This window comes from Xiphophorus couchianus, chromosome 15, assembly GCF_001444195.1.
Source record: "Xiphophorus couchianus chromosome 15, X_couchianus-1.0, whole genome shotgun sequence".
NCBI classification, from domain to species: domain Eukaryota; kingdom Metazoa; phylum Chordata; class Actinopteri; order Cyprinodontiformes; family Poeciliidae; genus Xiphophorus; species Xiphophorus couchianus.
The window spans coordinates 22612608-22729081 of record NC_040242.1 but is presented as its reverse complement, the minus strand read 5'-3'; the positions used below and the strand labels follow the sequence as shown (position 1 = coordinate 22729081).

At 39.2% G+C, this 116474-nt stretch overlaps 6 protein-coding genes and 1 long non-coding RNA gene across 13 annotated transcripts in view; 5 read left to right on the top strand and 2 right to left on the bottom strand.

Annotated features, from left to right (window-relative positions):
* Window positions 1-742, top strand: part of gopc (golgi-associated PDZ and coiled-coil motif containing) — an 11701-nt gene extending 10959 nt beyond the window's left edge. For all 4 annotated transcript variants that reach the window (XM_028039900.1, XM_028039904.1, XM_028039903.1 and 1 more), the window contains one exon: window positions 1-742. This exon is cut by the window's left edge and continues 502 nt beyond it. The gene's annotated coding sequence lies outside the window, so the exon portion shown is untranslated.
* Window positions 743-1932: 1190 nt separating this feature from the next.
* On the bottom strand, window positions 1933-10755 carry cep85l (centrosomal protein 85L). 4 transcript variants are annotated; one of them, XR_003598407.1, is made up of 14 exons: window positions 10447-10755; window positions 8527-8685; window positions 7293-8137; window positions 6682-6767; window positions 6138-6255; window positions 5900-6067; window positions 5649-5801; window positions 4808-4962; window positions 4593-4710; window positions 4466-4516; window positions 3904-4011; window positions 3477-3538; window positions 2962-3130; window positions 2476-2651 (listed from the first exon to the last, which is right to left on the bottom strand). XR_003598407.1 is itself a non-coding variant. In XM_028039897.1 (13 exons), the coding sequence occupies exons 1-13, from the start codon at window positions 10598-10600 to the stop codon at window positions 2482-2484; spliced, it is 2454 nt and encodes an 817-aa protein (XP_027895698.1). In that variant the 5' UTR covers window positions 10601-10752; the 3' UTR covers window positions 1933-2481. The 4 variants fall into 4 exon arrangements, 3 of the variants coding, with proteins under 3 accessions (XP_027895698.1, XP_027895699.1, XP_027895700.1); XM_028039897.1 differs by lacking the exon at window positions 3477-3538 and having other exon boundaries at window positions 1933-2651; window positions 10447-10752; XM_028039898.1 differs by lacking the exon at window positions 3477-3538 and having other exon boundaries at window positions 1933-2651; window positions 4808-4959; window positions 10447-10752.
* Window positions 10756-12141: 1386 nt separating this feature from the next.
* On the bottom strand, window positions 12142-15607 carry LOC114158149 (uncharacterized). Its single transcript, XM_028039435.1, has 2 exons — window positions 13445-15607; window positions 12142-13236 (listed from the first exon to the last, which is right to left on the bottom strand). Exons 1-2 carry the CDS (start codon window positions 14280-14282, stop codon window positions 12809-12811), a joined length of 1266 nt encoding a protein of 421 aa, XP_027895236.1. The 5' UTR covers window positions 14283-15607; the 3' UTR covers window positions 12142-12808.
* Window positions 15608-17253: 1646 nt separating this feature from the next.
* Window positions 17254-30063, top strand: mcm9 (minichromosome maintenance 9 homologous recombination repair factor). The gene is made up of 15 exons (XM_028040841.1): window positions 17254-17324; window positions 18035-18214; window positions 19520-19682; window positions 20031-20137; window positions 20633-20839; window positions 20971-21052; window positions 21810-22010; window positions 22100-22225; window positions 22494-22613; window positions 24438-24612; window positions 25213-25415; window positions 25562-25765; window positions 26069-26151; window positions 27585-27730; window positions 28705-30063. Exons 2-15 carry the CDS (start codon window positions 18050-18052, stop codon window positions 29573-29575), a joined length of 2853 nt encoding a protein of 950 aa, XP_027896642.1. The 5' UTR covers window positions 17254-17324; window positions 18035-18049; the 3' UTR covers window positions 29576-30063.
* A 126-nt stretch (window positions 30064-30189) lies between these two features.
* Window positions 30190-36854, top strand: pcare2 (photoreceptor cilium actin regulator 2). The gene is made up of 2 exons (XM_028040842.1): window positions 30190-34252; window positions 35975-36854. The coding sequence occupies exons 1-2, from the start codon at window positions 31752-31754 to the stop codon at window positions 36033-36035; spliced, it is 2562 nt and encodes an 853-aa protein (XP_027896643.1). The 5' UTR covers window positions 30190-31751; the 3' UTR covers window positions 36036-36854.
* A 3363-nt stretch (window positions 36855-40217) lies between these two features.
* frk (fyn-related Src family tyrosine kinase) lies at window positions 40218-54097 on the top strand. Its single transcript, XM_028040711.1, has 8 exons — window positions 40218-40816; window positions 47488-47609; window positions 49211-49374; window positions 49453-49621; window positions 49886-50044; window positions 51462-51643; window positions 51819-51984; window positions 52092-54097. Exons 1-8 carry the CDS (start codon window positions 40422-40424, stop codon window positions 52298-52300), a joined length of 1566 nt encoding a protein of 521 aa, XP_027896512.1. The 5' UTR covers window positions 40218-40421; the 3' UTR covers window positions 52301-54097.
* A 19887-nt stretch (window positions 54098-73984) lies between these two features.
* LOC114158225 (uncharacterized) lies at window positions 73985-75932 on the top strand. The gene is made up of 2 exons (XR_003598368.1): window positions 73985-74892; window positions 75588-75932. It is a non-coding gene; the product is annotated as an uncharacterized LOC114158225 (long non-coding RNA).
* Window positions 75933-116474: the final 40542 nt, after the last annotated feature.

Genomic DNA, 116474 nt, shown 5'->3' with positions numbered 1-116474 from the left:
AAGATTCTGAAAGAAAAATAAGTTTGTTAGAAACGTAGGACAACTTTCACAATGAACTCATTTAGGCATCAAATATTTTAGACAGGGTCTGTTTTTTCTTTTTTAACAGTGACTATAGATATGTTTTAATGTGTAAACTCCTATTTGTGTAATCAGAAGATTAAGATGCAACGTGCTGTTTGGTGACCCACCTTGTCCTTCCGTAGCTCTTAGGCTAACAACTGACCCTTTTTAGGTTGCTGATGTTACTTTTGATTTTTTCTTCTTTTTTTTTGGTTTTTGTAAACCTCTTGGCTTTTCTTGAGGTTTTTTTTTAACCAAATAATTTCAAAAATAGCATGATACATTTTTTTAATCACTACTGTCCCTGAAAGTCCATAAAAATGAATGAATCCTTGTCCTGACATATTTAGTTGATAGTTGAACAGGAGTAGGTCAGTGTTGTCATCGGCAACAGTATCACATGTCCTAAATATGTTTAGAGGAGACTACTGTACCCATCTCTGTTATGAATAGACAATCCTGTTTATTTTCTGATATTTGGTATGTGTGCTCTTTAAAGCTGCTGCATTTCCTCGTTCTTTTTAAAACCGTTGTGGAACGCCTCCCAGTATAACTGTGGAGAAGGTTTGACTGCACCAGTTTTTCCAGGCTTCCACTTCTGCAATCCATGTATTCAGCTGAATCGTTTATTATCCACCTGCTTGTTTTTGAACTTGAATAAACCATTTATTTGTCATAACTCTTTCCTGAACCTCATTATGTTTTTGTCAGTTTAAGTTTTTTGGGCTTTGTTTATAAATTCTTCAAGATGCTCTTTAATCATTTAAGGAATATTTAAATGAACAAATGCTCTTTAATGATTTAAGTATTCAAGTTATTCAATGGTATTTAATAAATATTAAAGTACTACACACACAAAAAAGTTGCTTACTTCCTATTAATGTTCAGAAAGATCACAGTGGTCACTGAAATGACATGAAACTGACAAAACTAATAAATAGAAATGCACTTAAATTTAACCGATGACTACTGGACCATACTTTTGAACTGCAGTTCAACTGAATCATTAAAAAAAAATCTAATTGCATTTGTCGAATTTGAAAATTCGAAGGATTTAATGTTGGTGTAAAATGGTGCAGAGCATTGTGATAAATACTGCGTGTGTTTTTGGAAAACAACATGAATGTCTTTCAGTATTTCAATTTAATTTATTCTCTGAATATTGTCAGACTCTCCTCTGTGGGGCTTTTAAACCTCTGACAGGCAAAACTGAGTTATTAAACGAACCAAACTGCTGCACAGCTGTCTAAAGCTGCACAAGGTTTACCAGCTGTCCGTTGATCATGATGAACTTTACAATATCATGTTTTGGGTGGCTCATGTTTTCACTAAATCCAGGAAAATGAAGCTCATCACCCAGTTCTAAAAGGCCTCAGACCGGCTCCCTGTAGCTCACAGAATAATGTTAAGATACTTTAGTTAGTTTTAGCTTGACACCAAAACATAATTAAGATCTGCTTTATCAACCTTCCAGACCTCTCAGGTGTTCTGATTCAATTCTTCTCTGCATCCCCAGAACCAAAACCAGACATGGAGCATTCAGTGTTTACTCTCTAATCTAGAACAAATGTCCAGAAGACAAAATAGCTGAAACACCAAGTTTCTTTGAACTCATTTATTTGTGGTTGCCTTTAACTTGTAGTCTAGATTACTACTTTTTATTACTTCTCTGTTTTCAGTGTAATATAATGTTTTTGCTGAAATGTGCCATACAAATAATCTTGACTCATTTCTGTTTTTTTAATATTTGGGTTTTTCTTTTTTATGTTTCATGCTATTTTTCAATTCTTTTTCATTGAAAAGCATTTTGAATTTGGAAAAAAAGACAAACAGAAGCTAAAAAACCCTGAAATAGGCACACACACAACATTTCTGTACATATTTTAATGTAAACTTGGATGTTTGATGGTTTATTTTATAAAAACAGTTTAGTCTGGTGGGCCGTGTGGTGAGCAGTACCAGATCTGAGCCCAGATCGACCCACTGCTGTTATCAACCTGCAGCAGATCTTCCACAGTGAACCATGCTCTGCAGCAGGAAGGACAGCACATCGCAAATTTTGTGTGGATGCAATATTACTATCCATAGTATCAACAAGCACAAAGTTCTGCTTGGGCTTTGAATTTATTCTTATACACCCTTACGTAATATCCTAATTTTCAAGCAAAGTTAGTGTCACCATCCTCAACATTTTATTATCTGCATCAGATCCTATTAGTCAGAGGAGTAGAGCAATAGATGGTGCTGCTCTGCTCGCAGGTTGCTGCGCCTCTGGTCTGAAGTGGATTAGAGGCAACAGTCATTACAAAACTTCAGACACGTCCAAACCTTTCAGAGCTGTGACAGATAGTAGGATTCATTTTCCAAACATCCTCGTTGTATAGCCTTAGAGATTCGATAAATGTAATGTTTAAGAATTCACTGTGTGGCACAGCTTGGAGCCACATACTGAGGACAGTATTCTGCTACAGTCCTCCTCAGATCATCTATTCCTCTCTTCAGCAGGCCGACTTGGAGCAGCTTACAGGTCGGTTCTTCTTCTCCTTCAGCCAGCTGGTGCTCCTGTTCCTCTGCTGAGACGCTGAGTGCTGGACGGACACAAAACAGCAGCAGAGGACATTTGGTCACCATCTCAGTAACACATCCATACTGTCTACACTCAGAGAAACAGGAAACAATGTTTGTTCATTTTACATGAATGAAATATGATTCAAACATGTCGACCATGTACTTCACTTTTCAACATTTCTTCCTTCCTTTTTTTTTACATAAACTGTCAAGAGCTCTGCTAACTGCTGTTCCTGCTCTCCTGCTGTATTTCTCTGGCATGTATGAAGCTATTACTCTGATTAACCATATGAAGATGTGACGCTGAAGTGTTTGTTTTCAGCACATTACATTTCATTCCCAGAAGCAGAGAGAGGTTGGGCTCTTTTCCCTGTGCTCTTTGGGCCAGGATGCTGCAGAAACCTCGCAGGTCAAGCAGACACAAAGACATCTCTTTCAAAAGCTCGTCCACTTCTGACATGCTTCCTGGAGATGACGGATGCACCAACTTGTCTTTGTCCTGGTTAATAAAGTGAATAAAATGTTCATGTTTCAATGTGAGCATAACCGGGTCAATGACAACACAGAACATGTTCAGCAGACTGCCCCCCTGTACAGCAAAAAAATAAAATAAAATCTGATTTATGAAACCAGGACTATGCACAACAGAAAGTAATTTTCCTATGATTAACAGCTGAATCTAAAAATTTGTGCAGAAGGTCACACTTAGGTTCTCTCCTCCCTGAGCTGCATCACCGCGGATCTACTGTTCTCCCTGTCACTTATGGGAACTAAGGCAAGCGTATGACTTCTTAGTCTTGGTTCTGAGTCTTTAGAGAAAATGAAGCTATTTTATTGTAACAATCCCAGAATGCTGGCGGTGACCATGTGCATGTCCTGAGTGTGTGAACATGTCTTGGGAATCCACCTGAAAAAAGATTGGACAGTGTACAGCCAGAGCCAGACTCAGAATTCGGGCCGGGTCATGGTCAGGTCAGACTTGGGCTACTGTGGCACATTTTCAATAATAGAACCAGCAGATGTCAGTTGGCTCTGCCTCAGACACAATGTCTATGGATTGGATAGACAAACGGGTCAGGCTGGAATTTCTAGACTCTTTCTAAAACTCTGCTGTAGACTAAACTAAGTCAAACAGCTTTGAAATGATTTTGAACATACAACTAGTGTATGGGGTTTGGCTTGTTTGACTACAAGCTAAGCTAAGCTAAGCTAAAGTTTCTTACACTGACCAATACCCAAAAGCAAAGAGTTTGGCATTCCAGAGAGTGATACCTGAGAGAAGGCTCCAAGCATGCTGACCAAGTTCTCCTCCTTTTGCAGAGAACAAGCCACTGGTGGGTGAGCGGCACCTCTTTTTTTTAGCAGTCTTCCACTAGTGGCCTATCAAAAAAGAAAATACAAACAAATGAGAACTGTGTTTGGGACAAAAATGCCTGACGTTCTGTTTCATACAGGAAGATCACTAAACCAACTAATTCTGCTGGCCTTTTGTAGTTGAAACAGTTAGAAGATCGCATTCACATGAGCCCTTAAACATCTTATAGACTCTATTTTAATGTAGAAATCCACTAATTCTGAACTGGGATCACAGGACACACTCTAAACTACGACCTCTCTGCTTCACATCACTTCAAAACATTCAAACTAAGACCTTGCTGGCTTGGCACCAGATTCCCCAGCAGACTTCTGAGGTTGAGAGAAATCCCAAACTTATCAGGTTGGGACTAGCTTTAGGGAAGAAGGGAGAGCTGTGGTATATCATACATCAAACAGTCATAATGTTATGAGTAATAGTAATAAATAAATCTAACATGAATATTTTAAATATCCCTACCATTAGTTGTGAAGTTAGTCTCTCAATTTCATCCTTCTGTATCCTTAATACCTGGGGAAGGTGGTGGATTCATATATTTTTGAATTGTTTAGCATAAGTGTTTCTGTTCAGTTGTATGTGATGCTACCATGTTGCTGTTGTCTTGCTGCTGCAGTAGCTGAGAATTTTCTCCCAAAAGGTTTTTTAGATCGTGCACCGGCAGCCTGGCCCCATCATCCAGACACTGCTGCACTTTCTTACGCAACCTGTCCAATAAAAAAAAAACAACAAAACAATAAACAAAGTGAGACAGTGAGATAAACACATACAAAATAAAACATTAACTATGATCTCACACCATACCTTTGTACAGATGTCATCATCTCACCCTCTGTCTTGGCCTGCATCTCAATCATGACATCTTTCTTCTGAATCAATGCACATTCTACCTCTATGCTCTTTTGTAGCTGGAACACTGTATTCTCAAGACGCCTGTTTTTTTCCTCTAACTTCTCCTGCTGAGCATATAAACAGAGGCTAGTTACCTAAGGTTTATGTACTGTGAGTATGTGGATAGGAACCAATGTGTTGATGCATATCCACAGGGACTCATGAGATTGGTGCACCGTTATACACATGTACATGCTAAGAGGCACCGTCAGTAAAGCTATATAAAAATCTACAAGACTTTCTTTAAGTCTAAACGTCTATATTTAAACGCATTGGTCTAAATATAGATGTTAAGAACATCTGTATGGTAGGCAGCTGTGTGTTGTGGTTGCCATCTGACCTCAATAAACTCATTTATAATTGCATCATAGCCTTATATTCAACTTAATTTAGTTCATTTATATACGTAGTGCCAATTTACAACTAATGCTGTCTCAAAGCACGTCTCTTATGAAGTGGCTCCAGATTGGCTGTGTGTGTGTACCATGTATTTAATACCTTGTAGGGACTATTTTCCTGATACATATTACATTGTGGGGACCCATTGCTCCTTGTGGGGACTGAAGGCTGGGCCCCACAAAGGAAAATGCTGTTTGTGTGTTAGGGGTTAGATTTAGGACTAAGGTTTCAATTGAGTTTTGGTTAGGGTTGCAGTAACGGTTAGGCTGTAGAAATGAATGGAAGTCAATGGAAAGTTCCCACAAAGATAGCCTGACAAACATATGTGTGTGTGTGTGTGTGTGTGTGTTTATACCTGTTTGGACTGGACTTGAACTTCATTTAATGTGGGCAGATCAGACAGGTATTTCTCTAGTATCTCAATGCGTTGCTGTTTGTCTTGGTTCTGCTCACTCTCTCTCTGGTATTTCTTCTTCAGACTGGTGATGTAACGATCCCTTGTCTTTATCTGTTCACAAATTAAATTGATAGATTCGTCAGGTTGCAGAGACAAGCTCAAGTCAAATTTAAAGTAATAAAAGAGTTTACATAAATTGTGAATCATACCTTGTCTTCCAGTTTTCTGATCTCCTCTGTATATTTCAGAGTGACCTGCTTATAAAACAGGTTCAGATGGAGAACTTCAAGCTCAGTAGCTGCTAATTTCTTACCAAGTTCTTCATCACAACATCGCCTATCAGATTGCAGCTTGCCGCATGTCGTCATTGCTGACTCCTAAATAACAAGAATTGTTTGTGAGTTTTGTAGCCACGTTTCCAACTTCGCATTCTTCACCATATCTCACCTCAGTATTTGGGATTATGGAGGTATGAAACTGTCCTCTCTGGCTGCCCAGGACCTGCAGGGCTCTGTGCTCGTTCTCTCTGATCCACACATGCAGCTGCATGATTTGCTGCTTTTGGCTGAAACACAAAATCCTTTTGTGTCAGCAACAAATTATCATCAATGGTTCTGGTTTAATTGTAAAGTTTTAGATTACAATTTTTTGACAACATTATAACAATAATATAATAATAATAGTTATGCCTTACTGAGTTGTGGGAACAAATGCTCAGGCCCGTTATAGACAGTACAGCAAGGAAATGTTAAAACTGAGCACTGAATGTACTGAAGCAACAAATAAAGTTTGTCAGTATTTATTAATATATTAAAAATGATTACCAAAAAAATACATCTTGAAGAGGAAGACACGGGAAAGCAATTCAGTAGTGAGCAAAAAACATGAAAGGAAATCATATTAACCTCAACTAATGATCAAAAATAAACCTATACCTGAAAAACCGTTTGGTTAAAAACAAGGTGGAAGCCGTCAGTTTGTTCTGCGTTACCTTTGTATCTCCAGTTCTCTTTCCCTCAGCAGTTTCTCCTTAACCTTCAGCAGAGTGTTAGCAGGAGTGGAAGTTTCCATTAGCATCTGTTAGCACACAAACATATGAAGCATGTTGGTAGAGTGGTCAACTACATCGTATCATGCTCGGAAAATTAACAAACATTATCAATAAAAAGATAACTTTTAATAAAAAAGAGCAGAAAGACGTTAGAGGATTTTAGAGTTAGACATGTGGGGAAAAACATGGCATAATGCTCAATGTGTGTTGGATTATATTTTTCCTTTATCAGAGTAGAGAATAATGCAGACATTTTAACTGATGGTCCTCAATTAAAATTCAACATGTCCATTAACATAAATATAAATCACCAATAGAAGTCAACTGATTCTTTTAACTCTATTTTTGCAGTTGAGGAGAAAGGCTCCAATTTAGCCTGCTTTGCTGGAGGACCTAAAGATAAAGAAAAGTATGCTTTACATAACAGAGTAGTCAAACAGAAAGGCTTGCAAAAACTTGCAACAAATGAACAGAAACATGTCACACATCACTGTGACTTTCCATTTCTTTCCATTTCTTTTATTACAGCAGTAACATAACTCTCCTCTTACCTGGTTAAGTCCAGTTTCCTGATGAGACAATGTAAGGCCATTTACACCATAGTCTTCTGTCCCTGGTGAACTGGCCTGACCAGGTTCATTTCCACTCTCCAGTTTGGGCCGGTACTCCATCTGCTGAGTCAGCCACATCTGGGTTCGAACAGCTGGCTGAATGGGCATGCCCCTGTCAGGGTTCTCAGCCACCAGCCAGTCACCCCAGCTGGATGACTGAAGACCACATATTTGCTGACCTTTTCCAGAATCTTTCGTCTCATGAAAACTGGAGCAGCTTAAGCTGTATTTAACTGGAGAAGAATGAGACGAGGAAGGGGACAGGTCTGTTTTCAAACCAGTAGATCTATTACTGTGTTTGTAGCGGTAGCTGGGCTCGGCACCAGGAGATCTCAGCAGAAAATTGCTGCAGTTCATAGTAGAAGACAACGGTAGGTAAAGGTTGATATTTGAATCCTGTCTTTTCTTTCTATAACCATGAAGTACACCTCTGTCCAGCGAACCCTCAGCACCTGGGCTGTAACAGTAACTGGATGTCTTTGTGGAACTCTTATCAACCCCTGATGACAGTTTGGTAAAAGAGGATGACCTTCTGATGGGTTGATGCACTTTCATGTCCAAACTGCTTGGAGCTTCTGCAGAAGATGTGGCTTGCTTACTAATATTGCGAGACATATTCCAGTAGCCAGAGCTGTGGGAAGGAGAGGCCATTTTTAAAAGGATTCTTGGTGAGGAAGAAGCAGATGACATGGCGAGAGCTGAAGGGACGCCATCCTCTTCCTGGTTTAAGTTATGCTGTGACAGAAGAAGGGAAGACAGAGGAGTTGCACTGGAACAGGAGTCATCTGTAGACACACAAAACATAAACAGTTTTTTTTCTCTAAGCAATTGAATTTGATGACAAGTTGAAGAACATTAATATAAATGTGTAGTAGGCATGACAATATAAAAAACTTTGAGCTGTGGACAATGTGCATTGTGAGCTCTGATATCGAGTTAGATCGAGGAAAAGATTACCCTCTGACAGATTAAGTTTTTAAAACTGCATTTGTGATCCTGCTATTACAAACATGAAGCAGAATTTGCAAGGAATAAAGTCATACTCCTATGTGCAAACCCTAAGGTATTAGTATAAAGTCTCTTTCTGCCTTTTATGTTGGTAAAAATCCAACCACAAATCAAACTACAGTTTCAAGGTTAATTTTCTGAGCTTCAGTAACACATGAACACCTACCTTCCAAACTGTCAGAGCAGTAGGTGCCGATTCCTGTGTCACCGCTGTCAGACACAGAGCTTTGTCGTCGTCCATCACAGATCCTGCCTCCAGAGCAAGGCAGACTGCTGTGCCAGTTTGATTCATGTCCCAGAAACCATCCAGAGCCACAACTAGGCCCTGAAAATTCACATCAAAAAAGGTAAAAGATTCACACACATACAATGGTGGACCAACTTACGAATGTATTATACATTATGTGATGTCCAGACTGTACAAATAATAGTTTGTTTAATATAAATAGTTTTTTTTGCTGTCACAAAAATAAGTTTTTAACAATGATTTAAATATTTCTCTGGTGACAACATGCAGGGACATCCTGTGATGCAAAGGAATATTTGGTAAGAAGTATAACTTGTCCCAGAAAATTTCACCAATTTATATTTTGCAAAGAAATAATTGGAGCAGTAACTTTATTCAAATGAGTGTTTTTATTGGAGGAAATTAAAAGATGAGTGAGAAATATTGTAGATCTCAAACACTTTTCTTACAGATAATGAATCCATCTCTGCCATGAGTTGACATGTTTATTCAACCCATGGCAGAATAAACCACAGGTTTATTCTGCTATTATTATTCCGTTAAATAAGAGGATTTTTGCATGGTAGAATATTGAGTTCTTCTGGTGAATACAAAGGTTTTCTCTGGGTTCTCCAGCTTCATTCAGAAACATTCAGCTTCATTTTTTTCTGTAAAAAAAAAAAAAGAAGAGAAAAACTATCCCTACAAAAAAGGGCTAGTTGAGAATAATGCACCAGACTGTAGATCTCTGTCATCCAGTTATTGGTAGAAAGAGTTTACTTAACATGTTAGATTAAAGTTAGATGATTTTTATAATACTAGGCTGTCATCTAAAGTGGACCAGTCAAACATGAGTCCATCCCGGTCCTGGTGCTGCATCAACTGGAAAACAGGCGCAAGAAAAAACTTATTGCTGTACTTATGGGACAAGTTTAGTTACAAGGATGAGAAAGGAAACAACTTTAGCATACAGGGTAAATGTAGTTTGGTTTATGTTCAACACTCTGACCATGCAAACATTATGAATAATGTTTTAGCAACAAATGCAAATAATATCCGTTTTATTTACTCAATAAAACTGGTAAATAACACCAGTTTTATCTGGCTAAAACTGAAAACAGAGGGTGAGGAGCTTCGCTCAGAGAGAGTCCCCTTCTTAAAATAATTGATCATGTAGGAGGGGAAGGGAGTTTGTTGGCCAGACGATGGATGAAGATCAAAACCAGTGGTGGTTTCTGATATAGGCGACATGGGCAACTACCCAGGGCGGCATTTTTGGGGGGTATTCTTCCTACCACTGTCACTCTTTCTGTGAAAATGCCTAGCCTGGCATTTCAGTATAAAATATCTTTTATTGATCTCATGCAATATTTTAATTTTCTGAGCATGACTTTATAAGAAATGACCTTTTTTTTTTACATCATTTTACAAGTACATCTAAAAAAATGTTTTTAGATGTTTTTGTAGTGCAGAATTCAAACTCTGGATGCCTAAGACGGACCTAATGTTTGATATAATCCACAAATAATGTCAAATAAGTCTGTTGAGGAGATGAAGTTCTCTTCATGTCAGAGAGCCAAAACTCACTCCATCAGTTTTCATGAAAACAACACAAGCTTCATGAATCAAAACCAATATTTTTATAATTGTTTAATGATATAAAACAAACCACTTAAAGTCTGACCATCATTTAAACGGATTAAAGGCTAAATGAATGCAGCGAATAGCTCTTTAGTCAAGGGCCGAATCTGAAGCAGTAAATCGGATGCTAACTTCATCGTCGTCCTTAAATCCAAGCAGCCGGGCTCTTGTGTTGGTAGCATGCATTAATACATTAATACATGCTTACAAACCTCTCACCTGCTTTATTAGCTTCAAATCCGGCTTTAAAGTCACTTCTGTCCCACATTGTGTTTGTGTCGGGGAGCATGAAACCCGACATCCGATCAGAAGACAAAAGATAAATTACAGCTTCCGGAAAAAAACATGGATACCGACTCAAACATGACTTCATCTAGAACAAATAAAACCATAGTTTGGATTGTTCTTTAACAAGTAATGTATCGAGAAATAACCATCTGTGTTTCTGTTAGTTTGCAGCTTTTTTAGCTGAACGTCCTCTACAAAACGCAGCATGAAACTCCTCCTCCTCCTCCTCCTCCGCAGCCAGCAGCAGCCTCCGTACGGAAGACCTCCCCCCAATTTTATTCAACGACTGGACATGATAGTCCATTAACTCCTGAGGGCTGTTTCACAAAAATAGCGTTACAAAATCCAAAATAAAAGATTAAGCCAGGCTTGACATGCGCTGTCATCATCCTGGCTCTATCCAGGATGAACTGAGGAAGAAACCAGGTTCAGATCCAGGCTTTCATTCAGGTGATGAATGAGCATAAAATCCACAGATTTCTAAAGCAGACCATGAGATCGATCACAGATTCCCTGATGCTACGCTAGATATATTGCGTACGTCATTCCATCCATCCATCCATCCATCCATCCATCCATCCATCCATCCATCGATCCATTTTCTTCCTCTTATCCGGGGTCGGGTCGCGGGGGTAGCAGCATCAGAAGGGAGGCCCAGACTTCTCTCTCTCCAGCCACTTGTTCCAGCTCCTCACACCAAACTAACAACGTCTTTTTATTGAGGATCAGTGGCGGTTTCCGACATGGGCGACATGGGCAACGGCTCAGGGCAGCATTCTGAGGGGGGCGGCAAGAACGCTCTTTTGCTCTTCTATTTGATCCATCTTCTATTTGGGGGTTCTTCGCCCTCGGACAAACGGGCTTAAATCCAACATGTTCTTCCAGAGATTTTGCTGTGATCCGCCACAACTCTCACCTTGGTGACTGAAGCTGGTCCCTCCCAGGTTCACATCTGCCTTAAAATCAGAATTCTGAGAAAAAAGTCAGGATTATTTTTCTTCAGTGGCCCTAATGCTCTTCTGTATAATTATACACTTTTTAAAATACAAAAGCATAATATCGCACATGTGATCACTGAGAAGGATGAAACAATAGATTGTTACATTAGAATGTCACAATATTAAGAAAAGAGGATAGATTTTTTTGTTTAATATAATTTGATTTTATATGTGTGCATATATATATATATCAGTGTTGTGTTCAAGACCACCTAACCCGAGACCAAGACAAGACCAAGACCAGAGTGTATCGAGACCGAGACAAGACCAAGACTTTTAGGGTCCGATACCAAGTCAAGACCAAGACCGAGGGAAGTCGAGACCGAGTCAAGACCAAGACCAGCGCCAGTATGTGACAATAAAATGTGAAACATGATCAAAATCACTAAAATTGATCTAAAAGACCCACATTCACGTAAAAACACCTAGATATTTTACACAGAGAACTGGAATAAACATAAACATCTTTATTTAGTACTTCTATGTTGTAATCACAGAATTTCAAACAATCAAAGTCGATCAAAATAGTATTTTCTCTGCCTTTCATGAACAGTACATACATTTATGTTGTTTTTAAATGTGCTATTTCAAAACCATGTGCAAATATGTAAAACTGAAAAAATGCCAATCATTTCTCTCTCGTATACAGATTATAGCTACATTATATAACTTTTCTTAAATAAATCTATATCTATCACTAAGTTGTGACAATATGTTATGAGACAGATAATTTGTTGAAAAAAAGATTGATCTCCTTCACTTCCTCCCTGAGCGACTACTGCCATCTGCAGAAATACAAACCCCATTGAAATACGTGCACAAAAACATGACTGACTTTTATCAGTTCTAAGACCCTTTTGCTGGATCAGATGGTTTGTTTTTGACCAAGCAGTGTATTTCTCCAGTTAGCACTGGGAACATGGAGAAAAGGCAGAGGAGCTCAATATTTTCACAGCTTGTCGGTCTCATAACATACTGACACAACATAGTGACATAAATATATAAAAAAAACTATATAACTTTTACAAAGATATTTTTTTGTTTTAACAAAGTTACATACTGCATCTTTAACTCTGCTGTTGAATGGATGTAGCAACTTATACATAACATACATAATAAAGAAATCTGACATTTAGAGGCCCAACTGCATGCGTTTCAAAAATAAAATTATACAACTGGAAGCAGTTTCATAATACGCCAAAGCTTTAGAAAACGTCAATGGCAAAACTCGAGAACAAGGATAACCATGTAGTTGAACAGTGGTTGAAATAAAGTAGGTGATACATAAAATTAGTTTAAAGTAAGGTTTCATTGCACTTCAGAAAGATTAGAGACTGCAGCATTTTTGCACCTAAACGTGCACGATGGGGTCTCATTACAATGCCTCCTCGACTAAAAACCCTTTCCACTGGTGCAGAGGAGGCAGGGACGGATAGCACTTTCAAAGCCAAATTGTGCAGTTGAGGATATTTGGACTGGTTTTCTTCCCAGAAGGCAAGAGCATTGTCACTGTCACAGTCTCTTATATCATTAAAGTATCTGTTTAATTGTGTTGCAATACTTGAATTCTGGACAGAGGAGCTGTGCTTCTTATGTGCCTTGTAGCGTGACAGAAGTCGAGGGCATTTGGCTGGTGGCGAATGACTGGTTGGATCCACATTCATGGCTTCTGAGCACTTGTCATCTGTACTCTCCATGTTCTCCACCCCAAAGATCAATGTGTCTGAAAAACACAAACACAATGACTGTGTTAGTTTTCAAGAACTTTGAGTGTACAAAATAATGTTTATGACAAAAGTAAACTGATGAAAAGAAGACTATAAATTCCACTTTATGATTTAAGGCTTTATGTGCTACGAATTTAAGACATTTTAAGATTTATAATTTTGCAAATAAGACTTTTTTTTCAGCAAAGAAAAATGCATACCAACCTGTCAGTGTCTTCTTAAGTTCATCTCTGAACTTCTTCACCGATGCTGCATTACCTCCGTTGGTAACATCTAAATCCACCCAGCTTAAGCCAAACTGTGGATCCAGCATGGCAGCAAAGAAGTACACATCATGGTTAAAAGGTTCCTCTCTTCCACTGTCTTTGGCCATGTTTGTTTTTGTAAAGATTCCAGAAAATCTTTTCACCAGAGACTGCTGGAGGGCTCTGACCAACGGCCGGCACTGCATTCGGGTCTCCTCCATCTTGAGGAGGTGTGTGTTCAAGTCCAGTACAGTTGGAACCACCATACTAATAGTCACTGATCTTTCCCCTTGGGTCAGCTCTGTTGCTTCAGCAAATGGAGAAAGAACTATACATAGCTCCTTTAGCTGGTTCCACTCCCGCGCACTGAACACGACATCCTCATAGTCTTTGTTGCACATTTCACTGAGTGATTTGTGTTCTAGAGTTGTAAGGGCCTGTACTTGTTTAAATGTACTGTTCCAACGAGTTGTATTTGCAGCTGGAACACTTTTATTGGTGCCAAATGCAGCCTCAAACTTATCTTTAAATTGTGAGCTGCTATGTAAAAGGGTTGCGAACTTTGACGTTTTTGCTATGGTGCGAGAAATGGTCTTGACCTCCTTCATACCATCATGCACAACTAACTGGAGAGAGTGTGCAAAGCAGGAAAGACGTTCACCAGATGACCATGGTAAGTCAATGTCTTCCTCTGAATTAATGTCCTCCCACAAGTGCTCGTCATCTAAATTATCCTCTTCACTCTCACTGTCATCAGATTGCTGCTGGGGCATGTGTACTTTGAAAGCACATTTCATATTGGGTGCATTGTCTGTTATGATATAGCTAATTTTGTCACGAATACCATATTCCTCAGTGATCTCCTCAAAGGCAGACGCAATGTGCTCTCCAGTATGCCTCCCTGTAAAACGCCTACAGTCCAGCAGGTAGGATTCAAGTGCATAGCAATCTTTAGATTTGTAGCACACATGGGCAGTCACCCCAAGAAAGGAGCGTAGCCTGCGATCAGACCAAAGGTCAGTTGTTAATGACACAGACGACTGGGTCTTCAGTTTCTCCAAGACAGTTTCCTTGACTTTTCTGACCAATTCTGGAATTCGTCTCTCAGAAACTGTTTTTCTAGAGATTGGTGTGTATTTACTGTCCAGGACTTCAAGAAAGTGTTTAAAGTGTCCATTTTCCACGAGGGAGAGGGGCAGACAACATCCAATGATCAAATCTTGAACAATGGCTTCACTGATGGCTTGCTGCCTTGGCGATTGTGGGCTGTAGAGCTGCACTTTCTGTGTAAATAACGATATTGTTGGCTGTGTGACATCACTCTGTTGCCCTGCCTTGTATTCCAGGAACCTAATAAATAGGACATAGAAATCAGTTTATCTGATCATATGAACATCAATTACATAAGAAAACAACCTTAAAAATAAGTAGGAACTTTACAAATACATGTCAAATATGTGTAATGTAATGTTACTAGAAACGCATGTAGATAAACAAAATGCAAATCAATGGTATTTTGGCCATCACATTTTTGAAATGGATAAACAAGTAAGTTAAATGACTGATATGGTATGAACCATAGAGAGTGAACTGGTAAAAAGTTACTTATTGACCTGAAATTGTAAATGGCAACATAACAATGTGGTTTCTAAAAGTAATTTGCCTATATCCATACAAAGCAACTAATTTATTAATTTTTCATAAGGTGAGGCATATTAGTCTCTTCACTCTCTGCTTATATCTATAGACTAGTTCCCACAGCCAAACAACAGAGCATCACCTCCACGTCTTATCTTCAATGTCAGGAGCTATATCCAGCTCCTAAGGTCAATGTAACTTACATTGACCTTAGTTCATAATTATGAGACAGTGAATGAATTCATTCACTGTCTCATAATTGTTTTTCATGAGAAAGAAAAAATCTAACTTAGGAACAGGATGTTATTATATGTCCAGTCGACTCAGTCTCTCAAGGTTAACTGCATTTGCTTACTTCCCTTAATAATGTTAATTGTAGGACCAATGCAAGAAAATACAACTTATTTAAGGTTAAGCATATCAGGTTTGGCACATTAATAAATTATATATGATGGCTTTGGAGACATTGGGGTTACCCACCAGCACAAGCACATGCTGACAGAACCATTACGTTCTGTCATGGTTACGTTACAGAACGTAACCATTACGAACCATTAGGTTCTGTCATGGTTACTTATTGACAGAACCATTACGTTCTGTCATGGTTACGTTACAGAACGTAACCATTACGAACCATTACGTTCTGTCATGGTTACTTATTGACAGAACCATTACGAACCATTGTTCTGTCATGGTGACTTATTGACAGAACCATTACGAACCATTGTTCTGTCATGGTGACTTATTGACAGAACCATTACGAACCATTGTTCTGTCATGGTTACGTACGTCACCTTATTATGGTTATTAAACATAGGTAGAGACTTCCACATCAGTCTTCTCCTTCATGAGAAGTATTGAACAAGAACCAAAATATATTACGATTATCCATTCAGACTTTTATTTTTGCTCTGCTTCCACCTATGTGCTGCAATCCACTCATGAAGCCGACAGAAATACGGAGACATGTTCAGGAAAGCTGTAATTGAAACAGCGTTGTCCATGCACAACACGAATCAACACTTCTTTAAATTAAATCAGTAATGTCCGACATGTTTTCACAAACACTACTAGGTGACAACTTGTGCATCAAGCTAGGTGGCAAATAGCGGATAAGAAAGGAGAACATTCACCCTAAAAGATAAAGCACACATATATAACTTTAGCTAACTTAATATGTGTAGCTAATATTGAAATAAGAACTGTGTGATGGCCGGGTAGAATAATTTTGATACCGAGGAAATTGCTTACGTTAACTTGCTAGCTTTCCTAATATCACTTTTACACACAGCTTACCTTTCTTTGTGCTTTCTTTCAAGGTGTCGTCGATAAAAGTTGGACGTAGTCCCCACCGTCTCTGATAGTGAAGCACTGCAGAACTTACATTGCGCTGTATGCTTTTTTCTCAATGTTGCTTTACAAATGTATTGTTTGTGATTTAAATAGCCAAATTTTATAACCGATGATTTGGCCGACATCTTATCCCCTTCTCAGACAACCACTTGTAACTTTCAATCGAAGTGCTGCAGTCCGCGCTCAAGGTGAAAGGGGGTGGGGCGACAGCAGTTAAAAAAACAACAACATGCATTTACCAATGAGACGGGTTATTGCTTGGATTTGAATCAGGAGTGCATCCAATAAAAAGAAGGATCTTAAAGAAATTGATACTGATGATTTAGCGTTATTTTCACAGTTGTGGTCTTGACCGGTCTTGAAATAAAATACCGAGTCCTCAATGTCCGAGACCGAGACAAGACCGAGACCAAATGTGGTCGAGTCCGAGACAAGACCGAGACTATCAAAAAATGGTCTTAAGACCGGTCTCGAGACCAAGACCGTTTTCGAGTACTACAACACTGATATATATATATATATATACACACACACACATATATATATAACCTTAATAATGTCTAATTATATATATATATAGGCGTAACTTCACAGGTGTGGACATGTCCCCACCAATATTTCCTACAACGTTTTTTCTTTATGTGCCTGAATATACAGTATATAGTAAATGTGTGTATACATAGACAAACACAATTAACCACACTCCCTACCAGTGGGTGGAGGTAATGCACACCCTCAGTTTTCTTGCCAACCGCCAAAAACACAGGAAAAAGAAGAAGAAGAGAAGAAATCCACAACAAACCCCGGAAAGTTAACCTGCTGATGCTCAGTGACTGTCCGTGGAACTGGTGGGTCTCCGGCAGTATGATTATAAACTCTGTGATGCGAACAGTTTTCAATAACCCACATGCTCTATACTCAGGTCTATAAGACCTGTCTCACTGCATCTGTGAACTAAACAGCGCAAGAAAAAAAAGTTTTAATTGACGGGTTATAAAGATGGATAGCCGCGTAGTACGGCTGTTTTTACGGAGTTAATTTTCTGAACGTGCTTCTACCGGTCAGTGCGCGTCCAGTCTGACCAGGTGTCCTGCTTTAGTTTAGGTCATCAATTATCCACCGCAGAATTTGGCGCCTCGGGAGCGCGCACGGCGCAGGAAGGTTCTGAACGTTGCAGTCAAACAGAAACATTTAGCTATGAGAGCAAATCATATTTTATCGGACATGTTGAAACGAACACAAAGCCGTTTGCTTGTTGATAACTGCATATTGAATGTTGGTGTTTATATGCATCAAGTGATCATTGTCTTATGAAGCAAATGTTCTTGTGTTTATTTTAATAAGATTATGATGTTTTTTCTGCTGTAACATGTTAAGTGAAGAATAAAGTAACAAAACTAATGTTTGCCAAAGTTAAAACATCACTAGAGTAGATAGTCTATAAGATACCTTATAACCTTAATAATGTCTAATTTTATAATAAGGTGCCTCATTATTTTTACTGACTATTTAATGTAAGGCTCTCCACATGGCAAACGGAAATCTGCTTGGCTTTCAGATCTCAGCCACCACTATGTTTATTAGCCCAGAGGAGGAGGCCCTGATTGGTCGAGTGTTTGAAAACTATCTGACAGAGCATCACCATGGTGACATTCTTCAGCTCAGTACTGATGTAAATGAAGACACTCATCGCTCTGTTGTGGTTAACGCCATGACACTTTTTGAAGCCAATATGGAGGTACTGTTGACATGATTTACTGTTTCGTGATTAATAAGTGGGATTTCTTGCCTTATAAATAGTGATGAAAATAAAGAAAACCCATTGAATTAGAAAGGTGTGCCCAAACTTTTGGTCTGTACTGTACTTCCTTATGTGACATGCGATTCTGCTCACCTGACCAAAATTTGTTTTAAGATTTTCATTTACTACATTTTAAGCTCTGCAAACACGGCAAGTGCATCCAGAATGAAATACATGACTCTCTTTAGCTGCGGCCAACAACAGCTCAAGACTTTTGTTGACCTCTGCTACGTCTGCTAAAATGCCGAACGGCGGGCTGAAGTGTCAGTGATGTTTGAGAGCAACTTACTAAAGTCAGTGAAACTCCTACATCGGCAACACTGAAGTCGCAAACCCAGACAACATAAGCTAATGTCCAGGAATTTCCACAGTGTGGAGCAACAAAGGATGTTTCTGCTTTTTTATTCCGTTCAAAAAATTTGGTTTGTAGTTGCGAACCACGCAATGCTAAGTTCTCCTGCATTGCAAATTAACAGAATAAAAATGTTAATTTCAGTAAAGAAAAAAAATTGAAATTAATTTCACCTATTTACATCCTACTTAGGAATTAGGATTAGGACTACACTCCAGAAACAGAAAGCAGCTGCAACATGAGTTAGGAACAGAGTCAGGAGCAGAGCCCTGGGTGTTTCAGACTTGACTCAGACGCATTTCCTTAATTTACCACTAAAGCATTAAGCAGAGGTAATGGCCTTTATGTGAGTCTTGTTTGTAACAGAAGGACACGTTGAGTATCCAGTTCTGTCCAATTTGAATATAATGCATTTGGCTCTTATCCGCTGTGATTTTTGGGATGATCTGGTGCATTGGTCTTATCCACTTTCTGCCACTTGTTGATAGCTACTACTTATGCTTATATTTAATTTTTCTACACAGAAAAAACAGAAGTTGGTGATTAAAAAGAAAATCTCAAAATGTTACAGTGTTCTGTTTTCAGTAGCTTTTGAATAATTTAACTAAAGCTACTGAAGAGGCCTGTCTACACTGCAAAAACGACACCAGTATTAGTTTGAGAAACACCTTCCTGAGTCTGTAATGTTGAATTGGGTTAACATTCCTGTGATGTTTGTGGTATCCATGGAAACTGCACCAGAAATCTTAGTCCATCCTTCAGTGTCAGGGTTGATTTTGGTTTCAAAAAGAAACTTAGTACAAGCTGTGTGTCACATAGCTGACTAGCTCAAACAAGTACATGTGTCTTACCACGCTGCACTACACTGATATTAATCTGCCTTTTTTTAGGTTGGGGATTATTTCAATGCATATCCAAAAGATGTCTTGGCTGTATTTGATAAAGTATTACAGAAAAAAGCTTCAGAGTTAACAGATGAGGCTTCTCTCAAAGACAAAGGACAGGGAGCCGGTCAGAGAAGCCTGAGGCAGATATATCACACCCGCATCACAGGTAAGACATCCAGCTGCCGACCGAGCTCTGTTTGTTTTATGCTGTTTTGTTTTTCACTATTGTATGTGTTGTATTTTTTTTTTATCATTATTTATCAGTTGTAACAACATAAATGTTATTCATTCATTCTCTTATTGTTGGATTTATATTTCTGCATATTCAATGGTAGATCTTTAAAGCACTAAAAGTAGCGTAATGGAGAAGTTAAGTATTAAATTTTACTGATTCTTATTTCTGACAGTTTATAAAAAACGTGTAGTGTATTTTTTCCCAAATGCACTCATGAAAATTAGGATGTTCTTTGTTCTATTATAGTTTCCATGTCTTTTTGAACCCATTTAATCCCAGGTCTGCCAGTGTGTCCAGAACTAACCAGACACACCATTCCAAGATCCAGAGATGTGGGTCACTTTTTGTCTGTTACTGGTACGGTCATACGTACCAGTGTGGCTAAGGTAAGAAATCACATTTTAACTGTTCAGACATACAGTCCATCTAAAGATCCTCTGTTCTTGAATCCGGATGTCTGGTTTCTGTTTATGATTTAGTTCAGTAAACTGAGCTGCTGGTGCAACATTTGTCTGTCATTTCGTCTCCTAATCCAATTCAAAATGGTCTTGATTTTGGTAATCTGTTGAATCAGGCCTGGACAGAAATACCAACAGTTTTGTCCACGTGTGTGAAACAGTTCTCATAAGTAATGCATCCAGAACTGGAAAGTACACCACCCGTTGTTAAATATCAATAAACAAAAACCACAGAAAGAAGCTGAGCTTGGTCCTACAATAATAGGAAAAAGTTGTCGTTCATAGATGAATCGTCTCTCTTTGTCGCCTCCTGATTGAAGCAACGTCTGACATATGTCCAACTCTAAAACATTTGTAGGATTTACAAATATAGTAAGAGGAGTCACATAAATGTTTGTGTTTCTGCTGTTCTGTTTTTATTAGGTTCTGGAGTATGAACGTAATTACATGTGCACAAAGTGCCGGCATGTTTTCAAGGTGCAGGCTGATTTTGACCAGTTCTACACCTTCGTCCAGCCGGTGGGCTGCCCAAATCCTGCTGCCTGTAATTCCTTTAAATTCAGCTGTCTGTCTGGAGGGTCAGAGCCTGCTGCCTGCAGGGACTACCAGGAAATTAAGATACAAGAGCAAGTATGGAACATTTGCATATAACTCCTTCTCTTTATTTCTATTAAAATGAAGTTTAAAGTTTGTTAAAATAATAAGTTAGAAGTTTCTTTTAAATCTCCATGAGAAAATGAAATGACCTTCTCTTATAACAGGTTCAGAGGCTGTCAGTGGGCAGTATTCCTCGTTCATTAGTGGTAGTGCTGGAGGATGACCTGGTTGACAGCTGTAAATCAGGTATGAATCAGCAGCCAAAGTATTTGTAAAATACATGTAATAAAAGACTGACATTTTCTCCTAACAGCTTTTGAAATTCTCAGATTCAGTTCAAGAAACTGTTGAAATCTGCAGTATAGTTACATTACTTAGTGCTTTTGGCACTTCAATAAACCAAGAAAAATATTTATTCATTACCTTTTGCTTAATCTAGCGTTGGCTTCTTGCGGTAGCAGCCTTAAGAGAGGCCCACATTCACTTTCTGGCCCCAGCCGCTTGGTCCGGCTCCTCCAGGGGAATCCCTAATCGTTCTCAAGGCAGCTGAGAAACACAGTCCCTCCAGCGTGTCCTGGTTCTTCGTCTGACTCTCCTTCCTTTGGGATGTTGTCCCAGATACCTCACCAGGAAGGCTTCCAACTGGCATCCGAACCAGTGTCTGAGCCACCTCAGCTGGCTCCTCTCGGTGTGGAGGAGCAGCGGCTCCACTCTGAGCCCCTCCTGCATAGTTCACTAGTGTTATCTGAGCATTAGTTGCACACACTCCCTTCCACTGGTGCTGACTCTGTCTGATGACATCAGCTCAGTTGTTTGTAAGCCAGTTGCCCAAACCCCCAATGCTGTTATGAGGATACCCAGAAATCTGTCTTCTGCACTACAAGTGTTTCAAATGCTCGTCAACTTTGCAACCAAAATAACCCAATAAATGTGTGGATTATTATATTACATATTCAAGAAGAGAGTGAAGTATTTTTTTCATTAAAATAAAATATGTTTACAGGTGATGACATAACTGTTTATGGTGTAATGTATCTCCGCTGGAAGCCCCTTTATGATGGTTCCCCCTGCGATGTGGAGTTGGTCCTCAGAGCTAACAACATAGAAGCAAATAATCAGCAGGCTGCTGCTGCTCTGATGGTAAAAGATGTTCAGAAAGAATTTGAAGAGTTTTGGGACAGCTACAAGCAGAATCCACTGGCTGGTTAGTGTTTTTGCCCTTTGACAAAACATTTTTGCATTTCTTGTGGTAACTTGCATTTTGCAATTTGATTTTCTCATCTCTTTCTGTAGGTAGGAATGAGATATTGTTAAGCCTGTGTCCACAGGTTTTTGGCATGTATGTAATTAAGCTGGCTGTGGCGATGGTGCTGGCGGGTGGAGTCCAGAGAATAGACTCTTCTGGGACCAAAGTTAGAGGTATTTGTCTTCTTTGTTTGCCATAATCAGCATGTGAATGTGAATCGGAATGATTGATTTCATTGTAAAATGTCTGAGTTTCCCCATAAAGCCGTATTTCATTTCATTTTATTATTATTGACAACAATTTAAGCTAGAAGTCAATCAATTAATCAATCAAGTTTATTTGTATGTCACATGTCAGCGACACGGCAGTTCAAAGTGCTTTACATCATAAAAACACAAAAATAGCAAAATGTGATTGTGTGATGTCTCTTGTAATTTGTAGGAGAATGCCATTTGTTGCTGGTTGGTGATCCTGGTACAGGAAAATCTCAGTTTCTGAAATATGCAGCCAAGATAATATCCCGATCTGTACTTACAGCTGGAATTGGATCCACCAGTGCAGGTGAGCATTTTTCCACATCATAAGCAGTGTTTTCAATAAGCAGTGTTTTCAATAAGCAGTGTTTTCTATAAGCAGTGTTTTCAGTAAGCAGTGTTTTCTATAAGCAGTGTTTTCAGTAAGCAGTGTTTTCTATAAGCAGTGTTTTCTATAAGCAGTGTTTTCAATAAGCAGTGTTTTCAATAAGCAGTGTTTTCAATAAGCAGTGTTTTCAATAAGCAGTGTTTTCAATAAGCAGTGTTTTCTATAAGCAGTGTTTTCAGTAAGCAGTGTTTTCAATAAGCAGTGTTTTCTATAAGCAGTGTTTTCTATAAGCAGTGTTTTCTATAAGCAGTGTTTTCTATAAGCAGTGTTTTCTATAAGCAGTGTTTTCAGTAAGCAGTGTTTTCAATAAGCAGTGTTTTCTATAAGCAGTGTTTTCTATAAGCAGTGTTTTCAATAAGCAGTGTTTTCTATAAGCAGTGTTTTCAATAAGCAGTGTTTTCTATAAGCAGTGTTTTCTATAAGCAGTGTTTTCAATAAGCAGTGTTTTCTATAAGCAGTGTTTTCAATAAGCAGTGTTTTCTATAAGCAGTGTTTTCAATAAGCAGTGTTTTCAATAAGCAGTGTTTTCAGTAAGCAGTGTTTTCTATAAGCAGTGTTTTCAGTAAGCAGTGTTTTCTATAAGCAGTGTTTTCAGTAAGCAGTGTTTTCAATAAGCAGTGTTTTCAATAAGCAGTGTTTTCAATAAGCAGTGTTTTCAGTAAGCAGTGTTTTCAATAAGCAGTGTTTTCAATAAGCAGTGTTTTCAATAAGCAGTGTTTTCAATAAGCAGTGTTTTCAATAAGCAGTGTTTTCAATAAGCAGTGTTTTCAATAAGCAGTGTTTTCAGTAAGCAGTGTTTTCAGTAAGCAGTGTTTTCAGTAAGCAGTGTTTTCAGTAAGCAGTGTTTTCTATAAGCAGTGTTTTCAGTAAGCAGTGTTTTCTATAAGCAGTGTTTTCAATAAGCAGTGTTTTCAATAAGCAGTGTTTTCTATAAGCAGTGTTTTCTATAAGCAGTGTTTTCAATAAGCAGTGTTTTCAATAAGCAGTGTTTTCAATAAGCAGTGTTTTCTATAAGCAGTGTTTTCTATAAGCAGTGTTTTCAATAAGCAGTGTTTTCTATAAGCAGTGTTTTCTATAGGAGCTTTGGGAAGCTTGGGGCACCTGAGGATTATTCAAGATCAGCACTGAAACAAGTCATTTTTTACTGCTATAGTGCTATTATGGTTTTGGTTGTAAGAGTTTGTCCCGCAATTTTTGGGTTACCAGTTCAGTTCCCACTCTATCTGTCGTTGTGTCCTTTGGCAGCCTTCCTGCTGCTGGTCAGATGCCCTGGTGGTGCCAGTGTGTGGCAGCCTGGCCTGATTTGAGTTCATATTTAGTTTCCCTTTGGCATAAATAAAGTATTTCTGAATCCTGAAAATGATCACAGAAGGTCTACAAATACCTGTGAGTATTTGTGTATTTAATTGACACCCGCCAATTTCCACCCCTGATTGTGACCCGTTGGGTCTTGCAAAAGACAACTGGGATTTCTGTTTGTTGGAAGTACTCACAAAGTTTCATTGTTGAAATGAAGAGGTTATAGTTTGCCAATAACACAGTGGCTGACCTAAGTAGAACCTATTCAACTTTATGGCCTATTGAAAGCAAGCTTGTTTCTTTTGGTTGTGGGGAACCATTTTCCATTTGTCAGTGGAAAATGAATGCTGACTTCCAGTCACAGTAGACTGTGAAACACGGTGATTCATCTATTTTGATCTGGGAATCAAAATAGATCTTCCTGTTCTCTCTGTCTCGGTGAAGGTCTGACGGTTGCTGCAGTAAAGGATGGAGGTGACTGGCACCTGGAAGCTGGAGCGCTGGTCCTGTCTGATGGTGGTTTGTGCTGCATTGATGAATTCAGCAGCATCAAAGAACATGATCGAATCAGCATTCATGAAGCGATGGAGCAGCAGTCAATCAGCGTAGCCAAAGCTGGGTTTGTATATTTACACTCACTCAAATCTGCTCTCCTCCCTGCATGAAGTGTTCCTTCTTCCTTCTACATGAACATTTCCACTCTTTCTCACTGGGCTGACAGCAGCCAGTCTGACCTCTTCCCCTCTCTGTCCCTGGTCACATCTCTTATTATGTCCCGTCGATGACGACAAATCCCCTGAAGTGCTAATTCTCCCTCCTTCTCTGCTCCTGAATCTGCTCTAGCGGTTGAAGTTTGTGTGGAACACATATCTGCTACGCATTTTTCTGCAGCACAAGCCACCTGCTACTGTCTCTTCAGCAACTTCATACATTAACCCTCATTTGGTCAACTGCGGGGGCCAGTTTCCACCTTGATTATGTCCCGTTGCATCTTGCGGAAGAAACAAATTGGTATTTCTCAAAACGTTTGCAGGACCTTGAGAAGCTTTTGCAGAATCTAGCAAAAGTAAATCAGGATTCTTTTTTTCTTTTCTCCATGCGTTAATTAAACTGGAGTATAAATTAAGTTTGAATACGAATGATGCTATCATGGGATATGTGTAGATAAAATCTGTTTACACTTTTTGTTTTGATCTCTTGACTCGTAATCTTTCTACAGAATGGTGTGCAAGCTGAATACTCGAACCACCATTTTGGCAGCTACCAACCCCAAAGGACAGTATGATCCCAGTCAGCCTCTCTCTGTGAACGTGGCTCTGGCCAGTCCTTTGCTCAGCCGGTTCGACCTGGTTCTGGTTCTGCTGGACACCAGAAACGTTGAATGGGACTGTATCATCTCTTCTTTTATTCTTGAGGACCGAGGTAGTACTAAGGTTTTTTTTCTTTTTTCCCCATCTAGTTTTGAAATCATTTTTAGTTATCTTTGATGATATTCATGCTACATTTTTCCTTCTATTCTGACACACATTACGGGCAGCATCAGTACATGTCTCCCCATGATTTCTCAGGAACTCCATCTGATGCCAGTGGGCTCTGGTCCATGGAGAAAATGAAAACTTATTTCAGTGTGATTAAACAGCTGCAGCCTCAGGTGTCTGAAGAAGCCAACTGCATCCTGACTCGTTATTACCAGCTGCAGCGTCAACGAGACGGTCACAGTGCTGCCCGCACAACTATCCGCATGCTGGAGAGTCTGAGCAGACTTGCTGAAGGTCAGAACAGACTGAAGTCCAAAACAATTTCACTTTACATTATGATCATCAAAAGTTCAAACTCAGTGGACGGTCAGCGAAAACAGCATCTTTTACCTTTAGCTACTGAAATATGTGACATGATTAAAGATGCTTGCTGTGCCTCAGAAATGTAGTTGAACATAAAAGAAAGGGAAATCTGAAAAAATCTTTGAAAATATGCATGTTTCCAGATGGCATCATAGTGCTAGTAAAAGGGAAAATGATTTGTGAAACTCCTGCACATATTGACAGAGACCTGCTCCTTTCTTAAACTTTCCACAGCACATGCCCGGCTCATGTACAGAGAGACTGTTACTGTCGAAGATGCCGTTACAGCCGTGTCAGTCATGGAGTGCTCCATGCAGGTAAGGAGAACCCAGATTGACCCATTTTACTGTATAAGTGATGATCCTTATCCTTATCAGTATTTTCTGTTAAATGGCTGTAGTGTCTTCAGTTTATATACTTTGCTGTCCAACACGAGGCTGTGTGAAAAAAAGACACATTGGGTGAACTTGGGGACACTATTATGCATGTCTTTGTTATATTGCTCATCTACAGGTAATTTATCTATACTCAGTTACTTCATAATGAAAGTTGTAGATATCAATGTGTGTATTTTTATTTATGTATTGGAGTTTGTGTCAGTGTTTGGATAGGTGTCTTTATACAGGTAACAAGTTCAAACAAGTGACTTTAAGACGAGTAGTAAGGCAAGAGTTTAAAGAAAAACTAACAGATCTGTGAGAGCTGGAGTTCTTATTACTTATGTCATTCAATAAAATGCATATTAATTACTTAAAAGCCATACAATGTTTTTTATTATTATTATTAATTTATGGATTTTAGTTTCACATTTGAAGAGCAGTTGATAAAAATGTCAGTCTTTTACCTGCTTTGCAAGTGGAAAGCCTGAAAAAGTGGCACAGTATCAAATACTTGTTCTCCCTACTGCAGAAATCAAAAAAGACTTTGAACTTTTGTAGTTTAGTTAGTTGATTGTTTTTGTTTATTTATAGTTATACAATATTATAACGATAAAGTTTTCACAAAAAAGGGGGAAAATGGGATGGTGATTGGGTCACATGATGTGGCTGAGTCTTGATTTGGCTCAAGAAATGGAAATATGTGTGGCTGGTTGTCAGTAATGTCCATTTGAAATGATTTCAGAATTTCAAACTCATTAAAACCTGAAAACTTTCTTCAACAACGAAAGTTATTCACAATGATTTGGATCATGCAACACCTGATGTTTGGGAAATCAGTGAAGGTGAGATTATATTCTCATGTCTAAAATCCAAGTTTCAAGTAAACAGAAAGGACTTGTCTTATTATAAAAGACGGCATGTTGCCTGCTAAGAAAGATCAGACTGGTTCTGAGCAGTTATTAAATGGTTTTGTTCTGGTGATGTCATGAGTTCATGCCAGAATGAAACCCCCAGGATGCAGTGGGCTCAAACTATTAAGAGTTTGAGCTGCTTAATCTTAGAAAATCTAGTGATGGCAATAATGTTGGTAAATATTATCATTTGGAGCATATGACTTTATTCCTCTCTTTCTCATGTGTTCTTCCATCACTGTGACCTTTAGCAGTTTGGCCAGTGTAATTCATGTCTGGTGTGACCATTTCCTGCAGTAACACTCTGTCCTCTGGAATATATTAGCCAAAAACTAGTGCACTCAAGCATGGATATTGCAGACACTAATGTTGCAATGACTGTGCTCCCATCTTGTATTGTCTTGTTTTATTTTTCAGTCCTGTAGCAGTCATTAACCATCTGGTGCATCTTTCCTTTAGGGTGGTGCTTTGCTGGGAAATGTAAACGCTTTGCTAACAACGTTCCCCACCGACCCCCTCCAGCAGTATCAAACCCAGTGTCAGATGCTCCTGGAGGGACTGAACCTGCCTGAGCTTCTTCAAAGTGAGATGGAGCGGCTGGCCAGGTGAGCAACTCTAGAATCTCAACACTTCTTATTTTATTCATGTGCACATTTTTAGTGCTTAAGATTTACTGCTGACATGATGGTTTAGTTACACACCAAAAAAGTTGAGCATTAGGCGCCCAATAGGAGCCACCCAAAAATAAGTGGCTGAATGATGACAGGAGCTGCTATAGCAACCAACCAACAAAGACTAAAGGGCTGCAAAGAATTCTCCTGTTGGTGCCCTAGACTAGACTATTTTTCATGCTCCTTTGGGTCATCCAGTCATTTTACCATTTTACAAACACATAGCCCCCTCACTTCTGAGCTGATGGTTGGGCCCCTTTTTGTGTGTGTGTGTGTGTGTGTGTGTGTGATTATTCACATTTCATAATATATTTGACTTGTATGTGATCTCCTGTGTGAACTGCAAACAACCTGAAAGTGTCCTGCTAGAGCAGTAGAGGGCGCAATAACTTCACACGCAGTGCAGCTCAGTTTTTGTGGAAGTAAATATGGATGATGATGGTGGAGTCGATCTTGGGATTTTAAAGTTCGGGACTCCACCTGTCTCTGTATGGTGTGACTCGAACCCAAGCAGTAAGGAGAGGGTGAGGGAGGAGCAGGAACAAATGAAATAGTAATACACAACCGAGGGAGCAAATGTTGTACTTAATATTCTTTGCTATGCAGGTAAATTAGTAAAGAATCTTTCATATTAGAAAATGATATTACTAGCTATAAGTTTTAAAAAGTGAATAGTAAATTGTGAAAGTTACTTTTTAAGTTCTGGGTGCTTAACTTTGTAAGTTTATTTAAAAACGGCTGAACTGAATGAACCTGTGATTATGCTAGATAAATTAGATAATATATCTGTTCATGGTGTTACCTGTAATACTGTATATCTTCTCTTATGCAGTGAACAGTGCAATTAGCAAACCCATATTTGTATATCATAATAAAATTCATTTTTGTGGATGCTGTGTCTTTGCTAGGCTAAGGAGCAACACCCCAGAGTCTGGTATGTGTGACCCGTCTCTTTCTACAGACCAGCATCAAGATCTACATGGTCCAGACTCAGAAACCTCCAGTGACCTAAAGAGTTGTGTAACAGTGAAGAGTTGTTTGGACCGGCTTCTTGCCACGAGTCCCTCACTGTCCCCAGATGATGTCATCGTACCCATCATTACATCAACCCAAGGAAACATAAATACTGCACCAAACAATAGCTGGTCAGTATCATCAGCACTAAGAGCAGGACAAAGTGGAGTTGTGGAAAAAGAACAGAGACGCCTGCCTGAGAAGAAGAACAATGTTTTGCTAAATGAGAAGAAGGCGGCCGAAGATGGAAAATTGACAGACCTGCACACAAAACTGTCGGCTTTTATTTTCAAACCCAGAGGTAGGAAACAACCTGACCACAGTGGTAATGAAGCAGAAACATTAGGAGAAAAAAGGATAAATATGCAGACGCCAGCTAGACATGATGACTTGATTAGCCAAATGCCACAAGCAAAGAAAAAGAAACGAATGGAAAAGCTAAATAATGGACATTCACAACACTGCACAACCAAACCTACACCAGCTCAGACTAACCTGGAAATAGTTCCTCATAAAACAGAAACTGCTAAGTGCGAACTAAAGCAGTCGGACCTTACTCATGTTCCAAACCAACATGCAAAACCTGCAAGCAATAGTGAGGTGAACATGAGGAAAAGGAAGTGCTTTAATCTGGACCCACCACTAAATACTGATGGATCTAAGCCGTTCCTTTCAGGTTTGTCTTTCTCTGGTCTTACTGACTTTTCTAGTGATGTCCTTGATACTGACTGGGACCAAGAAGTTTCAAAAACCACCAAAGCCTGAGATCAAAGAATGTCTGCATAAATAGTACAGTGAGGACCTGAATTTAATTATTTGTCTTAAAAACTTCTTGGTACAAAAACTCTTAAAAGTGAAAAAGAGGAATTGTACATGTTTTGTTTTTTGTGTTTAAAATTTTGAGCAGAGGCTGATCAGTCTCCTTCATATGAGAAAGTGTCTGTAAAAAATAATGAAAAAGAAAAAAACTGTTTTCTAGTGAACTTTCTTCTTGGATTTCTGCTTTTGACCGATGAGGAAGTGAAATGTTGCTTAACAAGGTTGCTCTAATCAAATATAAAAATTGGGATACAATGTGGTTTGGACAGCCTTGTTTGATTTTCATTTAGACATTTTAATTTTTCATAACTCCAATAAGGATGTGAAAGTCATGTCTGTGCCTTTTCGGCTTCATATCTGCTTCTTACTCCAGGTCAAGGAAGCAAAACCTTTTTATTGCATTGATGCAAAAATAAAGTCAACTGACATCAGCAGGCAAATGGTAAAAAAGCATGAATGATCTTTAAATCCCAGTTCCTGATTTTGTCCTCGTCACACTGAAGTGATATGAAGGCACCAACTGCAAAGATCTCAGCTATGCAGTGAAACAGAAAGTAGAAAAACAAAGCAGTCTACTGGTGCTTTGCACGGATATCTGAGACGTGAAATCTTAACAGGAATAAACAGGAAGCTGTAGAGGTAATGGTGGCCTACAACAAACGACCAGAAAGCAACATGTTGAACATCCACTGGACCGTACAGCTGGCCAACAAGTCAGTTTCTCTTCGTCGCATCAATCTAAATGCTTTGATATTTTCATCAGATCGCTTCAGGCTTTGTGCTGCAGCTGTTTTCCAGTTTTACTTTCTTTGTGGATGAACACCATACATTTGTTCAACGCATGTTTTTTTTTGTATCATGAGTTACATTCTGCTCCAACCAACAAATTCTAGAACTGGTCCAATATTAATCTAAATATAATTATTTAAATTCTGTAGTCTGAGGAAAGTGCTACACAATCACTTGAACTGGATGCCATTAATTTGGCCTCTTATAGTGTTTTTTTTGTTTTTGTTTTGTTTTTACCAATTAAATCTCTTATTAAACAAGCGTCTAGGATTTCCTTTCATCATCTTTGGGATATTGCCAACATTAGAATGATCCTGCCTTGGAACGATGCTGAAAAACTAATCCATGTATTTGTTACTTCAAGGCTGGCTGACTCTTTACCTTCAGGAAGTCCACAGAATGCAGTTAGAAGCCTTCAGCTAATCCAAAACGCTACAGCAAGAGTTCTGATGAAGCTCCTAATGCATAACACCACCCAACCCAACCCCACCCACCCCACCCAGCCTTCCACTGCAGTGAAGTGCAATGCAGTGGGAACAAGGGGAGGGCACCAAACAGACTAGGACCGCCTCTGCCAGCAGGCAAGGTGGTTGAAGTGTTTTGTAATGATCTTGCCAAAGATTTTCATGGAAAATATTAAGATTTTAGTGCTGTATTTAAATATGGCCCTTCGTTTTGTAAATGATGCACAATCAGGCAAATCTGAATAGAGTTGTGCGGTAATAAAGTAAATGACAAGAAATTTCAAGATGACAGACAATAAGATCTGTTGAAAACTTGCATCTTAGTGCAAATGATTATGAAACAAAACACAGACAAGACAGACATGTCAATACTACATGAGAAATTGCTGGGCATTTTTCAGGTCTTAAATGGCCATTTTCTGAAATAGGTTCAGCAGACTGTAAACTTGACCAGCAGGCCAGTAAATGAAGCTAAAAACACTCTGACAACCTGACTCTGATTAACCTGATGAGCTTAAAGTCTTAGACATAAATGCCCTGGTGTGTGTGCGTGCATGTGTGTGTGTGTATTATCCGTACGTACCTGGATGCTAATGCACTTACTGTGGCCATCTGTGCAACCAGCACCCACCTGCACAATCTGACTTATCTTCTGCACGTCTTTGTAAACACTGCTAGTCGTTTCCTTCAGTATCTTGTGTCGCCTTTACTGTGCAGTTTGCAACTGGATTTTGAGAGAAAACCGCAAAACAGATAAAAGAAACTTTCTGTAAGACTGGAATCAAAAAGGCGATACTGGACAAAATCTTTTTCTTCTTCATTGCAGAGACCTTCCTTCCTTCTCCTGAATAACACTTTTGCTATTGAAAATGGGCTGTTCACCATCAAAAGGAAAGTTATTTTCGAAACCACGTCAATGTGATGTTCAGAATGCCCTGGTCTCTGAAGAATTACAGGAGGTTGCGGATGGTGGACCTGCACTGGATGAAGACACCTGTTTACAACCTCAAAACAAGGAAGAGGATCTGCCGCTACTTACTGACGAATACTGCACAAAAGAAACTTCAGTGACTCATCTGGACCCTGATCCAATACTTCCTGAAAATGAAATGGATTCTGAAGCAACAAAGGTAAATGAAATGCCTCAGGAAATAATTGGAAATGTCATGGAAGTGCCTCTGAGTCAGAAGGCGGAGACCCGAAAGAAAAACATGAAGAAGAGATCCACAGAACGGGAGAGAAAGTCTTCTTTAGTGCAAACGAAGGCAGGTTTGCCACCACATATAGTGAGAGCTCACCAGGCTGCTTACAATTTCCTGAACCAAAATATCTCCAAATATGAAATTCTTCTGGGGCTCCTGGACCAGGCTACCCAGACACAACTGTCCCTCCAAACACCGATGTCTGCTTTGGAGTTGTACTTTGAGGAAATCAACCAGGCACTAGAGGAGATGGCTGAAGAGGGGGAGCTGATGCTCAAGGAGCATGGGGACAGCATGACTTTACCTTCTGGGATATTTGGTCAAGCAGTATGCTCGGCTAAACCTATGAATAATTTTGATCCATCACCAGATCTTTTACATCAACTACTTCAGGATTCATCAGAAAAAATCAGGCAAGTTAAAAGCTCAGTGAAGACTCAGAGTGATACTACACTTGAGGAGGGAATAGATCATTTCTCTTCCTTCTCTAAACTGTATACCGAGAAGCTTCAGGCTAAGCGGGCTGCAGAGTTTAGGTTAGCTCAAGTACTTGCAAGGGTTGAGACGGTGGCTATTAGGAAGTCCAACCCAGAAGATTCTGCACTGCACAGTGAGGACAGTGGTATTGGTGGAGAGAGTGAGAGTTTGACAGGATCTGAAAGGAACCATGGCCACCGTGGGAGCGCTGGATCAGGAAGTTGTGGGTCTGAAGTCAACATCCGGGGTATATATCAAAATTATTCAGCCGGTTTTACTAGAAATAACGAAGAGGAGGAGGAAGAGGATGAGGAGCAGCATGCAGAAAAATATCAAGATGATGAAATTGACCAGTTTGAGAGAAAGAGATCAAACTCTTCTCCACCAGATCCCTGTCACGCTCTTCGTTACATGTATGAAAACTCCATGAAAGATCAGCAGCCTGCCTTCAAACAACTTTTCAATGCTGAACACTCTGAAATAACAGAGGAACAAAACAGTCAGATGGAATTAGATGAAAAAATTAATATGATTTCTGAAATGCAAGGACTAAATGACTTTGTAAAGCCTCAGTGCAATTTGTATCAAGCTGGACATCGGCGACATTCTTTGGATGGATCAGCTGGTGAACACAAAAACCAAGACAGAACCAATCGACTACCTGGTTCATTATCTTCACCATCAAATAAACCACTAAAGTGCTATTCAGTCCGAAGGCTCATAAATACATTTAGCCAAGGGGTTGATGGAAGACCGGGCAGGGATGACCTAGATATGGATAATCTACCACCGCCACCTCTGGAAGTTCTAATGGACAATTCCTTTCGACGCAATGAAGACCAACTACGAAATGAAAAGCTACATGAAGATCCGGTTCTGACTCTTCCGTCAATACACCAGACCACTGGGATTTCCCAGCGAAGGAAGATAGTTATGCAGAATGTGGAAGTTCTGCCAAACAAAGCAAATGTAAAAATTGGATCAATGGCTGTGTCACCCGCCCCTCCTGTTAGGCATGAGGGAGTTACTGAGGTGCAACATCAAAAGTTGAAACTGGAAACAGATCTGTCTGAACAAACTGAGAAAACGAAAAGAATCTACAAACAAGCAAGAAAGATTATCCATTTGCGCAATGCAGGAGAATCCACCGACATGAAACATTTTCAAATTCCAGTCTCAGGAGATTTAACATCTCTTCAAGCTACAAGATGTGAAGGCAATGAGATACCCTCCTGCAGTCTGCCCGTCATAGCACCACCCGTTTCAAGAGTGCGCTTGCCACCATCATGTCCTTCTGTGCACCACACCGTTCCACATCCCCCTGTCTTCAGACAGCATCCCAACTCTGGATCCTCTTCTCGCCCAAATTCTCCAAGAAAAGTTACACGCGCAAATGATAACAGCACAGAACAGATCATTCCTCATATGTCCTTTCATGATGCCCGCTCAGTCTTCTGTCAAAACGAGTTGAAAGGTTCCCAGGCCTGCCTGTCCTTTGGAAGTTCTGTTCTCCCCAGAAAATGGGGGGAAGTCTCTCGAGGCAGGTTGTCCACAAGAGGAAGAGAGAATTCAACCCGTCGCACACAGTCAGAACAGAGGCCTGGAATGACTTCCTATTCAGACTTAGAAATAGATGGCCATTTGGTACCCCTGCAAACCAACGAAGATGAACCTGTTGGAGAAAAATACAGGTAAATTGAACCCTTAAGCTAGGTTTATACTTAACACATTGAACTGGGCGCTCTGTGGTGGAATTAGCAGGTCTTTGTCAAAGGACCTGGAGTGTAAAAGTTCAGGGATGTAGATTGGTGTCTGTCCATTAAGAGCTCGCCAAGTTAAAAGCAATATCTTAATATCCACTAAATAATGAGGCAGGAGCCAATGAGGTTACATTAGAGGTGGAGGTACATGACAAAATATCCATTTGTTTAAAATAAAACTAAAATAGTACATTTTTCATGTACAGCTCATGTTTACTTACACTGAATAAAAAAACATGTACACATATTTTTTTTATCACTGTCTCAAGTTTATTGGAATTAACAAAATAATTTCCATTTGCTATATCCCAGTGAGAACAATATTAGAGATATTTTTTGTAACTTTCTTCAAATTCAGATGTTTACATACATTTGGTCAATATCAGGGATAACTGTCTTTTAAAATGTATGAATTGGGTTATGCCTGTTTTGCTGCAGGAGGAACTGGTGCATATCATAAAATTTATGTCATCATGAAGAAAGAACATTACGTAGAAATATTGAAGCAATATTTGAAAATATCACCCAGGAAGTAAAAGCTTAGGGACAGATTGGTCTTCCAAATGGACAATGATGCTAAGCATGCAGCCGAAGTGAAGACAAGGGGGCTAAAGGACAACAAAGTCAAGGTTTTGATTAGGCCATCACAAAGCCTTGATGTTAATGGAGAAGATGTGGGAAGATCTGAAAAGACGTGTGAGAGTGAGGCGGCCTACAAACCTGACTCAGTTCTGTCAGGAGGACGGAGACAAAACGGCACCAAATACTGTGAGAAACTTGTGGATTGAAACTCAAATGGTTTGACCCAATGATAGAGGTTAAAAAAATTCCTGATATTGACCAAATGTATGTAAACTTTTGAATTCAAGGACAGTAACAAAAAAGATCTCTAAAAAATTTTCTCACTAAGTTGGTAATCCTATCTAACCCAAAACAAGAAACGTTTGATCTAATTTAACTTCCAACTGTGAGAAAAAATTGCATAGCTGTCTTTATTCAGTGTATGGTAAGTTATTTAAGTTATTAAGCCATTTAATTTATGCTAAGTTAATAAATAGTCTACTGAGTCCAATCATTTATTTTCAATATTTGAGTTGACAGTGAAGAACAGGATTATTTCCACCGAATCCTAAACCCTGTGGTCTTTAGACCACATCTTGGTCTCTGAAGTACCATATTCAGCATTGCTAAGAAATAGGAAGTGAACTAAACAAAATGTCTAAAAACAAGTGAAATATTCCTAAGGTCAAATGTGGCTTGTACTTCAAATTATTTTTAAGAACATTTATTCTCATATTCTTAGATGATGTTGAAGCAGATGTTGAATTCTGCTTCATTGAGACATTTTACCCAACTCAACCCACCTATATGGTGTTTTGCATGATAATGTTTTTTTTATTTATGAAGTTATGAACTCATTTGATCATTACCGTGTTTTAAAAAAGAAATCCGTTATAATTTTTATATTTGGAGCAAAAGCACACTGCCTACAATAATACTACTAAATCACCTCCAGCCTGAACAACGCTGGGCTTAATCCAGATTGGATTAGATTTGTAGCTCCACTCCACAGTTGATGTCAGTTTCTAAACCTGTTGCCCTTCATGACCCGGTGCAGTAAAACTCATCTCCTCTCTCTGTCGCTCCCTGTAGTCTAGACAACTCTCTGAAGACAGAAGAAAAGTCCGAGGTGGATCCAGCTGCTGAAAACTGATTCTGGTTAGGGTTGAACAAATCCACAGAGGAAGATGGAAAAGATTTATTACAAACACCTGAAATGTGTTTGTTGTTTGTTTTAATTGTGAATTATTTTTCTTGTAGTCCTGATCTTAGATCAGAGAACATGTCTTTTAATTCAAGTAAGTTTTTATGTCCTTGAACTCATATTTTTAAAGAGCTTTAAATTATAATTAATTTTAGTTTGCATACATTCTTGAGCATTTTGCAAAATGCAACATCAATTCTAAAGTTTTAAATATGTTCCTAGTCTATAGTTAAAAACTGAGGAGGCCTAAAACATTGTAAATCATTATCCAAGTTTCTTGTTTTTAACCTTTTTCTGATTTTGTGAAGCACTTTGGTTGAAATATTGGTCGAGTAAATCCCTATGGAAATAAATAATTTATTGATGCAAGTTTGTTAAAAGATTGTAGATGGTAATGGTTATGGGCAGGAAGTGTCTCCTGTGGTGGTCTGTCTCACAGCATTTCTGAGAGTCTCTGACTGAAGATGTTCTGTGTTTGTAATTTTTTTGCGCTGAACAGCCTAATCTTCATCAACAAATATTTTCTAGTCCATTTTTCTATATAACTTCACTGCTGCGTCTCCAGTTCAGTCCAGCTGAAGATCAAGATATCGAAACTCATCCAACACCTTCAGCTCTCCTGACATGGAAATGGTGTTTGACAATTTCTTGTTTCTGTTGGAATCTACAATCATCTTTTATCTGTTCAAATTTGGTGTACCGTCTATGGATATGATAAAAACAATATCAGAGATAATATGCTAATCTAAATAAATAATCTAATAATTACATGCAGTCCTTGTTTTCTATATGCACTAAAATTCATTGCCCATGCCATTCTGCTCTGCTTGTCTAGATGAAATAGACCTACAAAATGAACCAAAGGTACATGACAATATTGTTAGGAATATTTTTCTTTTTTTTTTTAGTTGCAGCTGTTAGTTCAAGTTGTGGTGTACTGATACTAAATTATCTGCAGGCAACACATGCGAGAGAGCAACTCTGTGTCAGAACCTGAAGGTAACCTCATGGGGAAGATATTTTGTTAGAACACCATTTAATAATCTATGACTAAACAAAATCAAACTGAACTTCTGTTGAGACCAAACATTAAGGTGTCAGTTTTGTGCATATCTCAGAGAGAAAGCTAGTCTCCCAGAAGACCAGCGACTGGGAGATGCTTTTTATTTCTAAGAAAAAAAAAAATTTCTGAGATGCTTTCTTCAGCATCTCAGGCGGCTAAAAGCAAAGTAAGGTTTTAGATTTTTTACTCTAGAACATGTCAAATCATTGTTACAGCAAGGTGGAGAAAATATTCTAAGCGAAAGAAGAAGAAATGTAGAATTTTAAGAAACTTATGACAGGATTATAAGTTCAAGTTATTTAATATTTAAGCACTTCAGTGCTGAGAAGTTTTAGACAAGAACGCTATAATTGTTGCAGTGAAAGAGTTTGTGAATATGGCAAACACATTCAGGTTTGCTTAATAAATAATCTGCATAAATATTTGTTAGTATTGTTATAACAAGCTTTAGTGTGAAGACTGTGAAACTTATGTTTTAGTCGTTTTACCCAAGTAAATGAACTACTTTTCTGTGGCTATGAAACTGAACTGATTTAATGTCCCATTTTAGCCACACGGTGGTGCCAGCGCTCCTTCTTGAGCCTCTGCTTTGATTTCCCGAGATCTTTAGAGTAAATAAATAGTGTTAATAGGCAGGTTTGTTCAAGGTCATTTTCGCGGGTGGATAAATTACCAAAAATTGTACTCAAGTAAGAATGGTACTACTTAAAAGTATTTTGTACTCAAGTGGGGTAGAGTAAAAAAAGAAAAGTAAAGAGTCAAGTAAAGAGTACCTCTAATGAAATTACTCAAATAAGAGTAAAAACGCATTTGGTAAAAAGGCTACTCTAATATGGAGTAACAGATCAATTTGTCATGTTATATTTAAAAATTGTCTCAGCAGATCAACAAAAGTATAATGGGGATTGTTTCTTTTTTTTTTTTTTAGACAACATTGAAAATAATTCACATAACATAATTATAAAATAAAATCAGACAACCGAAACATTTTTAAAATCAAATTCTTTTACTATAAAACTCGTAACACTAAAACTTACATTAGGCAATGTGTTTATATGTTGAAATAGGCTAAAGAAGGTCCAATAACAACATTCACAGTAATCCCCTGACTGTGACCCAAAGGGCTCAACACATAGAAAACAACAATAGAAAAACAAAGCTTGTGTACAAACAGTTTGTCTCACTTTAACAAATGCTCCAGGTGTGTGTCTGTACCGGTCCAGTTTTGGTTAAAGCAAACTTGATCTTCATTTAGTAAAGTAAAAGTAGTGATAATATTACACAAGTAAAATCAAAAAAGTATAGTGTAGTAAAACTACAACTAAAAGTCCAATCTTTCCAAAACGTTGCTTAAGTAAATGTTACTGAGTGAATGTATATCTAATTTTTTTTTTAAATTAATTTTCGATCTTTATTTACTAATATTTAGCACCTTGGATGGAGAAGCTTGTCAACAAATAAGCAATTTATTTGGGGGGCTCAATAAAGCCATTCTATTCTATTCTATTCTATTCTATTCTATTCCTGACAGAAATGGACCAGAGTTCTGTTCACTTTAACTGTGCTGTAAACAGATCCTGAATTGTTCAGTTTATGTCTGTCACTTATCAGCAATATGATCAAAGTCTAGTCCAAGTTTTGTGTTTGTCACTGAATCTGATTTCAGTTTCAGAGAAGTACATCTTAGCTGCTTGTCTTATTATTTCGAACATGTTGCATATCTCACTGACCGTAGGCAGGAGTTGGGTGGAGAAAGAAAACATTTCTCCTTTTGGGTCAAGGTTTCTTTACAAACATGTAAAGAACCAAACTGGATCCTCGTCTCAGTTCCTCTGGAAGATGGCAGATGAGGGAAATGATTTCCTGGAACGGGACTCGGCTGTGACATCTTTTGTGATTTAAACAGAACATGTCCACAGGGACTCTGTTGAAAACCTGAATACAATCTGTGACCAACAAACCTCTAAAGAACAAAACGATTACCAAGAAACCAAACTGCATTCCACAGATCAAACCAGTTCTCAGGCGAAGGCATGACATCAGGGACCCAGAAGGTTCCCAGTGCTGGGTCACTGGTTTCAATGGTGTGACTAAAAACTGAATTATTGTTCTTGATCTATGTCAAGAACAATAGATATCTGATTGGTTTGTATAAAGCTAAATATACTACTGGATCAGAGTTTCACATTAATTCCCCCAACTCTGTCCACCATAAAGTGATGTTCAAAGTAAAATGCTGCCATTTCAGGAATTGCCCTCATATTGTGCTATATTTGAATATCATGAGCAAATGTGTAATTTGGGGTTTTCTTTCTAGATCCAGGAGATTTCAAAATAGGTTTTTCCTCATAGCTTCCTGGCAGTTATTTAAAAACAGCACATGAAAGTGCTAAGAAAAAACCCCACAGTAAATGTTGCATCATCAGTTAGTGTTCATGTCTGGTTCTTAATGTCTGATGTAGAACATTACTGCAGCTGATGGATGAATGGACGGACACTTATGTAATTTTTTTGCACATCATAGATGCGACAAAGCATATTTGAAATCTGAAAAAGCAAACTGTATGCAGAAAGAGCCCAGTCCAAAGTGACAGTGACCAACTGGACCTTCATACAGCACCAGGAGTTCCTTTAGTGACGTACCTGGAACTTCCTGCTGCTAGGCTGACATGAGAAGCAGCACAGTGGTGGAAATATCTTGTAGTACAAAGCAAGACAACAAGAAGAAAGTAGAAATACAATTGACTTTATTCAACACATCGGAATCAGCCTTGTGGAAAACTAGTGAATCTAGGAAGTTCAGAATACTTGAATATGATCCAGTTTATTAAGAATCAAATGAAACCTGGAATAGTTTTAATAATCAGACATGACGTCAATGTTTAATAAGGCCACAGACAAAACTGCTTCAAATAAATGGATGGTTGCCAGTTTTATTTTTAGCGGGCTGACAGGTTTAGCAGGTTGTTGAACCTCCTGTGTTTTCCTCAGTGACATGCTGGGGCCGTGACGTCAGCGTGACAGGGGCCACTCCTCATTCCTCAGCAGGTGGAGGTGATTTCCTCCACCTGAACCTAGGAGCAGCTCAACAACCAGGAAGCTTCACAGCTTCAGCTGCAGTCGCTCCACTCAGACCTGTTTGTTCCGCTGCAGCCAAAGATCGCCGCTGTCTCGCAGTGGCGTTATTAATATCGCTGTGTTTTATGGCATAATGAGGGCAGCAGCAGAGCTTTAACAAAGTGAGAGGCTGTGACTGAAGAGCAGAAAGCATCATGGGGACCCAGGAGATGACCTCTTCGCTCTGGGACAGAGTTGTTTCGTGCTGCTGTTGCTGCTGTAACTCCTGCAAGAAGGAGCAGGAGGAGAAACCTGACCAGAACAAAACGATCACAGTTTTGAGGAACCCAATGACCAGGGGTCCCGAAGATCCCCCTGAAAACAGACCTTTACCTTCACCTCCAAAGTCGGAGCGCTACATCGCCCTGTTTGATTACGCCGCTCGTACCGAGAACGACCTGACCTTTAACACCGGGGACCTCCTGGAGGTCCTGGACACCAGCGCCGGGGAGTGGTGGATCGCCAGAGCCGTGACCGGGATCTCAATCGACAAACGGGGATACATCCCGGCCAACTACGTGGCCCCTGTGGAGAGCATTGATGCTGAACCGTGAGTGTCCTCTCTATACAGTAAGGAGTCTTGGCTCCTCACTGGTTACTTCTGAGTTTCTGAACTGGTGGTGAGATTTAACGAACCTCCTGAGATCAGGTGTTCTACCAAATTATGTGACGATAATCTATTGTAACACCAGAGGGCGCTGTCAGGAAGCGGACCTGAAAACACACATGGTCACATTTTAATCTGTATTTTATACTTTATCAAAATATGTTTTGTTACGTTTTTATTTTTAATTATCTATTTCGAAAATATAAATGACACCTAGCTTCCCACTTATTACAAAAATAATACGCATCACAATATCAAATAAAACCGAAGGAAGCACAGTAACCATAGAAATATAGACTGGACAGACTGATCCGCAAGGCCAGCCACCTATCTGTTATAAATGTGATATCTCCTGCTAATTAATATTTAACACCTGAATGAGTAGCTTGTCCCTATGACCTTGGGAATAAATATTATATTCTATAACCAAAGAAACCAGCTGGCATGTTAAAAAAAGAGTGAGGAGAAGCCTAGCTTGTTGTCCCTCACCCCTAAAACCTGGAACTTCAAAGCTAATGTAAATTATGTCATTATATTAGTTTATATATACAGCAGAGAAACAGGAAAGTCACTATATGGGTTTATTGAACTGAGATTCTAACCATCTTCCTTCATCTCCAATAAATGTTTTTATTTTATTGTGGAGTTGCAGCAACTACCAGGATATGGAACAATCTGTATTTCAGCCCAGATTCTTAGATACGTGGAAGGAGATTATACTTCCTGGAATATCAAAGGACTTTGTGTTTTCCACGGCCTGCTGAAAGTTGTACCAGGCCCTGAGCAAAACTTTATTTAGGGGCCCACTTCCAGTCGCTCCCATTCTGATTGAATAGACTTCAGTACATGTGAAAATTTTAAAATGTATATTATCAGTGAATATTTCAAAGACCGATAGTGACACCCATAAACTGTAGATGAATTACAGGATGTGATTGGGTTAAATTTAACAGTTGGTGATGTGTGCTAAATGAAAAACTGAGAAAACATATGAGCAAAGTGTAAACCATTTAGTTGTTTGGTTTCAGTTTTGATCATGTGCCAGAGACATTTTAAATAATAATAAAAGAAAATTATTGCAGTTTGTAATGAATCACCATCAGCCTTTAATCACAAAGCATATATTGACAAATTAAGCAACGTTCTCAATTCAAAAATGCTTTTTGCAGATGAATCATTTGATGAATAGACATGTGCGCAACAACAAAAACATTTATTTAAATGCTATTTAAAACAACTGTAATATTGGTGAAAAGTGCTGTTCTATCCATCCAGCTCTCAGGTGTTTCAGGAACCTCCAGTTGGTTCCTTTAATCATGCTGTTGTTTGTGGATCAAACCGGGAAGTTTTGATTTCCTGGTTATCTGTTCATACCAAGAGCCAAACAGGGCCAGAAACAAAAAAGGGAATTAATTGCGTTAAAATTTCTAATACATTTAGAATCTACGCAATTATGTATTCAAAATTAACTCGTTAAAGTCCCGACCCACATAAATAATTGGAAAGTTATGATTGAAAATGTAGTGTTATTATGGGCTTGGTGTTAAAATTAAAAGCATAATCTTAATAAGATGAGACTTTTTACTTTATGCACATAAAAAACAATCAGTAGGTTCCCAGATCAGAGCTGGCTCTAATGGTTCATTAGCTGGTCGAATGCTGGTTTAGCTGTGACCAGCACATCACCTTTTGATTCATAAGGCCATGCTAAATATTAAACTCTCCTCCATTAAGTTGTTTTTAGACTTACGGTGGCCCAGAAGGGTCAACAAATGCAAAAGCTTCAGCGCAATAGCAAGAAGGGGGGGAAAAAAGTGTAAACACAGGGCAATACTGCATCATTTAATACATTAGATGAGCCTCAGAGTCAGAGAGATGCGTGTGGCTCCAGAGCCCAGAGCTAACAGGTAGAAGAAAACTGTGATCCTGCCTCAGCTGAACTGAATCTAAAAGAGAAACACCTTAATTATTAATTCACTGTTGAAGTAAATATGTGAAAGTAAAAAATGAAAGTTTTCTAAGGAACCAGCTACAGTTTCTGTCAGCACACATTACCATAAGAAAGAGATGTTGGTGTTTTCTCTTCAGAACAGGAGCAGGTCTACAGTTCTGATGTGTAGAACTGGTCCTGTTCTACAGATCAGAACCAGCTCTACTCTAGAACTGCCCATGAGCTACTGTATAGCCTTCATTCTAACTAATAAAATATATAGAAAAAGGTTTAGTTTTAGGTTGTTGTTGTTTTTAAGGTATAGTCTAACTTCACTGTTAACAATAAATCATGAAGTAATTTTCAGTATTAAAATGACTCAGGAATTATGGTGACATTCAAACAGTGTTAAAAGCTTTGTGTAACTGTTAATTAAGGACAGGATACAGGAAGTAGGAAGTGGTAATAGTTCTAAAATATTAATTCTCTCAATATATTAAGTAGAAATCAGTGATTTTCATTTATGCCATATATTGTGGAAAATGACTGTAAATTTTATTTCTGTCATGCAACACCAGTATAAGCCTATAAAATGTGATTGTGGGCCACATGTCTCTTTTCTTTCTGTGGTTCAGATGTTTGACTCCGGTTTGCCTTGAACAGAGTTGATCATTATCCCAAACCAGGAAGTTTTGATTTCCCGGTTATCTGTTCATACCAAGAGTCAAACACGCAAGAACAACAGCGCCTTAAAACCACTTTCCTGATAGTTCCTGGACATTGCACTCTTCAGTTACCAACAGTTCACAGCTTGGCTTGAGAACAACTGTAATTTACTGTAGATGATGTTTAATTCAGGTTTCAGTTCAAAGGCTATTTGTGTGAAGCTGTGTGATAAGAATCTGACTGCAGAGTGAGAAAGCTGCAGTCAGAAAGATGACTGGAAGTCCAACAAAGACGAGGGTTACACTGACCAGCAGGTCGGTCCAGCTTGTTTGTTGCCCAACTGTCAGCTGGTTTATCCTGACGTCTTCACAAGAATAAAATCAGTTTATTTATTCAATCCAGGCCATAGCTTTGCTCAGCACCAAACCTGATTTACAGGCTGGAAAAAAGTGTTCCATGACTAAAAGACAATGAGGTATGCAACCATTGTGCTGTTTAGCACTGACTCATGGAATGCTAAGGACTAGTCAGCCTTTCTGCTCTTCAGTCAGGCAGAAAGTTATGCCTTACCTACTGTGGTGATGAAATCTCCAACCGCACCGATACTCTGATCAGTTCATTTTGTTCCTGGGAGGCTTGTGCTAATTTATCAGGTTAAAGTTTTGGACATGCAGCTGTAGGAGCAGCAGGCCGGCTGCTGCAGCCTGGGTGTTCAATGGGGTCCAGTGAATGCATCATCACACCACTATACTGTATGTACAGTAGCATAGTTCATGTTGCAAGTTTTTATTTGAAGTTGGACATCAGCCATCATCTAAATAAGCTGAGATTACTTTGCCAACCAAAACATCATAGTGACACCTTTATTCATTACAATGGATGTTGCTCATCTTAGCAGTGTGAACAGTTGTCGATGCAAATATTTTTTGAGATGCTAATCAGGATCTCAAAAACGCTGATTAGCATTTTTTGCTAATTAAAAAAATGTCCATTACTTTTGGACAGCATCACTACTGTCCAAAAGTAAAAGCCACAACCCTTTCAGCTGCACAGCATCCAGAGCCAGAGGGAATAACTGTCCAAACACAGAGGAGCTCAACCCTCAGGTCAGTCTGGTGTGTGGATCTGCTCTGAACTCCTGAATGGACTTTGTTTTTACATTCCTCTGAAGGCAGCAGTTATCTTTCTAGATTTTACATGTTTTTCTTTCACCATTTTTCCTTCCACTCAATCTTCCATCAAAATGTTTCAGTCCAAAATTAATGAAACACCAGCTTCTTTAGCAGTCTTCTGTAGCTGCTTCTCCTGGAGGGCTCCACAGTCTCTAACATGACCATTACTCAGGATTTATGTATTAAAATATTTTACTGAATTAGGAGAAAAAATATATATATATATATTTTTGTCAGCTGTAAACCATAATCACCATAACTAACAACTTTATGATCTCACAACATAGTTCATGTCACATTGTGTCATGAATCTTAAGGAGTTTCACTTTTTGAATGTAAAATAATCAAGTTGTTTAACTTTTTTTCAATGATTTCAAATTCTTTGAAACTCGTCTCTATATGAAGGATTGATGTAAATTTTTTCACCAACATGTTTGCAGCAAAGTTCTCACTGTTACTGAAGCAAATATCATCAGATTATCACTAGAGGACAAGTTCCAGATGTTTCATCAGAACCTAATGCATGTTCTTGTTCTATTCTGCTACTACAATCACCTGTAAATTAGTCCCATTGATTAGTGTGATAGTTTTTTTGTTTGTGTTCTGCATGTTCACTGATATGGACCGGTTTTCAGATTTAGTTTTCCACTGATGAACAGAACATGGTGTGTAATCTGTGGCTGTTCTGGAGAAACAGAAATCTTAGACGTGGTTAATATTTGCCAACATAGTTAATGTTTATAAAGTGAAAAAGCAATTTTAAAGAGCACTTCACTGAAAAAGCTTGTTTTATCTAAACGACCTTAATTCCAACCGCCCAGCTGTCAGAGGAGATGTCTCCTTCCTGGTTCTTCCAGACGTTTCTTCCTATCAGGAGCGTTATTTCTCTCTACTGTTGCCTCAGGCTTGCTTGAGGGGAAAAAAGATCCCTCTGTCTATTTTCAATACTTAATCCTCATGGACTCACTCTGCTGTCAGGTGGTATCCAGGCTGTAGACAGACACACAGGACAGATGTATTTTTATGCCTGAAGTGAACTTAGCTGCTTCTTGGTTTGTAGAAGAAGGATCAAAGGAATCGAGTTTATGTAGGGTTAATGTCAGGAGGCTCAGCAGCCTTTGATTTGTCTCTGAAAGCTGCAACAGATACACCAAAACTTAAAATACACATTTATCCTGTTTGCGTGATTCATCGGTGCAAACCTTTATTTTTTTTTTAATAGCTTCTGCTGGATTATTTCTCTGCTGCTGACTCAGTTCACAGGCAGCTGGTCAAAGCCAGAAAGATAGGAGTCTTGAGATTGTTTCAAGAAGTATGTCATAACTGATTTTAAAAATGCTGTAATTCTTCCTGTAGCTCAAAGAGGTCTTATTCATCAGATGGGAGGAAGCTGAATGTTGTTGCCTCTGTTGGACATTTTTTTCCAACTTGGTCTGTACATTTCATGCAGGATGTTTGACTCAGGAATCCAGATCTACTGGTTGGTGACAAAGTAAGAATGTTGTCTCTTCATCCTGCTTCAGAAAGGGGAAGTTTATTTACAGAGCCCTGTTTATGGCCGGAGCTTAGGACAACAAAAATCTCATTTAAAAATGTAAACCATTGCATAAAAATATAGATTAATTAAAACACAAGATTGAAATGTGTCTGAACTTTACGGATGAGCTGCAGTAAGGAGTCATGTTTGCAGTCCTGACTGGCTAACTGTTTAAGGACTGAACAGTTAAATGTTGTCTGCTTACTGGGTTAGCTGGTCTCTAAAGATCCGAGGCTCTATAGTTTATACCTACAGCTCTGGACTGTATGTAGAACCAGGACCAGTGAGAGTCCATTAGACGATCATCACAACGTTACGCTGCAAACAGAACCAGGAAGCAGCAGAGAATGACTCACTTCAACAGCAACATAAATCAGGCATAAATGATTCTTATTGAAGCTGTTTATCTTCGTTCTTAAGCTATCATTTATTAAAAAAATATCTTTTGCATAACACCTTATCAGGGTAGTGGTGACCCGTTCTGAGATGGTTTATCACAGAACAGACTTTCTGAACAAACTGTCTGAGTCTCACGGTAGAAAATGTTTTCAGAAATCATTAATCATGTTTGTTTTTCAAAATATTTCAACAGGTCGCTGTTGCAATAAAGACATGTGACTTCAAATCACTTATTTGAAATAAATACTTGTATCGGATTACAGTTCAAATTACATGACGTTACTGTTGAGCCTTAAGAGAAGCAGAAATCAGAAATATACTAGAACTTCCTGCAGCTGGTCTCAAAGTCCCGTCAATCAAAGCTCTCACAATCTGCTTCATCGTCAGGATTACTGCTGTCACCTCAGGAGCTGTAACCATGACAGCAGCAGCTGCTGTAATTTATTGCATCTATAAAACTCTTATCTACCATGTTTAAAGTACAATGTAAAATATGGAAATGTCAGAGGTCACAATGATGCTCGATATTGGATACAAATCTTCATCACATGAGCACCTTGTCCTTCCTGTCAGACACGCATCTCCACTCGGCTCAAAAGTTTTCACTGACACTGACAATGCAGCATACTTAAAGGAAATAAATGTGTGTACACTTTATTTTGTGATATTTTGTAGTACTCCATAATCTGAGCCAGTTGGATCATGTTGAATAAAAGTGGCCTGAGAATGGAGCCTTCAGGAAGATGTGCTTTGTTGGCTCAGATTTATAACTATGGAATTACACAAATCCCACTTTTAAGATGATGAAATAACACATTTAATAAAGATAAATAGAAGAATTTAAAATTAAGTTAAAATTGGAAAAAGGGTTTCCTAAAAATAACCATGCTTCTAATTGTGATGCTTCCAGATGGTATTTCCCAGACACCAAGCGACTGGATGCAGAGAAGTTGCTGCAGGCTGAAGGGAACCTGGAAGGAGCATTCCTCGTTAGAAACTCTGAAAGTCTAAAAGGAGAGTACTCCCTCTCAGGTAAGCAAATAACATTTCCTTTTTTCTAACCATTTGTTTATTTTATTTATTTATTTATTGATTGTTGTCACACATGCACAGAACCATAGAAGAAGAGTCCAGCATTTGGGTTTTCCATGTAACCTGGTATCTTTTGTACTTCATACAGAAGAATAACCAGAATGCTATGTTGACTGACTTCTCTCTAATGCTGATTCAGACAATTTATTTATTTTATGTTATTAATTTATTTTAGAACTATATAAGGCCACATTAAGTGGTAAATGTCCATTTTAAATGGTAAATATCCTGCACTACATTCACATGCTGATGGTGGAAACCTACTGGATAACAAGTCAGCTGACAGAAGTGACCGCTGCCACCAGGCCCTCTGGACACAACGACAGAGACGTCTGAGCGTTGAACCAGCAACCCATTGGTCTCCACAATCACCATCAGTGTTGCTCACTGTATGAGCTACTGTCAGCAGTGTGAATCAAGCGACATTCTGACAGGATATTGTGGTCCAGTATTGGTGCCAAAATTAAGACTACAGCTAACCCAGTGGTGGCTACTTCCTTATTGCAGAGGGTTACATCCATTCCAAAGCCGATTACTGATCTGATTAATGATCGGCCAACACCAGTAACTGAGTGGCCAGCGCTGGCAAATTTGTAGGAGCTGTGATATTTCACTGAAGTTGGCTTCCAATTGCAGTTTCCATTCAGCAAATAACAAAAAGGTGATTCCACTTTGAGCATCTTTAGTGTGCTCTACTTTAAAAACTTCAATGTTGACTAATTTATTCTACATTAAACAAATATTTAAAACCTAGTTTTTGATTTGCGAAACTTTTATTTGATTTGTGAAAACACTGATATGGTATTTTACTGGTATTTCTACCACTTGAACTTTGTTTTATTTGGATATTACATGTTAGACCAATGTAAAGTATCACATGACTGTGAAGTAGAAGGAAAATGATGGAAGGTGTGCATTTTTATTATTCAGTATCCCTGGGTCAATACTTTATAGAACCGCCTTTACAGAACCCCAATGAGTCTCGTCAGATTAAAAGTACTTTTTAAAAATAACATCCTTTAAGTAGGTGAGGAATATATATATATATTTTTACATATATTCTGATTTTAAATGTCATGATTCTCTGTAGGTGAAAAAAATCATAATTAATGGAGCTTTCAAACATTTATCTCTGTGTAATTAATTAGTGTTTCATTTCTGGGTTTCACTGTAACATTTAAATTTTGAGTGGCTATGTATTCTTTGCTTTTTTTTTTTTTTTTTTACCATAGCAACCATGATGGAACAACATTCAAGGGAAAATATTTGAGCTCCAAATCAGTTCTAAGATGGTTTACTTTAACTGGACCGTAAATGTGCTTTGCTTCCAAATTTGATTCACAATTTTTGCATTTGTTTTACAACATTGAGACTGTTTTTGATTTAAGTTACCTGTCTTTTATTATTGCTCCGTCACATATATGCTGTGGTGTGCTTTAGGTTCAAACATGCAGTGTGGCTGGTAGGGGACTGATTACGTTTAGTATAGCTTAGTTTCTCTTTTGGAGGTGATTAAAGTGATTTCATATTCTTTTTTTTAGTTTTGCACCAAGGGAGAGTGAAACATTACAAGCTCCAGAAACTGGATAATGGCCACTACTACGTGTCAAAGACCAAATCCTTCCCAACGCTGAAGGAATTGGTGGAGTATTACTCCAGACAGAGTGATGGGCTGTGTGTGCTTCTGGGCGAGCCATGCAGGAAGGTAAACTACAGCATGGAGGAGCGTAGACACTCATCCCTGATGTTTAGTTTGTCATTACTAACTGTCCTGTTGGTGCAGATGGAGGCTCCACAGACCTACGGTCTCTCCTACAACACGGTGGATCAGTGGGAGATTCCTCGCAACTCTATCAAACTGATGGACAAGCTGGGCGCCGGACAGTTTGGAGAAGTCTATAAGGGGATGTGGAATGAAACCACGGAAGTCGCTGTTAAGACCCTCAAACCTGGTGATTTTTTTCACTATTCTGTAATTGTACAAAGTAGGGACACATGCATAAGGAACATTTTGGCCAATTTCAATATCCACATTTATTATTGATGTTGTGGCCAATAACCAATATTTACTGATATTAGATGTGTTATATACAACACTGAGACCTTACTGCTGACACTGCTTCTCAACTTCTGTTAAATGCTTCCAAGTCCTGCGCTGCATCACTGTCACATGACCAAACGAAAAGACCCAAAAACCCAGAACTTGTGTCTCTCAGGTACGATGGACCCTGAAGATTTCCTGGCAGAGGCTCAGCTCATGAAGAGACTCCGGCACCCCAAGCTGATCCAGCTCTATGCTGTGTGTACCATGGAGGAGCCCATCTACATCATCACCGAGCTGATGAAGCACGGCAGCCTGCTGGAGTACCTTCGAAGTAAGTCAGCCACAGTTTCCACTTCAATTATGAGAAGGAGTCGGCATCTACAGGGCTTCAGGTTGTTATAAAATGCTGGGAGTGCTTTTCTCAGCTGCCAATTACCTAACAGTGAGCTGTTCATAGCTGCTTCTCCATTACAAATGTGCACAAAACATTTATATTCCGCTAATGTTGAAAAAAACATAATTTCTCAATTGCAGTTAATTTCATTAAATATCAAACACAATTAAAATCACATGTGAATGTTTGTTCATGTGTGATTTTTAAAAACATTATTAAAAAACCATGACACACCATTATCCTTCATCAACTTCCTGTTGTCTTCTTTGTTGTTTTTGGCAGTAGTAACATAGAGTTGTTGATCATGGGACTCGTCAGATGAAAACCCATATCACCAAAACATTTTCTCAGAAAACTAGTTTTTTTATTTAAATGATTTTATTAGGCAAATTAATTTTTGATGTCAAAGTGCTCAAATACATGGTCAATGGAAATGCAGGAAATGACACGACCAACAAGTGTTATAAAATCACGCAGACAGCTGCTCTATATGTTTAATAAATGAGATTAACATTCAGACTGGTTTTTTAATGCACAGTGTTGAAAGCTGCTCCCTTAAAATGGATAAATCATTCTTTTAAATCCTTTTCACATTTAAATCATTTAAGTGTATCTATGCAAAGTGGAACTGCAACACTTCCAGCTCCACAGGGATCACTGAGAGCAACTGGTTGTGTTGCCGTCTCTTTAAATGCAAACCATCCCTCCATGTTCCACACCACCTGGTCCAAAATATAACCAAAACCAAATACAAAGTTATCTACTCAGCACTGAGAGACCAAATTCAACTTTTCTGCACTCCTAGACATGCAAGTTACACAACTAGATGAACTTAAGGGCTTCAAATGTCGATTTTGCATTTTTACTTTTGATCAGATAGATAAAAATCTAAAATACAAACTGCTCAAGACATTATTTATATGCAGCTTATCAGTGAAATATTATTAATTGTTTCACAACAAGCAGCACTGAAGCTGTAAGATGATAAAAGTTCCTTTAACTTTAATCTTCCAACCTGCTTTGAAACAATGTTACTGTTGAGACATGTGGGAGATTCCTGAGATGGAAGAGCAGGTTGAAAGCCTGAGTCAACTCTTTCCAAGTTTTCTCTGAAATGAAGACAAACCTTAACAGTTTCATCAGGTGGCACTGAGCCTCCCTGGAATGTCGGGTCCATTTGGCTCTGAGAAAATATTCATCAGACACGTTGAAATGCCTACTTAGTGCATTGAAGTTCATGTTCATAGTTTTTTATATATATATAAATATAAATGAGTAAACCAACTGAGTAGGCTGATCCATAAAATGGCCTATTGTTACTGATTTTGTTGACTTATTTCTACCTTGACAACAGAGGATAAGGGGAACAATCTGCGTATCCAGGACCAAATTGAAATGGCAGCCCAGATTGCGTCTGGCATGGCTTACCTGGAGCAGCAGAACTACATCCACAGAGACCTTGCTGCCAGGAACGTCCTGGTGGGAGAGAATAACATCTGCAAAGTGGCAGACTTCGGCCTGGCCAGGGTTTTTATGGTAGGTTTAAAGTCAGATTCTCCTGGAAACAGGTCTTAGTTTTTGTGTATTTGTAATTTCTCCCCAATTTTGGTGGTGGGGAAAAAAAACAAAAACAAGTTCAATACTTCTGGCAAAGGAACAAATCTCAAGGGCTTTTTAATTGTTTGTTTTATTTTTTTGTGTTCGGTTGTAGAAAGAAAGTGAGAGTGTGTATGAGGCCAGGGACGGGGGCAAGTTTCCTGTGAAGTGGACCGCTCCAGAGGCCATCCATAACAACAAGTTCTCCATCAAATCAGACGTTTGGTCCTTTGGGATCTTGCTGTATGAGATCATGACATTCGGCCAGATGCCTTACCCAAGTAAGATCCAGACATCTTTTATAAAGACTTCAAACCATTCCACCAGCAGTAGTGTCCTGTTAGACCAGCACTTATGTTCCATGTTGGTTTTTATTATTTTTCTGCAGCCATGACAAACATTCAGGCGGTCCAGTGGCTTTCTAGAGGCAACAGGCTGGCCTGCCCCCCCAGGTGCCCGAAGCCAATGCATCTCCTCATGATGGACTGTTGGAACGAGAAGGAACTCGACCGGCCCACGTTTGAGACTCTGCAGTGGCAGCTGGAGGATTACTTTGACATGGATATGAACTCTTACGATGAGAGCTACCGCTATTAGAGCAAAAAAACAAAACTTGTTTGACTTTTAATGAAGGATTAAAAAAAGCACGACTAGAAAGACTAATTCATAATCACTCGATTCAGCAACGATTCTGTCAAATCCCTCCTAATCTGCTCAGTTGAAGGATTTAATTACCAAGCAGAGACGCTGCACTTTCGGGTGGCCAGTGTATCTGTTGAACCTGATTCACACCTGACTGGGAGAGGCGCCGTTTAGAACGACTATCCATCCATCTCGCTCATCCGGTCCTGCTGGTTTCATCCATTCCTCTCATTCTGTCCTCCTGCTGAACTGAAGCAGGAGGTCACTTGGGATAAGCACCTGAAAGCTCTTTGTTTTAAGTCTTTGTTTCATGATCTTTTAACATATGCTTTAACTTCAACCGAAACGATATTTTATATTTAATGTTTGTGTCAGCTAGACGTCAACATGTTGCTTTCCTGAGAATCTGAGAATTGTAGATTATTTCCATCCCTGGCAGCTTTGTTAAAGCTCCCAGTTGTCTGCTTTCACACTGTCTCCCTGCATCATAATGACTCGTCAAACACTCAGGAGTTTCAGACTGGACTCTTCGTCGTGTCGAGTCTCTGGCTGCTCTCAGACCTGTTGGAGGACGGGATTCCTGGTTTCTTCTCTGAACAAGTAGATCCTGTTTAACATCACTGCCTGACACTTTTAACACTATTCTAACTGTTCTAAAGAAATTCCTGTTGGTTGTATATTCTAACCACTAAAGTGTTTATAGAATTTAGCTGATTTTAACTTATCCTTATGCCCAACGTAATTAAAACAAATGTTATTTATGATGACGTGGTTGGCTTGTTGGTGTCGATTTATCTGAAGTGATCGTTGAACAATGGCATTTATCAGTCGCTGCATTCAAATGTCTCATAGAATTGGACCAATAATTTGGCCAAATATCAGAATCAATTTCCAGAAAGCTGGAGAGAAAATGACTGGGGCACGAAGGGAACTAAAAAAATGAATATGTTTTTTTAATTACAATTTTTTAACTCATTTTCTCACAGACTCTAATCTGTTCTATTACATGGTTAATATGTCAGTGGATTCAGAACCACTGAATATTCTGGAGTGACCAGCTGAAGAATTTTTACTTTTACTTATTTTGCTTCTGAGACAGTTATCTTGGGTAACCATGGCAACAAGACATTGTTTTTATAAACGAAAACACCTGATTAGGTTCTTAAAAGCTCAAATAATACCTGAACTATTATCCCAAATCTCAGGAGTTGAACAGGAAGCTGCTGAGAGGCAGAAGTTCAAACCGTCTCATCCGTCCATCATAACGGATGGATGGATCACATCTCTGGCTCCAACATCTTTCTTACCAGACAGATTTAAAGATGATCAGAACTGTTAAGAACTGATGATGTCATCCAGGACATGTTTCTGTGGAATATTATTTCTGCTGCTGGGAAACTGAGCTGTTACCATGACGGTCACAAGGCTGTAGTACAATGATTTTCAGTTAGAGGCTTCCTCAGATTGGTTGCAACACTGACTATTAGAAATCTTTGACGATGATTGAATATTGTGGTGTTCCAGACAAAGAAATAATTGAACCTTTGGATTAAGATTGTTAGACACTTTTGGTCTGATTATGCTAATATGTGTTGGAGGCTGTTTGGTTGTAAAATCTGAAGATAAAAGAAATATAACAATTCACCGTTGGCGGCGCTCTTGCTGTGCACAAGAGAGGTGAGCTGAACCTGTGAAGAAGAAGAGGTTTTCCCTGTTCAAAAATAAAACGTTGCCATGTGCTTCTTCCAGTTATCTGCTTGAACGTTATTTTATTTGACCTAGTGTATCATACACAACAAATATGACTTATGACTACATTTTTAAGGTGAACTGAAGGATGAACCTGACCTATTTTTATTTGGTGTAAATTGACTCATGTTTGATCTGCCCATAATGCTGGGTGTTTGAGGTGTTGCCTTCATCCACAGTGGTTCCTCCTGTCTATTCATATATTATGAGTCAAATTATCAGAAGCCATGACCTCATCATCTGGGCTTTCCACATTGCTTAATCATTAGTGTATGTAAACTTTTGATCTGGAACAAAGTTGTAATATCTGATTTCTTATTTTAGTATTTAGCGTCTGACTTCATATCCATGGAACATTTTGAATGCAGTGTATGTAAATATTTGATTTACATGGTTGGACTAATGAGTCGTCATAAGGTAGTTATTTATTCCATTTTCAACATAATATTTCTAAATGCAGAATTAAAGGATCAACTGGAGATAATGGTCAACCTGTATTGATGTAATTTCCCCATGTGACCACACGGTGGTGCTATAACACTCCGCCTTTCACACTTAACAATAAAAGGCATTATTGCTAAAGCAACAAAACCTCCAATCTTTAAAATGTGATAATCTCAAAACTATATTTAACAGGGAGGAGAGATCAGGATCAACCCTCTGCACATCTTTAAATCTGAAACAGCATCAAGGACCAGAGTGTTTTATTTAGGACTGTTCACATTCCCACAAAGCAACGTCAGTGTCAACATATTAAAATCGCACTCTATTTGGGAGAAAGCAAGCTGAGACGGAGCATTGATGAGAGAAAACACTTTATCCAGAATGGGAAGTTTGCAGGTTTAGCCATGGTCATGGTCAGAACTGACCCAAGATCCCAGAGAGAGTTTAGAAAATAAGTTACTGATAATAACAGCCCTTAAAGCTTCTAACTGAAATCAATTCTGCTGAATGTGAGGTGCACAGAATAACACTGCATGCAGGCAGTAAATGTATAAACCAATTTTAAGTTTTCTTGTTTTGTTGTACTAAAAACCGTAGACCTGCCAGAGCTGAGCCTGCATTATAACTAGTGGTGGTTACCGCAGGGTCTGTAATTAGTTAATCACGTTTTAATTAAAGTATTTGACAAATTAAGCAACATTTTTAAATATTGCTGCTAATTATAAAATGATTGAATAAATAGACATATGAACTCAACAACAAAGAAATGTATTGGTGCAAAATGTCATTCCAGCCAATCAGTTTTCATCTTTCAGCCCTGATCATTTATAGAACTTCTTTAGAAAAGTAGACAGTGGACTCTGACGTTAGCATTGGGGACATCTGCAACATGTTTAGCTTTGAGATGCTATTTTAGCCTGGAATAGCTTCACCAAAAGGCTAACTCTGCTTAGCAAAATGTTGAACACAGCATTTACCTTTTCCAGTGTCTCATCAGATTGGTTTTTGAAGCAAAAATGAACTCCACAGTGGGCCAAGAGAAGCAGCTTTAGCATCCATTACTTTGTTCGCAGATATAGCTTGTCTCAGATATATGCATAAAGCAGAAACGCCACAAAGATCAGTGGCTCTGAGTTCCTCCTGGATGACTGAACGTCTGAGTCAGGACATCTTCCCTGACCTGGAGAAGGCAGATTTATGCCTCCATACCGTAGTCTCAGATTTGGAGCTGATGGCTTTCATCATGGAGGCTTCAGCTGTGAACTGTTCCAGCAAAACCTGGAGATCGCAATCTAACTACGTCACCTGAAAAAAGCAGAGACCTGATCCTCAGCTCAAGACTGAACTTCTAGGCAAAGACAAGCTGTGGAGGGAATCAGTCTATGGAGGTTATGAACAAAACCTTCTCCAAGTACACAAAAAACATGAAAATAGTCTCAGACAGAAGATAAGCCACTCACTGTTGGTAGATCAGTAGATGGTATTTACATTAAATTTGTTCCAATCAAAGTTAGAATAAACTGTGACAGCCTGTTAATAACGCTGCTGTAAATATTCCTAGGTTTCCATATTTGAGGTTTGGTCTTCAGAGAATTCAGAGTAGCAGAAGGACTGCCAGAGCCAGCTGGACGTGTTCCCATCTTATTACCTTGATAACCAACATGATTCTGGATTTGTATTTACTCAAAACCCTGAACATTCTCAAGTTTTATACAATTTCACAGTTAAAGTATCTACAGAATGATAATTTGGATAATAAATAAGCAGGAGTGCAAACTAATCCATCTTCCTTTTAGTGTTTCAGAAACATACGAGGCAGCAGATTCACCCGTCTCCTTCCATTAGAAAGCTCCTTTTTTCCTCATTTACTGTAATGCCTCGCCATAAAAAGAGTGTTTTCTAATGGAACCAGTGGATTTGCTTGTGCTTAGAAATTACCTGCAGACTATGGCTGATTGCCCCTCAAAAGCAAAACAAGTGGTTGAGACAGCTTCAGTGAGAATTATTTCAATGATTTGCTCTTGTCTGCAGAAAAGAAGCGGGGGGTTGAGCTCGATGCTAAATCCTTTGGCTGCCGACATATTTCTGAGCTCTCAGTTAATTCCCTCATTCATGGAGACGTGTCAACATTCTGGATGTGGTCTGACTCATCTTCTTCATGTCTGCAGGCATTAATAATGATTGACTCAGAATAATACTTGAAAAGCTTGTTTTGAACATCCGTTGATTCAAAGCATCTGATTTACATGTGGCTCTCTGGGGTTATGAACACATTCATGTGAGAAAAAAAAAATCAGTAAACTCTGTTCAGTTTTTTCACAAGTAACATTCACATATTAACCTCTCTTCTTTTTATTTATTTCTGGAAAAAAAGCATGATTTAGACATAGTTAGAATATCAAACTTGCTTCACTTATTAAACCAAACACATAAACAAAAATAATTTTTCTAGCTGCGGAAAATGTTAGGACATCCTGCACTCTAACAGCTGGTCTTGTCTCCATTGCTGGGTTGCAGACAAATGATCTGCTATCTGGATGTTATCTGGATAACATGCAAAATTCCGATGGGGGTCAGGAAGTGGATTTCTCTGGTTCAAAGCCGAGCAAAATGGATCCCAGCGAGTACGCGGATGGCCTAAATGGGCTGGAACAGACGAGGTATCTCAAAAAAATATGTGTATATTTAGGATATGATACAAATTGTCTGGGTAAAATAATCTTGAGGATTTACCCAGTGTTGAGGGGATTAACATAACTAACTATCTGGTGCTGCAGACGATGAACCAGATGAAAGCTTTCAAAATCCTGGAAGCTCACAATTATTTTGTCAACCATTTAGAATCAAATGAAGCATTAAATGGCTGTCAATTTGTTTCTGCAGTAGTGAGTTGTCCTATTTTAAGTACCGGTAATTAGTCTATGATAACAATGCTATTGCTAATGCAAACAAGCTAATCCATGTTATTTCTATGTGCTTTGATCTAGTTGTAAATAATTCATTATTTCTGTAAACCCAAATTCATGCTGGAGTTGTATGTTAATGTTGAGTCATATTGCATTTCTACAAACTAGGTCAATCATTCGCAGTGACCAACAGAAACCACATTAAAAACATGGTTTGTGGCCATAGAGTGGGGAAATAGCCACAGCCCAGTTTAACAGTAGGGGCCTAGTTTTATCTAGCGCTTGGACAACCTACAAAACAGTAAAGTAAGATATACAGTAAAATGCCAGTGTCAGCACTAAGCTAGCTGCTAACAACATTAGCACTCAAACGTTTCTGGGGACAACCAAGTAAAACAAAATAATATTTTTTCTAAGTGACTGTTATATAAAATATCTGAAAATTACAATTTAAACAATGCGATCCTCCTTACCTGTTAGAAAATGGTTGCTGCAAACCTTTAGCTTCAGCACCTCCTGTTTTTAGTCGTTGATTTTTGATCCATTTTGATTTTTTCAGTAAGTTTTTTAAAATTAACTACCTTTGGAACACGGAAATAATGTTTATCTTTCTCTGTATTAGAATGGTTGGAATAACTGTACACGACACAGACTTTAGGCATTTTGAAGTAGAACTCTTGCCTTGCAGCAAGAAGGTCCTGGGTTCTATTCCCGGCCCGGGTTCTCTCTGGGCACTCCGCTACCTCCCATTAAAGGAGGTGATTCTTGAGAAGAGAGACAAAGCAGGTCCTATGGATAAAGCACAAAATATGAATAAAATATACATAAAATATAATTTTTTCAAACATCTGACTAAACTAACCTGGGCCATGTGAGCACAACAATGTATGTTTTCCTGGTATTTGCTGAATATTTTTGATCTTAAACATTGTAGTAGGTGGATGGTGTCTTTAAAATCCCTTGTCCTGGAGCAGAACTCAATACATTATAATAGTTTAAAACAATTAAAGGAATACTAAGATAATATATTGCAACAGACTGGTGACCTGTCCAGGGCGTACCTCGCCTCTCGCCCAGAATGTTAGCTGGAGTTAATCACCAGCACCCCTCCTGACCCCACTAGGGACAAAGGTGTTAGAAAATCGATGGACAGGAGCCTGCACCCTAGCATCTTTATATTTCCAAAACATTATTTGTCATATTTGTATGGATAAGCTTGAGGAATAATTAAAAAATATTTTGGGAAAATGTAAACCCATTTTGTCCCACTTCTCAAGAATCACTGTACTGCGTCACACAATGCATGATGTACTACGTCTGCAACCCAGCAATAGATTGAAATAACGTTAATAGCCATAGAATTGTGCGAAATAACAAAAATAAATTTGCTTAATGATCAAAACAATTAAAAAAAATAATGTTTTTTAAATAAAAAGTTATGTTCGGATGAGGTGGTTTTTTTCCCAATAGATGTATTTGGCAAAACTGTAATGGACACATTTTTTTTGCATCATGCAAACATTCAGCAGCCGGATGTCACTACTGGTGAGAACAACAAAGACAGCGCACTAAAAACTAATGATATACTCTGAAATCTGACTCCATTCAGAGTGATTTATTTCACCCAATGTTTTTCATGATTTTAATCTTTTATTCCTTAAATGTAAACAATGAAACGGAACCATATTTATCCTCTTACAGGTAACAAACATGCATAATACAGTATGTAAATAAAATAAAATAAAAATAAATTGATGATGGTCTGTGCACCAAACGACATGAAATGCATTTTATCTGTGGGACTCTCATTGTCACTGAAAAAGAAAACGGGTTCGGATCAGCAGATTAGCACCAAACAGGTCAGGTTTGATTATTTTTATGGTGATCAAGGTGTGTGGACAACCACACATGTATACAATGTCTGTGGAAAGGTGTGCTGCAGAATAATGGAACGATGTCAGCTTTGGCTCTGCTGGAAGACATGGCCAATGGATGGATAGAGAGGGAGCATTTGTTCAGACATCATACTGATCTGCTGGGATATGTTGATGGTTTATTAGGCTTCAGTTTGCTCAGAGTGATTATGGCTCTCATGTTTTTATTCCTCCTTGCACAAAACTTTATGTTAGTGCACCTTATATTCAATATGTGATAAAACAGTTAAACAAAGATTATATTTACCTATTTGAATCATTGGTAAATATAAAATGTTGCCTAAAATAAAAGTAGAAAAACTTTCAAAATGAATCTGATATCAGCACAAGGATGCCTGAGTGAAACTATGGGTGTGGGACAAAAAAACAGTACACTGTAAAGCAGCCTTTTTTAGCTGGCTGTAGATAAATAAAAGGATCTCAGGTCACAGTATCTCGCTGGACACAACCTGTGGGTTTGCTGGAAATTCCACAGGGGAGGAGATGAGGCTGTCCGTAGGTCAGAGAGGAGGTGGAATCGGAGTGTAATTACATTTGTGGTGCAGGCCTGGATGAATTTCAGGATGTCAGCACCATAGGGTTGGAGCATGCTGCTGTTTGGGTGACATGATGGATGAACCCACTCTGCTGCTGGTCACATTGATCCCACAACTCTAATGACCCGGGAGCAGGACAGGAGGGGGACAGCTTTGCCTGTCACATCCCCATCACTGGCAGCGGCCATGCTGCCCCATGGTTACTGGGGCAAGTCTCTGGTAAACCAGTAGAGATCTTGGCCCGACATCAACACCTGTTTATCCAATGATCCTCTCTCTGGCTACAGTCCATTTGTTAAAGGTAAAACTGACTGTTTGAGCTTTACATCATGTTATAATGTTTTTCACTCATCAAAAACATACATGCTTTGATTCATTCATGCATTTCTAAGAAATTCTTTAATTTCCCATGGCAACCATTCATTCAGCTGGGAAAAACGCCTGGGTGAACCTAACTCCTCCTTCAAGGCACAACTCCTCCTCAGAGCTGCAGTTTCTACGCTTCTGAGCTTCCGCCTCAAAGATCACCTCTCCCGTGTGAATCCCTCACTCAGCTCCTTCAGACTAGCCAACAGCAATTAGCAAACACTTGGTGGAACTGTGCATCTGCTGGGCTCATCACGTCTCAGAGCAGTGCTGGTAAAAATGTTGTTAAAGGGTTAATAGAGGAGAGATGTGATGAGTTCCTGAAGACGGCGCATCAGAATGAGCAGGAGTTTTTAAAGAGACAGAGGCCCAATTGTAAGACATTAAATAACAAAGACAATTTTTAAAAGTCATATATAAATATAAATACAATAAATACAGCATTTTTATTTAAAAAATGCAGTTACTTGATTGTGTTATAAAATGATACCATGTGGCCGGAAAACACATAATACTGTGACTGTAAAACTACACCAGAAGTTGGTGTGGTGGAGGAACATCGTCTGGAAATAGAAAATATTGGGCAACTCTTCTGTTTAGCAGACTATAATTTCCCCAATACGTAGAAGGGACTTTTTACTCCAATGTCTGAATAAGACGCAGACGTCTCCTCTGATGGTTAATAGATGATGAGCACTAGTACCATAGCTCAATTATGAATAGAATTTTATGTAACCGTTTACATCCATCACTGCCATGGTTTTTAACGACTTACTGCATATTTAATTGAAATCGCAAAATTGTTTTTTTTTCAACGTTAGCAAAATGTATATAAAGACTTGTACACATTTGTAATGGAAAAGTAGCTGCTGTTCATAACTGCTCCTTCTTTTCACTCTTTGGCTAGATTGAAATTCTACAGGAGAAATCAAGCTCAATGGGAGAGATCCTAGATGGAGCACTGAATGGAGATGAGAATCGAGCAGAAGGCAACAACCAGAATGGCCAAGTAGTGCCTCAATGACATTTTTTGGTTACAGAAGGTAATACTAATTATGAGATGGTAGGGACAAGATTACGACATACAGAAATTCTAATTTGACATTGACATGTAAAACTTTTTTCTAAAAGTTTTGCTAAAACAATTTTTTCACATGACTATGTGATCAGATTATTTTTCAAGAAACAGTTATACAAAGATAAAACAGTCACATCCTTTAATTCATTTCTTGTATTTTTCCAATTCCTACCAACTTTTGTCTCTTGGCCCAGTTTTATGGATTCTGTGTTCACTTGTTTCTTCTCTTTCCATCCACTGACCTATTCTCTTTTGTCTGGCCCTGTTTCTGATTCTCAGTCTAGTTTTTCCTTGCTTCATTATGAACCTTGTCAGCTATTCATCCATCATTTTGTATATTTAATGAATCATCCTTAAATTACAAATTACCTGGTATTCTGAATCTAGGTTACAATTTCTTTTTCACTAGTTGTACCTTGTGTAGGCAAGTAAAAGTCTATTTTAGCAGCAAAGGAAAGCTAAATCACTTGTTACATAACTCAGAAATTGTTGTAATTTAAATCAGAACTGACTGAAGCATTTTAACTGTGTACTCTGACTGATGAATTCAGACACTAAGATAATTTTAATTTTCTTTCCTTAATCTCTGACCAGCACATTTCTTGTTCAGATGAACATATGAGGAATCTGCTCCTTTCATTAGCATTCTCAGTGGCTGATATATAGTGACATCAAATAGTTATTCTCAGTTGAGACTATTTTTTGGTCTTCTTGGGATGATGTGATTATGGTTACTGATATTTGAGATTAGACCTGACTGTGTTATGCTACACGATGAGACTGTTATACAGTACAGGACTGTCAAGGTTAATAAAGAAAAAGAGACATTAATTAAATGTTGCTATAAATGTGCATAAAGGGGCAGTATTATGTAAATTAAACTTTTTTGAGCTTTGCAACATGTCATAATGTTGTTCCTTGATTAAAAACAAACCTGGAGTGTTGCTTCAGTTGTTTCATAAATGTCAGAGAAATCCTTGAATCTCCAGTGGCAACCTAAGGGTTTGTTCTCACAAAGCACCGCCCATTTCTATAAAGCTCCTCCTTCTCAAGCTGAGCTTCCAGTTTACAAAGCAACCGTCCCCCATTCAGCTCCTCCAGACTAGTGGCAGCACCAATCAGCACCTGGTGGAACTAGAAATCTGCTGGGCTTATAGTATAAACTACTTCTCAGTCCAATGTTCCTAATGCTGGTTCAGACTGCAGTTTGAGCAGAACATTGTTAGAAACTCGTCAAGAAGTCTCATGGTGTGTCTTCTGCTGTGTGTTCTCAAATTTTGAGCGTTTGACCTGCGAGATGCTAGAGTTGGAAAACTTGAACTTTGGCGGCAGGACACTGAGCATCAACCAACAGAGAGACGTAGTGGCCTGTAGTTGGTGTTCGGGCAGGAGACACAAGCACCAATGAGGGTCAGCAGGTCATCAAACTTGGCCCTGGTGAGATGAGAGCTGTAGTAAATACCATCCATCCATCCATCCATCCATCCACCCACCCACCCACTCATCCATCCACCCACCCACCCATCCATCCATCCATCCATCCATCCATCCATCCATCCTCGGGGTGTTGGTGTCTCTCTCCAGATACCGTTCCGGGTGAGAGTCGGGGTACACCCTGGACAGGTCACCAGTCTGTCGCAGGGCAACACAGAGACAGACAGGACAAACAACCATGCACACACACTCACATCTAGGGAGGATTTAGATCGACCAATAGATGGACATTGTTCTGATAATGTGCTAAAGGTGGCGTGTCAGAAAGAGCAGGCCGCCTTTTAAGGAGACAGAGGCCAATATCAAGACATTAAATGTGAAGTCAAATTTCTTTTAAGTCATGTTTGATATTTACAGAATTTTTATAACAACTGAAGGTAACACAGTTACTGGATTTAATCTGCCTGGAAAATACATAACACCGCCCCTTTAAAAAAGTATTAATGAGAGTAGAAATAGAAAATCAAAGAGCTAATTAGTCATTTTCACAATTTATTTCTCCCTAACCTTTAACTTCCTGTATGAAAAATATTGAAACTCAATATTTCTACATGATCTTCTGTCTGTGTAATGTCAGCTATTTAGTGTAGTTCATCTATTTAGTGACAGGTGAACATGCATGTATTGATTATGCATGTTTATATCATGTCATAGAGATTAATTTTAAGGAGATACCCTGAAAACAGTGAGTTGTAAAATCGCTTCCATTCCTTCTCAGACTGACTTTCTGTGCAGATGCAGATGTGTTAGTGTCTCAGGAGGCTTTCTCATCAGCCACAATGCTGATCAGTCACAGCAATGTTGGAGTAACAAGAGTGAGCTTAGGCCACAGCTCTCACCTCTTCTAATGATGACTCACTCTCATAGAGTGGTGGTGGTGAATCAGGCTAAGTGACCCAGAATCCAACAGTGTGACTGTATGCTTCACCCTTTTGTACGTGTAGCTCACATAGAGCAACAGTCTGCTGCAGACTGTTGGGGATCAAAGGCAAAAGTCCCAGAGATGTCCTGGACATGTCATGTTTCCAGCCCTTCAGCTCTGCCTTGGCTGTGCTGATTGCTCATTGCCCTCACCTGCACTGAGCTGGTTCCTATCTAAACAGCTGCTCGTCACCAGCTCAGTGCAAGATCGTCTGTTGCCACTGTCACAGCTTTCAAGCCTTGTTGTCCCATGTTCCAAAGAGTTTTCTGGTTTGTAGTGATGGTGAGATGAAGCCTCATGAGGCATTGAACCACTTGAGCCAACTGGTTTGAGAAAGGGTTCATTTCTTGAAGCTTCATGTGCACACGAAACCACCTACTGGCCAGGTATATAATCACAGCCAGCTGTATCTTAACACGTGTGATGCATTGAATTTTTGTCTATTATGGCTCTTGGGAATGACTTCACAAAAGGTGTAGGATGAAATCATTTGTCTACATAAATTATGTATACACATATGTGTATAATAAAATATTGTTTGAATGTATTCTCTGTGTGTAATTATTCCCAAAATAGTAGTGTCATGTGATATGGCATGTTGTGTAATAATGTTTTTCTGTGACTCTAGAAAAATGGCATGGGCTTAATCAGGCAGAGGACAGTGAAAGTGCTTGTGGAACTAGGGAAGGGATAGTGAATAGGCTAATGCTTGTGTAACTTGGATGATTTCATGCATTTTTATTAAGAAACAACAATTTCTCCACAGTTTTTGGTACCTAATGGTACCAAATCATTAGGTACCCTGATACCCTGTATATTATGTATACATAATACCCTGATACCCTGTAAATGTTCAGTTCACCTTACCTTGTTAGGGCTTATCGCACCAATAAATAAATAAATAAATCAATCAATCAATCAATCAATCAATCAATCAATCAATCAATCAATCAATCTATCTATCTATCTATCTATCTATCTATCTATCTATCTATCTATCTATCTATCTATCTATCTATCTATCTATCTATCTATCTATCTATCTATCTATCTATCTATCTATCTATCTATCTATCTATCTATCTATCTATCTATCTATCTATCTATCTATCTACACTCTCCAAACACCAAACTAACTGTCTCAAACTAAATAACCACTATCCAAACTCTGCTATCCAAACTATCAAAACTCTATCCACTCTCTCAACTGACCGCAACTGGCCTACAACAACCCACATTTTGAATGGAGCCTGTGGGGTTTCTAAAGCTGTCAAACCCCGCGCCAAACTCTGAGCCACTTCCCGAAGCAGTCACGTGGTACAGCCGGGCAGCGAGGCTTCAGACGTCATCGTTTTCGGCTCCTCCCCTAAATGAAGCAAGCTTCGATACGCGCTTTACGGAAACGCCCCCTCCATTACTCGACACACGCCTCGGCACATCACTACTGGTTTGTGGTCCTGCCTGTTTTTGACCACAGAGTTTTGCCTAACCCTTCTGCTGTTGAAAGTCCTGTTGCTGAACCCTGCCTGTCTCTGACCCTGCCTCCTGCCCTCTGGATTTTCATTGCCTGAGACCCTCCCGTGCATGACCCTGGACCATTTCAAGACTCAGCTTCTGGTTGGTGGATTTTGTCCCTGTCGTCTGCTTGTCCCCTGAGCCCCCCCAGATCTCCCCTTGTCCATTTACCCTACCTGCCCCTGGCTGGACTCCTGACCTCTGTGGATCCCCCATCCCTGACTCCACCAGGGAGGCCACACCCTTCCACACCAATTACTTTTGTAATAAAACCTTTGGTGAAACATCCTCTTGTTGTGGCTGCGTTTTGGGTTCTGGCTGATTCTGCTTTTAACATTACAGGACATATGTAACAGAGTCCTTCACAAAAGATGATGTTCATGCTCTTCTTGAGACACACAGTGCATGGGAGTCTGCTGCTAGAGTACGAGCTGTTGACACCCTTGAACATCTGCCCTAACTGATCCTCCCATCTCAAGACGATCAACCTGTGTTTTCAGAAACTGTATTGAGAGAATGGAGAATGGAAAACAGCATAACGATCCTGTGTTATCAAGAGTGTTATACTATGTTGATCGTGGCCGTCGTCCGTCAAGAAGAGAGTTCGAATGAACAAACAATGGTACAGCAGTGCACAGTCAATGAAACCACAGGCTATGCCCCTTTTTATCTGATGTATGGGAGAGTGCCACGCCTCCTTGTTGACGTGCTTTTTAAGAACATCCTTCTAGATCCTGAAATTGGTGGATATGACAAGTATGTACTGTCCCTGACTAAAGATCTTCAAGATGCTATGGCCATAATCATGCAAACAAGGAACAAGATTGACAGGCTGTTCTCTACAATCGCCAAACTAAAGGGAAATCTATTGGGATCGGCGACCGTGTTTTAGTATCAAACAAGCGTGAAAGAGGCAAACGCAAAACTGCTGACTGGTGGGAGTCTACTGTGTACACCATTGTGGACATGAACCCTACAACTCACATATATCAAATAAAACACCCCACCACCGGTCAAGTTCGAGTTGTGCATCGTAACCTCTTGATGCTAGTGAACTTCCTTCCTGTTGATACATCCAGTCAGCCTGTTGACTCCGCTGCCCTCACACCTGGAAGCTCTGACATTAACTCTATTTCAGATATTATGGGATCAGTCATTCAGGAAAACAATTCAAGAATCAGAACATAAGACTGGGTCAGCTCCCTATCTGATGAGCCCCTTGATGTTGCCCCTATGAATGACTCTGATGGAGATGTTGTCTCTGCAGCACAGGCAGACGGGGAATCTCTGTTGCCCCCTAGTGAGATGGACTGTGACAATAACCCCTCAAATGCTTCAGTTGACACACAGAGTGTTTGTCCACCCACTTCACTAGTTGCTCAGTCTGTTACTGACACTGAGCATGACACTATTTACACAGTCAGAACCCGTGTTGGTAGGATAGTCAAGCCTGTCAATAGACTGATCCAGGTGATGACCAACATAGCTGTTAATGACGATGCTAGTCAGCTTTTTGACAGGGTTTCTAATTCAGTTGTTCAAATGTTCCAGCAGAGACATTTATAGTAATAGGTTTTTTTGTAATCTGACTTTTCCTTGTTCTGAATTTATTTATTTATTTTTGTAGTGTATATTACCACTGTTGGTACAGCTCCAGGTTTATGGGCCCCATTTACTTTTTGGGCATGGATTATGTGGGATGTAGGCTGTATCCTGCTTCCAGGAGCTGGCAAGGAATAAGGCACCATTTTCTTGCCACTTCATCCTTTGTAAAGGATACTATTTCAGTTGGACTTTGTATATCCACGACAGCCAATTCATGTGATTTATTTATTCATTGTCTGTTATGGTGATAATTCTGCACTTTAATCATTTTGGTCAAAATTCAGCAGGGCTGGGTGTAACAGAGAGAAAGGTGTGTATGAATGTGTATGTGAATTTTGCCCAAAATAATAATAGTGTATGTGTTTGTAATGAAATTTTTGTATCCATGTGTTTGGAGCCACCTAGTGGTGTGATGAGTGACTGCATGCAATGGGTCCTTCAGGTGCTCTCGTGGCTTCCCCCACCAGAATTCTGAGGAACGCTGGTGGAGGTAGGTGCGAGAGAGGCAGCTATTAGCTATTTTTTTTACTTAGGGTCGTATTTTTCTAGTTCAACAATTAACGAAATACTGTAAGATCATTTAGCAATTACAAATATTATTTATAAAGTTTTCTTGTGGTTGGGCTGGAAAACTATGACCCTATGAGTGGGAGCTGTGCCAGTTGGTCTTTGTGGCTGACCGCTCAGTCACGACGCTAACTGTGTCTTTTGTTTTTCAGCTGTTGGACCACTTGCGTGCAGTCAATCACATTGTGAGAGTTTCATTTTATATCGCAATAGGTGGGTTCAAAGTGTAAATTTATGAATGTATATATATTTAGAGAAAAAAAAGTTTTGTGAATGTAACTGTTAACTGATGTGGCAGTTGTCTATTATTTTACAGTTTGATTTATGGAATAAGAATGTTTTGTTTTGGAGGAATTGTTTAAACTATACGATCACATCTAAAAAAAAGAAAAGAAAAATAAAGAATTCTGAGGAACACTGGTGGAGCTGTTGGACCACTTGCATGCAGTCAATCACATTGTCCCAACCACAACCCTCCGAGTCTCACTGTCATTGCCCACGTGAGCGTTGAAATCCACCAGCAGAACAAGGAAGTCTCTAGGAGGGACACTCTCCAGCACCCCTCCAACAACTCAAAAAAAGTTGGCCAATCTGAACTGCTGTCTGTCACATAAGTACAAACAACAGTCAGAACCCGCCCCCCCCAGTAGGTGGAATGAAGCTACCCTCTTCATTGGAGTAAACCCCAACATACAGGCAGAAAAGGTGGGAGGCAAAAAGTATGCCCATTCCTTCTCTGCACTTCTCACCATGGTCAACTCAGCAAAGCCTGATCCAAAGTCCCCAAGATCCGCTTCCTCAGTGCATATGCGATGATGGGCTTGAGGAGTTCTTCGAAGTACTCTGCCTGATCCAAGGTTCTCCATGGCCTCTGTGAACTTCTCCCATGCCCGAGTTTTTGCCTCAGTGAGCACCCAAGCTTCATGCTGCTTGGACTGCCTGGACCCATCAGCTGCTTCCAGGGATCCACAGACCAAAACCACCCGATAGGTCTCTATCTTCAGCTTGACAGCATCCCTCCCTTCTGGTGCCCTCGAGTTGATTCTAGCGTTGCATTGCCCATAATAAATGAACTGAAAATTTTGTGACCACACTGTTCTCCAGTGTATCTAAGAACAAGGATCTTTTGCAAGATCCTTGGACATGTCCCTGCCTCCTTGACAATGGAGGCAGGGACATGTCCCACTCTGTGTGGGCCATGTTCCACCCATTTCCTCCAAAATGTGTCTGAAGCACTATCTTTGTTGTTGGTCAGTTGTCACTTTGAGCCCTACACTGTATTCGTCCTGTCCTCCTGTGGTTTTTTCGTAGATGTAGATGTACCCATTGCTGCAAATGTCAGCTCCACAGTCGATATTTTCCAGTGATACCCACTCGTCCTCCACCTTAAACACCAGTTCTCCACACATCAGATATGTGTAAAAGCTGCTGGTGTCAGAAGTAGTTGACTGTCTCCAGCAAATGACGGAGGACAGATGATATGACTGAGTTCCATTTTTTACAGGAACTTCAAGGACTGGGTCAGGTATCACAGGATGTCTGATATCGTCTGGACTGTCTGGCCATGGCAGTATCAGGGTCATCACATTAGTGTAATTGAAAAAGCAATCCCTCTTTTTGTTGGACTTGCAGGTGTCGCAACGTTCTGAAATTCCACTCTAATAATCCTCCAGAAGAGTTGATGTGGTGTCATTTTGTTGTTCCTTTGGCAGAGGAATGACAGGACCAAGGTTACGAATAATTTGTGAACACTTCTGACATTGTCCACAATAGTCAGCTGTATACAGCTTACAGTTTGTGTAGATGCCACACTGGGCCAGATAGTGCAACATGTAAAACAAAAGGACTCCTGGCTTGTCCTGATGTTTTACATCCTTAATCTTCAGAGTTTCAGTGAGTTCATTCTGAACAGCAAAGACTTCATGTGGAGGAAAGCCTCTTCCTGGATGGTACATTGCCGTAAAGAAACACCTCGCAAACAATGGTGTCGCTGTAAAAGGTTCATGATGCTTTGTGTTGTGGCATTCATCCAACAGTTAAAAAAGGAGTTGGAGAATTTGCAAAAGTACATGGCTGGGTAAATATTTACATCCATGCTGTCAAAATTGTTGGTGTCATTCTGATTTCCATCTTCTGAGTTTTCTTCTTCAGAAGATGAAGAAAACTCATACACTTCTCCAAAATGTGTCCACATATTCTCAGCATTTGGGCTTCCAGAACAAACTTCCTCATCCTTAGTAGAAGCATCAATGTCCTTAGCGTAAATGCTGTCGTAATGGTCAGGGTCAATTTCAATATCATCTTTTGAGCTTTCTTCATCTGAAGACCATTCTTCTGATGAAGAATATACTCAGAGACTTCATCAAAATGTGACACAACATTTGCATCATTTCTGCTTCCAGAGTCAACTTCCTTAGGTGAATCATACATGTCTCTAGTGTCCAGGTTCTCAAAATAGTCTGTGTAATTTTGAATTTCACCCTTTGAGTTTGCATCAACTGAAGTGGTTTCTTCTGTTGATGGATTTTCAAAGACTTTTTCAAAATTCATCTGATTTTCCTTGGAGTTACAGCTTTCTTTCACAGCCAGGTCCAGTTGTTCAACAAAATCATCAAAGTATTCTGGGGTGTGTCTTTAATGTTCATTTCTGTGTCCCCAGAGTAGGTTTCAAATTCCAGCTCCATTTTGTTATCAGGAAGACAGACGCTTTCCAAAGCAGCAGTGTCTCCAGATATCTTGACTGTCAAATGCATATTGATGGTAACTTCCTCAACTTTAGAGGAAGCATCAATGTTCTTCTGATCTTCAGGAAAAATGTCAAAACCAAGTATTTCCCTGTCTTATCCTCTTTGAATTCTCCTGAAATTCCATCGTCTTTTACATTGTCTTGTAAAACATTTAACATCTAATAATTACATTATTATTTATTTACATTTGAACTCAGTGAAAATGATGATTCACCAAGCAGATCATCAGCCAAAGAATTTTATGTCTAATCTCACCTTATTTATTTATTTTTTAATTTTTTCTCATTTTCTAACACTCCCATCTCAGCCTCTTTACTGTGTTTTTATGAGTCGCCCCTTTCAGAGATCTTCTGTTTACTTTTACCACTGCAGCATAAAGTGACACCCTACCCAAAACATTTGCAATGGAGATTTTATTCTTGAGTTTGTTTCTTTGATTGCATTGCAAGACCAGTTAATGTGGTTCTTCCAGTTTAACTGCCAATTACTGACAATATGTCTCTTAATTTTGTTTGTGAACGTATCCTGAACCTGAGCGAGACCAGGAGGTGTCTCGCTCAGGGAAAGGTGCTTATTGAGGCATCATCCATTCCATGCTGTGCAAGCCTTATACTTTTATCTGTTCGACAACCAGAGAAACACGTTTCTCCAGAAGAGATCTCCCCAGTCCTCATGGAGCTGGGGGAGAAAAACCTGCGCTTGGGAAGAAATTTTGAGATTTCACGTTTAGTGGAATCTGTGTTGGTCTGGCTCGACTCCTTTGGCGGCAGTGCGGACAGAGAACTGTACGGTGCAGGCAGTTGCTCAACATGTCAGACAGATTCATTAGAGCTGTTGAGTAATGGCCGCCTGATTGTGCTTCCATCTTCACCATCGGTAGCCAATACAGCTTCTCTTTTTAGCAGTTGGGTAAATTTGGGGCTCAAATCGATTTGTTCAGGTTGTGGATCAAAATTAAATTACAAACACTGCCTCACAGATAACAACGTCCTCGCCTTTTATCTGCCACAGTCGGCCAGATGTAATAATTTAAAGCACAATGTAATTCCCAACCCAGTGTAGTGGGTTGAGAAAAAGTAAAAAATACCAGTACTAATACCAATACTAAAAGAAATAAAATATTTACTTCATCTCATCAATTAACTTAACAACTTGTTACTCAATATAACAATGAACTTAATAAAATAAATCTATGAAAAACAAAACAAAAAAGTATTTTAACATTTAAGATAATCAGTAACAGCAGCGTGGGGCAAGGCAAATCTTTGAAATTCAAAGATCTAATTGACTGTAGTAAACTAAAATCTTACAGCACTGTCATACTATGTTTTATGAGTGTTTTTATGCCTAAATTACTACTAAAAGTTATGTATTTGATCAATTTGTTAACATTACAGTATATACCCATCTGAGAGATATTTTTATATTCTATCATCAACATAGACATCTTTAAAGTTTTCATAAGTTGTCTAAAACAGTGTGGCAGTGCCTCTTATTAAACCAATTTGTATTATATTGGCTATGAATAACAGATTAGGGCTGACCAGCCATTTTTTAAACCAAGAGCGTAAATGTATACGAGTAAGTAGGCCTGTCACGATAGCAAATTTTGCTGAGCGATTAATTGTCTCAAAATGTTATTGCGATAAACGATAATATTGTTTGAAGACCTTTTTACACTGATGTAATGGAAATGACGTAATAATGCATGCGATTTCCTGCCAAAGATAGATACACTTTATTTTCAAAAGAATATTTAACACTGGAGCTGATAAACAAAATAAACAAAACAACCAAAAACAAAATGGATTCTCAGTCTCCCTTAACAAAAAATGTACTTGATAAAAACTAAACAACATAAAGCCAAAGTGGAAAAAAATACTGCATTCAACCTAAAGACTGCAGATTATGAAGAGTGTATACTATGTAATAATTACTTCAGTAATAATTAGATTTAAATAGAGAAAATGGGCACATCGACTACCTGATGCAATAGTTCACACTACATGATTTTTTGCTCCTATTTTTCCCCTTACAACAATCTGAGAACGTTGGTCTTTCTAAGATTGTGTGGTGTGTTATGGTAGATCATCGTTGCCGCTCCGATCCAAATCACGCAGCCTGTTGAATGTGACAGGGAGCCAATCAGAAAGCGGATTCTCCTCAGTGTTTTCGGAGGGGAAATTACGTCGGGGAATCCCAAACAGCTGACACAGCGCAACCCGAAGTCCAGCGGACATTGGAGATGATAGTGGAAACAACATTAATGTTTATTCAACATGCAAAGAAAATAGAAATGACAAGGGGAGGAGTTGGAGCGAAATTGCTACTTTTCAGCTGTTCTTCGTTAAAGTGACCTAAATAGGTTCTAATGATTTTCATTCAGTCAGGACTGACACTAGCAACATGCATTGCAGGTAGACTGTAGTAAAGCATTGATTAATGCCTGGTTTTAAAATTAGTTCACTGGACTTGTAGCCATTATTTTGTGCCCATTGCTGGACACCACATGGCAGGATCGAACCCGATCGAACCGTTATACCTAGGATTTCTGCCGGCTAATGTGTGATCTGTCAGGTTTTGAAAATGGGCCGACAATCGGCTGACAGCTCTAAGATCGTGTAGTGTGCGCTGGGCTTTACACTAAGGCAGGGGTCCCCAAACTTTCTCCTGTGAGGGCCACATAACTTGTCCCTTCTCTGATGGGGGGCCGGGGTCAGTTTGTAACAGAAAAAGTGTGACGATTGTGCTAAACGAGTGCTAAACATAAAAATGTATTGTTTTTCAGAAAGCACAATCAAATAACCTTTTCTGGATTCTTCAGAGAACAAAAGTCAGGAAATAACACTATTTATGAAATAAATAATAACCAAATAACACTGGGTCCTCCACATAAAAAAAAGGGTTAGGGTCAATTATATGCATGTATAAAATAGTTACTAACTAGTAGTTAATAATAAATAAAGTTCATTACTAAGGAACATTTATTTTATTGCAAAAGTCCAACTTATCAAATAAAAATGCACATATATGAAAATACTCTGGTATTGTTCAGGGGGCCGGACCGAAAGTGGAGGCGGGCCGCATCTGGCCCGCGGGCTGTAGTTTGGGGACCACTGCACTAAGGAAATGAGAAAGGAGGGTCAGTGGAGAGCACCGGAGTTGAGCTTTTTTTCATTCGGTGTCATCAACAGAAAGAGAAAAAGGCCGGAAGAGACGATAATGCCGATAATTGAAATGACGTCGATAGTTTTAATTTATCGTACGATTAATTGATTTATCGTTTATCACGACAGGCCTACGAGTAAGTACTGTATATGCCCATATATATGTAAGTATACATATAATTTCTTTAACAGTGAAATTGCATTTGTCACCGGCAACCAGAAACGGGACACAGGTGCGCAGGAACACATGAAACAAAGGACACGACTAATAATTGACAAGAAACACCACTAATTACTGACGCACAGCCTCTCCCGAAGCGGCTAATTCACCTGCAGTCAGCACGTCGATGCAAAACTTTGACCAAGCGCCACATATGTGTTTCTGAGGACGTGTACAATACAAAAATCGTGGTAGATGCTTGTATTTTCTCTTAAGAAAAGTTCTATAAGCGCAACCGAGTAGCATACTGCGTTTAGCTAGGCTCTTCTGCATTAACTAACTCCTGCCCTCGACAATTAGCAAGCTGTTGTTTTAGGTCTTGTGTTTAAACATGTAACAGGGACACAAACTTTTAGCTCTTAACATATTTTAAAAATGGATGTCATTATCAAAAAACGACAAATGCAGCTTACCTTACTTCTCTATGACTCCAGCTTGCTTCGCATTTCGAAAAAATGTCCCGCCGAATTTGAACGCCTTTGGGACGGAGGTATTGGAAATAATGGTATTCATCTGCGACTTTGCTTTCGACGTCCTTAATCTGGTCAGGTGGTGTTCCTCTTCTTCATTTAATATGCAATTCTAACTGGGATGGAGAACTTTATAAAGTCTGACTAAATCTTACATCATATTTAGTCCCTTATCTGATAAAGAGCGAATTTCCGGCACTATTTATATCTCGCATTAATATTGCCAGTGGTGATCAGTTTTTATAAGATCCGGTTACCATTTTAAAACTCAGATTGTCAAGGTATGTTCACACATTTAAATTTATGTTCCACTGAACTGGCTCACATCCTCGAGTTGAAATGCCAATAACTCAGGAAATTAAGTTGAAATTACATAACTCATTATGTTAATTGGAAGTAACTTATAGAAAAACGCTACAATAACTAATCGAGGGCATGACTTTTAACAGTGTGGGAAACCAAAGAAAGCTTCTCCAGACTCTTTGAACAGTTTCTTCTTGCCTTTATCACAGTGTAGCATGTAATGTAATTATGTAGCAGAATTAATTTTATTTATTTATTTTATTTTCCTTTATGAACCTTCTCAAAACTAATTTTCTTTGAATTGACATGTCTGTAATATATTATTTCTGTTTTATCTTGCTTTCATTTTTGGTCCCTAGTGTGTAAAAAGCCATCCTCATCTATGAATATTGGTTTTCCTTTGTTTTTTTAATTGTATTTTGTTTTGGTGGGGAAGCTTTTATTTTCTTACTTCCTGTTTGTGCGCTACATCCTGTGTGTTCCCGCTGCCCTCCTCAGTTCGCGCCAAGCTGCGCTGGGGAGAGGTAAGTGTACAGAGTTGTCTTTCATTTGAGTATTAAAATATTGAAAACGTTCCGTATTGACTATTTGTCCCAAAAACTTAATTCCAAAATCGAAAAAATTCAAATCTCAAAAGTGATCAAAGCAAAATGAAATAAACTCAAACAGTCAATACTGGGCATCATGGGTTCTGGTTTACGCAGTCCAAACAAAAGGTCAAACAGTCAAAATGCAGCTCTTTGTTTACTTTATTCAGTTTTTTGGCTAAAAACAAGTTACAGGCTTCGGATAAACCTACCCTAACTCCTGCACCTGTTCTCACTGATAAAACTGACTGACTGATGACAGACAGGTAAAAAACCATAAGACCACCCATATGCCTCAAGACTCATCTAAACTCTACGTATTTATACTGTGAAACACACCCACTTCCCAAACTGAAATCAATTAACCAATTAAGTGAATTACTAACCAAAAACTTATTTAGAAACAAAATAAACATTCTAATTATAAATCAACTACAAAACAAAAAAATAAACTAAATAATCTACATTCTAAACTTTAACTGAAAATAATGGAGAAATAGCTCCTACACGTTCTAAAAATATGTTGTAAACTCACATATATTCATGTTTAGCGCAGCACTATGCTGGGCATTTGTCTCCCACATCAAGTTTTCTGTATCAACGTGGTTATTTTTTTTCTTTTGGTTGGTTAGGGTGTTTGTGGAGAATCCGAAGCCCAGGAGCTGCTGCGCTTAAAATGTTCTTGTTTTGAACAAGTATGTGGGTTGTTTCAGATTTTATTCTGATGTTAAATTAATGCATTTAGTATATTTCTATGTTATGGTGGAAAATTGTAATTGCAGGGCAGATTATTTCTGTTTAGGTTTTATTTTAATTGCTTTGTGTGTCAGAGAATTTTAGTTTTGTTTAATGCATTTCTGTCAGTTCGCGCCAAGCTGCGCTGGGGAGAGGGTGTTTGTGGAGAATCCGAAGCCCAGGAGCTGCTGCGCTTAAAATGTTCTTGTTTTGAACAGGAATAAAATTATCCTGAATCCTGATTCCGATGTGGTCCTAACTTCCTGTTTCACAACCGCTACAACAGCTTCTTCATCACACTCCAACATGAATGTGTGCATATACAGTTGCATATCTCATACACACAGTCTCCATGACTTTGCAAGAGCCTGTGGCGCCAAGTGTCCGAGGTCGCTGACGTCTACCAAACTCCGAAAACATGCTGCAACACTGTCAACTGTCTTGAATATGACTAATACAGAAATGGATCAACTGGCAACCTTTCTGGGGCATGACATTCAAATTCATCGTGAGTTCTACAGGCTTCCAGAGAAGACCCTACAACTTGCCAAGATGAGCAAAGTTTTGATGGCCTTAGAAAATGGAAGATTGGCAGAGTTTCATGGCAAGAACTTGGATGAAATTCAGATCGACCCGGATGGTATGTTTATCTGTCCTTTTTTCTGTGTATCATTTGCAACTTTAAAAACTGTACTGAACATTTAATACAGGCTATAGAGACTTTAGCTGGTCAAATCGCTTCCCAAAAGCTGTTTTCACTCTGTTCTAAACATCACCTTGTCCGGGCTGCAGTCTCACCACTTGAAGTTTGGACAGGAATGTTCCTCCACACGCACGAATGTCAAGCTCGCAACGAGCCAAACTCCACATCACAATGAATTAGACATCTTCTCCAATGCAGTTCAGAGGGGTATGAGTTAATTATTATGAATGATTGGTTAAAATGTATTTTCAATAGGTCAATTCAGAACTTGACCAGACTCCTAACCTGTCCACTCATCTAAGAAAAGTTCTAACTGCAAAATAACAACAAAAACTGCTCAGTTGTTAGATGATTCATCAAATCTGGCAAAACTGATTTAATCAATCCTTCAATTTTTGTGGGTAAAACAGAAAACATAAACTCTGATAACAACGATGACAACAATGCTGTGGATGAGGAAATCTCTTCTGCTATTGGTAAGATTTTTGAAAAGTTACTATACAATATAAGGTATTTTAGAGCAAGTTGTTAGTTTTCCTTCACATTATGTATAACCTGGCTTAAGCACACAGTTGACTTGTTTGTAACTAAATGGAAAGATCAAGGTTCTTATAGAATGTCCTAACTCTTAAGAGTGTGAATATATTTCTAAAATTGATTTTTCTTTTAACAAATCTTTATTTTATTTTCCTTAAGTACAACACAAGATCTGAATTGTTGTATTCACAGTAAATGTTAACATGAAAAACATGCTACTCTAATTTTTGTAGAACCATCAGAAGTGGAAACCCTTCCTGTTGGGAATCTGGGGTCCTTGTGGGTTTTCTGGTGTGGTTCCAATATTCCTCCACCAGGTAGCGGCAGAGGCTGCTCCTCCTGGCGGGGCGTGCTGGTCTCATACGCACCGGTATCTCATCATCTCGGGAGTTCAAGAGGAGCTGACTGCCAGTTCTCCGACGTCGGAGCCCCTTAGCGAAAGCTAGTTTATTCCTAGAGAAACCCTCATAGTAATTCCTATCGTTGTTTTCCTCTTCAGGTGTTTTCAGCCAGACACTGAGTTCCTCCGTGAGAGGTTTGTTTTCCCCGGTTTCCTGGAACCTACCCCCCTCGTGACGCCGTGGATGCTACCTACTGGTTGCTCAAGCCCCTACTTGGTGTTCTTCAGTTGGACCAAGCCATTTCCTGAGAACCCCGACGCGCAGTCGAACCGCTCCTCTGTCTCCCACCGCCAGAACTTACATGTCCGCCCTCCACTGCAGCCTCTTCCGCTCCTTCAGGACTAGCTCATCCGAGCTAACTGTTGAGAAGACCCCTCTGTCAGATCGGAACCCTACCCAGCACAAAGTCCCTCCCAGATCAGAACCGAAAATACCACAAGTAAGACCTATCCTTTTAATGAATCCCTGTTTCCATTTTCCTACGTCCGTGAACTCACCATCTCTCACTACTGCCCCTGTAGTGAGCCGCCTTCTCCCAGAGCCGCTTCCGGAGTACTGTGTTCCTTCAGACAACTATTACCTGAATAAGCAATAAAATACCTTTACTGATTATTTGTCTCCTCTGTGGTGTTCTGCATGTGGGCAAGAAGATTAGACAACAACATGACACTTCCTCAAAATAGAAATGAAATGACACCACCATCATCCAGGAAACGTAAACGACCACCATCATCATCCCCAACAGATGATGATCAAGAGGAGATACCATTGAAAGGCAGCACCACAAGACCTTGATCGAAAAGTAAATTTGTACAACCCTTGTGTACATAGACTCAGTCCACAACTCATTGAGTATTTGGAGTGGGCCTTAGACTCACTTTCTAGTTACCATGTTGTGCTCTTCCTCGCCCCTCACACCTGCAACCTCCTAGTCAGCAACCCGGTCTGTCACTCTCGGTCCTCCCTTTAAATTCCTTTACTTCCCTGTTCGATCCTGCTGACGTGTTTGTTTATTTTTTGTTTGACTCTGGCTCCATGTGTTTCCTGTGTTTTTATGTGTCTTTTCATCTTTAAAAAATTTTACTGTCATGAGTTCTATCGCCTCAGAGCAGCAGCTTTTAACTAGTCCACAGTTCGTACACCAACCTTCATTCACGTACATACAGAATCCTCCTCCCCGTGGTTTTCCTGACCGTTGGTCGCGGTCCACTCTGAATAACTGAAGACCGTTGATCTGGAAGGCTGAGTCTGGCATGGTGCTGTTAAGCTAGGTTTCCGCTAGGCAAAGAACAGCACAGTTCTTCATCTCTGCAGTAACTCTCAGTCTCAGATGTAACAAATCTACTTTGTTATCCAGTGAGTGGACATTGGCCAGAAACAGAGTCGGAATAAGTGGCTTCCTAGCCTTCAGCTGGGCCAACGTACCCGCCCGCTTCCCCCTCTTCTGTTTCCGTTCCGGGCACGTTTCCTTTCGACCGTTACTCCTTGTTCCCCGCTGCGCCAGACCGTTGTCCCGAGGAGCCGCTGTCTCCCAAGTGCGAATTTCAGCCTCGGTGATAAATCAACAGCCGAACTGTCTTCAATTGCCATCAGTTCGGCCGAGCTGCCCTTACAAAAAAATCACATGTGGTTCACACAAATTTTTATGTGTGAAAGATGTGAATCACATGTGAAAGCACATGTATTCATGTGATTTTGGAACGTTTCGTGGTAAAATCACATATGAATTACACATTTCCACATGTTTAAATATGTGATATACTGTACATATACATATATACAATTATAAAATAATGGGACCACCTTTTTCTTTTTACCATGAAATGTCCAGTTGTTGTTCTGATGTGTTGCCCCATTCATTCCTCATCTGAGCTTCACTGGACCACTGGCCTTGAACGAAATGTAAAAATTAATAAAACAAAGCTCTTATGATCTTGACAACATTTCATGTTAGTGATGGGATTTTTGGCTCCTTTTCGAGATGTGGCTCTAATGGCTCTTCTTACTGTGGAGAGCCGGCTATTTCGGCTCCCAAACGGCTCCCCATATATATTTTTGACATTATTAATTAATTAATAGCTTAAACCTAATTTTATAATATTTTGTTTCATTATTCACATTGTTAAGCACTTATGATGAGTAAAAATGCCGCATAACAATGTTATAGCAATACAGACGCGTGTGATGTCCGCATGTGGCTGTGCAGGTTGTTTGTCGAGCCTGCACGATAGGAAATGCTGACTTTGCACAGTCTGCACTCTGCCCTGGAGCTTGATGTAGCATTAAAATGAGTCCAAATCTTGCTCTGTTTTCTGTCACTCATTTATTTTCACCTATTCAGTTCTCACACTGACTCCCCTTCTTTCTGTCGTGCTTCTTGACCGCTGAGTGAGTGTCTGTGCATAAACACCTGCCGACGAACGCTATACAGCTTGGCCAACTGCCTGCCGTTTCCACAAAAAAAGTGTAGATAAACTTTTTTTTCAGTGTTTTCCCGCCACATTATTAATTGAAACTATGTGTGATTGGTCAGATGTGTGGAACACACGCTTGATGAGGGCAGTGGACCGACCGAGGGAAAAAAACTCTCCGCTCTAGCACTGACAGAAGAGCAAAACGCGCAAGGAGAGGGAGAAGGGGGGGAGAGACAGCGAGGCACCGCAGGACAAAAAAAAAAAAACGATGTGGGGAAAAACTATCGGCTCTGGCACTTGCAGAGCACAAGCACAACGACAGGGAGGCGGAGAGACAGCGATGTACTGTAGAAAAAAACCCGGCTCCCAAATAGGATCCTAAAACGGCTTCCATTGTGGAGCCGGTTCCAATCGTTCACTTCAAAGAGCCGGCTCTTAGAGCCGGATCGTTCGCGACCGACACATCACTATTTCATGTACATGCCCACACACGCATACACACCCACGCACGCACACACACACTGCAGAGTCTTACCTTTGCATTAGTATGTAATTGACCAGAATGACATGGGGTGCTCTGATCTGCTAAATATATCATATCATATATATCATATAAAGCAGCATAACCTGACGTTGTTTGGTGACTATCCTGTGTCAGGCTCAAAAAACACTTCAGTTGATAAAACTATGATTCTCTCGGCAATTAAAAGAAAAATCACGCAGTGTTAAAAACAGTAGCAGGTCAATTTATATTTTTCAACTGGAAAAATGTCATCATAATAGAAAGCTCACACATAACGCGTGCTCCATGTCTTGAGCATGGGAGGGGGGAGAAATGGCCGTTTTATTATAACGGTCCTCCACTTTAATTTTGACTGAAAAAACAGCTGCCGTCTGTTGTCCCCTCCATTAAAAAAATAGCCGAGGTAAAGTTTAAGTAGTGAAGCATCTACACTAATTTGTTTTGGGAGCTGTAGGACTCAAGATAATGCCTTCGAACTGTAAAATCGGCCAGCGTTCAGCTAACGTTTAGCTAGCTTAGCATGACTGCAGTACTAAGGAAAAGTTCACCGGTACATCACTATCAGTACGCATTTCTTTCCAGACTTATATTTCGGTGTAAATTCAAAACAAGTAAAATATTTCTTACCTTTTGTTCGGGGAAAAAATGCCAACTCATCAAGTCCACTTTATCCATAAAAAAGAGAAAGAAAGCGCTCAACTATCTGCTTTTTTCCCCTCATGTTTTAAACCGTCCTCAACTGTCCAACGGCACGAAATGAAGAATCTTCTAGAGTGGGGGTTGGGCTTGAAAATACATATATAATAGCTCAGACTTAATCCCTTTATTTTGTATTATTTTATTTTATAAAGCATTTTAAACTTTTATTTCACACCAGTTGCTTATTTTTTTTAGTTAACTATATACTGTAATGACGCCAACACCGGAGATGTAGTCCCGCCAAACAGGGTTTATTAGAAATAAGTACAAGCTGCTATTCCTGAGGCTGCAGCTCACGTCTCCAACAAACGGGCAAAATCAACCGTTAGCTTCGTTGCTAACTCCCCTCTGAACTCTCCCCCACTTCCGGTCCTGGTACTCCCGCTCCACCGATCCCCCGCCCACATGACAGGCCTATCGCATGAGAGTGGGAGCCAGCAGAGTCAGACAGGAAAAGCCCATAACACTCTAACAGAAAGGATCACAATGCAACTTATAACAAATACAAATAACCATATGGACCCCAGCAGAACTAAAACACAAAATCGTTACAATACTTTACATTATCAAATATTTCTATTGACATAAATATAAGTGTCGCTTTGTCTTAAAGTTGAAGTTTATGTCTCTGGCATAACTTAACATTTATTTAAGTTATGCCAGAGGCACATAAACTAAGGCACATGTGAGAAATATGTGATCACATGTGAACCCATGTTGAATAAACTATGAATCACAAGAACAAAATACTTTATCACATGTGGAAAATGGGAACCACATGTGATTTTCATGGGATTTTTTTGTAAGGGGTACTTGAGCCGTGAAGTTGTCGCTGAACTCTTGCCCAAAGCAGGTCACAGGTGTTAAAATAGGGCTTAATCTGGGGGCTCAAGAAGCCGCTGCACTTCTGTTCGCTGTCATAGCAACATTAGAAAGATATCATGTTGTGACTATGTTGTAACACAGTTGGATCTGTGGATCCATTTTCTTTGGATGAAAAAAATCCTGCCTTAGATCAGTAGCTATTAGTGATCAGTAGCACACTACTGGCGGACGTTTAGTGTAACATGGAGCAGAAAACTGTTTCTCCACACATCCAGTGGGTGGCACAGGAACCAGTATCAGGATAGCGACCTGTTTCCCTAGAACCAGTATCAGTAGACCGACCTGTTTCCCTGGGACCAGTTTCAGCCAGTTTTCCAGAAGTACCAGACGGATTAGAAAATCCAAACAGGAACACCCAGTACCTGAGTGTTCCTGTTTGGTACAGAGTCAGGAAAACTGTACCTACCTTCTTACCGAAGTTTCGGAGAGCTGAAACTGATCCCTGGTTCTTGATCTCCTTCTCCTCTTTGTCCTGTTCAGACAATCTTTCCCATAGTCGAGCATTTTCAGACTTGAACGTCATCTTTTGTTGGCTAAGGTACTCGATGTCTTGAACACACTTGTCCCTTAGAGGGTTTGGGAGTTGCTGGTGTCTATCTCCAGCTAACGTTCCATCCAATAGTAAATACCATCCATCCAGCCACCCACCCACCCACCCATCCATCCATCCTCAGGGTGTTGGTGTCTCTCTCCAGATACCATTCCGGGTGAGAGTCGGGGTACACCTTGGACAGGTCGCCAGTCTGTCGCAGGGCAACACAGAAACAGACAGGACAAACGACCAAGCACACACACTCACACCTAGGGAGAATCTAGAGAGACCAATTAACCTGACAGTCATGTGTTTGGACTGTAGGAGGAAGCCGGAGAACCCGGAGAGAACCCACGTATGCACAGGAAGAACATGCAAACTCATTGCAGAAAGACCCCGGGCCAGGAATCACACCCCGGACCTTCTTGCTGCAAGGCAACAGTGCTACCACCTGCGCCACAGTGCAGACCCAAATTCCAAACCAAAGACACCAAAGAAAGCAAATTTAATATTATTTCTTAAATTGTAAATTTTTAGTATGTCATATGTACATTCTAATGTTTTTGGAAGACATTGAGAGGATATTATGTCTCTGTTTTAGAATACTGGCAGACTGATAAAAGATGAGACAAGAGGAAAACATTCTAATAAACTGAATGAATGAGGAAAACAGAAAAACTGACAAAGCTGGGGAGAAATGTGAAATCTAAACATATTATTATTTAATTGTGTCTTATATGTTGTATTTTAAGTGTTTCTTTTGCTATCACCTGTGGTGTTTCTCAGTTTTTCACATAATCCTTTCTGCTCTTATTCTATCCAGACCTCTATGATCATGTGGCTGATGGCTCTTCAGACCCAGGAGGGTTTGCAGATCCAGAGATGAGCTCATGTTGGTGGTCTTCCTGACCAGAGTTACATATCAGCTACATAACTTTACACACACACCTCCTGTATTTATGGACAGTTATGTGTCCATTCACACGCAACATTCACAGGTGGACAAAGTTGTTGGTATCTTCTGTTAATAAGATACCAACAACTTATAACAAGTTATTTCAGTGACCACTGTGGTCACTGAAATAACTTGAAACAAACAAAAGTAATAAATGAAAATTTACTAAAAATTAACCAATAAAAATCAGACATTGTTTTTAATTGAGGTTCAACAGAATAAGAAAATGACAGATCAAGGTGACTACAGTTGCACAGATTATTCTGAAACTTAAGGTCCACAGGACTGGAGCCGATCTCCCTGGCTGTGACTGCAGGAAGAAAATTGACAAATTCAACAGAATTATGATATGAATGGTTACTAAAAGTCCAGAACAACCAAGTCCAGAAAGTAAAGGTGAACTCCAAGGTCAAGGTGGACTTGATGTGAAATGACCAAGGAGGAAAGCAAATCATAAAAAAGTGAGGCTGAATTTACCACACAGGTTCTGGGAGAGATGAGACAAAAGGTGGATCAGCTCTTTAGTCACAGACACAAAAATGCTAATAGGTTTTAGCTACCATCATTTTAATTGAGCCACAATTTAAAAACAGTGTCTGACTTTCATCAGTTTGTCAGTAAACAATTTTTTACTACTTTTGTCAGTGTCAAGTTACTTCTGTTACCATTGTGGGCTTTTTGTTCTTTAACAGACACCAACTATGTTATTCATGTATATTCATGGTCACTTACAAACCATGTAACACAATTTCCCCCATATTTCTAGTTTTAATTTTCTATTGCTGCTATTACTTTTATTATTATTAATAGTAATATTACCACTGTGTGGAGAGACACGTTCCTGCTTTTATATTTGAATTTTAATGTTTAAATGTTAATAAATATGTAAACTTATCTGTCCCAGTTTTTTTCATTTTAGTTTAATAAATTTGCTTCTTCTTTATCGCCGAGTGAGAAATGTCCCCAGATTTAGTCACATCGATGGTGCCGCGATTTGAAGCATTTTGAGCATTTGATGTATTTGTTCTGTTCCAACACTGGAGTTGAAAAAACTGAACTTTCACTGCTTGAAGCGGAGCGTCAACCAGCACATAGTGGTCTGAGAAAAAAAAACTAACTATGGGGGATAAACTAATTGTCACTGTTTGCCCTTGTCCTACAACCTACAAACAATCAAGTTATGACTATGGAGACAGGAATAGAAAGGACCTTGCTTGGAAGAGGATCAGTGAGGAAGTTGGGCAAGTTAGAACTTTTACTATTTGAAAATATTTCCCCACATTTGAGCTATCCAAATCCATCCAGCAAAACATTGAATCACTTTAAATAAACTTGTATTTATTTAGACGAAATATGTAGGACACGGTGAACGCGGAGTTGTTGAGTAGCATTACTCAGCTTTACACATGTCTGATTGTATATCGAGTTGCTAGATTTATCACTAGTTGTTGTTTTGAAGAAAAAAAGAGTCACTAGAAGAGTCTGAAAAATCAATAAATTTAGCAACAAAGTAGATAGGTTGACAACAGTGTTTTTTTCATCCTGATCACATACCTACATTACAGGCAATTGTTGTAGTTTTCCCTACCTAAAGCAGATTTGAACAAGATGCTTGGGTATCTTTATTTTGTTTAATGGGTTTTTGTCTCATTTTGAAATCATTAAGAAAAAAATCCATTTGATTTCAATACAGACTGTCTTTCTAACTCTTAGAAATGATGACAGTCAATCATCCATCACACCACAGAAAACAACTTCTTCCAATGGCCTAAATATATATTTTCATCTCTTCCATTCAACCTATATGCATAACCCTCATCAGCAGCATGGACTGAATTGTGCTCTTCAACCTAAAGAAAAATAAGTGCAACCTGAAAATTTCTCTCAACCTGTCCCAAATCTTCTAAATGCTATCAATTGTACTTTCTTTCATTCTACTTTATTGTCTCTTTATTTCAGCACTTAAATGCATGAGAAAGTTTGATTGATTTTCCTTTCAAGGATGGGAGACAGGGAAGTTAGGGGGTAGGCAAAGTATTTGGGAGCATCTCATAAACTCTGACACAGACAAATGGATGGGACTGAATCAGATGATTCATTCAGCTGTTGGAATATCGCAGTAGCTTCTTTCTTTCATTCACACCATGCATCATGCATTTTCTGTTAACACTGTTCTCTGGCCAATAGTTGGCGCAAAAGATAAACAAAGAACTGAGCTGATTTTTAAATGGCTAGAATGGAAAAACGTTTAGACATTGCTTTATTTTTGATAACACATTGAAATAAAAGGATACATTACCCCGTAATTAGGTGAATAACCAAATTACCCAGTTGGTTCTTGTCAACTTTTATGACTTCATGGACATAAAACGTAGCATAATGGACATAACATTATGTTACATTTTTTAACATAGTGTAACATAAAGCAAAATGAACATAAAACAAAATAATTCCAAGTATCACATTGTGAAAAATGAATGTGCAAGCGGGCTGCACAGTGGCAGTTGGTAGAACTCTTGCCTTGCAGCAAGAAGGTCCTGGGTTCTATTCCCGGCCCGGGTTCTCTCTGGTCACTCCGCTACCTCCCACAGTCCAAAAACATGACTGTTATGTCTGTTTTTGTGTTGCCCTACTTCCTGACCCCCATCTGCGTTGCGTAACGTCGGTGCTCAGTGATTCATGAGAAGAGAGAAAAAACTTGAATAAAATATACATAAAATATAATTTTTTCAAACATCTGACTAAACTAACCTGGGCCATGTGAGCACAACAATGTATGTTTTCCTGGTATTTGCTGAATATTTTTTATCTTAAACATTGTAGTAGGTGGATGGTGTCTTTAAAATTCCTTGTCCTGGAGCAGAACTCAATACATTTAAAACAATTAAAGGAATACTAAGATAATATCTAGCGACAGACTGGCGACCTGTCCAGGATTGACCCCACCTCTCACCCGGAATGTTAGCTGGAGATAATCACCAGCATCCCTCCTGACCCCACTGGGGACAAGGGTGTTAGAAAATGGATGGATGAATGAGCATGCATCAATATATTATTGTTACTGCAGGTCAGGGAAATCTGACAGCTGTCCTTTATCTGAAGAAGTTAAAGGCCTGATTAACCCACTAATTCTCTACGTCCCTCTCTGTTAATGCAGCTCCAGAAGTTCAGAACTGTGCTATGTTGTAAAGAATTTATATGTTACCAGGTTCACTGTAGTCAGACTGCTGATGGTAATGTTTCATCAGGGGTGAAATGAGCACATGAAACTGACATGATCTACTGGCATAAGAAAATTAGGAAGCATGTCATGCCTGAATGGAGCTAAACCTGGTGTATGTGTGTTATGACAAGGTGCTATTAGGAGGGCTTGTGTGTGCGTGTGTTTGTGTGAGGCAGGGCGAAGGAGGAATTAATGGAGATGCAGTTGGTCCAATTCTTCCATAATTTTACTGCATAAATGTTAACTAATAGCTTTCTAAAGCCAGGTTCACACAGCAAGATAATTACGTAAATTTTTGACTCGATCTTCCCCTTCTGACAATCTTAAGGACGCTCTAAACATCCGGATGGCCTTAAAGATGATCTCATGAGATAATCCTGCTGTGTATTATGTGTTATACGTGTAGTATGCAACTTTTATTAAAAAAAAATGTTTTTACATATTTGTTAAAACTGTCACCATGTTGTGGTGACACTTTATGAGACAGTTAATCTGACAAAAACTCATTCTCCTTCACCTCTTCCCGGAGGCCATCTGAAGAAATGCACCGCTCCTGACCAAAAACAACCAATCAGAGTCAGGAGGAGGGTCTTAGCTTTGTCAATCAATCTCATGTACTCACTTCTAAATGTGCTAATTGCAAAGAAACAACTTACCATTATGGGAAAACAGTTTATCTGCCATTGTTGGTGGTTATTCTAACTAGCCTTAGCATTTATGACAGGGTGCTAGCTGCAGCGTAGCAGAGAGCAAGGGGGTGAGGGAGAGGGGAGATGAGCAGCGTCACACGACATTGTGATTGACAGCACTAAGAGTCTCCTCTTGGCTCTGATTGGCTGTTTCTAGATAGAGCTGGGAGAAGGCAGATAATCTAGATTTTTTTCACATATCTGTCTCATACCATCCTGCCATAGTGACACATTAAAGACATGTTTCAACAAATATGTAAAAAAAAATAAAATAATAAAAGTTACATACTCCAGCTTTAAGAGTAATCTGGTATGTTTGGAAGGAAGTTGGAACCATTCCAACCCCAACATTCAAATGTTGTATTGTCTTGGCCTGATGTCCCAGTGCGAGGTGTTCCAGAGAACAAATGGGCAACTAAAGTAAACCACACACTTGTTATATTTATGATTTTTTTATCGTCATGTGTGCCGTCTGCCAGGTTTTGAAATTCAAATGACAATTCTGAAATCTTGCCTAGTGAGCCAGGCATAAAGACAGATGTTGACAAAAGATTCCAAACATCCAAAGCCGTAGGGGTGTGTTTGTGTGTGTTATGCCAAGGAGGGTTTCAGATTCAAAATGAAGAAATTGAGGGAAAGTAAAATCCACTTAGCAACTGTACTAGTTGTCCATTTATGGGATGTGCAGTGGCAGTGACAAACAGTATGTGCTGATTTGTCAGACAGTGCTGAGAGCTTCCCAGTGGGACAGAGACTTGTGGCCAATTAGCAGCATTGACACCATTTTGTGTGTTGATCCCAATCTGCAGGGGGTTTATAGGAATGGCCCACTGAGTTGCTCATCCTCTCTAATCTTCTCCAAGATTTTCAGTGTTAATGAATTTCATTTATTTTTGTCCCAGCAGCCTTAAATATCTCAGCAGACGTTTTGTTGCTTAACTTGCTGCATGTTAAATAACTGATGCTTAAAGTATGAGCATAACATTCTGAGGCAGGAAACACAGATGAAGTCATCACCCTGATGTACGTATGTTCAGTTCAGTCTCAAATGAATCAACTTAAAACGATTGCAAGGTTTGGTGTATTGCAAAGGTTTGTGTTGATAAAGTTACTCTCGGTCATTATTTTTAGAATCATAATGATCTCTGGAGAGTCGGGGAACTGATATTTCACCATCACTGGCTGAATTGTGTTGCTTCATCTCGACATCGCTGTCCATAAAAAGAAGAACAATCATGTTCCAGTGCCAAATGTCATGGTGTGATATTGTGGTGGACCCAAACGCAGCAGGCAGAAGACATAGAAATAACTTGATGTTTTAATGAAGGAAATAAACCAACCAAAAATCCTAAATCCAAGGGTACAGGAAAATCAGAGTATCAAAAACAAAACAGATTGGAAACAAGGTAATCTAGGTAATCCAGGGAGGAAAGCATGGGTAGCATACATCATGGTGACAAGACAGACTGGCAAGTTGTGACTGGAACAGAGGAGCTTAAATACTGGGAGGTAGTAAATGGAACAATGGCCTAGCTAGATGAGAAGAGTGACTGCAGGTGTGAGTAATTGGCACAAGAGCTGGCTGAGGGGCGGAGAGAAGGTGGCACAGGGAAACTAAGGAGAACTGCTAGGAACACAAAAGGGAGGAAACGAGGAACTGAACACAACAGACAGTAAGAGTAAAGAAAACCTGATGAACTAGGAGAGAAAGATATGAGGGAAATCACAACCGAACCTAAATAGAAACAAGGCTCATCTAACAACAGTAAGAACTAAGGAACATTGAGCTAGATAAACTAGGAGATCTAAATAAAGAAATAACCTAACTAGAATTACTAAAGAAAGACTAACTGAACCTGAAGAGACCAAATAAGAATTAGTAACACTACGGGAAAAGCTAGAAGGACTAAAGAAATAACTTAACTAGAATTACTAAAGAAAGACTAACTGAACCTGAAGAGACCAAATAAGAATTAGTAACACTACGGGAAAAGCTAGAAGGACTAAAGAAATAACTTAACTAGAATTACTAAAGAAAGACTAACTGAACCTGAAGAGACCAAATAAGAATTAGTAACACTACGGGAAAAGCTAGAAGGACTAAAGAAATAACTTAACTAGAATTACTAAAGGAAAATATACAAAGACTTGGACATGGAAGAATAACTGAACCAAGGGTGATGAAATAAACATTACTAGAAACACTGCAGAGAGCCAGAAATAAGAAGTAGCAGGATAAAATGGAATTAAACTACTGTATAGTCATTAAAGAAGGCTTGACACAGACTCAAACAAGGACAGAACTTGCTGTAACTAAAAATAAACCTAGAAACACTATAAAAGACTGAAGCAAGGAAAGCAATAAGAGAATTCTTATTTCACTAAATACCTGAAATAATAATAATAATAATAATAATAATAATAATAATAATATCAAAGGACCAGGAGGGGCTAAACTAAAGTAAACTAAAACATGATGCTAAATAAAATGAGAAGCCAAAAACCCAGAGTCCTGACACTAACGCTCATAAAAGTTTATATTCTATAGTTTTTGCAATAGAAATGAGATTTATTTTTTCATTTTCTCGCATTTTTTTTAATAGAAGATATGGAGATACAGTCAACAATACTGGGAGAACAAAGAGACAGAAGACAAGAGTCAGACACTGAGCAACAAGTCAGAGAGGTCATACACGCATTTAATGGACCTTCAACACCTAACTGACACAGTCCATATCCTTTAGCTCAATATAAAATATGAGGCATTTACTGAAATGTACGTAAACCAAATACCGGGCCAACTAGTACTCTCATTTCCACAAAATGAAGAGTAAGGTATCCTTATAACAAAAATGTTATAAGGATACCTTATGACTGAGCATTGACACAGTTCTAATGACATGTTTTATTTCAGCTGATATCTATTTTTTGATGGGAAGAAAGCACATAAGCAGTAAAGCCTGGAGGACAGTAGGGTTAAACAGGTGGAAAACAGCATTGGAGATCAAAATGCACAGGTCATCAGAGGCCCATATGTGCTACGGTGAAGTGGAACAGTTTTAAGAAAAGAAGAAAAAAATCAGTGGAGGAAGTTTTTCAAGTGGGTAACCGTCATTCACAAGTTACTAAAGAAAAAGAAGAGCTGGTTCAAAATGTACTGAAGGAAAATGATCTAAAATATTGAACATAAGAAGAACTTCAGTCAAAGATTCTCACACACAAGCCCAAGGCTTTTTATGTACATTGTCAGGTAATGTAACTTCATCTTGGTTTTAGTTGAAAGTGCCAAATCAAATATGTTTTTTTCTCACATTTTTCAATTTGATTGAAAAACTTTACAGATTTGTAGGAAACCCATCAAAAGGTATACTGTGTTCATTGAAGTTCAAAAAAAGAATGCTAGAACCCAGTGGAGATCCAAGCGCCGTCTGAGTCTCCCTGGTCCTTTGGAAAGGCTTTCCTCAAGTCTCTCAGGGAAGATCTTTAGTAGTTATGAAGTTCTTGGAGCCTATGACCCAGTGAAGTGTCCTTCTGCTTATATTCTTAAAAGTGTCATTCTGTAAAAACAAAATATGTCTATAGCGTCTTTACCTCTCTATAACGAAAAGAGACCTGAAGAAGGAGATTTTCATAGCAATAAAATAATTGATACGCATGCGTGGTGTCTGTGGTGTCATAAGTAGACATACCCTCCCTCATCTGTCACAAGAGACACTGTTTTTGTTGTCCAGGTTGTCCAGAATTTTCTTGATTTTGTATAAAATTCCTTTTTGCTCCATCATCCTCCAAGGTTCCACGGTGACCCCAGAACAGAACCAGCCTCTTTCATCAGGTACTTTAAACTAGAAGTAGCTACAAGACTAGAAATAGTCCGTTTGGCAGTCTCCCTTCTATTAAACTTAGATGTGTTTTTAAGATATATGCATATAGATTCTGTGAGAGATTTTTGCATCGTTATCCTGATCACTTCTGTTTGTATGATGGCAATCTTTTCATTCAGTGTCCCCTCAATCTTACTACAACAGCTACATTTTATTTCGGATTAATCAGATTCACCCTAATTTATAGAAGGAGCTCATATACAAGTTAAAGAAGAATTCTGAAAGTCATATTTTACAATTCCTTTACATAAAGAACTGGTATGTTATGGGCACGGTAAGGTTTAATAAGTGTACATACAGTATATGTAAGTTATGAAATTCTTCATATATAGTTATGTAGAGATATATGTAAAAAGTGCTATTCACCTGAAACTAAGAAGCTGCTGATTTTATGATTCACCAACATCTGTTGACAACCATTAGAGCTTATTGCTCAGTATTCTCCTGCTTGAAGGTAAGCCTGCAGCACAATGTAATATTTATGGAGCCTTATGCTCTTCCAGTCCGATATTGCTTGAGCTCAGTGGGAAATGTTTTGATCTCTTGGAGAAGATAGTGGGAACTAATGATTCATAGAGCTGATGATAATTGCAGCTGAAATATTCAAATGCACAAGGGTAATCAGTTAACTGATGAGAATTAATCATCACACAAAAACAAAAATATGTTGTTAGAGAGTGTGTTCAAACGGTGTCATGATCCATCTTTCTTCTTCAATTACCAAACTGTTGGCATTCCTATTAGACTGTATGTGGAAAGCTTATTATAGGATTGTAATGGAGCGTTGCACTAAGTTAGATTAATTAATTCTCAGACAGTTTTTGGTAAATTCCCAGAATCTCCACTTCTACCACAGAAAGAAAAAGAATCTAAAAGGTGATAAAAACTGAAGTAGAGCGAGAACATCATCTGACTTCCTTTCGGTTTACATAAAGTTTGTTGACTCAAAGCTAATGAAAGAGCTAATATGTTTAATGATAGTTTAACAACTACTTTTTTGTAATCACTAATTTAATGAAAGAACAGACTGTAGCTCTAATATCAACTAATACCATCCATCCATTTTCTAACACCCTTGTCCCTAGTGGGGTTGGTAGGTGCAGGTGCCTCACTCCAGCTAACGTTCCGGGCCAGAGGCGGGGTCAACTAATACCAAGCTGTTTCAATTAGATGGTTAGCAGGGAAGTATGGCAAATCTGTGATTTGATTAATTACAAAATTACTCTTGAAGTATTTTTTTTAATTATCAATCTAATGTTAACCATCCAATATTTTAAAGCAGGTATGTATTGTACTTTCCACAGTTAACTTTTTTTCTGAATCAGTTTGCTCATTAGTTTCTAAATTTACTGGATGTTTTCAATATTTTGGCTAATATTTGTTGTAAAAACAAACATCATTAAGTAATTAGTGACGCATGTGAAAGATAGATAGTATCTTAGACATTTAAAAAAAGTATTGTCTGTTTTTGCAAGAGAGTTTACTTGTTTTGCTGGAGATAAAGTGACTAAATATGATAAATGTTTTCATCCTGACAGTGAAGCCATCCAGTGTTGGCACTGCCATGATGGAGCCATATCTCTGTCGGTCTCAAAGGAGCGTAGAGGTAATGGAGCTTGATTAAGCGGGCCCTTTCCTATCATTTGGTTGACAGATGAATGCTGTAAATCAGGTTGGAGAAGGAGGGAAGCGCTTCAGCCATAAAGCAAGGTTGTCCTGACCATGTGACTGGCTCTGATCCCATTGGAAAAAATGAAGACGCGCTCCTGGTATGGTAGTGATGGGTCATGCATCTTAAGAGCTGACTCCCATCGAATGAGAATTAGCATAATACCTTTATATGTGTGTATTCAGTTTCCCACAATTTTTTCTCTTGAAGTTTAAAGATATCAAAAAATATATAGTAGTATATTTGTATATTTGGCTGGTGGACATCAGGACAGTTTTGTTGGACTGTTGGTGCTTCTGTTGTACAGGGGAAAATACGATTGTGTTTTTTACTTTTGTTGTGCTTTGCATGCTTGGGGTTTGTCTTTTCTTTTTTCCTCTTTAACAATCCAAGCGCACTGGACTAAAGGTGGTTGTCTAAGAGGCGGAGCGCACTAATAGGCCGCACATACCAGCGCTTTCCTGTCCTTTCTTTTAGATGGATTGGGCCGAGGAGGGGTGTGGCACGCCGAAGAGTGGAACGGTGCTGGAGCGTCATGCAGTCAGCTGTGGATCGGCAAAAGAGAGCGCTGCAGATGGATCGTCCCTACCAGGAGCAGCATAAGAAGCGGAGCCCAACCCGTGGCCTCGAATTGATGACTTTTGTTTAAAGACAATTATTGATTCTGGGATTTTATTGAGAAAAAGAGGAATGTTTTATTGTGTCACTATTCGTGACTTTTTTTTTTGTAACAAAATACATTGCGCTTGATTACTTTGCTGTTTGGGTTATTGAGTTGTTTGCTTCCCCTTGTACCAAAGACAGAGTGTGGGGCCATATTGGCCACACTTCTAAATAGAAGTTTGAAAAGAAACACTTGGTGCCCCGTCCTGGAGCGTCCACTGTGAGCTGATGCAGCAGGTCTGGGGTGTTTGATAGAAAATAAACTGGGGCATATTTGACCTGAATCTGATGATGTTGAATGTGTGTTCCAGTCCATTCCAGCCACAAGTAACTACTCAGACATTTAAACTCACCAAAAGCATGTTTTGTATGTCCTGCATCTCCTCCCATGTGTATGCGAACCTGGTGGTACTCCTTGGCTCTTTTTATTCCTCTTTTCAGGTGAGCTCGAGCTCTATCACCTGACCTGTAGGCAGCATCGCAGGCCGGAGGAGTGAGCAGACATGGTGGTCATCCAGGGTTTCTGACTAGGAAAAGTTGAGATGTTTGTGTGGGAAGGGTGTGGCTCTGTACGCGTGCTTGATGTTGGTGTAAACATGATCCAAAATGTTCTCTCCCCTTGTAGAACTTCTCACATGTGAGTAGTAGAATACAGTCTTCAAGTTTGCCTTATGTGAACATCTTTGGAGTGAGCCCACTGCCACTCACTGATGGTGTTTAGCAGGAGAGGAAGCGTCGTGTTTACGTTGGCGTTAGGTGGCATGTACACAGCATTTACAATCTCAACCATTAGCACTCTTGGCAGAACAAACAGCCGGCATCAAACAGACATGTACTCAACGTCTGGGGAGCAATGTTGGTCTCAGACTGTTCTGCTGTTACAAAACGTTTTCATGCCCAGCCCCTCTGCTGGAGTCCTATCCCAGCGGAGCAGAGAGCGACCTGTCAGTTGCACACTGGCATCAGATCTTCCCGGGTGAAACCAGGTCTTAGAGATTATCAGAACTCAACAGTCCTGAACACAACGATTCCAACATCCATAATCACTACGGTTCAATACAGCTTAATACTGCTAAAAAGCAACTGAACTAAATGTGGTTCTTCTGTGATTAACCATTTAGCTTTAGATTTTCAATATAAAAACTTTAAAGATAATTAAAAGCCTGCTTTAAATTTGTACCTGTTCTATTCACTGCAATTATCAGTTACTCAACATTAGCTGTTTCCTTTGCGTCCTGATTATCTGGACATAAAGACAAGCAAAAGACTAATTTAAGGCAAGTTTTGAAATGTAGTTCTGGGTGCAGATTCCTGATTAGATCTGTGAGCTGAAACGTCCACACTGCAGTCTGTTGAACTGTTCTGTCTGACTTTCCCTGCTTGTTTTGGGGAAGAAGCTTAAAACAGGGAATTGGCTTTAATGGTTGTTTGTGATTCTGTGGAGGAGGAGAAGAGGTCAAAGCATCAAGCACTGATGGGTTTCTGCGTAGAAAGGGTCGTGGGAGAACATGTTTACCGATCTAATTGTCATCATAAACCAGGCAAACACAATTAATAAAAAATGTAATTTCTTTACAGCTCCTTGTTTCAGAGGTATTCATTAGCAGGTAGGAGGAGAAAATATGAGACCAAAGAGACATCGTTTTCACTTCTATCCAATCATAATCTTTAATATACACGTTCTAAGTGTCAAAGTTTGAACAAAAGTAAATGATTGTTAACTGTTATAAAACTTTAATTTTTGCTACAAGTTGCATTGAATTGATGTCTTTTCTTAAAATTCTGCATAACAATGACCCATTACAGTGTGTAGTGCTGGTACAGTAAGAACAGGAATTTCAGTATAAATTTGTAGAAAATTTGCCAAATTTATAAGTTTCTCCTTTCTATTAGTGATTATATGTGACTTACATTTGGATGGCAGCTTTGCCTCTGTCAGGTGCTCCAGGGCAATTGCTGGTACAACAAAATCAGCAAGTGAATGTGTGGGTGAATAGGTGAATGACTGACTGTAGTGTAGTGGAAACATAAAAACAGTCTGTGTGTAGGTGAAAATTCTGGGAAAAAAGAACTTGAGCTTCATGAACAAAATATGAAGCTCAAGTTTTATCTGTTTCTCTCCCACCTGCTCATGTGAATCGTTTAATCTTTAAGGCAGAACGACAAAGAGTTTGTGGGCTCTCTGGTGGAACCCCCCCCAGATGTGTCTGAGCCCTTCCAGATAAGACATACGAGCTTGTTTGACCTTCATTGACATTCCTCTCCCTCTTCTTAGAAGTGTTTGCACAGGGGGTCACTTGGCTGTCCATCTCTGAAATGACACCTGACTGAGGCCTGGAGACAAATAAATTCCCCTCATTTACACAAAGAAGCGAAGATGGGTTCCCCTCTCAATCACATGCTGCGGCATGACCATGAATCTCAGAACATTTCGGAAAGTCTGCTGAAATAAATGAATAAAATGTGACCCTCTCGGAGCATCAGGGTCATGTCTGTCAACTCCCATCTTCTTATGTCCAACCTTGGGGCGGAGGCCATGACTTGCAGTCCCAGAGAGCGGACTGAGACTGACGGACACAGAGGAGACAGACAGACAGGCAGACCCAGAGAGGAACCTGTCGTGATGTGAATTCAGCTGCAGCTCTCCGCTGCCACTTTGACAACACCCCACCCATCTTTGCGCACTCAGGGGACAACAGGCAGATTTCTCTCACTTCCACTGGCAGCCTTTCATTTTTCACACTACTGGAAACTGGACACTGTCATCTGTTATTGAGTTTGTGGGCTGCTGAGGCCATCTCTAAATGACAAATTGAAAGCAGGGCATTTTGTTATAAGTGGGATTCCTTTACTCTGGTGGACCACTGAGCCACACCTGAGGCTAGCATGATAAATGAAACCCATCATTCACCAGGCTGGATTCTGTGTTTTGCTAATGTGCTAAGTTGCTCAATACTGAAACATGTGCTCATAGAGAAACACAGCATTTTAAAATAATACTGAATGATTATGAAGTAAAAAAAAAAACCTGTTAAAACTAGGTATTTACTATCCTGGAGAAAACCAGCCCTTAGTTCTACGGTGCAGAGGATCTGGACCCTCAGCTATTGAAAAACGATTGTTTACTGGAGTTGAGGACTTAAGTTTGAAATTTTATCCAATCATTAACGTTTGGCTGTGATGTATGTAATGTGCTATGCTATGAAGCTTACTGGATACTATGTTAGGAGTAAACAACCATCCTCCACTGGAAAGAGGTAAGTGCAGAGCCAAGCAAGGTGACTGTAAATGAGAGCTGCAGCAATTTAGTCTTAAACATTCCTCCATTCCAACTTTATTTGCTCAGTATTTTGCTGAGCAAATGAACTAAATGACTTTGTTCACTCCCTCCTCTGTCATTGCCAAACTACGATCACAGGCAGACTATAGTGTATAAAACAGCTCAGAGAATTCATGTCATTGTTCAGAACTGCTCCTTCTGTTAGCTGATTAACCCGCTTGAAATTTAACAGGAGAAATCCAGCTCAATGGAAGAAATCCCAGATGGAGCACTGAAGGAGATGAAAATCGAGCAGAAATACATAGGAATGCAATGGCTGGGCTAGGTATTCACATACACTCCATAAAAATCGACATGCCTATTTGGACTTTGATTTCTGAAACAAGTTGGTTGAATTTTAATTAGGAGCATCAGAGAAAAGGGAGCCGAGTACCACTCCACATCAGTTTTCTTTTTTGATGTTTTAAGAACTGTAAATATATGCATCATATTCCTCCCTCTTAAATGTGCATTACTTTGTGTAAGTTTAAAATCCCAATAAATACACTGAATTTTGTGATAATGTAATAAACTGTGGAAAAGTTTGGCAATGTACATCATTGTATTATTTAACATCTGGCCTTTAAAACAGTACTTCTGATGGTGTATTATCATGAGGGATCAGGGCAGAGCTTTGAGATCCTGTGGATAATTCAACATAATAAAAGAGCAAGACATCCATCATCCACCCAATTACCTTTCAGGCCAAATTACAGGTTGTCAACAAAAAAAAAGGTCAAGGTTGTGTTACTGCCAGTGTTAATCGTCATCTCGTGAAGCGCAACTTGATTTTGATAGTCGATTTCCTCAAGTTCTTCTCTTAAAGGATGGAGCTTTTCACACATCCAGAGCTGTCAGGGGCAAGGAGGCTGCAACGCTAACCCAAATAACCCAAATAACCCAAATAACCCAAATAACCCTACCTGTGACAGCCTTCACTGCCTGGGAAGGAATAAATCTGCCATGCTACCCAGGGCCAATTTAATAAAACTCAAGAGACTGCTTCTTGGCAAGCAGTGATTGGGCTCTGCATATATAGCACAGTAAATGTCACACTGTTCAGGTATGACAACCGAACAATAAACCTTTACTGGCAGAAAATGTGACACACTAACCTAATAAGCATAAAACAATTTTCTCCTGTGATTAGTGTCACTGATGTCAAGTGCATTTCCTTCCTTAATTTGAGCCAGAGTTATTTTAGGGCTCAAACCACTTGAGATTTGTGTCATCACATGTTGAACATCACTGCTTTTCATGCTAGTGCATTCGACTACTTTTAGGTGGTAAATGTGATTTAAAATATCCAGTAAAGTAAAATGTGCATAGTAATGTTTAATACTTAGAACTCAATATTTTGTCAGATATATATTCATGACAAAATAATGGTCAGGAAGCTGGTCTAGGCCTGAAAACAGAAACAGTGGAGAATAGTGAAAAAATGTCAGATTGAAGACAAGAAGGACATTTAGGAATTTCTTGTCCTACAGGCTCAATTTTCTTTTCAAATTCAGGCTGAGAGGCTACATGATGAAGATGCTACATTATCATTTATACACTTGAAAGTGTATAAATACATTATGCTTTTATACATAATATGAATATATGTATATATTTATTTTCGTCCGTCCTCAGATTGGTGCTTTTTACATCATTTAAAAGCAACTTTCATTGTTGCTGTCTGTCTAACTACCTATGATCAAGATTAACCTTTTGGAGTCTACTTTCAGGTTTATTTCAGTGTCAGTCTTGTCAATATTGTAATCTGTAAATGTCCTTGACTCATTTTTTTCTTGTTTAAGTTCAGAGTTTTAACCTTGAAGCCAGCTGTCAGTGGATGAGAGGCTGCATACCCTGGTCAGGTCATGTGTGTATCACAGAGCCAAAATGAAGAGAAGTTCCTCACAGCAACAGTCAAACAGCTAGTAAAGGTTAAAAAAAAAACCCTACAGACATGGAGAGGACATTTAAACTCCACCCAGACAGTTGAGAGCAGTAATAAAGCCACAGGACAGTAGTATTCAAACGTTGTGTCTTATAGCCCAAAAGTTAAAAGGAAAAAAATATGAAGAAAATGCTGCTGAGTTTTATTGTGATTTTGTTTATTGCTCAACAATAAATTATGCCACCCAGCATGGCTCCAGCTAATGCAACAAAAACACCATACTGTCTTTCTCAACAAAGGTATTTAGGACAGTTAGAAGCACCTCCTGTCGTAGAGGGGAAGTTAATGGGTTGTCATCACTGAGAATAAAGATTAATGGCCGTTTGAAATGTTTGTGAAGAACGTGAGCAGAGTAAGAGAGGAGACACCTGGGCTATGGTTTGATCATGTCACCTACCAGCTGTGAGTGCATTCTTATGTACTACACTTTGGGTTACAGCCCTGGGGGTCATTAGCAGAGCTTCTGCTTCGGTGTTTCAACCAAAAATCTATTAATCTGGTTTTCTCATATTGATCTGCGGTGTCTTCCTGCTCTCAGTGTCAGACCTCAACTCAATCTTCTAATCCTTCAACAGGGATGGGTAGTGAAACAGGAAGGAAAACAGAATGCTTCAGCAGTGTCCTTCCAGCCCCTTCGGCTCTTCTTTCATCTATATGGCAGCAGAATTCCACACACCGAGAAAGGGAACTACTACCATTCATCTGCGTCACCCCGTCCCGCTGCCTGCAGTGGGCTCTGCTGCTGTGCTTCAGTGAACAGTGAGCATACAGACGCTGGGAGCCATTTCCAACCATCTCTGAGAGAATATCAGGTGCTCTCCCAGTAATGAAACCTTAAATGGAGCTGTCTACCTTCTCCTCTTCCATACCTTTACCTCTTCATAAGCGCAGCTCCTCTCCAGTCCAGCAGTAATATGTTCATGCTGAACTTTAAATTTATAATACAAGTGGTGTGTATTCAACTCAAATTGAAACACACACCTTGGTTCACAAAAGGACACAAATTACTGTATTACCCTGATTAAAAGGGCAATGTTAAGTAAAATATATTTTTTTCAATCATGTTATTCCCTAATGTGTATTCTCCATTCAGCTTGTTGAATATTAATTAAACCAAATGGAAATTAAATACAAATATAAGTCATTGTTATTGTTTTGGAAACGACAGTTAAAAATAGATTATGGCAGGATTTCTTTTGACCCCATTAGTCAAAATGAAATACAACCTCTGACATGGACACATAAATATTCTCACTGATCTTTGAATTGAAATTCATAAAGTTTGGGGTCAAATTATTTGCAAAAACAAAAACTGCCTATGTCTTTGCAGATATTTTTGTAGAGCAGAACTAAAATATTTCAAAAGAAAAATGTAGCTCTGGAAGCTGAAACATGTTGTCGCAATGCTGGACTGTAGATGTTAGCTTCTGCCGTAGCGCTAAGGTAAGGTATATTTGGTGTTTGAACTATTAGAATGGGCAGTTATACGTTTTTTAGACCCCATCTAAAAGATGTAGCAGGATTTGAGGATTTCAGCTACGGTCCCTAACTACCCCCTTCTAATTCCCAGGTCACCTGAACGCACCATTAAAGCACAGCTGGACCCAGACGGACTCATCTCCATGGTGCCAGAGTGTGGTCAAATGTCTATAAACACTCCCCCAACACCATCCATTCATCCATCTATTTTCTTAGACTCTTTTCCCATTGGGGTCAGGAGGGGTGCTGGTGCCTATCTCCAGCTGTTAACAGGCGAGAGGTGGGGTCACCATCGCAGTGCACACTCCCCCAACACTTTGGGTTTAATGCAAAATGCAGCAGGATTTGTACTTTAGCTTATTTCCCTAGCTACCATTGATGTTAACACTGGGCTTCACATAATTGCTAGTGAGAAATTGAGTTCAGTGTAGAGCAAACAATTATTGACAAAAGAAATGTCACAAACAAAAAAACAATATTGGAATGTTCTTGTCAAAATCCAGAATTAAGTCTTACTGAGATGTTGTGGGATGATCTGATGTAAACAGTGGATTTATGCTCAGAATCACTCCAGCGTGGTTCAGTCCAATGCTCCTGTAAAGCAGAGTGGGCTGAAATTCCTTGCAGCATTGTAAAAGACTGATTGCAACCACTTATTAAAAGGCAGTTACGTGTTTATATGAGGAAAGGTTGGACTGGACGGTTGTTTACCCAAATGAATGAAATTTGTTCAAACCTAATTTCTCCAGGTTGTTTGCTGTTAGAATGATTTAGATGATCTGAAACACTATGGTAATAAAAACCCTTAATGATAATTTAATGTTTTCTTAACACCATGAATATGGGTTATGATTTACCCTGTAAAACCTTGCAGGACGCTGTGATAAGAGCAGAGGAAGTACACTTATAAATAGTAGTAAAAGCTTGAGCTAAAGTTACTGCATGAATCGTAAACACAAACATCAAACTCATCATTCTGAGATGTTTTGATATGAGCTCAGCAAAATGCTTGCAAGTATTTCCTCAGAGATGCTAAACAATGCAATTTCTCTTTCTTTGTATCAAGTGTGTCATTTTCATACAAACCCTTGTTGTCATTATTTCCATAACAAAACAGTTTTCCATAATAGAGCTTAAAACGTCCACAGTCTGTGTCCATTATGATGAAACTGCTCTATAAATCATGGAGCGCCACTGGGGAGGAGAGCAACTAATAGGAATTTTATGCTGCTGCGTTTTGCTGCTAATTACAGCTCTTTGCTTTCTGATTTTCCTAACAAATAAATGGCCCATAAATGTTCACGTTGTATTTATTAGTGCAGTAAACAGAGGAGACTCAGTGGGCAGAACAGGACCAGGCTAGATGAAAGTCACCCTGCTGGTTGCGGCAGATGAAACTCGATTTAGAATGAGTGAGATTCTGTGCGGACACCCTGCTGTGATGAGTCCTCCTGCTGCTACTGCTGATAATGGGACGCTTGGCCCTTATTGTCCTGTCAGCTGTTACAGATGTGCTGTTCCCTCCTGTAGGTCACCCTCAGGCTGCAGCAACTGCCTCCTCCTGCTCACCCCCACTCACCCATCGTCCCTCTAAGACGGCACCAACCAAACCTCAAGATTCACTGCCTCACAGACAGCTGCCACCAACAGCTTTTTACAAAGGAGAACACCTATTTGATGGAAAAACGTGAAAACAATTAATGAATTGCTTGTCTGCAGTGTTTGGATCTGTTTCCTTGCATGTTGATGTATACTGCTCAAAAATATAAAGGGAACACTTAAACAACACAATATAACTCCAAGTACATCAAACTTCTGTGAAATCAAACTGTCCACTTAGGAAGCAACACTGATTGATAATCAATTTCACCTGCTGTTGTGCAAATGGAACTTTGTACAGAACAAAGTATTCAATGAGAATATTTCTTTCATTCAGATCTAGGATGTGTTATTTGAGTGTTCCCTTTATTTTTTTGAGCAGTGTATAAACTGATCCATAAATATACAAATAACCCCTATTAAATGTCTCTTGTTCTCATGAGCCAATGACACTGATGGCATATTCTCAGATTCCAGTCACATAGGTTTTATGCGTTGGTTGTACTAACAGAAAAGTGTGAACTGCAACTTTGTCTTTACATTTTTGTGCACTCAGCACAATTAAGCTGCTCATGTATTCCACTTGTCAGCATAAACAGGTTTATTTATTCTTTTCTCTTCCTTCCACTGTCAGATGAATTGTTTCATCATCCTGCTGTCTAGATTTGCATGACTTCTACCAACATATGAAGGGCCAGCTGTGGCACAATGTGCTGATTGAACTATCCATTACCAAACTGTTAGAATGTCTCTGAGTTGGATTAATACTTTTTAAAATTCATACATTTGTAACGTCTTTTCACACTGATGTAATTTGGTACCATACAAAGTTTGACTTCTGTGTTTTACACCATAAAACATTATTTATAGTGAAAACATAATATTTGCATTCTCTGCATTATGGGATATTGCAGGGAATCAACTTTAAAGCTACAGTATGTAACTTTTATTAAAACAAAATATATTTTTTTTGTTACATAACTGTCACTCTGCCATGACAGTATGGTGTACTCCTCTGCCTTCCCCCAATGCTAGCTAAAAAAACAACCTATCAGAACCAGGAGGCGGGTCTTAATGCTGTCAATCACAATCCCATATGGCGCTGCTCATCCTTCCCTCGCCCTCTTGCTCCATGCTACGCTGCAGCTAGCATAGCCTCTTGTGAATGCTCAGTCTAGTTAGCATAGACACCCATGATGGTGGATAATGGTTTTCCTGTAATGGTGAGATGTTTCTCCACCGTTAGCACATTATTTAGCAGTGAGTACATGAGGATGACTGACAGCTCTAAACCCCTCCTCCTGGCTTTGATTGGTTGTTCTTGGCTGCATTTCTTCTGACTGCAACAGTAGCTCAGGAAGGAGGAGTTTGATCTTTTCACAGATTATCTGTCTCACAACAAACTGCCACAAAATGGTGACAAATTTAACAAATATGTAAAAAAATGTATATCTTACCTACTGCAGCTGTAAAGCAGTAATGATGCATTGTGTTTATTTGGGCAGGCAGTAAGGGAACAGAAGACGAATGATTTAGTGATGCCAATGTTTCTTTCTGTTGGTCAACATTTACAGTGCAATTCATTTCCTGAACTGCATGTAAATTAAGAGAAAGTCATCAAAGATTTGCATGAGTTGTTAGGGTGACTGTGGAACAAGAAAAACAGAGTGAAAAACAGTTTCATAACCTTTTTACACAATCAGGAGTAAACCACTCTGTGAGAAAAGGGCAAAACAGAAAGATAATTTTTTGTTCTTTTAGTGATAGCTTATCCACAGCAATCTACTTCTCTTTTCTTTTCTTGTCTTTACCTCCAGACTACTGGAGGTAAAGCTGAACCAGGCCACTAGGATGAGGTGAATTAAAGCTGGAGAGGAGGCTGGTGAATTAAAGCTGTAGCTGAGGACGAAGCAGAGAAGGGAGAAAAAGGAAGAGCCATCACTTCATCTCTCCTGAGCCGGGTCGCAGGAGTCATTGGGCTATCATGCATGTCAGGCGGCCCAGCCTTTAATCACAGAGGAGATGCTCTTCTACTTTTTCTTCCGTCACCTCATCACTTACCCCAGATCAGCCGAGCAATCTGCCAGCTCCCTGTCCAACCGGCTGCTGAGTCAGCTAACAAATGGGTGTCTGAAGATTTGCCCGCTGAACGCCCTGTGATTACAGAAGTGACACTCAGACAGAGCCATGGATAAACAGGCAGGATTTACTGTACGTTTGGGTGACAGAAATCAAAGCCTTAGTGGAATCCAAAAAGCTTTTTCTAGTTTGTAAAGTTGCTGAAGCGTAAAAGTTAAATAGTCGTGGTGAACTGAACTGAAGTGTCTGCACTTCTTGAGCTTTTCCACATTCTGTCATTCTACATAACACAATACTCAGATTCACAGTATTAACACTTTCATTGTAAACTGAATGATTATATTGTCTCTGGTCACACAAAGAATAATTATTATACTTTTGATTTATTGAATAATTAAATGACATAAAGAAACGGACTAGAACTCAAGCTCCAGAAAGGGAATTCTCAAAGGACTGGATGAAAACTGAACTATGTCAAAGCTGTCTGTCATTCACTTTAAAGGTAAACTCAGCTGACAGGCACAATTTAGACTTTCTATATGTCTGACTGGAAGCTGAGGGAAACTTAGGAAAAGAAGAATGAACTGAGTTAGCCGCCTGCCCTTTCTGGTGAGTTTGGACAGTCGGTGCAGATCCCACAGGCCCATCTGACTCCAGGATATGAATCTACTGTGATTTAAACCATTCCATTGTAGCTCTGGCTGCATGTTTGTGGTTGCTGTCCTGCTGGAGCAAAACACATCTGCCTCTATGTTGGCGTTTTACAGCCTTCAGTAGATTTTCTTCCTCGATTGCCCTATTATTACCTTCACCAAAATAGTGAGGCATCCCACAGTTTTCATCAGATTTTTATTGTGCAAGAAGTGTTTTAAAATCATGTGTTAGACAAAATATCTAAGTTCATTTACTTATGAGTTTATTTGAAAGGTTATGTTTTCATATTATTATTTTGTGTGTTGTTTACTTGACTTCTTTTCTCTTGTGGTACATTATTAACTGTTTCTTGGGGGTTAGAAACATTTACACATTCCTGTGTTATCAGCTGCCTGTGAAACTGATTGGTAACGGTCAGTCTCGTGCCCTTGTAAGGGCATGTCCACAGAAGGTTCCAGAACATCCTGTAGTAAAGGTCTTTGATCCATTCTTTGTGTGACTGTGAAAAAGCCCAACCTCCTTCCTTGTAATCATAATACAAGGCAGTTGGGGACGAAGAGCCGGCGGAGTTGACCGCAGACAGTGTTTGACGGCGGTTCTCCGCGTCTGGCTCTGCTCCCCTCTTCTGCAGAAAAGCAATTTGTGTTTTTGGTTGATTCCTTGCAGGTTAGGAACTAAAAAAGACCCAACAACATGTATCATTTTTCCTCTACTGTACAGTTTGACCTACTCTGTCTTTATCTGGCACATAAAATCCCAATAAATGAGAGTGAAGCTAAAGTCGGGTTTGTTGGTGGTTTTACCGCCTGACCACGTTATCAGGAATACAAGACAGTTTTGACTGTTTAGTCATTCAAATACTAGGAAACGTTCCAAAATAAATCCATTTTCAGTAATACTATATATTGCACTAATCTAATGCATAAAAACTTTCAGAACAATTTATCCTTTCAACTGAATAAAAAATCAAAAACAGCAGAAGTCTGAGGTAAACAACTTGTGCGCAAATTTTATTGTTAGAGGAATTTTTGAGTAGTACTAGAAATGTCTTTTTATGCAGCGATCAGCTCGTTTAAAAAAGAAAAGGATATAAGATATATATAAAGCAATGTTTATTGGCAAGATTTTTCAGAAAATTATTTATTCTTTATTTGATTGCTAATAGGGGCATTTAAAAATAAGAGACAGTATATCTGGGGGGAGGTTTGGAGCTCCATGATGCCACTAAACATTTGCAGATCATATTGGTTTCTTTTGTCACTGTTTCAGCTGCTTCTCTGCCAGCTTCCTGTATAAATCACAGGTTAAGGTTTTTTAATGTATGCCACAGCCTCGCCTTGGGACTGCCAGGCATCATGAGCAGTGAGATGACGATGCCTTAGAGGAAGATGATCACACTGTCTCACTCTTTAAACATCCTCATTAGCAGCTTTAAGCTGCACAACACTTTAGAACCAGCGGCTGCATTTAGCTATGAACTTCTGCTTAACTTGGTCTGATTTAAATAGGCCCACTTAGGACTAATCTATATAATCAGCCGTGACACCCCCGTGTCTCATTCAGCACCAAAATGTCAATGTGAGCATTAGTCAAAGATGAGTACTCAGGAAAGGTGTTTCATTTCAAAATATTGCATTAATCTAGTTGGTCTTATGAGACAGAGCTGCAGCAGCAGAATTACCACTGGACTGGGTCAAACCTTTTGGCTTGTACTGTGTAGGAAACCATTGATTTTATGCCCAGTAGTATTTAATGGGTATTAGCTTGAATATAAGTTTGTATTAATTTGTCATGTAAACATAAACATCGACTGAAACCAAATGATTCAGCAAAGATCTGAATCTATGTTGCATTATTGAATAAATAAGTGATTTTTCTGCTTATTTTCTTTCTGACAGCTCCTCTAAATGTTGTGGACCTTTTCATGCACACACACATGCAAACTCACTGCATGTTTGCTTCTCTGACAGTGGATGCTGACCTTACAGAACAATGGACCCCCCTAGCTCCGCCCCTGGTGTGAAATAGTTTTAATTTTAGTATTAAAGCCATGATTTTGAACCACTGACCATCAAGCTAATATTTGTCAAACAATACCTTGTAAGCTGGGATTTGTGTATTTTTTGTGAGGCAGCAGGACCAGCTGCTGCTACACTGTGAGTCCTGCAAATGTTGTAAAGCCTTATTTACTTTTACAAATTGACATACATTAGGAAGCAGGTTTATTTTTCCACGTGACTCTCTCCTTTCTTCTTTGACAATAATACTTTTTTTTATTTTACCATTTTCTCAGTCTCTGTTTAAAAACACATAATAAATGTGGAAAACTAATCCAAAAATCGCAAATATGAACCATAGAGTCTGCTAAATGTTCTGAGGTAGCAGCCTTTAAAAATATCTCAAATTTACAGTCACTGAATTTAACAGGCATGTAAAAGTCAGAGTGACAGGAGCTCCTGTCATGAGCCATATTTTCTTCTTGTGCTATTTGACAGCATCCACAGAGCGAAGCTAGGAGCTAAAGCACTCCAATCATAATTGCCTTCATCAGCAGGACATTTTATGATGTGTTACGCAAGTTGCCTTTCCTTCATCTATAATTACATCACTTTAAAAAAAAGTTTAGCTGCCAAGCTGTCGTTTATCTGACTCCTAATAGTTAAGCTATTTGGAAAGAGTATTTTCACAGCACTAATATTTTCTTAGCTGTTTCTAATAATGTTCAGCATTTCTTGGTTCATGGTCTTTAAAGGGAAATTCCCCAGAGGTTTGTGTCTTTGTAATTCAATGATTCCATCTTCCCTCAGATCAGGTGTTGCACTGCATGAGAAACATTTTTGTCAACTTAAACATTATGCTTTAAATGCTGCCTTACCACAAATATCCAAATTAATTATTCACCGAGGGCTTCGAAATTATTTTTGCTCTCTTAGGAGTCAGTGCTGGGCGATGACCTGTTAAAGAGAAAGTACCTGCTCCTTAAATTGCATTGTCTGCTCAGTAAAGGTCTGCAAAGCAGTGCTTGTGATGAAATGGCCATGCATGGCTTGCTTGGCAGTGAGAAGGAGAGCTACGGTTCACTTATACCACATTTGGACCTGCTGAGCACTGCAAATATTTGAAATGTCAATCTGTTTGATAATGTCACCAGGCCCTGGAAAGCAGACTCTGCACTAAAGGCGACTCTGGTGTATGAATCTGAACTGCCCTGTTCCCCACATTCCCTATATTGTTTTTGTTGACTTCTCTCCTTTTCTGTAGACGCACCGGGACACGTTACGAGCAGCAAGCAGGCAGTGAAGTTACCATATTGCACCTGACTTGTGAAAAACTACGTAATGCTGGTTATAGAGGTTTTCATAAGCTGTGGTGTAAAACAACAAAATGATATGAAGTGAATATCCAAGGAACATTCTATTTTGCTCACTGAAAATAAACACTATTATGTCTTGTTTCAGACTGAAAAGTCAGTTTGTCCAACTGTACATCCCATACATCTGAGCAGTATTGAAGAAGCAATTCAACATTTGAACATGTTTTAGTTGTTGGCCACCAGGGGTTGTGTTAGACTTTTTTGTTGTCCGCCATTTTGACTGACAGCATAAAAAAAATGATTCTGTCAGTTTTTAAATGAAATGGACATAGGCCAGTTTAATTTTTGTGCAGTTTAATTAATATTCAACAAGTTGAACAGAGAATGCAGATTCCATCATACATCAAGCAGATGAGCACATTCCACTTCCTCACATGAGTCACATGATCAACAGCCAAATGTTGCCATTGGCAAAAACCATAAAGAAGTCAGGAAGTAGTAGGACGATGGTTGGTTTTGTTTTTTTCTTTTTTGGTTAATGTGCAGCTGGCTCCACCAGAGCTCTCACAGCATCACAGTTCATAAAACGTTTTGTCATTCCAACATGTTGTATCATAACTTTTCTGTAAAATCAACGACTACAATTTCCCCAAAATGGCAAGTAGGATTATTGCTCTAACAGCTGAATGTTAAGCACATCTCCGTTGTGGCTACATTCAGAACTCCAGAATTTTTAAAACGGGATGCTGTATTCATTAGTATATGCTGCAATTTGTTGGAAGTTTTCTATCTGTCCAACATTGAAACAAACCCCAACATTGTATCTATAAATACTCCATTGACAGAGCATTTTCAGCTGTACCACCAACATTTTTGACTCCACTGTCTTTTGGGAGAAAAAGACAGTTCCCACATCACAGACAGCTCCAGATTGAGTGTTGATAGCAGCAGAATGTGATATAGCAACCCGGCAGACATGCTGACTCCAGCAGCCTGAACACCCAGTCAGTGTCTGAGGATTTCTGCCATGATTGCATTTATGGAAATAATGCTGTTTCTAGAATCAGTACAAATGTTAATGTGTGTCATCCTGCATGCCGAGAGCAGAGTAATCCATCATTTTGTCTATTCAGCTGAAACAAACTGGATTGGCGAGTGTTTTCTTTCATACTGGCTCTTTTCCCCTCTCAATGTGCTCTGATCACAGCTGAGGAAAAGTCCACATAAAATACTTCGATGCGCAGAAAAAGTGTGTCATGCTTCTTATAGCAGCTTTAAAATAAAGAGTTGTCTATGTCGGGTGTGTGTTATGATGAGGCTCATCAAAATGAATGACACAAGTCACTCATTTTCTCTTGAACATTCTCAAAAGCCTGTCCGTACATACAACCTTCTTTATCCCTGTGAGCCACTTAATGATAATGATGACAGACATGTTAATCTCCCAACTGCAGGATGTGAGAGAACCCAACACAGTCACAGATCAAAGAGAGATATTGGGCTCCTTTTTCATTCAGTGCATCATATCTGCCCTCTGACTGCGATATGAACCACTGAGGCACAATAAGTTTCCCTCGGGCTCATTTCCCCTTTTCATTCATCTACTTAATAGAGACAAAAAATGGGACAGCAGGAGAGAGAATGAGAATGAGAGAAAGCAAGAGAGAGACATCTGTACATTCAAATGTATGAAGCCCTACAGGGTGGAAGGGAAAGGATCAACTCGAACCTGAGCATCACACATAAATGAGGTCATTCCACACAGCCAATCAAAAGCAACAGACTTATTTCAGAAATATCCTGTCAAATAATATCATGACTTCTTACACATTACTAAGCACATGTCCCTGTCTCACATGGTGTCAGCAGTTTACATTTTAGCTCCAAAGTGCTCAAATTTTATTCAACAAGGTAGAAAAATAATGAACTAATTGTTTTTGTCATCAAACAGTTGTCTCTAAGTGGCATCTTTGTGCTGATGTCCTGCAAAAATATATATCAAAAAAGCTAAAACTTTGATGTGTCTTTTGTTATGTGGCCAGGGGGAAAGCAGCACAAACCAAGCAAAAACATTTGACATTTTTATTAAATGTGAAGAATGGCATAGCTTAACTACGCCATGTAACACTTGTTATGAATATGCCGCCATCCACGGAAAGAAGATAAATGATGTGGTGGAAGCTCATAAAATCTTAAAAACTGCATTCAAAGCTTCAGCTGCTGCATTTCCCAGTCTACTAATATTCTAATGTACTTATGATGAGCTATTTTGTGTGCACTGTCTCAAATTCTGCTAATGAGATCCACTGTCTAATTGGGCCTGCTCTAATCGACACAGTCGGCCCTGCTCTGGTCTTCGGTGACACTTTGGTGACGCCTGTAGCTGCTCCAGTGTTTCAGCTCTGCACCACCCAGCTGTTACTCACCTGTTGGACATTCCAGTAATCAAACTCCCCAGCATGAATAGTTGGTGGTTTTCTCAGTCAGTGGTAGATCTTCTGTCGTTGCCACCAGCAACTACAGACATATCTATCTATCTATCTATATATATATATATCTATATTTATATATAGATAGATAGATAGATAGATATAGATATACAGTATATCTATCTATATATAGATAGATACTGTATATATGATATATTGTATCTATCTATATATATATATAGTGCTTTAGACTTAAATGAGATTGTGGTGGGATTATTTCACTGTTTATGTCTCCTTTTCAGAGTGGCTCGCTCTTGCTCTGCCATTTTGTGAGTGGCAAAAAAAAAAGCGTCCGTTCTCTTAAATCACCAATGCATGAACAAATAAATAGACTAAGAGTGAATTTTTCCAACGGTTATTGATTTCTATTTCAGTTAGAGTTTAATAAGATATTTTTTCCTTGGAATAAGGCTTTATTATTGCACATTTCTGGTGTTTCCTGTATGAAGAAATAAACACCATATTTTGGAAGGAAATTTGAACTAGTCAAAATTAAATAACACACTCCAAGTTGTTCATAAAATGAATCTGGGTTCTCCATATTCACAATTTGTTCTGAACTCTGATATCATTTTAATTGATCTATTTTTATTTAGTTTTTACTATTCTTACCTTTAATAGTTTTAGTTTAATCACCAATGTGAATTCTGATTCCCAACACTCTTGAAGTCTTTTAGCACTCAGGTAATTTCAGACTGACACAGAACAGTCCACATGCCTGGACGCTCTTCTGCTTGTGGTTGTCTAATGTCAGTTTGTCCCGTGGGAGGAGGCTGGGTCCACATTAGATTCATGTGGACGGAGCGGCCAGCGTCAGCCGGCGGCAGCGTGGGTCTCCTGGGCGGCTGCTGCTCACACAGAGCACACAAAGGCGGCTGCTGTGATTGGATTCAGATCAGGTGTCTCAGAAAGGCTGAGCTCAATGACAATGAGGGTTTCCTTACAGACCGCGGCCGTGTGGATCCATGACTTCCTGCAGCCGGCTGAGTTTACACAGCAGCAGCCAGACAGAAGGGCTCTCTCTCTGATGTGGCCTCGTGGCCCCCTGGGGCCCCTGGCCTGCCATCACAGCCACCTCTTTGTTTAAATGTGACATTCTAAGAAAGCTGAACAATATTTCTTCATACATGGTGCTTTTTGTTGTTTGTATTTCCCACCTATCAGAGAGGTCTGGCCCACATCAGGTCAGCACTGTTGGCATGGCAACCGGTGTTTCAACCAGAACTGGGCCAGTTCTGGCAATGATGGCACAGATTTTATTATGGCATACCACAAGTGGCCCGATAATGGTTTGGTCTATCTGACCCTAATCTATACGTACCATTTGGGTCAATTGTGGCTGAACTCATGTTGCCCATGCCATGCATGTACTTGTTGTGAACCTCAAATAATTAATTCATACCTTTTATTCCTACATTCAGTGATGTTACTCTTACTTTTGATCAGTCTTTCCACCTGTTCACATCCAGGTATGTCCAGATCTTCCTTTTGTTGGTCATTCTTTTCACTGTTCGATTATTTATGCCCAAACTTAGTATGTTTTCTGATATTATGGTTTTCAATATTCAGTACAATTTTGAAATTGCAGTGTTTCCATTAAATGCAAAATTAAATCAAAACCAAAGGTGAATAAATTTGTTCATGCAATAAGTCATTAAAAATCATGAGGCTCCATCTTCCTCCTACCACTTCCTGTCGTATTCTTTGGTGGTTTGTTTTTTTGCCAGTAACATTACCAGTAGTTTTACCAAAGGTTCAACAACAGCAAGAAAGACCCTGTCTTATTTATGTAGTAAATGCAACTTGTGGTTGTTTGGTGTAAAACAGTCCCAGATCAGAGTCTGTAGTTCAGTTTAATAAATAAATCAGACTGCTGAAGCTGACAGATTCACAGCTACTCTTTCAATTGTCCATATTCATCATCAGAAGTCTCGTCACACCTCCAAAGCTCCAACTTTGTAGCTTTAGTTTATAAGGAGATATTTTGAAGTATCTGAAACAACAGAAGTAATCAGATGCAAAAAAAAAATCTGATTAAACAGTGTGCTTTGTTGTTACATTTGTATTTTGGCCCAGCCATACAATGGTCAGCTAACTTCATTTCAGTCATATCATATCCTCAGCACAGATGATGCTGAGAAAGAGTCCAACTAACACCACACTTCCAATCTAAACAGCAGACTGACTGATAGAGAAGGGGACAGATGTGGAAATAATCATGGTCTGCTTGTGTTGGCAAAGCTTACCTTGAAAGTAAACTCTGCAGCCATCATCACTTTGCAGAAAGATGAGCCCACATGAAAGGAGAGGGCTGTGCCAAAAGGAAGAGTTTACTAGATCAAGAGAGAAGTTTAGTTGAAACGTCTGAGTGAGCTCCTTCTAAACCCAGAACACATTAAACTGTTCTGATGCGTTTGCATTTGAAATGACAAAAACAACATTTTCTGTTGCTCAGCTTCAACCTAAATAAAAAGCCTGAAAAATATTCCACATCTAAGATCAGAGGGACATCGGAAATAAAGTTTTCCTAAAGGCCACGACTCATAAAGCATAAAATGAATATTCTACAAAGTCATGTCACATGTTATTCCCCTCATTCAATTCAAGGCATGAAACCCTGCAGCTTGTTGTGGTGAAATAGCATCCACAGTATGTCAAGTCATGTTGGATATTATTTCACTACAGCACAACATTCTGGCATGTTGTGTCATTTTTTTATACTATGTAACATGACAGGATGGCATGATGCCCTGCAGTTTTATCCTAACTGACCACTCAGCGTCCTCTAACCAGCGCCAAAAGACAAATCAAACAACATGCAGAAGTTTATCTGAAGTTATGTTCTGTTTGTTCTCATTTCTGTATAACCATATTGTTTAAAGTGTTTATGATTCACACTGGGCGCTCACAAATCCATGGAAAAATCATCTTTACTTGTTGGGCAAAACAAAAAGGTTTATTCAAAGTTTTACTAAATGCTGTATAAACTTTTTTAATGACTCAAAACTTGTGTTTTTATGGTAATAAATACACAAAAAGGAAAAATGCATAGTACAAAATGTTCATTCAAATAATTTATCTACAGTAGGGTTGAGTACAATCACTCATGATGGACATGAATGTAATTTAAACTTAGTGGTGGAATATATATATATACATCAAATTCAGGGATTTTATTTAAAAATGTCTTGGATATAAACACAGCCAATCACACAGGGGTGATTGACAGCGCTTAGACCCTCCCCTTGCCTCTGATTGGCTGTTTCTGACTGAGCGGTGTACAGACAGAAGAGTTTGATTTTTTTCATTATCTGTCTCATAATATACTGTCGCAACACTGCCAGTGTTAAAAAAAATATGTTACAAAACCCCAAAACAAAACACTTTTTTAAATAAACGTTATCTATACTGCATAATTTTAACATATTATATGTCAATTTGTAATAATACGATTTATTGTTTGCTTAAACTAATAACTTAGTGGCTTGTTTGTTGTGAAGCTAAAGATCTATTTTAACGTGTCATTTGGGATCCCTAGTCAGAATGTGCCCAGGGTCAGAGGTCATCAGGATTCATCCATGGTGTATAGAAGATTTACAAAAAGTTTTCAAATCATTTTAAACTCACGGAGCAAAGTCTCTACCTGCACAAGGTTCAGGTTCTTCATCTTTGTGAAACCTCTGTCACAGAGGATTCATAACTTTGTTTCATGATCATAAGTTTTTTTTTTTTTGCTTTCTTGGATCACACCACAATGTAGGCTTTTATTTTGGAAAGAAAGCCACACTTTGGTTGTTTCCAGGTGCCACGCCCCGCCTCCTCTCCACTCATACACACAAACAGAGCCACCTTTCGCGTGTCATAATATTTAGACCCGAGTTAGAGGAGATGTCAGCAGCGTGTTTCTGGACCTGTGCTTGCTGGGATTTATGGGCCATTTCATGCTCCCATTTCCTTTAGTAGGTAATACACGTCACTTTTATAACACTGCTGAAGTTGAAGTGTGGAGGTTAAATGTTAAGTGATGCTTCAGCGATATGCAAAAAGAAGAGATTGGTTTAGGCTTTAAGTGGATAATCCAGCACTCATCCAGCCTCCAGCTGGTGCCCAGCTCCAACAGAGCAGATCTGTGTCCTTGATGAGCCCTTGCAGTGGATCACAGCCTCCAGGAGGACAACTTTCCACGGAACTGACGCTTCAGTCATTTTCCCAATGGATTTCATTTCTTATTTGAATCTTGAAGTAAATTTGTCTATTATCTCTTGTTAAACAATAGTTCTATGTGTTGTGGCCAAACGTTAGCAATTGAGTAAATTTCAAAACTTCAACATAGTCCAAGCCTCCAGAAAGCAATGGTTGCTCAACAGCTGGCAAACCAGACCCAGTGTGCAAAACAAAGTGTAGAACAAGGGAGTGTTTTTTACCAAGCAGCAGGAAATATTCCATGGAAAGAAATAAAAATATTGATGCCATAAAAATGCAGCAGAATTGTACAAATGTGGGGGTCATTAAATATCTATATTTAAGAGTATTTTGCATAGAAACATCAGTATTTCAGCATTGCAAAAGTACAGCGACAAAGTGTGTGTGTGTGAGAGATGTGTGTGTGTGTGTGTGTGTGTGTGTGTGTGTGTAGAAAGGCGAAAGAGAGCTATAATAACCACTCGTCCTTTAAATTCAACCATAAACTTTTAATTAATCAGATGGACTTGTGTGGCTCAAGTAGTAGCTGCATTATGAGCGGTAGCAGAGGAGGTGTTGGGGTCACGGTGGTGTCTGCCAGGGAGACGCTGGAGGCTTTCTGCTGGATCATGAACTGCTAACCTGGCAAAACACTCTTGACCTCTGACTCAGAGCGCGCTGAAACACTGCTGCTCTGCAGACTGGCACACCATTTAAACTTGCTGACTTCTATCATTTTCTGCGGAATGCCAAGAAAGGTATTCATGAATCAGTTCAATTAAAAGAAACATATCTGTCATGTTCATTTAAAAGGACATTGGGCAGTAAGTGTTCAGCGTGGGAGCTGTAACATGGATTGATGGAGCTGAAAGATATCCTGGCAGATTAATAGCATTTAGTTTGATTTCATTACTCTGGATCAGGGTCCAGAGGCCCAGAAGATGTGGAAATAGCAGTCAATGAGAGTGTATGCGGCAACAGTTAGCCTCCTTTAAAGCTCTGGCTTAATGTAGGCTAAGGGAATGTCTTCGATGTGCATTAATGAAAGAGAATTAAGGTTAAAATGACACTTTTTAAACCTACTTTGTTATCCAACCATTGTAACCTGTTGTCATCTGTTGATAGCATGCTGACTTCAAACTAACTTTTGACCCAGAACACTTGTCAAAGAAGTGACTTTTATTTTCTGTGATATTTAGAAGGAACTTTGCATTTATTTACTTATTTTATTCATCTTTTCCAGACGTCTAGAAAGAAAAACCGTACATAGTTCTAAAGCCACATTCTCAGTTGATAATGGAGTCTCTCCTCAGTGAAACAGCCTCAGAAAATCAAAACAAGGAGTCCTGGTCAGATACCTGCTGAATGTCAATGTAAAGGGCAAGCAGCACTACTATGGGATGCTCCTCTGGATGACGTAGCGCCTTATCCTCACCACTCTTTTCATGAAATTTTCTTTGCTGTTTCCTTCTTGCCTTAAATCTAACAAGTTATTAGAAACTTTCCTCATATAATCTGGTTCAGAGTGACACAATAGCATCCAAGAGTTGCTCCTAATTTGTCAGCTGGACATGGATGATGAAAATCTAAAGTTCCACGACATCCCAAAGGTTTACTGTTAGCTAAAGATGCAGTGAACTTACTATAATGTCCAAGAAACAATGATCTGATCTTTGAGTGTTGCTGGATTGTTCATATAAAGATGGGGACAATGTGGCCATAAAGGGATGGAGATGGTCTGCAACAACACTCAGGGAGACTGTGGGATTGAGATAATATTAAGGGACTAGACAACATCCTCCACATTGTACCACTGCTGCCTTGATATTTTCTTTTCTTTGTACCATTTCCTTTGATCTTCCCACAGTCTTAGTGCAATACTCAGAAAGACTGCGGCAGATGTCATGGTCAGACAATGTGGAAGTGACGGGGTTGTTCCATCAGACCATCA

What these genes read in the sequence shown, in the direction of transcription:
- LOC114158149 (XM_028039435.1), bottom strand. Translation starts at nt 14,282, where the DNA reads ATGAAATGTGCTTTCAAAGTACACATGCCCCAGCAGCAATCTGATGAC. An exon ending in ACTTAAGAAGACACTGACAG is followed by an intron (nt 13,237 to 13,444) that starts GTTGGTATGCAT and finishes TGTGTTTTTCAG; the next exon opens with ACACATTGATCTTTGGGGTG.
- pcare2 (XM_028040842.1), top strand. Translation starts at nt 31,752, where the DNA reads ATGGGCTGTTCACCATCAAAAGGAAAGTTATTTTCGAAACCACGTCAA. An exon ending in CCTGTTGGAGAAAAATACAG is followed by an intron (nt 34,253 to 35,974) that starts GTAAATTGAACC and finishes CGCTCCCTGTAG; the next exon opens with TCTAGACAACTCTCTGAAGA.
- cep85l (XM_028039897.1), bottom strand. Translation starts at nt 10,600, where the DNA reads ATGAAGTCATGTTTGAGTCGGTATCCATGTTTTTTTCCGGAAGCTGTA. An exon ending in AGGAAACTGGACTTAACCAG is followed by an intron (nt 6,768 to 7,292) that starts GTAAGAGGAGAG and finishes GTGTGCTAACAG; the next exon opens with ATGCTAATGGAAACTTCCAC. An exon ending in AGAGAACTGGAGATACAAAG is followed by an intron (nt 6,256 to 6,681) that starts GTAACGCAGAAC and finishes TTTGTGTTTCAG; the next exon opens with CCAAAAGCAGCAAATCATGC.
- frk (XM_028040711.1), top strand. Translation starts at nt 40,422, where the DNA reads ATGGGGACCCAGGAGATGACCTCTTCGCTCTGGGACAGAGTTGTTTCG. An exon ending in TGGGCGAGCCATGCAGGAAG is followed by an intron (nt 49,375 to 49,452) that starts GTAAACTACAGC and finishes CTGTTGGTGCAG; the next exon opens with ATGGAGGCTCCACAGACCTA. An exon ending in CGGCCAGATGCCTTACCCAA is followed by an intron (nt 51,985 to 52,091) that starts GTAAGATCCAGA and finishes ATTTTTCTGCAG; the next exon opens with CCATGACAAACATTCAGGCG.
- mcm9 (XM_028040841.1), top strand. Translation starts at nt 18,050, where the DNA reads ATGTTTATTAGCCCAGAGGAGGAGGCCCTGATTGGTCGAGTGTTTGAA. An exon ending in ATATCACACCCGCATCACAG is followed by an intron (nt 19,683 to 20,030) that starts GTAAGACATCCA and finishes ATTTAATCCCAG; the next exon opens with GTCTGCCAGTGTGTCCAGAA. An exon ending in TACGTACCAGTGTGGCTAAG is followed by an intron (nt 20,138 to 20,632) that starts GTAAGAAATCAC and finishes TGTTTTTATTAG; the next exon opens with GTTCTGGAGTATGAACGTAA.